Below are 125,308 nucleotides of genomic sequence, written 5' to 3' on the forward strand. Positions count from 1 at the left end.
AAAACACAAATACAACACTCTGGTTTCAAGCTCTTGCTCCAAACCCCATACCCAGATCGTCGTACAGACATAGCCACATATTGCTTTTCTTTTCTTTTGTTTATTCTCAGGTGAGTCAGCTCAAGATTGGGTGAGGAGTCTTTTTTTTTTGGGGGGGGGGGGTCCGGTTGTGGGGCCTGAACTCTTGGCCTGGGCGCTGTCCCTCAGCTCTTCAGCTCAAGGCTAGTGCTCTACCACCTGAGCCACAGCGCCACTTCCGGCTTTTTTCTTCTTATGTGGTGCTGAGGAATCGAACCCAGGGCTTCATGCATGCAAGGCACGCGCTCTACCACTGAGCCACCTTCCCAGCCCCCTTTTCTTTTTTTTTCTTCTTTAATTTACATTTTCTTTACAGGTGTAAACCATTGACACCTGGCCTCAAGGTGATTTTTTTTTTTTTAATTGAGGGTCTTTCCAGCTTTAAACGTCCCTGAAATTCTTTCTCCCTGAGCACACAAGCGTTTTTGCAGGACTCCGCTCAGCTTGGGTCCCTGCCCAGATGGTGACTCTGCCTGAGAAAAGTACTACCTTAAGGCCTAAGACTGAGAAGTTCTGGGAGTCAGATGGAGATCGGGGGGCTGGTGGCTGTGGGGCCTATCTTTATATCCAACATTCCCTGGCTGTAGGGACTTACATTACTTCATAATCTCTTTCAATGTTTTTTATTTTTTGGTGCTGGTAATGAAATGGAACTTGAACTCAGGTCATGGGCACTGTCCCTTAGCTTGAGCCAGAGCTCCACTTCTTTTTGCTGTTTAATTTGAAAGAGTCTTACAGACTTTTCTGCTCAGGCTGGCTTCAAACCCTTATAACCCTAGCTAGTCAGGAGGCTGAGATCTAAAGACTGAGGGTCAAAAAAAAAAAAAAAACAAAAGCGGAGCTGTGGCTCAAGTGATAGAGCACTCACTTTGAGCAAAAAGAAGCTCAGGACAGTGCCCAGGCCCTGAGTTCAAGCCTTAGGACCAGCACAAAAAGAAATTTTAAAAATTAGCTGAGCATCAGTGGCTCATGCCTGTAATCCTAGCTACTCAGGAGGCTGAGATCTGAGAATCACGGTTCAAAGTCAGGCTGGGCAGGAAAGGCTGTGAGACTTTTTTTTTTTGGGGGGGTCCCGTCGTGGGGCCTGAACTCTGGGCCTAGACGCTGTCCCTCAGCTCTTCAGCTCAAGGCTAGCGCTCTACCATTAGAGCCACAGCACCACTTCCGGTTTTTTTCTTTTCGCCTATGTGGTACTGAGGAATTGAACCCAGGGCCTCATGCATGCAAAGCAAGCGCTCTACCACTGAGCCACCTTCCCAGCCCCTGTGAGACTCTTATCTCCAATAAACCACTAGAAAACTGGAAGTGGCTCTGTGGCTCCTGTGGCAGAGCGCTCACCTTGAGCTGAAGAGTGCAGGGACAGCGCCCAAGCCCAGAGTTCAAGCCCCATGACAAGAAGGAAAGAAAAGAAAAAGGAAAGGAAAGGAAAGGAAAGAAGGAAGGAAGGAAGGAAGGACGGAAAGGAGGAAAGGAGGAAGGGAGGGCTGGGCAGGTGGTTCAGTGGTAGAGTGCTTGCCTCACATGCATGAGGCCCTGGGTTCGATTCCTCAGCACCACATAAGCAGAAAAAACCAAAAGTGGCGCTATGGCTCAAGTGGTAAAGTGCTAGCCTTGAGCTGAAGAGCTAAAAAATGAATAGGGCTGGGAAGGTGGCTCTGTGGTAGAGTACTTGATTTGCATGCATGAGGCCATGGGCATACATGAGGCCCTGGGTTCGATTCCTCAACACCACATAAGCCGAAGAAGCTGGAGGTGGCACTGCAGAGGTGGCACTATGGCTCAGAGCTGAGGGACACCACCTGGGCCCAGAGTTCAGGCCCCCATGACAAAAAAAAAAAAAAGGACATACAGGAGGGGCAAAGTATTGAGCTCAGAACTTGGTTTCTAGCATGAGGTCCCTACGAAAGAAAAAATAGAAATGACCACTTATAGGACTCACAGCCTAAAGCTTCCCTGTGCTCAAAAACTAAACCCCTTAATGGTGGGCTGCCTCCAAAAGACACAGGAGCCCGTCAACTACATAATGAGCCAAAGAAGAAAGCAATTATCCCAGAATCATAGTGATATATGTGATGTAGTACCAACATCCCACAGTGTATGGACGGGAGTGGGGCCCAGTTCCCCATGCTACTGTTGAGGCCTGGCAGGGTGACAGCAGTGTTGTAGCAGCTGGCTTCGATCAGGTGAGACCTGTGTTCTCACTACCCAAATCCCATCCTTAGAGAAGCAGCAGGTAGACCCTGACACTGGCGATTGCGCAGGCAAATCTCCTCCCCAAAACTTCAACAGCATTAAAAACTGGGCAATGATCACAACCCAGACGTTAAGTTCACTTCAAAACAATGATCAAAAGGCGGCTGGGATCCGAGGATCTTGGTTTGAAGCCAGCCCAGGCAGGAAAGTCCATGAGACTCTTATCTTCAATTAACCAACCAACAAGGCCAAAGTGAATGTGTGATACAAATGGTAGAATACCAGCCTTAAGTGAAAAAAACCAAGCAAGAGTGCAGGGTTCTAAGTTCAAGCCCCAGTAAAACAACATACACATATATACTAATAAAGCCTCACACACTTGCTGGGCAGGAATTCTGCCACTTGAGTCACACCTCAGCCCTCTTTTGCTTTTAGGCTGATTTTTCAGATAGTCTCGGGCTTTTATCGGGGCTAGTCTAAGCCTCAGACTACAATCCACTGGATGATCTCATTCCTCATACTGGGAACTAAGCCAGAGGTTAAGTGGTATTATGGTCAGAATTGTCCCCCACACCCACCCCACCTCCATGAAAGTCTAACGGCCTAACCTCGTACCTCGGTGAGGTCCCATTAGGAGATAGGGTCTCTAGAGAAACTGCAAGTAACCATGAGGTGGGTAGGATGACCCGGATGCAACAGGACTAGGTGTCTATTTCAATAGGGGGGTATTTGGATCCAGGAAAACCCAGAGGGAAAACAACGTGGAGGATGGAGGCAGAGGCTGGTGTGGCCGCAAGCCCAGGGATGCGGAGCGCCTCTGGCAGAGGCAGGAATGAACTCTCTAGAGCCTGGGAGGGAGGGAAGGAGGAAGACCTGGATCTCAGCCAGGCAGCAAACAAAGCCCTGTGGCCCTGGGCAGTCCTGTGCTCCCGCCCCAGGATGACCACACAAGAAAGTCTAAGGTTACATGCTGCCATCTGATCTTTACTGGGGACAGCCCAGGTGGTAGAGCTTCAAAGCTTAGCGCATCTGGACAAACACCTGCTTTACCCAGGATGTGGCCATCACTGCAAAGCCTGGTCCCCAGTATCCCTAGCCAACACAAAGACAAGCCAATCTGCCAGAGCACCAGGAATTTATTAAAACACTTCCCATCCCCCAAGCACACCAAGCAGGCCTGTTCTCCATACAGGACCCCCCTCCCCGCCCCGCAGCTCCTGGCAGGGCAATCAGAGCCAGGCTGGGGGCACAAGGGATGGGGTAACAGAGGTCAGAGGCTTCTGGCTGGAAGTCCTGGATCCCCAGTATAAAGGGAGGGAACAGAAGGGGGAGGGGGGAGAGAAGAGGGTCAAGTGGAGAGCAGGCTGGGGGAGGGGGGACCACAAGACACGCATAACTAAAAGCATAAAACCAGCCCTTGAGATGAAGCTTGTCCTGCGTAGAGGACCCACGCATGTGCGTGCACACATACACACACACACACACATACACATACACATACATGCACAAGACAAAATGCTCTTGGGACAAGGGGCTAAGTCCCAAAGGACACCCCCTCCCATCAGAGGTAAAAATTGGGAGGGATCAAGCAAAAGCTGTCATGAAGCCCCATGCTTTACCAGCCAGGGCAAGTTTTGGGGTTGTTTGTGGGGTTTTGGTTTTTTTTTTTTTCTTTTCAAAGGGGAAATTTAAAAATCTACAACAAATCATGCCAAATACATTAAAGGCGATTAAAACCCCCTAGACTTTTCCCTCCTCACCTGAGCTACACCCTCAAAAAAAAAAAAAAAAGCTAATCAATGAATAAAGAAACATGCCCAGGTGAGGTCTCCCCACCCAGATACAAGTCCCAGAGTGGGAAGCTATGTACAAGGACAGTCTAGGCAGTCCCAGCTGCCAGGATTGATCTGTGAGAGCTGGGCACGGAGGGGACCAGGGTAAGGACCCACCCAGGGGAAGAACAGGTTTCCAAGGACAAATTTTAAAAAGATCAAAGATGGGAGCAGATGGTGTGGGAGATGTTGGGGGCCCTGCGCAGCAGCAGACAGGGCACCGGGAGCTGTCATCATTGCTGCTCCAGGTAGGCAGACAAGAGCAGCCCTGGTGGCAGGAAGTCCAGATGCCGGTTGCTGACCTTCATCTGTCGCCGGCCCTCCAGGTCAGCACCTGTGGTCAGCACACGTAAGCCGGAATTTAGAAAGAAAGAAGCCAGCCAGGTGCTGGTGGCTGACGCCTGTAATCCTAGCTATTTAGGAGGCTGAGACCTGAAGATCAAAGATCAAAGCCAGCCAGGGCAGCAAAGTCTGGTCTTGAGACTTTTTTTTTTTTGGTCAGTCCAGGGCTTGAACTCAGGGCCCAGGCACTGTCCCTGAGCTCTGTTTGCTCAAGGCCAGCACTCTACCATTTTGAGCCTTTCCAGCTTTTCTGGTGGTTAATTAGAGATAAGAGTCTCACAGGGACTTTCCTGCCCATGCTTTGAATCATGATCCTCACATTCTCAGCCTGTGTGAGTCCAGCTGACCTGAAACTCTTATCTCCAATAAACCACCAAAAAGCCTAACGGGGAGAGTGGCTCACATGGCAGAGTACCTGCCTTGAGAAAAAAAGCTCAAGGACAGTGCCCAGGCTCTGAGTTCAAGCCTCAGTATGGGCAAACACACAAAATAAAATGAAATAAAGGACCCGGGTGCCGGTGGTTCACACCTGTAATCCTAGCTACTCAAGAGACTGAGATCTGAAGATCATGGTTCAAAGCCAGCCCGGGCAGGAAAGTCCGTGAGACCTGTTTTTTGTCAGTCATGGGGCTTGAACTCTGGGGTTGGGCGCTATCCCTCAGCTCTTCAGCTCAAGGCGAGTGCTCTGCCGCTTGAGCCACAGCGCCACTTCCAGTTTTCTAGTGGTTTACTGGAGACAAGAGTCTCATGGCCTTTCCTGTCCAGGCTGGCTTTGAACCGTGATCCTCAGATCTCAGCCTCCTGAGTAGCTAGGATGACAGGCATGAGCTACCAGCGCCTGTCTTCTGTGGACTCTCATCTCCAATTAACTACCAGAAAACCAAAAGTGGTGCTGTGGCTCAAGTGGTAGAGTGCTCACCTTGAGCTGAAGAGCTGAGGGACAGCACCCAGGCCAAGTTCAAGCCCCAGGACCAAAAGAAAAAAAAAGATAGATAGATAAATAGATAGATAGATAGATAGATAGATAGATAGATAGATAGATAGATAGATAGATAGATGGATGAATGGGAAAATCTCAGCATATAGAGATGCTGGGGACCCTCATTTGGGCTGCCAGCTGGCACTCTGGGTCTGGTTAGGCCAGATTCCAGGTTCAATTCACAAGAACCCTTAATACTCCCTGGTTCTCAATTGGTGGCTCATTTCCTTCTCTGCTGTCTCCTGTCCCTCTACAGACAGGGACACTGAGATGTGTCCCAAGGCCCAGTAGACACAGGAATCTGACCACATGTCCAGCCTCTTCCTGGGCCTCTTACCTCCCAACCCTCTCTGGTAGAATCCTCGGCCCACCTTCCTCATCCCACCGCAGGCCGTTGTTTTCCCTGTTTCCTCTGCCTGGAACCTTCTTCCCCTCCTCCCCATCTTGCTAGGGCCCTCCCTTTTCTTGTCCAGGCCACAGCTTGACCCCTGTAGAGAAGCTCCCACCCTACCAAGCTCTTCCATTCTCAGTCTTGGGGAACAAAGACGGGCGTAGGGGTTACATCTTCCATACAAAGAACAAGGGAGGGACCATCCTGGGTTGCATGGCAACTGTCTCCTTGGCAACTCCAGGCAGGAGGCAGACACAGGTGTGGGAAGCAGGACCAGCTGGGGCACCTGGAGCTAGCACGGGCAGAACTCATCAGAGGAGAGTCCTGAGAGCACACTGCATTGTAGACGTGGGGGTACAGGCTACAGAGGGAGATCTTCTGGTGGTCCTGGGGATGGAATCTACATGTTAAACGTCCTGAGCGTCTGATTTGGGAGCGCTTCGCACCTTGGCTTTGTCTTTCCACTGGGGGATGTCTCCCTCACAGAGCCCTGGAGCTATGGATTGAGGGTTATCTGTCCACTTGTCCCTCTGTGTCCTTGAGGCCTCCTAGCATGGGGCCAATCACATAGGGAGATTCTGATGAATTACAGAGTCCCATTGCTACCCTTTCCCCAGAAGTCTGAAAAATAAACAAACAAACACACACAGACCCTAGAAGAGCCTTGTCTCTGCTACCCGGGCTGCAGGGGGTCAGCTGGGCTGGGGGGCGGGGCATACTTACTGGCTGAGATGAGGTCCATGTACTGGCAGACGGCGTGGAGCAGAAGCCTCTCAAAACTGTGGAGGAACAGCCATGAACAGCCAAGCCAGAGCGGCCATGGTGAGGAAGAACGTGCTGCCCCTCCCTGCCCCCCACTACCTATTGTCCAGCATGGCCGTGTACACAGCCTGGGGCGACACAGAGAAGAACCGCAACAGCCGCTCCTCCCAGCTCTCCAGTGTTTCCTGGGGAAGAGAGAGAACAGGTCAAGCCACTGCGGGTGCCCACTACCTAGCCTCCCTAATACCTGAGGCAGACTCAAGTTCAAAGCCCCAGGTTCAAATCTTACCACTGACACATCGCAAATGAGTACCTGACATCTTTTCTTTTTCTTTTTTTTGGCCAGCCCTGGGACTTGAACTCAGGGCCTGAGCACTATCCCTAAGCTTCTTTTGCTCTACCACTTGAGCCACAGAGCCACTTTCAGCTTTTTCTGTTTACGTGGTACTGAGGAATCGAACCCAGGGCTTCATGCATGCTAGGCAAACACTCTACCACTAAGCCACATTCCCAGACCAGTACCTAACATCTGTAAGCCTACACCTTTTGCCTAGTGGACTCCTATACACCCTGCAATGCCCACCTTCCTTGTCCTTCCTACACAAAAGGGTAACTCATGCTTTGTAGCTAAAGTCCTGCAACCTGATCACCTTGATCCATTTGCCACTGTCGCTCACCACATGACCACCTGCCCTGAGGAACCTCCTTTTGCCTTGTCTCCAAGTGATAAACTGACATGAAAAAGGGCCATCAAGAAAGCCCATGCCAGGCTGGGAATGTGGCTTAGTGGTAGAGTGCTTGCCTAGCATGCATGAAGCTCTGGGTTCGATTCCTCAGTACCACATACACAGAAAAGGCTGGAAGTAGGGCTGTGGCTCAAGTGGTAGAGCACTAGCCGTGAGCACAGAGAGGCTCAGGGCAGCGCCCAGGACCAGAGTTCAAGCCCTAGGACTGGTTACTGAAAAAAAAAAAAAAAGGCCATGTAAGGTCTGGCACTTACCATGGGGATGCGGCTCCGCTTCAGCACGGACCTCAGCCTGCGGCTGATGCGCTGGAAGCACTCGTGGGGTGTGTATGCTGGGTCCTCTGTGAGAGCCCAGAGTCAGGGTCACAGGTGAGGCCTTCCTCTATGCCTTGCCCAATGCCTGGCCCTACCTACCACAGGCCCCACCCACCGGCGACTATGCCACGCCCACAACATGCCCCACCTCCGTCTTGTGGCCCCGCCCACCCAGCTACTAGGATGGCACACCGCACCTCCTGCCGTGGCCCCGCCCACCCGGGCCCCGCCTCCTACCGTGGCCCCGCCCCCAGGCGGCCCTCACCTCGACGGCGGTCCTCCCCGCGGCCCGGGCCCCTCCTCCTGGGCTTGCTCTGGCCCTCATTCTCCAGGTAGCGGAGCACGCGCTCCTGCTCCTCCCCTGAGCGGTTCATGAAGTCATTCCAGACCTGAAAGTGGCAGAGATCAGAGGGCCGTGAATCTCAGAACCTCGTTTTCCCCACTTGGCAATGGCAAGCCAAGTCGTTGGAAGTCCTCCTGTGGACATCGGTGCGCACTGGGCGCCGAACCCGCGCCAGGCCCGAGCTGGGCAGGCAGGGCCAGTATACACGCAGGTGCTGCGGTCCTGTGGGCCAAATGCTCCTGAAGTCATTAACTCCAGTGTGAGAGTGGAAAGGGGGGAGCTGGGAACTTCCGGGGGCATCTGCGGGGTCTGGGCAGGGAGGGAGACTGAGGCTGTCATCTTGGCGCTGCTGGGAGGGGCTCCAGAAGAGAGATTCCAGCATCAGCCTGGCAGGAAGTAAGCACATGGGTTCCCTGCCCAAAAGGGGGGCAGTGAGGGGCCCTGGGCCTTACCTCCACATAGGTGGCATTGTTGCAGGCCTCTGCAAAGATGCCCGGGGCTGCAGGGAGGGTCAGGTCCCCGTCCTCCAGACCTGGTGGACCTCCATCTGCTTCCATCAAGGTCAGGAGGTACTGAGCTGGAAACAAATGTCATCGGGCTAGGAGGGGCCTTCAGGGTCCCCATGACCATTCTTCCTTCCTGTCTTCCTAGCTTCTTCTCCTCTCCTTTCCCATCCAGCCTCTAGGCCCTACCAATCCAGCCTTGTTGAACTCCTATAGATCCTTTGAAACCCTAGGGTCTCATGCCCCAAATACCCTCTGGCCAAGTCCTGATGCAGTAAGTCTACCGATTGTCAATGCTTGGTATTTTCTGCTCCCATGCCTTGAGCTCAGCAGCCAGCTTATCTTTGGGCAACCAGTAACACAAACTTTCCTGGGGGGGAGGGGGCAGGGAGCACCCTCCCTCCTTCCCCTCCCTGACTTACTGTTCTCCAAGCGCTGTAGGCTTTTCCGCCCTTTGGCTTTGGGCACAAGGTCTGAATTCCGCACAGCCTGGTTGATGAAATGTTGCTTGCGCCTGGAGGCTGAAAGTCTCTTCACCTGGGAGCTGGCTAGTGGGGGCAGGCAGCCCTGAAGAGGCCTGTGGGCAGAGGGGGACCACCCTCAGAATCAAGGTCAGCTTGATGGGGGTCCCTCACTGCCCACTTGGCTTCCCCAAAACTGTGAGAACCAACACCCAGGAGGCAGGGAGAAGCGTGATAACAGATTGAGAAACTGAGGCTGGGCAAAGGGAAGACAGCCAAAGTCCTAAAGCAGGCCAGTGGACAAGAACAGGAGGCCCATGGGCTCCAGGACTTGGGAGGACCAAGCCATTTGGCTATATCCAGCTCTCCCACCCTGGGCACCAGGTAAAGTAGAACACAGCCCCCAGGTGCTCCAGAGCCCACTGCCAGGAGCTCCAACCTCCCCTGCAGAGACCCCAGGAGCCAGGCCAGAGCGGGGCTGCAGCCAGCGGCTCCTCAGAGCTCCTCCCTCCTGGGGTGCTAATTGCCCTTCCATTAAAGCAAATTTAATAATTATGGCGATGGATTAGCTGGTGCTGCCAATCCCCTACCCCCCTCCCACACACACACCTAAGGACCAAAGCAGCCTGGAGAGAGAGGCAAATGTAGGAGGGGGCGGGGGGTTGGATGGAAACTTCCTTTTATTTTTTTCTGTGCTGGTCCTGAGGTTGAAACTCAGGGCTCAGAGCTTTTGTGCTCAAGGCTAGCGCCCTGCCACTTGAGCCACAGCTCCACTTCTGGCTGTCCTGGTGGTTCATTGGAGATAAGAGAGTCTCATGGACTTTCCTGACCAAAGCTGGCTTGGAAATGTGATCTTCAGATCTCAGCCTCCTTTGGGTAGCTGGGATTACAGGGGTGAGCCACAAGCCCACCAAGCTACATGGAAACTTGGCTGATGAGAAGAATCACCAAGATCTGCTTGGCTGACCCCCACAACCCTCAAGCTACAGACTTGGGGCTCAGAAACACCCCACTTCCTGGACAGATGGCAGACTCCAGGGTCTGAGGTACCCCATGTTCCACCCCCACATTCTGACTTCCCCCTCTGCTCCATCCAGGAGCCACTCTGATAAAAGTCAACCCAGGGCTTTTGCATAGTGGGGCCATCATACCTGGCACACAGTGGATTAAAAAATAATAACTGCAGGGCTAGGACAGTGGCTCATTCCTATAATCTAGCCACTCTGGAAACTGAGGTCGTGAGGACTGAGGTTCAATGCCAGTCCCAGTATAAAGTCCTTGAGACTCCATCTCAACAAATACAAAAGGCTGGGTGTGTAAGTGTTCACCTGCAGTCTTGACTATGTGGGAAGCATACATAAGAGAAGCAAGGTTCAGGCCAGCTCCAACAAAATCAAAACACACCTCAGAAAATAACCAGAGAAGAAAGGAGCAGAGGTGGCCAGGCGCTGGTGGCTCACGCCTGTCACATCCTAGCTGCTCAGGAGGCTGGGATCGAGGATTGCAGTACAAAGGCAGCCAGGGCAGGAAAGTCTGTGAGACTCTTATCTCCAATAAACCACTCAGAAAACTAGAAGTGGCGCTGTGGCTCAAGTGGTAGAGCGCTTGCCTTGAGCCGAAAGAACTGAGGGGCAGTGCCCAGGCCCAGAGTTCAAGCCCCACAAAAAGAGAGAGGGGAGGAGGGGGAGAGGGGCTGGGAAGTTGGCTCAGTGGTAGAGCGCTTGCCTTGCATGCTCGAGGCCCTGGGTTCGATTCCTCAGCACCACATAAGCAAAAAGAAAAAAGCCGGAAGTGGAGCTGTGGCTCAAGTGGTGGAGCATTAGCTTTGAGCTGAAGAGCTGAGGGACAGAGCCCAGGCCCAGAGTTCAGGCCCCACAACCGGACCCCCAAAAAAAAAAAAGAGAGAGAGAGGGAAGGAGGGGAGGGAAGGGGAGGGAAGGGGAGGGAAGGGGAGGGAAGGGGAGGGAAGGGGAGGGAAGGGGAGGGAAGGGGAGGGAAGGGGAGGGAAGGGGCTCAGTGGTAGAGCGCTTGCCTTGCATGCATAAGGCCCTGGGTTTGATTCCTCAGCACCCCATAAGCAAAAAAAAAAAAAAAAAGCTGGACATGGTGCTGTGGCTCAAGTGGTAGAGCACTAGCCTTGAGCTGAAGAGCTGAGGGACAGCGCCCAGGCCCAGAGTTCAGTCGCCATGACTGACAAAGAGAAAGGACCAGAGGTTTGGCTTAAGTGGCAGCTCCCTGGCAAGCACAAGGTCCTGGGTTCAAACCTCAAGACTGCCAAAAACCATTAACTCAAAGTCAGCAGAGGGAGGAAAGGAATGGGGGGGTGGGATAAGTGGGAGAAAGCAAGGAGGGGAACAATGTTCAACAAGAATTGTACTTATTTCCTTATTGAAGTAACTGTAGCCCCTCTGTACATCACCTTTACAATAAAATAAATATCTTCTTAAAAATTAAAAAAGTCAGCAGAAGAAGGCTGGGTCTGTGGCTTAGTGGTTGCCTAGCATGCATGAAGCCCTGGGTTTGATTCCTCAGTACCACATACACAGAAAAAGCCAGAAGTGGCGCTGTGGCTCAAGTGGTAGAGTGCTAGTCTTGAGCAAAACGAGCTCAGGGACAGTATCCAAGCCCTGAGTTCAAGACCCAGAACTAGGGGGAAAGTGGGGAGGGGGAGTCAGCACAATAGAACATTCCACCATCCCAGCCATCTAAAAACTTGAAGACACAAATTATAGATTAATGTTCATAACATCATAAGCAAGGCACCAGTGGCTCACACCTGTAATCCTAGCTACTCAGAAGGCTGAGATCTGAAGATTGTGGTTCAAAGCCAGCCAGGGCAGGAAAGTCCATGAGACTCTGCTCTCCAATGAACCACCAGAAAACCAGAAGTGGAGTTGTGGCTCAAGTGGTAGAGCGCTAGCCTCAAGCAAAAAGCTCAGGGACAGCCGGACACCGGTGGCTCAGGCCTGTAATCCTAGCTACTCAGGAGGCTGAGATCTGAGGATCACGGTTCAAAGCCAGCCCGGGCAGAAAAGTCCGTGAGACTCTGATCTCCAATAAACCACCAGAAAACTGGAAGTGGCGCTGTAGCTCAAGTGGTAGAGCATTCACCTTGAGCTGAAGAGCTGAGGGACAGCACTCGGGCCCAGAGTTTAAGCCCCAGGACTGACCAAAAAAAAAAAAAAAAAAGCTCAGGGACAGCACCCAGGGCCTGAGTTCAAGCCCCACGATGCACAAGAAAAAAATAAATAAATTTAAAATAGGAACAGATGCAGGTGAGAAGCCTGAGTCAGACCTTCACTGGACAGCTTCACAGAACCAGCTGACCATGGACCCACTGTCCAGAGCTGTAGAGTTCCAGCCCTGGGTTCTAATACTGCCTAGGGTGTTCCTTACGCTGCTGTGTGTGTGGGGAGTAAAACTTACGAGAGACTGGGAGCCTGGAAAGAACAATGAAGAGCCAAAATAGCCAAACACCCACTTGCTTCTCCCATGACAGAGAGCTCATTCTCACGCTAACACGGATGACACTTCAGCACTGCAACCCCAACCTCCCTGGTCCCCATCCTCAGGCCCCACAGCTATGTGTGTATGTTGGGAGGGGGGGGGGAGTTGTTGTGGTGATTGTTTTTTGCCAGTCCTGGGGCTTGAACTCAGGGCCTGGGCACTCTACCACTCGAGCCACAGCGCCACTTCTGGCTTTTTCTGCTTATGTGGTGCTGAGGATTCAAACCCAGGGCTTCATGCATGCGAGGCAAGCGCTCTACCACCAAAGACACAGTCTCAGCCCAGACCACACAGCTGGAGCACACAGCTAGGCAGCCACAGCCAGCCTCTCCCCACTCCACCCCTGCAGCTGAGCAGGGCTGATAATGCAAGGCCACATCCGCGTCCGCAGGGCCTGGCAGCACCCCCCTTGAGGATTCTCTGGCTCCAGTAAACAAGGCTCTCCCCAGAATAATCTGATCGTGTGTCTGACCGGGAGCCGCTCTGCTTCCCTCAGCCTGACCCCCAGGCCCTTGCTCCAGCACCATCGGTGGCTCCCCAGTGCCTGAGGAGGCTCATCCTTGGCCCGGAACCCATTCCCCTAGCATGGGGAGAATGGAGTGGAGGCCACAAGCACCCCAGAGCTGAGGGTACAAGTCCCATTATCCAATCTAGCTTGTTAAGACTCCACTCAACCTTCAGATTCTAGTCAAAGAAACATCTGGCCTTCGGACTCAGAGTCACCGATTCCCTCTCTACAGACAGGAAGTGGGGCACAAAGGGGAGATGCAGAGAAGAGGAGGAGACCAATTGGTGTCATATGGCTGGGGGATAGCTCCAGGTCTGCTCTACCCCAGGGCCTTTGCACATGCTAACCTGGCACTGTTCCTAGCTCAAATGCTGCTTTATGTCCAAATGCTACCTCCCAGGTACCATGGTCACGCCCCCCAGCTGGTCCAATTGGCCTTATTCAGGCTTAACCAGTTGGCACCTGAGCCAGCTGGACTTTCCTTTCCTTGTTTACTCCTTACCATTGCTGGCTGGTTTCCTAGACCCTGGGGAAGAAGCCAGTGGTTGGAATCTGGGTCCAGCTGGTGTCCCTTTGAGATTCCCCAGGAGACAAGGCATAGCAGGGTATGTGGGGGGGGGGGGGGGCGGGGATCATGATAGGTTTCTTGAGTGAATAACTAAACTCCTGTTTACACTACTCCAGCCAATGAATCCACTATTTATAAAGCAGTGAAACAGGGCCACAGAACTCTGATTCCTGAAATCCTCCAGGCCTCAGAAAATGCCTACACCTGTGGCTCACACCTATAATACCAGTTACTTGGAGGCTGAGATCTGAGGATTGAAGTTTGAAGCCAGCTGGGACAGGAAAGTCTGTGGAGACTCTTTATCTCCAAGTAGCCACCAAAAAGCGAAAATGGAGTAGTAGCTCAAGCAGTAGAGTGCTAGCCTTGAGTGGGAAAAGCTCAGGGACAGCACCTAGGCTCTGAGTTCAAGCTCCAGGGCCAACACACACACACACACACACACACACACACACACACACACACACCTACACTTTAGAAGTGACCGATGCCCATGTTGGGGAGGCAGGATCACACACACACACACACACACACACACACACACACACACACACACACACACACACACACACACACACACACACACCTACACTTTAGAAGTGACCGATGCCCATGTTGGGGAGGCAGGATAATGGGGAGAAAGATGCCCAGAGTGCTCCTCGAAAGCCAGACACACACACACACACACACACACCTACACTTTAGAAGTGACCGATGCCCATGTTGGGGAGGCAGGATAATGGGGAGAAAGATGCCCAGAGTGCTCCTCAAAAGCCAGACACCAGTGGTTCACACCGGTAATCCTATCTACTTAGGAGGCTGAGAACTGAGGATTATGATTTGAAGCCAGCCCGGGCAGGAAAGTCCATAAGACTCTCATCTCCAATTAACCACCTAAAAACCCCAAGTGGGGCTCAAAGTAGTAGAGTGCTAGCCTTGAGCAAAAAAAAAAAGAGCTCAGGGACAACACCCAGGCCCTGAGTTCAAGCCCCACAACTAACAAAAAAAAAAAAGCTCCTGTGAGCTTTGGCTTGGGGCCGGGGGCTGGCCATGCCCCTGGCAAAACCCCACCTTCTTCCCCTCCAGACAGAAGAACCCACTTCCCCATGTTGAAGAGCTAGAGGTGACTCAGCGGGTAGCAGACTGGCAAGGCAGGTAAACACCCAGGAGAGGGCCACAAGGAAGTAATCTAGCGGGTGTAACCCTAACCTCACCAACATTTTTACAGATTTAGCACTTCCGGGATGGGGTGGGGGGGGCAGTTAGTGCCTAGTGGGGATGGTCAAAGGCCCTAGAGCATCCTCTGAGCCAGGCCTGGAAGAGCACACCTGTAATCCCAGTACACAGGAGGCAAGGTGGACACAGGAGGATTTCAAGTTCAAGGCTAGCTAGGGTCACATAGAGACTACGTCAAAACACCACAAAGTAAGTAAATAAGAAAAAGGCAGGCATCCTCTGTCTTGATCAGTGTCTGGCCTGAAAAGGCCACCTAGGTTTCTGGTAAAGACCTGACAGAGCTGGGTGCTGGTGGCTCAAGCCTGTCATCCTAGCTACTCAGGAGGCTGAGATCTGAGGATCGAGATTCAAAGCCAGTCGGGCAGAAAAAGTCTGTGAGATTCTTATCTCCAATAAACCACCAGAAAACCGGAAGTGGCTCAAGTGGTAGAGCGCCTGCCTTGAGTTGAAGAGCTGGGGACAGCACCCAGGCCGAGAGTTCAAGCCCCATGACGGACAAAAAAAAAAAAAAAAGACCTGACAGGTATACTAACAAAACAATAATAATAAAAATCACACTGGCCACAGAAAAATGGAGTGCTAAAACCATTTCAAAGTAAACCTAAAAGGGCAGGACATTTGGGAGAATCATTGAAAGGCAATCATTGAATTTAAAACCCCCCCACTGGGGGCCAGTGGCTCACACCTGTAATCTTAGCTACTCAGGAGGCTGAGATCTGAGGATCAAGGCTCAAAGCCAGCCCAGACAGGAAAGTCTGTGAAACTCTTATCTCCAAGTAATCCCGGAAAACTAGAAGGGGAAGTGTCACTCAAGTGGTAGAGCACTAGCTTTGAGTGAAAGAGCTCAGGGACCAGGCCCAGGTCCTGAGTTCAACTCTTGAGTACCACCAGCACATACACACAGAAACAAAGCTGGGCTCCGGTGGCTCACACCTGTAATCCTAGCTACTCAGGAGGCTGAGATCTGAGGATGAACACCGGAGTCAGCCAGGGCAGCAAAATCCATGAGATGTTTTATCTCCAATGAACCACCAGAAAAGCAGAAGTGGAGCTGTGGCTCAGAGTGGTAGGGTGCTAGCTAGCCTTGAGTGAAAAGAGCTCAGGGACAGCGGCCAGGTCCTGAGTTCAAGCCCCACAACCAACCAACCAAAAATCCCTCCCATTTACTCCGCACCTCACAGAGCCAGGTCACTGTCCACTCAGAAAAGCCATAGTGGGTGCGACCCACTTAACAGAGGGGGAAACTGAGGCATGGACAAGCAGCCCAACCCTCCCAGGGCCCACAGCCCCTTAGTCAAGCCCAAGTGGATTCTCCCCCGGCCCCGGCAACACGGTGGAGCGGAGCGGGTCACACAGCCCCGCGTCCCACCACGCCCACCCCGGTCCCGCCCAGGCCCCTATTCGCCCCATTTTATCTGGGAATTTCCCCAGAGGGGAAACTGAGTCCCGTCTGCCAGGAGGGACGCGGGGTGGGAGGTGGGCGCGGGCGCGGGGCACCGGGGCCCGGGAACCGACCCGAGGCGCCCAGCACGGGCAGGGCGGTCGGGAAGACCCCGGAATTCTGGGGGTGCCACCAGCGAGTGGGAAGGGGAAGCCGGGGCGGGGAAGGGCGGAGAAGACGCAGGGAGGAAGGCGATCGCCCGCCCCAGGCCCGCGACACGAGGGCACCCCCAAACCCCCGGGAGGACGGCGCCCCCAACCCACGGCGGGGAGGGAGGGGCGCGAGGAGGGAGACCCCGTGCCCGGGCCCGCGGCGGGCGCGGAGGCCCAGCCCGCGCCGCCCCCCGCCCCGCCCCGCGCGGCCCCCGCGCCCCCGCGCCCCCGCGCGCGCTCACAGCCTCCGCGGGCCGCCCGGGCCGCCCCCCGCCGCCGCCGCCGCCTCCGGGCCGCCCTCCGGGTCCTCCAGGGCGACCATGGCGCGGGCAGCCGCGACGCCGCGCCCGGCTGGGCCTGCTGGGGCCTAGCAGGAAGTGACGGCCGGCCGGGGGCGGGGCGCGGGGCGGGGCGCGGGGCGGGGCGCGGATCACACACACACAGACATACACAGACAGACAGACAGACAGACACACAGACAGACACACACACACAGACACACAGACATACACACACAGACACACAGACACACAGACATACACACACACACAGACAGACACACACAGACACACACAGACACAAACAGACACACAGACAGACACACACCCAGAGACACACAGACACACACACACAGACACACACACACAGACACACAGACAGACACACAGACACACAGACAGACACACACATAGACAGACACACACACAGACACACACACGCACACACACACAGACATACACACACACAGACACACACACAGACACACCGAGATCGGGGTGACCCCGGTGCCCACACGGCCCCAGGGAGCCGGGGATCGCAGCCCCCACCTCTCCCTCTCGACCTCCGGAGTTTTTATTCAGTTCAACGAATGCGGGTCGCTGGGGACTTTGGGGTGATCTGAACTGGGGGGGGGAAGATGGGGGGGCCTGATGAGGGCAGGCCTGGGGCCTGGGGCGTCTAAGAAAGGCCTGTGAGAGCCCGGAACGCAGAGAGCAGCGGGTGCAAAGGCCCCTGGGCTTAGTGCGCCCAGTGATTGACAGATTGTGTGTGTGTGTGTGTGTGTGTGTGTGTGTGTGTGTGTGTGTGTGTGTGTGTGTGTGTGTGTGTGTGTGTAGAGGGTGACAGACACAGAACTTCCTCCATTGATGTGTACAGCAGAAAATTGAACCATGCCTTAGGATCTAGAACCGCTCCTCTGGACTACAAGAAGTTGTGGGAGGGTCTGCGAAGGTGGCTCAGTGCTAGAGCGCTTGCCTTGCATGCATGAGGCCCTGAGTTCAATTCCCCAGCACCACATAAGCAGAAAAACAAGAAGTGGCGCTGTGGCTCAAGTGGTAGAGCGCTAGCCTTGAGCTGAAGAGCTGAGGGACAGCGCCCAGGCCCAGAGTGCAGGCCCCATGACCAACAAAAAAAAAAAAAAAGAAGAAGCAGCAGCAGCAGCAGCTGTGGGAAACCATGATGGTGGGAAACCACAATGTAAAGACCACAGGAATGCAACCTGCCAGTTCCTCACCTGCCAGTTCCTCCTTCATGGTAGAGGAACGTGTTTCGGACAAAGGATGTGATTGGTTTTTGTTTTTGTTTTTTTTTGGGGGGGGTCCGGTCGTGGGCCTGGGCGCTGTCCCTCAGCTCTTCAGCTCAAGGCTAGCACTCTACCACTTGAGCCACAGCGCCACTTCTGGCTTTTTTTTTTCTGCTTATGTGGTGCAGAGGAATCGAACCCAGGGCCTCATGCATGCAAGGCAAGCGCTCTATCACTGAGCAACCTTCCCAGTCCATGTGATTGTTTTAATAAGGAAAGGAAAGAAAAGAGAAAATTTAAAGATGCCCACCCTTCCACTCCCCATGAGCCTGCATATACTTTGGGATTATTGTGGGGATATCTGTGAAAAGAGGCAAAAGAAATCAACAGTGATACAAATCTGAAGGAGACAGCACTGGGGAGAGTTTTTGTGATGTCCAGCTTCCAGTATTTTCCCCTTCCTCCTCCCCCTCCTCCTCCTCCTTCTCCTCTTCCTACTTTTTCTTCTGCAGTAATGGGGTTGGAACTCAGGGCTTTGCACTTAGCTGACATTCTACTACTTGGGCTACCTTTCTAGCCTGTTTGGGTTTTGTTGTTGTTGTTTTGTTTTGTTTGCTGCTTAACTGGAGATTGAGTCTCTGGACTTTCGTATGGAAGCTGGTCTCCCACCCAAGATCTTCCCACTCCTGGCATAAAGAGAAGTTTGCTACTGGCACCTGGCTCCAATATCTTTTTTCCCCCCTGCCTATCCTGGGGCTTGAACTCTGGGACTGGGCACTGTCCCTGAGCCTCTTTGTGCTCAAGGCGTGCACTCTACCACTTGAGCCACAGTGCCACTTCCAGCTTTATCTGATTTGTTTATTGGAGATAAAAGTCTCACAGACTTTCCTGCCAGGGCTGACTTTGAGGTTCAATCTTCAAATCTCAGCCCCTGAGTAGCGAGGATTATAGGTAAGAGCCACCAGTGCCCAGCCAATATCTTCTTAACACCCGTCTGAGCCCCCGCCCCCCCAAAAAACCCTCCTAGCTCCTTGGTCCTTTAGCCTATCCATGTGCTGCTAATTACAGCTAATGCATTCCAAAGTCCTGCCAGCTGCTAATGTATTCCCAGACTCAGGAGATTCCCACAAACAGGCGCACCATCCCTGCCTCCTCGTCACCACTGGCCTTCATTCTAAACTAGTCTTCAGTATTACTCCCAAAGAGCAGTCTCATGCCTGTAATCCCAGCTACTCAGCAGTCTGAGATCTGAGGATCATTGAAGCTGGCCTGGGCAGGAAAGTCCCTACAACTCTCATCTGCAATTAAGCACCAAAAACAAAAGAACAGAAGTAGAGGTGTGGCTCGAATGATAGAATGCCAGCCTTCATTCAGCACACAAGCTCAGGAGCCTGAACCAAATATAAATAATAAATAAGTTTACCCTAGACTGATTTTTCCAGGCTATGGTCAAGAATAACTAAGCAGGGTATGGTGTCACATACCTGTAGTCCCAGCTACTCAATCTCAGCCGAGGTCAGGGAATCAATTCAGTTCAAAATTTAACACCAGCCTGGTGCTGGAAGACTTTGCCTTGAGGGCGGGGAGGGGTAGAGAGGGAGAAAAAAAAATTTTTTTGCTAGGTTTTATTCAGGATAAAAACCTAAGAAAGACCAGGCACTGGTAGGCTACTCAGGAGGCTGAGATCTGAGGATTATGATTCGAAGCCAGCCCAAGCTTTAAAGTCTGTGACACTCTTTTCTCCAATTAATCACCAGAAAAGCAGATGGTGCTGTGGCTCAAAGTGGTAGAGTGCTAGCCTTGAGTGAAAGAGCTCAGAGACAAGACCCAGGCCCTGAGTTCAGGCCCCACAATCAACAGGGAGGAAAGAAAAAGTATAAAAAGGCTGAACCGGGCACTGGTGGCTCATGCTTGCAATCCTACCTACTCAAGAAGCTGAGATCAGAGGATCAGGGTTCAAAGTCAGATTGGGCAGGAAAGGCTGTGAGGCTTTTCTACACCAAAAATCCAGAAGTGGGGCTGGGAAGATGGCTCAGTGGCAGAGTGCTTGCCTTGCATGCATGAGGCCCTGGGTTCGATTTCTCAGCACCACATAAGCAAAAAGAAAAAAAAGCCAGAAGTAGTGCTGTGGCTCAAGTGGTAGAGCGCTAGCCTTGAGCTGAAGAACTAAGGGACAGTGCCCAGGCCCAGAGTTCAGGCCCCAGGACCGGACCCAAAAAAAAAAGCCAGCAGTGGAGCTGTGGCTGAAGTGGTAGAATACCAGATTTGATTACAAAAGCTCAGAAACAGTGCCCAGGCCCTGAGTTGAAGCCCCAAGACTGGTGCGCGTGCACACATGCACGCACACATACACACACACACACACACACACACACACACACACACACAGAGGCACTGGTGGCTCCCACCTGTAACCCTAGCTAATCAGGAAGCTAAGAACTAAGGAACATGGTCAAAGCTAGCCTGGGCAGGGAAGATAGTAACACATTTATCTCAAATTAACCACCAAAAAGCTGGAAGTAGAGGTATAGTTTAAGTGGTAAAGTACTATCCTTGAGGAAAAAAACATTAAGTGGCAGACTCCACGCTCTGAGTTCAGGACTGGCACATACACAGAAAAAAAGGATGAAAAAGAAACACCTTTCTCTCCTCTGTGTGTGTGTGTGTGTGTGTGTGTGTGTGTGTGTGTGTGTGTGTGTGTTACTGGAGATTGAGTTCAGGACCTCAGATCTTGGCTTTTTCGTTCAAGGCTGAGTCTCTACCACTTGACCACACCACTTTCAACTTTTTGGTAATTACTTAGACATAAGAAATCTCACGGAGGCTGGGAAGGAAGCTCAATGGTAGAGTGCTTGCTTCACATTCATGAGGCTCTGGGTTCCATTCCTCAGTACCACATAAACAGAAAAAGCTGGAAGTGGCACTGTGGCTCAAGTGGTAGAGTGCTAGCCTTGAGCTGAAGAGCTGAGGGACAGCGCCCAGGCCCAGATTTCAAGCCATGACCATTAAAAAAAAAAAAAATCTTACAGACTTTCCTATGGGCTGATTTTAAGCCAAAATCCTCAGATCTCAGCCTTCTTCGTAGCTAGGATTACAGGTGCCAGTGGACCCCCCCACCCCCATTTCTTCAGTGTCCCTGTCACCCAGGGATGAACATGGAGCCTTGCACATGCTCCTAAAGCACTTTTTTTTTTTTTTTTTGCCAGTCATGGGGCCTAAACTCTGGGCTTCGGTGCTGTCCCTCAGCTCTTCAGCTCAAGGCTAGCGCTCTACCACTTGGGCCACAGCACCACTTCTGGCTTTTTCTGCTTATGTGGTGCTGAGGAATCAAACCCAGGGCCTTATGCATGCACTCTACCACTGAGCCACCTTCCCAGCCCCTCCTAAAGCAATTTTACCCACAGAGTCCCCACTTTTTCTTGTTGTTGTTGGTGGTTGTAGGGCTTGAACTCTGGGCCTGGGCTCCACTTGAGCCACAGTACCACTTCCAGTTTTCTGGGGTTGATTGGAGAGAAGAGTCTCATAGACTTTCCTGCCCGAGCTAGCTTTGAACTGTGATCCTCAGATCTCAGCCCCCTGATTAGCTTAGATTACAGGTGCCTGGCTTTCCTCACAACTTTTTTTTTTTTTTTTTGTCAGTTGTGGGGCCTGAACTCTGGGCCTGGGCGCTGTCCCTAGCTCTTCAGCTCAAGGCAAGCGTTCTACCACTGAGCCACCTTACCTGCCCACAACTTTTAAGCTGCCTTTGAGTCTTGTGGCAGCCTCTTCTCAGCTGCATAATCAGAATAGGTGAAACCAAGCCTGAATCCAGGAGAGGCAAGCACTCTCCCCATGTGCATGTGAAGATGTAAGATGCCTCTCCTTAAGGGGCAGATGTGGAAGGACAAAGGGTTGAGAACTACAACAATGGTACTTACTGGACACTGTGTAGAATGAACCATACAACTTATGGGAGGGGGAAGCTGGGAGAGCGAGGGGAAAGGATGACTCAGTCCAAAAAGAAGTGCACTCTTTACCTGACTTATGTAACTGTAACCCCTCTGTACATCACCTTTATAGTAACAATTAAAAGTAAATAAATAAAAAGATGCCTCACCTTTTGGATCGCCTGGCCACTGGTTCCAGCTGCCAGCATCAAAAGCTCTCGCCTGTATCCCCAGTTGGTGTGGGCCACTGGCTACCAGTTTGGGGGGGGCGAGGGAGATAAACACCCCCTAGAGACAGATGGGTCAACATTCAGTCAGAGACCAGCTCACTACCCGGAAACTTCCATGGTGCTCTCCCCAGCTTTACCTTAGCCTGGGTGGGAGCAGGGTCCCTGAATCTCTGCGGCGGGGGGAGGGGGGGTGGGGGGCTTGGGGCGGTGCAGGGGAGGAGCACAGCGGGCCTCCACGTACCTTCCTACCCCTGATCTGCGGGTCCTGCCCTCCCTCCCTCCAGCCCCTGCACACAGGACCCGGCAGGGTGGAGGCGAGGAGCGCCGTGTGCGTGCGCGGTGGAGGGTGGGCGAGCGCGCGGGGAGGGCGCGCAGGCGGGGACCAGGGGAGGGCGCCGCGTATAAACGCGCGAGGCCACGGCGACTGAGACATCCTCCTATCCCGCCACCTCCAGAGCCTCCGCACTCTTCCCGGGCTCCGACTCCGTCCCCCGAGGAAAATCCCGGCAGACAGCCAGGAGGAGGAGGAGGAGGAGGAGGAGGAAGACGGTGCCAAGCCATGCATGTCGCGGCTTCATCGGGGCCCAATGTGTCCTGGTGGACACCGGCCAACGTTTCCAGCTGCCCCGGCTGCGTCGCCAACGCATCCGACGGCCTGGGCCCCGCGCCGCGGCTGCTGGACGCCTGGCTCGTCCCGCTCTTCTTCGCCGCGCTCATGGTGCTCGGCCTGGTGGGGAACTCGCTGGTCATCTATGTCATCTGCCGCCACAAGCAGATGCGCACGGTGACCAACTTCTACATCGGTGAGTGTGCCACGCCAGGCGAGGGCCTGGAGCGTGTCCTCCCCCCACCCACCCCTACCCCGGCCGGTCACAGCAGCCCAGACCCGGCTCTCCTCCCCTCGCAGGCGCCCCAAGTCCCCACCCCCTTTTTTGGTCCAGGTCCTGGGGCTGGAACTCAGGGAAGAGTCAGGCTCAGATGGGACAAAAGATGTTCAGGGACGGAGCAGAATGGCTCCGAAGGGGGAAATAGTGGAGCGCGCCTCTGCGTCCCTGCCCATGGTGGTAGAGGGTCGCTGGGACCACCCTGCACCAAGCGCCCTTGCCTTTCCTCCCCGTCCCCTGCAGCCAACCTGGCGGTCACGGATGTGACCTTCTTGCTGTGCTGCGTGCCCTTCACGGCCCTGCTCTACCCACTGCCCGCCTGGGTGCTGGGCGACTTCATGTGCAAATTCGTCAACTACATCCAGCAGGTGCGCAGCCCGGACCGGCCGGCGGGAAGGGGCGGCGGGCGGGGCCTGGAAGGGGGCGTGGCCTCGTGCCTGAGGGGGAGGAGCCTGGAGTAAGCACTGGTGGGCGTGGCCCGGGTGGGGCCACATTGGACAGCAGGGTGGAAGGGTGTGTGTAGGTGGGCGGGGCCTATGGTAGGCGGGGCTATATTTGCAGCCTAAAGCTTAGCAGGTCTTCTTCCTCGTTCTCCCTCTCCTCCTCCTCCCTCTTCTTCCCTCCTTCTCCACTTTATTTTGTTTTCTTAATGTGGACACTGGGGCTTGAATTCAGGGTTTTGGCACTGTCCATGAGCTCTTTTGCTCAAGGCTAGCGCTCTACCACTTGATCCACAGTCCCACTTCTAGCTTTTTGGTGGTTTACTGGTGATTGTAGCCTCACAAACTTTCCTGCCCCGGCTGGCTTTGAATTGAGATCGTCAGATCTCAGCTTCCTGAGTAGCTAGGATTACAGACATAAGCCACCGGGTTCCTGACCGTCTGGGCTAGGGGGAAATGGTTCCTGGACACCAAGATGATGGTAGGGTGGGTGGATGCTTTCTAGAATCGCCCTCCTAGAGAAGCTCTGCTGCTCCCTGCCTCAAAATTGGGGTGCCAGGCGACCCCCCCTCCTACGGCTCTTTTGCTCCTCCCTCCACCCCTCTTGGCCTCCCTTTCCAGCTCTCCCTCTCCTGTCCCCCAACTGGTGGCCCCCTGGATACCCCTCTCTGAAAAACACATCAGAGTGTGTGCCTGAGTAAGTCGGGTATGTGGGGGGACCGGCAGGGCACTCATCCCTGCTTGTCCAGGTCTCGGTGCAGGCCACATGCGCCACCCTAACGGCCATGAGCGTGGACCGCTGGTATGTGACGGTGTTTCCGCTGCGCGCCCTGCACCGCCGCACTCCGCGCCTGGCGCTGGCAGTCAGCCTCAGCATCTGGGTGGGTGAGTAGCCGTGTGGGTGCTGGGGGTGGGGTAGAGGGGGGGAGTCCTGGATGCCCAAGGCCCACTGCTACCCCTGCGACACCAGCCTGGCCTCAATGGGCCACCTATAGTTGGGCGCACTAGGTCTCTAGGCCACCAGGGGTGCCCACAGGGCAGCATGCCATATGGCACGAGTTCAGGCCACACCGAGCCTCTGGAAGGCTCCTAGGAAGATCCGGGGGCCGAGGGGAGGGCACGGGCTCCCCCAAGATTTAAGTCCTCGGAACCAGGGTCTTCATCTTGGCCTGTGGCGCAGGCTCTGCGGCCGTGTCTGCCCCGGTGCTCACGCTGCACCGCCTCTCCACCGGACCGCGCACCTACTGCAGCGAGGCGTTCCCCAGCCGCGCCCTGGAGCGCGCCTTCGCGCTCTACAACTTGCTGGCGCTCTACCTGCTGCCCCTGCTGGCCACCTGCGCCTGTTACGGCGCCATGCTGCGCCACCTGGGCCGCGCCGCCGTGCGCCCCGCACCCGCGGAAGGGGCCCTGCAGGTGTGTAGCTTCAGGGTGAGAAGGGGGCCATGGGAATAACGGGAATACATCCGTTTGAAACTTGTTTTATCCATCTCTCTCCAAACTCACTTCATGCGGGTGGCTCACGCTTGTAATCCTAGGGACTAAGGAGGCTGAGATCTGAGGATCTTGGTTCAAAGCCAGCCCAGGCAGAAAGTCTGTGAGAGTCTAATGAACCACCAGAAAACCGGAAGTGGCGCTGTGGCTCAAGTGGTGGAGCACTAGCTTTGAGCTGAAGAGCTCAGCATCAGCACCCAGGCCCTGAGTTCAAGCCCCAGGACTGACCCAAACAGATAAAAGTGGAGCTGGATTTGGAGGGGTCAGTGCTTTTCTCTAACGCCTCTCCCTTCTGCCATTCAGGGACAGCTGCTGGCTGAGCGCGCGGGAGCCGTGCGTGCCAAGGTCTCCAGGCTGGTGGCCGCCGTGGTCCTGCTCTTTGCTGCCTGCTGGGGCCCCATCCAGTTGTTCCTGGTGCTGCAGGCTCTGGGTCCAGCTGGCTCGTGGCACCCGCGTAGCTACGCTGCCTACGCACTTAAGATCTGGGCACACTGCATGTCCTACAGCAACTCGGCGCTGAACCCGTTGCTCTACGCCTTCCTGGGCTCCCATTTCCGACAGGCCTTCCGCCGCGTGTGCCCCTGTGCCCCTGGACGCCAGCGCCAGCCACGCGCACCCGGACTGGACCCCACGGGGGAGCTGCACAGCCTGGCCCCGCATCCTGCCCCGGCCAGAGCGCCAAAGCACTCGGCCCCTCTCTGAGCTTACTCTATGGGAATCCGCTGGAGTGGGGCTACAATTATTGTTATTAATATTGTGTGTGTGAGTGTGCGTGTGTGCTAGGACAGGGGCTTGAACTCAGGGCCTAGTGCACGCTATTGCTTAATATTGTTCTGCTCAAGGCTGGCACTCTACCGTTTGAGCCACGGCTTCACTTTGTGCTGGTTACTTGGATAGAAGATGCCTGGGGTTGGCTGAGAACTGGGATGCTCAGACCTCAAGCCTCCTGAGTGGTTAGGGTCAGCCAGCGTCAGGCTATATTTATTTTTATTGTTCCAGATCATCAGTGAAAATGTTTTGCTCTCTTTTGCTTTCAATGTGGTAACAATCGTTTCTGTAATCCTCTGGAATTGAAGACGAGCTAACACCTGTACTTTCTGGGTCTTTCCAGGAAGGGTCGGCCATTTGGTAGCACTGTCTTTATTACTGTAAGATTGCAGATCTAGGGGTTGGTGAGGATAAAGCTCAGGGGTAGAGCACCCCAAAGCAGGACACACACACACACACACACACACACACACACACACACAGAGTAAGATCTATTTTCACAGAGATTAAAATGTAAAATTAAGAAAAACAATAGCAGGCTGGAGCCCTGGCTCTGTGGTAGAATGCCTAGCATGTGCAAGGTCCTGGGTTCAATTTCCAGAATGGAAGATAAAAGATCTCTAGCGCACAGAGCAGGGCATTGGTTGATACTTAGTAAGTTCCCTGGATCGTATCTCCAGCTCTACCAACACCCCAGAGGTGTATGGTTTTGTCACCTCCCAGAATTCTGTGCATAACTCCAGGTCGCACTGACTACTGTTCCCAGGCTGGACCATTGGGATACTTCTAGTAGCAAGTGTTCTTAATTCTTTGATAGAAGCTTCCAGAAAAGAATTTTTTTGGGGGGTCTCGTCGTGGGGCCTGAACTCTGAGCTGTCCCTCAGCTCTTCAGCTCAAGGCTAGTGCTCTACCACTTGAGCCACAGCGCCACTTCCGGCTTTTTTCTTTTTGCTTATGTGGTGCTGAGGAATCGAACCCAGGGCCTCGTGCATGGAAGGCAAGCACTCTGCTACTGAGCCACCTTCCCAGCCCTCCAGAAAGGAATTATTGGTGCGAGGTTTTTTTTTTTTTTTTTTTTTGTCAGGGGCTTGAACTCTGGGGTTGGGTACTATCCCTCAGCTCTTCAGCTCAAGGCAAGCTCTCTACCACTTGAGCCACAGCACCACTTTCAGTTTTCTGGTGGTTAACTGGAGAGAAGAGTCTTATGAACTTTCCTGCCCAGGCTGGCTTTGAATCAGGATCCTCAGATCTCAGCCTCCTGAATAGCGAGGATTACAGGTGTGACCCACCGGCGCCCGACTAAGACTTTTTTTTAACACAAGGATTCACTATGGAGCTCAGGGTGGTCCGGAACTCACCATCTTCCGGCCTCTTCCTCCACCTCCTGAGTGCTGGGATTAAAGGGATGCAATTCTACATCAAGCTTCAGTTCAGAGGCTTTTCGTATAATCTGAGATATAGCCAACAAAGCCCCCTGTCGATTTTAGAACATCTCATCATCCGCAAAGCAGACTTGTCCCATGAGCACTCAGTCCCATCCTCCACATCCTGTCACCCACTTCCTGTCTATATGGTTCATTTCCTATCAATGGAGTTACACGGTGGGGCCCTTGTGTCTGGTTCTCTCACTGAGCAGGGTCTTCAGGGCCCCTCCATGTTGTAGGGTGGGTCTAGCAACCCCTGAGATGTTCCTGGTCGCCCGTCATGCTCTTCCTGTGTGGGGAGGTCCTGCTGTGCATGTGAACCTCACCAGTGGGTGGTGCTCATGGAGGGTGGAGCATATTGGGGGTGGAGTTCACTGGAGGGTGGTGCTCATTGGTGGGTAGAGCTCACTGGATGGGTAGATGACTGGGTGGGCAGAGCTAAAGGTGTGGTGGGTCAGGGCTGAGTGGAGGGACCACGCTGGCTGGTCCACTCATCCATCCCACAGATCATGCCACTGGGAGTGTTCTGTCATCTTACCTAGTTTGGTATGCCTCCATCTGGGATCAGACATGACTCACTGCAGCTGCCATAACAAAAGTTACACTGAGGGATTGAGAACGTGGCTTAGTAGTAGAGTGCTTGCCTAGCATGCATGAAGCCCTGGGTTCAATTCCTCAGTACCACATAAACAGAAAAAGCCAGAAGTGGTGTTATGGTTCAGATGGCAGAATGCAAGCAGTTCAGGGACAGTGCCCAGGCCCTGAGTTCAAGCCCTGGGACTAGCAAAAGAAAAAAAAATTAGCTGGGTGCTAGTGGCCCACGCCTGTAATCTTAACTATTCAGACTGAGATCTGAGGATGGCAGTTCAAAGCCAGCCCGGGCAGGAAAGTTCATGAGACTCTTATCTCCAATTAACCACCAGAAAACAGGAAGTGGCACTGTGGCTCAAGAGGTAGAGCACTTGCCTGAACTACAGTGGTTAGCTTTTGTCTCCCAAGCCCTGCTCCCCCATCAAACCCCTGGAACCACCAGAATGGTGGTTAGATGACACTTCCTTCTCCTGACATCTGGGCTTTGAGACCTTAATGTCAACCTCAGGCCACAAGTGAGATCCACCAGGGCTCCTTTTTGCTCTCAGGACAAAGCCCAACTCCTGGCCTGTCTTCTGCCCGATTGTCCCAGGCCTGCTGGTCTGTTCTACCAGTTCCTCCCCTACCCCCTCTTTCTCTGGACTTAGTTGCAAGGATTCCTGAGACTTAATTCAGGACCCTGTGTTGCTTGGAGCTGTCATAGTCCCATGGACTGGTTACAGTTCCCATTCTTCCCAAGGGAAGACTGAGGCTCTGGCTCTGTGTGTGTGTGTGTGTGTGTGTGTGTGTGTGTGTGTGTGTGTGTGTGTGTGTGTTTTGGGGATGGGGTGTGGACTAGTTGGGGAGAGAAGGAAGAGCTGACCCTCTACCCCAATCCTGAGGACATCATTCAACCATCCTGAAGAACCCTGCCCCCCTCCCAACCTCTCTGAGAATTCCAGAGCCTCCCAAATAGAGGAGAGGTTGAAGCTCAAGCCTACAATCCTAAATGCTCAGGAAAGTAGGATCCAGAGAATCACATATGGAAGCCAGTTTGGGCCAAAACATCTGTAGATCTCCATCTTTGAATAACCCACAAGCTGGGTACCAGTGGCTCATGCCTATAATCCTAGCTGCTTTGGAAGCTGAGATCTGAGGATACCTGTTTAAAGCCAACCCAGAAAGTCATGAAACTTATCTGCATTAATTAGAAAAAAGTCAAAAGTGGAGTTATAGCTCAAGTGGTAGAGTACTAGCCTTGAGTGAAAAAGCTAAGAGACAGGCTGGGAATGTGGCTCAGTGGTAGAGTGCTTGCCTGGCACCCATGAAGCCCTGGGTTCTGTTCCTCAGTACCACATACACAGAAAAAGCTGGTGCTGTGGTGCAAGTGGTAGAGTGCTAGCCTTGAGCACAGGGAGGCTCAGGGACAGTGCCCAGACCCTGAATTTAAGCCCCAGGACCAGCACAAAACAAACAAACAAACAAAAAACTAAGGGACAGTGCTTAGGCCCTGAGTTCAAGCTCCAGTACCAGCATACACACACACACACACACACACACACACACACACACACACGCATGCATGCACACAAATGGGCTTGGGAATGGGAATGTGGCTTAGTGGTAGAGTGCTTGCATAGCATGCATGAAGTCCTGGGTTTGATTCCTCAGTACCACATACACAGAAAAAGCCAGAAGTGGTGCTGTGGCTCAAGTGCTAAAGTGCTAGCCTTGAACAAAAGAAGCTGAGGGACAGTGCCCAGGCCGCGAGTTCAAGCCCTAGTATTGGCAAAAAAAAAAAAATATGGGTTGGAGGTGTGGCTCAGCAGATCACATACCTAGCAAGGCTGGGCCGTGAGCTCACATCCAGCTGCAACAGAACAAAATAAATTGAAAGGGTTGGAAGTGTGACTCAGTTGATAGAGCACCAGTCAGTGAGAGAAAGGGTCAGGTATTAAATCCTGGTCTTGGACAAAGAAAAACAGAAATGACAAATTTAAACATTCAAATGTAAGTCATAGTTTATATTGTGGAAGACTCCATACATTCACTGAGGGCTACAAAGTGGTGGAATTCTAGGTTTGGCCCCCAGCACTGCAAAAGCAACATCAACACAAATTGTAAACCTGGGGCTGGGAAGGTGGCTCAGTGGTAGAGCGCTTGCCTTGCATGCCTGAGGCCCTGGGTTCGATTCCTCAGCACCACATAAGCAAAAGGAAAAATGCTGGAAGTGGTGCTGTGGCTCAAGTGGTAGAGCGCTAGCCTTGAGCTGAAGAGCTGAGGGACAGCGCCCAGGCCCAGAGTTCAGGCCCCACGACCGGACCCCCCAAAAAAAAAAAAAATTATAAACCTGCGTCCCCAAGTTTGAGATGAAAAGCTTGTTCACAGGTGAGAGGGCGCCACCTAGCGACCCCCGCTCTTTGGGCAGAGGCCACGCCCCCGACTTTAGCACCGCCCCCTAGACCGCACCCACCGGATTATAGCCGCACCCACTCAAACCGAGCATCCCAGACTGCAGCTACGCGGCCGTCCAGCAGATGGCGCACGCCCCCAAGAGTCTTCTGCCCTACAACCATCCCCTGCGCAGAGCAGGTTGGGGGTGATTAGCATCCCAACCTGGACTCCAGGATGGATATGTCCCCCGCTGTGAAAGAAGACATGCTGAGCCACATGAGAATTTTCCCGGGCTCTATACGATTTAAGGTCTCTTCTATTAAAAAATACTAAAAATATACTATGGCCCCAGCACCAATGGTTCATGCCTGTAATCCTAGCTACACAGGCAGCTGAGATCTGAGAATTGAGGTTTGAAGCCAGCCTGGGTGGGAAAGTCCATGAGACTCTTCTTTCCAATAAACTACCAAAAAAATGGAAGTGGAGTTGTGGCTGAAGTGGTAAGCAGAGTGCCAATCTTGAGCAAAAAAGCTCAGGGACTGTATCCAGGCCCTGAGTTCTAGCTCCAGTACCAGCTCCCCCCACCCCCCCTTTTTTTTTTTTGGTTGATCATAGGCTTGAACTTAGGGTCTAGGTGCTGTCCCTAAACTCTTTTGCTCAAGGCTAGTGCAGGCTTAAGTCACCAGAGTCTGACACTTTAAAAGAATTTTAAATTACACCCCTGTGGGTCTCTAGGACTTCTTTATCTAATGTCAATAAAGTTACCCTGGGGACAGGTTTGGATTAAGACTATGTCCAGGCTGAGATATAGAGGCCTCCTTCCAAATTGGAAAAAAAAAATCTGTGTGCTGGGATTGTAGTTTAGTGGTAGAATGCTTGCCTTGCATGCATGAAGCCCTGGGTTCAATTCCTCAGTACCACATCAACAGAAAAAGCTGAAGTGGCACTGTACCTCAAGTGGTAGAGCACTAGCCTTGAGCAAAAGAAGCTCAGGGACAGTGCCCAGGCCCTGAGTTCAAGCCCCAGAATTGACACACACACAAAAAAAGGTTTTGCAGGTGGGTGGAGCTTAGTGGCAGAGTGCTAGCATGTGCAAGGTCCTGGTTTAAGCAAGAAGATATACCTACATTCATGTGTGTATGTATATTATTATTTTTATTTTTGTTGGTCGTGGGGCTTGAACTCTGGGCCTGAGCACTGTCCCTCAGCTCTTCAGCTCAAGGCTAGTGCTCTACCACTTGAGCCACAGCACCACGTCCAGTTTTCTGGTGGTTAACTGAAGAGTCTCATGCACTTTCCTGCCCAGACTGGCTTTGAACCATAATCCTCAGATCTCAGCCTCCTGAGTAGCTAGGATTACAGGTATGAGCCACTGGTGCCTGGGTTTGTATGCATAGTATGTATGTATAATTTGGAGACTTGTGTGCACAGACACCAAAAGCCCAGGAGAACAAGGGAGTTAGGGAGGGGACACAGGACACAGGAAGACATTCATTTCACCAACTTCCTTAGGTAGCTCTGTTCTCAGGACTGGGGATCCTGCTGTGAATAGAGTGAGGTAAGTCAATACAACTCTTGCAACAGAAAAAGTCTCAGTGGAGATATCAGGGGCCATCTAGGGGTAATGGGCCCTGGACTCTGACACAGAAAGAACAGGGCAAGAAGCCATGTAGGGAAGGGAAGGGCAGACCAACTACTAGTGGGGGCAATCAGTACAAAGGCCCTGAGGTAAGAAATTTAAGGAGGAACATATGTATATGACATATGGAGAGTTGAGCACTTTTTGCTTTTTAATTTTAATTTTTTTTTTTTTTTACTGCTTTGTTGGTGGTGGTTATGAGGCTTGAACTCAGGACCTGGCACTGTCCCTGAGCTCTTTTGCTCCAGGCTAGAGCTCTACCACTTTGAGCCACAGCTCCACTTCCAGTTTTTGAGTAGTTAATTGGAGATAAGAGTCTCACACAGACTGTTCTGCCTGGCTAGCTTTGAACTGTGGTCCTCAACCACTGGTGCCTAACTTTTTAAAATTGTTATTATAAAAGAGATAGGTGGCTGGATGCTGGTGGCTCACACCCGTAATCCTAGCTACTCAGGAGGCTGAGATCTGAGGATCACGGTTCAGAGCCAGCCTGGGCAGGAAAGTCCATGAGGCTTTTCTATTAACCACTAGAAACCGGAAGTGCCGCCGTGACTTAGGTGGGAGAGTGCTCGCCTTGAGCTGAAGAGCTGAGGGGCAGTGCCCAGACCCATAGTTCAAGCCCCACAACCGACAAAAAATAGTGATAGGTGATGTATAGGTTACAGGTACATTAGTCAGGTTATGAGTACTCTTCCTAGCTTTTTCCTTTCTTCCTTCCTTTTTCTTCTTTGTTCTGTATATTGTTGGTGCTGGGGCTTAAACTCTGGGCCTGGGTACTGTCCTTGGGCTTCTTTCAAGACTAGCACTATACCATGTGAGCTGCAGCTCCAATTCTGGCTGTTTTGGTGGTTCATTGAACATGAGGCTCACAGATTTTTCTGATCAGGCTGGCTCTGAATTGTGATACTCAGATCTCAGCCTCCTGAGTACCTAGGATTACAGGTGTGAACCCCCAACATGAGTATATTTAATTTTGGACTATGTTGCCCCTTCCCTCTCTCTCCCGCCCCCAAAATGGGAAGAGCTATGAAAATGGAGTCTGGGTGAATTTGTACAGGGACATTCCCTCAAATGCCTCCTGCATGCTAATCAAGCATTCTACCACATGAACCACACCAGTAGCCCCTTTTCATGTGGGTTATTTTATTTTGGTGCCAGTATTAGGGCTTGAACTCAAAGCTTGAGTGCCGTCCCTTAGCTTTTTATTTATTTATTTTTCTGGTCCCGGGGCTTGAACTCAGGGTCTGGGCTCTGTCTCTGCGCCTCTGTGCTCAAGGCTAGTGCTCTACCACTTGAGCCACAGTGCCACTTCCAGCTTTATGTGGTGCTGAGGAATTGAACCCAGGGCTTCATGCATGTTAGGCGAGCACTCTACCACTAAAATCACATTTCCATCCCTTAGCTTTTTTTTGTTCAAGGCTGGAGCTCTACTACTTGAGCGGAAACTCCACTGGTAGCCTTGCTGTGATTAATTAATCGGAGATGAGAGTCTCATGAATTTCCCTGCCTAGGCAGGCTGGCTTTGAACCTCAATCCTCAGATCTCAGCCTACTGAATAGCTAAGATTATGCTGGCACCCCAGCAGGTATAAGTTTAACATAGTCTTAGTATGTTTCCCAGGTGAGTCTGGGCTTCAGTTCTCTTACTTGTGCTATCATTGGGGATGACAGGCATGCCCCACAGCACTCAGTCACTGTTTGAGATAGAATCTCCCCAAAACCTTTTGCTCAGGCTTAAGAGACAGAAAGATCCCCATGACATCTACCCTGCTGCCCACCCATAGGGCAGCTCGGAGCCAGCAAGTCTGTGTATAAATTCCCCCATCACTCCCTGGGCTAAAAATAGGAATCCTCAGTGGAGGCAGCTGTGACTAATGTAGCCCCTTACCCTCCTACCCCTGGGGGGAACCTCAATACCACTCTGCCCTTAGAGGTAGGGCCTTCTCCCCCTCTACTCTGCCCTTTACCTTTGTGTTGGTGGTAGTGGTGGGATTTGAACTCTGGGCCTGGGCGCTGTCCCTCAGCTCTTCGGCTCAAGGCTAGCACTCTGTTACTTGAGCCACAGTGCTACTTTCAGTTTTCTGTTGGTTTATTGCAGAGCCTCACAGACTTTCCTTCCCTGGGCTGGCTTTGAATTGTGATCCTCAGATCTCAGCCTCCTGAGTAGCTAGGATTACAGGCATGAGCCACCGGTGCCCGGCTTTTTTTTTTTTTTTTGGTGTGGTACTACATACAGTTTGAGCTCAGAGCCTGGGTGCTGTCCTTTAGCTTTCTGCTTTACTACTTCAGCCATGACTAGATTTCTGTTTTGTTTTTTTTTTGCCGCCTCCTTCTCCTCCTTCTCCTCCTCCTCCTTCCTCCTCCTTCCTCCTCCTCCTCCTTCTCCTCCTCCTCCTCCTCCTCTTCTTCTTCTGTTTCTTCTGTTTTGTTTCATTGGAGATAAGTTTCATGGACTCTTCTGACCTGGCCTGGCTTTGAATTGAAACCCAATTACAGATGTGAGTCACCAGCACTGGATGGGTCATAGCCAGCCTTTTGTTTTGCTTCGTTTTGTTTGTGGATCCTGGGGCTTGAACTCAGGGCTCACACACTGACCCTGAGCTTCTTCCTCAAGGTTAATGCAGCCACAGCTCCACTTCCAGCTTCTTCCTCTTTTTTTTTTTTTTTTTAATATAGTTTGTTGGAGATAGAGTCTCACACACTTTCCTGCTGGGGCTGGCTTTGAACTGCGAGCCTCAGATCACAGCCTCCAGAGTAGCTGGGAGGACAGGCCTGAGCCACTACCTCCCGCTGTCAATAGTCTTAGCGACCTGAGCTGGGGTGTGGCGGGCTGGGCCAGCCACCAGCCTGGGCCCCCCCACCTCACCTGGGGGTGTTTCTAAACTACCCCTCTGGGGCAACAGCTTCCAGCTCTGCCTGGGGACGGGGTGAAGCAGGGGCTGGAGAAGCCTAGGCCGGGGGAACCTGGGCCTCAGGCGGGGCGCAGGGGCTGCCCAGCGGGCCAAGCTACCCGAGAGGGGGGGAGGCCGGGCCGGCCACCTGCTGCCCCAGGCCCGGGGCGGGAGGGGGGGGGGGTCGGGGGGAAGCGTTCCATTTTGAGCTCCAGAGAGGAGTCTGGCCTGGGACCCCCCAACTGCCCCGAGTGAGGGTCAGGAGGGGGGGATGCACCGATCCCCGCGCTGTACGCTGGGGGTGGGGGGTGCCCGGCCCCCGGCGGCTGCGGACAGCCCCCCCTCCGGGTCCCCCACCGGGTCCCCCCCCCCGCCGGGTCCCCGTCCCCTCCCGTCCCCCCGCCGGGTCCCCCGCCCCGGTCCCCCTCCGGGTCCCCCGTCCCCTCCCGTCCCCCCCGCCGGGTTCCCTCCGGATCCCCCCCACCGGGTCCCCCCCACCGGGTCCCCCGTCCCCTCCCGTCCCCCCGCCGGGTCCCCCGCCCCGGTCCCCTTCCGGGTCCCCCCCCCGGGTCCCCCGTCCCCTTCCGTCCCCCCGCCGGGTCCCCCTCCGGGTCCCCCCCTCCGGGTCCCCCCGTCCCCTCCCGTCCGGGTCACCCCCCCCTCCGGGTCCCCCCCCCCCCGCCGGGCCCCCCCGGGAGCGAGGCCCGAGGGGATCCGCCACCATCCACGCGCGCGCGCGCCCCGCGGGCCCCGCCCAGGCCGCGCCCCCTCCCCGCGGCCCGCACGCGCGCGGCCTCCGGGAGGGCCCGCCTCGCGCTTCCCCGCCCCGCAGCCCCGGTCGGTCGGCCGGCCGGTGCCGGGCTCCAAGCCCATTCCACCGCCGGGAACCCCGAGGCCCGCCGTGCCGGGAACCTCGCCGGCGGCGGCTCGGCCCCAAGGGGCAGAGGTGAAACTCCGAGCTCCGTAGCTCCATGCTAGGTTCCGGAGAAGAGGAAGGGAGAGAGTCCCGGGACTGGCTTCCCCAGAACACGCGCGCAGGGGAGTGGGGGGGGAGGAGCCCACCTCACCCCATTTCCCTCCCGCACTCACCCCCTCCACACACACCCACACCCCCCCCCCCCACACACACACACAGAGCGTCCTGTGCGCCTCGGGCCTGGGCGCGCACTTTGTCCGCCGTCCCTAGGCGGAGGGGGCGGAGCTTCCCGCAGCCCCATTCCCTTTCTTTTTTATTATTTATTATTATTTAAAGGGGCCGAGACCTAAAAAAATTTCCGTCCGCTGCTGCTCGCCTCCCCCTCCCCCCCCGCCCGGCTCCTCCGCCGCCTCCTCCCGCGGATCCCCAGCCCCCCCCCGCCCCCGCCGGTGGAGGAGTTGTGCAAACGGCGGGGACTGGCGGGGCCGTCAGGGAGCAGGGGTGGGGGCCCGGCAGACCCCTCCCGCGTCCCGGGGGCCTGGCGGCTGAATCACCGGCGAGGTATTTGCATCTGAGAGCGATTTGTCACCCGGTGATTTGTCTGCGGGGCGGGGAGCGCCGTGGGGGAGGGGCGGGGCGGGGGGGGGGACCGGCCGCGCGCGCGGGGCGTCTCGTCCCAATCCGGACGGGCGGGGGTGCGGACGCGGACGCGGCCCGCCGCGGAGTCGGTGAGTGGGGCGCGCCGCACCGGCCCCCGCGGGCGGCCGGCAGCCGGGCGGGCGCGCACCGAGCGCGGGGGAGGCCGGGGCGAGAGGCTGCGCGGGGCGGGGAGGCCGCGGGGCCGAGGCCGGGAGAGGCCGGCGGAGGCCGGGCGGGGGTCGAGGGCTCCGGTCCCCCCCTCCGGAGCCGCTCCGCACGGTAAGGCCGTGGAACCCCGGGGCTGCGCGCCCTGCGCCCTGGGGAGGTGGCGTGGGAGGGAGGGACGGAGGGGGGGTCCCTCCAAAGTTAGGCGAGCGACACCGATACGGGTCCCCCGGGCTCTGCGGGACGAGCGTCCCCCCCACCACAGCCGGGGTTTCGGGGTGCCCGTGGTGCGCGGCCGGGTCTCGGAGCCCCACGGCTGGCGGCGCGGCCCTCCGCGGACCCGGCGGAAGGAAATGGGCGCTGCGTGCGCGCCCGCGGGGGGCTGCGCTCCCTCGGGATGGAAGTTGGGGACGGGGGGGGAAGCTCTATTTCTTTTCCCTGCCGACACCCCCGTTGGGTGTCTTCTCCAGCCCCCCCCCCGGAGGTGGGCAGTTCCCGGGGACCCTCCCCGAGCGGCTCGCGGGCACTTGGGACCGCGTCCCGCAGCTCGGGGTGCGCCGGCCCCAGGCTCCCCCGGCCCGGGGAAGTGGAGGTGCTGGGGAGGGGGTGCTCAGGAATAAGTTCCCCTTCCTCAGTCCCAGCAGGATGCCCCCACACCCCCCTTCTAAGGTACAAAATCCGGGGCGCAGGAAGCGCGGGGCGCGCGCGTGTGTCAGCTCCAACGTTCGCGCAGGCTGGGCGGCGGGCTTGTCTAATACCTTCCGTTTTTGGACACCCGGGCTCTCCACACACACCCCACTCCCCGCACCCCACCACACACACACACCCCATGCAAATCTACCGCTTTCCAAGAAGCCTTTGAAATCCTGACCTGGGGGTTTTGTCGTCTTTTGCCGCTGCCTTTTCGGATTTGCTATTCTCACTTCCTCTGGGAGGGGGGGGGCTCCCCACTTTCTCAACCCCCCTCCCCAGCTTTCTGCCCTTCCCCCTCCTCTTCCCGCGGCGGAGTGAGGGGCCCCTTTCACCACCCGCGGCCCCAGCCTTGCACAACTCTTTAAATAACCATGTTTTGCAAGGCCCGGCCAAGCGGGTGACCTCTCTCTCTCTCTCTCTCTCTCTCTCTCTCTCTCTCTCTCTCTCTCTCTCTCTCTCCTCCCCCCCCCGGCTTGGGGGGGGTGCAGAGTGCAGAGGGTGTGGCCCTAGGTCTCCCCCCTCCCCACCCCTGCCAGGTCCTCAGGACCACCCAGCACCTACTTCCCGCCTGGTACTGCCCTCCTGGTGGAGCTGTCATAAAATGTGGGGTGGTGGCCCCCCCACCCCCAGGACAAAGGGCTCTTGGGGGGGAGGGGGTCTCCAAAGGGCAGGCGTCGCCAGTTTAGGGTTCATGGTGCTGATGGGGGTCTGGGGTTCCCCCCTGCCCCCTCCTCCCCGGCGGCCCCTCTGTGGAGGCCTGCCCTGCTCCCCTCCCCCACCCAGCGACCCGGAAGGGTCATTAAACCCTGCAGGCCCACGAGAGGAGGGGGGGGCTGGTGGGGAGGCGTGGCTTCCTCTGGCCTCTTCCTTCTCTCCTCCCCCCCGAGGGGGCGTGGCCTGGCCCGTTTCCGTGGGGGGGGCTCATCTTGAAGTTGTCAAAGGTGGGGGAGGGGTGGCTGACCAGACCAGACCCGGCCAGAAATGTCCCTTCAGCACTTCTTGGGTCAGTGTGTGTGTGTGGGGGGGGGGTTGACCAGCTGCCCTGGGGGCAGGGGTGGGTCTGGGTGCTGCTCCTGCTGGCCTGGCCAGGACAAGGGTCTGATGGGTCACTCTGTAGTGTTCTGGCCCCTAAGGTCTTTGTGCCTCGCCCCACCCTGCCCTCACTGTACCAACAGGGACCTGAGGCCCTGTGGGGCTAGGGCCTGTCCCCTCTCCCCTAGGAACATCTACCTTAGGCCCCCAACAGCACCCTGTCCCTTCTGCTGGAAGGCCAGGCGGATCTGGGGTCCAGGATGTCTGGGGAGGGAGTCGTGGCCCCTGTGGCTTCAGTAGGATCCCCCTTCCCCCCAAAAGACTGGGGGAATCTATTCTGCCAGAGTCCCCTGGGTGGAGGTCACCCGAGGGTCCAGAGTGCAGCAGGCAGGCAGCCCAAAGCCTCGGGCTGGAAGCTGCCCCTCCTTCTCCCTCCTGTCTTCCAGGGCAACAATCCTGGGAGCTTTGTGTGAACCCTGGGGTTCCTTTGGCAGGTTAGGGTTGGGGTGGCCTCCTGCACCCTCTGTTTTGAAAGATGGAGCTTTGCTTCCTCCCTCACTGTCCCCCGGGAGGAGCATCTGGGATGACACCAGTCCTGCTGGATTTCTGCCCCAGCTGGTTTATTGGCCTGGGTGGGTGGGATGAAGGGGCCCAGGGTGGAGGTGGGGGACCTCGATTCTGGTTCTGGGGTATCCCTCATGGATTCTGGGCGGCTAGTGTTTGTGGTGAGCTGAGGGAGACTCCAGGCAGAGACAGAATGTTGTATTCTGGGCTATTTACTCCCTTGGGAATCTCCCCCCCCCCCACAAGAACTGCATACTGGGGACCCTTGTTTTCTGCAAAAAGGGGCAGTGTGGGTAGCTCTCAAGACAGGGATCTCCTCCAACCTCGTTTTCCCTCATCTGTACCATGGGGAGTCCTCCTAGTGTCTTCTCTTCCCTGACACCTGGGGGTGGGGGTGGCTGCCTTGGCCATGGTGAGCCCCCTTTGTCCCCACGGGGGTGCGATGAAGCAGGGACTGTTACCCAGCCATTTCACTGGTGGGGAAACTGAGGCCTGAGAGGCTAAGGCTTGGTGTTCCAGTGGGGAGGGAGGAGGAGGTTTGCCCACACTTGTATACAGCAAGTACAGATTCTGGATCTCTTGAGAAAGGGGTACCTGGGACCTCTCCGATGCCAGACTCTTCTAGGTGTGAGCAGCACCTAGAACTCAGAACCAGAACTCAGAACCCATATAGATGCTTGGGGCCTGCAGCCAGCGATAGCCAATCAGAGTGCAGGAACGCCAGGTCCCCTTTGACTCTGCCTGTGAGGCAATAACCCAGGGTGTCCCAGGCGGCTCGATGGTGGCAACGTGCTTCCTCGCGGCTGGGTTGGAAGGGGGCTGCTGGGAATCCGGGGTGGGTAATGCTGGTCCTTGGACCTGCTGGAGGGAGGGTGGATGGTGGATTGGGGGGCCCTCCACTGGGGCCACCAGGTTTACACCCAGACCACAGGATTCTTCGAGGTCGTGTGTATGTGTGTGTGTGTGTGTGTGTGTGTGTGTGTGTGTGTGTGTGTGTGTGTCCTCGAGGTCTGGGGTGTGTGTGTGTGTGTGTGTGTGTGTGTGCGCCCTCGAGGTCTGGGGTGTGTGGGTGTGTGTGCGCGCTCACGCATATTGCGTGAGTGTGTGCGCGTGCCTGTACTGGGGCTAGAACTCAGGGCCTGGGTGATGTCTCTGAGCTTTTTCACTCAAGGCTAGGGTTCTACCACTTGAGCCACAGTGCCACTTCTGCCTTTTTGGTGGTTAATTGAAAGAGCTCATAGACTTTCCTGCCTGGGCTGGCTTCAAACTGTGTTCCTTAGATCTCAAGTCTCCTAAGTAACTAGGATTATAGGTGTGAGCTACCAGCACTTGCCTGAGGTCTGACTTGTTTATTCTTTTATTTTTTGTCAGTGGTGGGACTTGAACTCAGGGCCTGGGCGCTATCCATGAATTTTTTTTTGCTCGAGGCTAGTGGTTAATTGGAGATGAGTGTCTTGTGGATTGTCCTGCCTGGGCTGGCTTTGAACTGAAATCTTCAGATCTCAGCCTCCTGAGTAGCTAGGATTCCAGGCGTGAGCCACCAGCACTAGACTCAAGTGTGATTTCTTGAGATGGGTGAATTGGAAGGGCTCGGCATGGTCTGACTCCCCTCTTTTTTCTCCTTCCCCCTCAAGGTTTCTGCAAACGTGTGAATGAACCAGATACCAGACTCTGCCCCTGGGTGCCCTGTCTGAGGAGGCATCTGCCCACCCACCTGCCACTGGCATGCTCCACCAGCCTTCAGTCTGAGCTTGGCGGCCCCCGCCCCCACTCCCCGCCACCCTGCACTGCCCCGGCTCTCCCGAGGCCCCCACGCTGCAGTGTGGCCAGGCCCCCTCCCCACAGGGGCCACCCCTGCCGCCTGCCCCTGGTGCCCGGGGTGGTGGTGGTGGCGGCCCGGCCCGCAGGGCCATGAAGCTTCAAGCTGTGATGGAAACGCTCTTACAGCGACAGCAGAGAGCTCGCCAAGAGCTGGAGGCCCGGCAGCCTCCACCAGCCCAATCTCCCTCCACTGGACCTCCGGCCCGAGCCCGGGCCACCCCAGATGAAGACAGAGAGCCCGAGAATGCCCGAATGCAGCGGACACAGATGGCTGCCCTGGCTGCGATGCGGGCAGCTGCTGCAGGCCTGGGGCATCCGTCTAGCCCCGGTGGCTTGGAGGACGGCCCCCCAGGCTCAGAGGATGAGGACATGACCCAAGAGGGGGCTCCAGGTTCCCCAGACCTGCCTGGCCGAGGCAGGGAGGGGCCAGGACACACAGAAGGAGACAGCCGCTTCGAGGATGTGGGATCAGATGATGAGGAATTGTGAGTTGGGGTCTGGGGCCTGGTGTCCCTGATCTAGGGACTGAGGCTTGAAAGGGAGAGCGACGTTGATGAGCCAGTGCATACGGAGTGTGTGCTGCCTGCGTGTGTGTGTGTGTGTGTGTGTGTGTGTGTGTGTGTGTGTGTGTGTGTGTGTGTGTGTGTGTGTGTGTGTGTGTGTGTGTGTGTGTGTGTGTGTGTGTGTGTGTGTCCTGGGTCTTGAACTCAGAGCCTGGACACTGTCCCTGAGCTTTTCTGCTCAAGGCTGGCACTCTTACTACTTGAGCTCCACTTCTGGCTTTTCGGTGGTTCTTTGGAGATAGGAGTCTCATGGACCTTGCTGCTGCCTGGGCTGGCCTGGAACTGCGATCCTCAGATCTCAGCTTTGTGAACAACTGGGATTACAGGTCTGAGCCACCCATGGCACCTGGCTGCTTTGATCCAATTTCACACTGGCCTAGCCATGTGTGGCCACAGTGGTTGAGGATCAGGCAGGGAAAGTCTGCATTAGGATGAGGCCTGCCAGGAATGAATGCCAAGATCTAGTGCCCCAAGTAGGAGTGGGAGATACTCAAGGTCCCTATAGTCTGAGCAGGTGGCCAGCTCTCCTTACTTTCAGGGAGGAGGAGGAACTGAGGCTGGGGCACCGCCAGACCTTCCCTGGGTTGATAAATCTTCCTGTCTTCTGACTGGTTGGTGCCCTGCATTTACCCTAGAAAGCCAAAGTGGGAGGAGGAAGAACTTGAGGAAGACCTGGGTGAGGAGGATGAGGATGAAGAGGATGACTACGAGGATGAGGAGGATGAAGATGAGGAAGGACTGGGCCCCCCAGGCCCTGCTGGCCTGGGCTCTGCCGGCCTGTTTCCCCGCAAGGCCCAGCTGGCCCAGACCTTCCGTGGAGATGGTGTAACGAGGGTGCTGGGTGGCCCGGAGCGGCCAGGGCCTGGCACTGCCCTTCCTGGAGGCGCTGCCCATGTTGTACCCCAACTGCAGCCACCGGACCACGGGGACTGGACGTATGAGGAGCAGTTCAAGCAGGTAAGCAGCGTTCCGTGTCATCTGGTGGCCAAAGTAGAAATGTATCGGGTGTCGCAGGTCAGGCAGACTGGCACCCATTGTATGTGTTTGAGATGAGCCTGGCAGTGAAGGCTGGGGCGGGACACACAGGGCACCAGACGTATGTGTGGAAGTGGGGGCGGGGGGAGAAACGCCTGGAATGCTCTGTGATCACCCCAAAGCAAGCCGAGGAGGTGACAACAGAGCTAGGCAAGTCTGAGCAGGCTGGATCCATGTCTGGAACTTTGATGGTGGACTCCAGGAAGCCACATGGAGTCCAGTTAGCTTGAGAGCTCTGTGTGTGTGTGTGTGTGTGTGTGTGTGTGTGTGTGTGTGTGTGTGTGTGTGTGTGTGTGCGTGTGTGTGTGTGTGTGTGTGTACACGCACACATATTCAGGCATATGTGCATCTGTGTATATGTGTGTGCATAGGGCGTGGCCATACAGCAGGCTCTCTGGTGTGCTCTGTGGTGCTGGCCCCCTGTGGCTTTTCAGGGGCGCTTGGTGACTGTTCAAACAACCGTAGAGGAAAAGCCAGGCACGTAAGGCTTAGAGGAGGTGATGGGTGATTCCACGCTGGCACTGGCCTAAAGGGGGTGTCAAGGGCCCCCCTGATTGTTTCCTGGGCCCAGGAGGGGCATTGAGGAAGCAGAGGCCCGCCCTAGCCCTTCCCCGCAGGCGGCCAGGCCAGAGGAAGTGGCCGGCAGGGAGCCTTTGAAGTCAGGCCGAGCACTGGCCGCTGGCCGGGCAGATGGGAACCAGATGGTAGTCGGGTGACTGGCTGGGCCTGCATTCCAGGCCGAGGCCAGCTGGGCTCTGCCCCCCGACCTCCTCCATGGTGGCTGCCAGTGGTTCCCACCACTTAACCCAGCCTAGGACGCAGCCTGGGGTGGCTTGGGCTGTGAGACCCAGCAGAGATGCCTTCCCAGGGCAGCCTGAGCCCGGGTACCAGCTGCCACATTGGGTCTGATTTGGGTGGCAAAAAGGGGGTGGTGTGCCATTTTCTGTGCCTGTAGGAGCTTGATAGAAAAGAATATCAGCCCCTATGGTCTGTAGAGACTTCATTACAGGTGCCCAAAAACTCAGATAAAAAAGGGATGTAAGTTGTATGTATCTTGTGTGGGGTTAGGGTTTGGGTTTAGCATTAGGGATAGGTAGGGTCAGGGTTAGGTTTTGGGCTGGTGGGAGGATTAGGGTTTGAGTTAATGTTGGATCAAGGCAGCTGCTAGGCTTAACATTAGGGTTAGGACTGGAAGTTGGTGGCTCACCCCTATAATCCTAGCTACTCAAGGAGACTGGGGTCCTGAGGATCATGGTTTGAAGCCAGCTTAGGCAGGAAAACCTATAAGACTCTCAAGTCCAGTTAATCATTGAAAAGCTGGAAGTGGAGCTGTGGCTCAAGTTGTAGAGCGCCAGCCTTGAGCAAAAAAAGCTAAGGGAGCCAGGCACTGGTAGCTCACTGGTAGCCTGTCATCCTAGCTACTTAGGAGACTGAGATCTGAGAATCGCTGTTCAAAGGCAACCTGGGCAGAAAAGTCCCTGTGAGACTCTTATCTAATTAAGCACTCCAAAACCAGAAGTGGAGCTGTGGCTCAAAGTGGTAGAGCACAAAACTTGAGCAAAAGAGTTCCAGGACTGTGCCCATGCCCTGTGTTCAAGCCCCACACCACAACCAACCAAAACAAAACCTAAGGAAGAGCTAGGCTCTGCCTCATGCCTGTAATCCTAGCTACGCAGGAGGCTGAGATCTGAGGATTGCAATTTGAAGCCAGCCGGGGTAGGAAAGTCCATGAGACTCTTACCTCCAATTAGTCACAGAAAAAGCTGGAAGTAGAGTTGTGGCTCAAGTGGTAGAGCATTACTTTGAGCAAAAAGGAGCTCAGGAACAGTACCCAGGCCCAGAATTCAAGCCACAGGACCAGAGGCAGGGTGGAGCTAAGGGAGAGTATGAGATCTGATTTAGGTTGGGTTAGTTTTAGAGCTAGTTTGGGTGGGCACTAGGTGAAAGGGTTATATTAGGGTTTGGGCTACATCTAGGAAGCAGGTTAGGGTTAGATTTAACTGTGGGCTAGGGTGTATGGTTAGGTTTTGGATAGTTGTTGGTTAAGGTTATGGGTGAGAGGTTGGTTAGGGTTAGACTTGTTAAGGGTTGCGTATTAGGTGTATGTAGGACAAGAGAGGTTTTGGCTTAGGGTTTGTGGCTAGGTGTTACCCTAGGGCAGAGTTGAAGGTGCAGGGCACGGACATCATGTTGGTACAGGAAGGTAGGTCGGTTGGAGGCTGTCTCTAGCCTGCTGTCCACGGCCACCCTTGGAAGCTATGGTGGCACCACCTGGGCTGTGTGATGTCCTTGCTTTCTGCTCTAGCTCTGGCTTTTGGAGGTGAAGGTGAGCAGAGGGCTAGCTGACCTACCACAGAGGACTGTGCTCCTGGGTGTAGCAGTGTCCATCCCCAACGGCTCTGCTTGCATGAAATGTCTCTGGGTATTCAGGTAGTCTTGTGCACGCACCTCAGTGTCCCACCCTCCCAGGGCTGGGGTGCTCAGTGGTCTGTACTGTTTGGATCTCATCTTGCAGATGAGAAGAAGCAGGCTTCAGCATCTGGAGAGGAATCTCTAGATTTCAGATGATAGAAATGAGCCAGGCGCCGGTAGCTTGTGCCATTCTAACCACTCAGGAGGCTGAGATTTGGAGGACTGAAGTTCCAAGCCAGTGAGGGCGAAAAGTCTGTGAAACCCATCTACAATTAACCAGCAAAAAGACCAGCAAGGCTGGGTGCTGGCGGTTCGCGCCTCACATCTTTAATGCTAGCTACTCAGGAGGCTGAGATCTGAGGATCAAGGTTCAAAGCCAGCCCAAGCAGGAAAGTCCATGAGACTATCTCCAGTAAACTACTCAGAAAAAGCCAGAAGTGGACTGTGGCTCAAATGGTAGAGCGCTAGCCTTGAACACCAACAAGCTCGGGGACAGAGCCCAGACCCTGAGTTCAAGCCCCAAGACAGGCAGAAAAAACAAACAGGCTGGAGGCGGGTCTCAAGTGGTAGAGCACCAGCTGAGCAAGCATGAGGCCTTGAGTTCAAACTTGTATCAACAACTACAACCAAAAAGATACAAATGAGCACCGGTGGGTGAGTTATATTTATTATGAATTATGTTTATTATTCGAATCATGTTTATCAGTTTCTGGCATTTGCCATCTGGTCTGGCCCTGGCTGAGGGGTCTGAGCCAGACAGACGGCTTCACCTTGCAGGGTCATAGCTCAATCAAGAGCAGGACTAGAGCTAGCCAGTCTTTGGGGTCCAAGGTCCATCCAAGACCCTGTGTACAGAGACACAGGGGATGAAGGTCAGGAGCTCTGAGCCCAAATAAGCTTCCTGGGAGAGTCATTGTCTGGGGGACACTTAGTTTGGGGTTCAAAGTTGCTCCAGAAACAGGAGTCCTGTAGGAGTTTCTGTAGCAAAAAGTTGAGAAGGAGAAATCGAGCCCCAGTCCAGGCAGGAAACCTCAACACCTATCTCCTGTGCTTATTGAGAACCTACTATATGAGCCAGGTCCCCCAGTGCTCATACAAGTCCATGGGGGAACAAGAAGGTATCTGGCCATGTTAGCAGGAAACATTGGGGAGACTCCCGCGAGAGGACATTTAGGCTGACCCCTTATTAGGAGCCAGGTGTACAGGAAAATATGCCTGGCAGAGGACACAGCCTGTGCCAGGGTCCTGGGGTAGAACAGTATGTAGAGTCAGATTCCTACCACAGCCCAGAAGGGTGTCATGGGAGATGGGATCAGATGATGATTGGGTTTGGGGGTATTGTGGGCAGGCGAAGGCTGACCCTGCAGTACGGGGCCTCATCCTTCACCCATCTGTGCCCAGTCTGTCAGCTGGCCGCCTTCTGCCCAGCTGGCTCGGGCACCTGTGCATCCCATGTCAACAGTAGCCTGGCAGCTCCGCCAGCCCAGCAGATGTAGAGCCCTGGCGAGGGCTCTGTGGATTCTGGATCCCGCCCCACGGCTTTCCTGGCACGTGGCAGCCCTGGCCGGCCTGCAGCCACTTGGCACTGTCTCCACGTCTTCCTTCCCAGTCTTGGCAGAGCGGTGCAGAGTTCCGCCTGCCGTCCTCTACAGCTGTGATTCTCGCTGTGGGTGGGGGGCTGGGGGCCCGCCGGGCTGGGGAGCAGCTGGCTGCTGTGTGCCCCAGGGGAGCTACTCTGCTTGGCCAAGCTGCAGACCAGACCGGCATGGAATGCGTCACGGGCCATGATTACCATCTCTGACTCTTGGCATCACACGTACATCCTGGCGGCTTCCTGTCACCCACACAGCCACGCCCGGCTCCCAGTGGCCAGCCTACTGTTCTTAACTCTCCATCCCAAATCTTAAGATGCTTTTCAGTCTCAACAGCGCAAATCACATTGAATCATAAATAACTAAAGCAGATTGAGATGTGAGACCTATGTACAAACACAATTCACTATTCTATTCTCTTTTTTTTTGGGGGGGGGGGGGAGGGGGGAGAGGAGGCTTATCCCTGAACTCAGGGACTAGGTGCTGTCCCTGAGCTTTTTGTCTTAAGTTTGGTGTTCTACCACTTGAGCCACAGCTCCACTTCTGTTTGTTTGTTTTATGTCAGTCCCAGGGCTTGAATTTGGCATGGGTATCTTTTTGTTGTTGTTCAAGGCTAGCACTCTACCACTTAAGCCACAGTGCCACTTCTGGTTTTCTCTGTTTATGTGATACTGAGGAATTGAACCCAGGGCTTCATGAATGTTAGGCAAGCACTTTACCATTAAGCCACATTCCCAGCCCCCACTTCGGTTTTTTTGGTAGTTAATTGGGAATAAGAATTTCTGGTAGTTAATTGGGGATAAGAATTTCATGGACTTGGGGCTGGGAAGGTAGCTCTGTGGTAGAGCGCTTGCCTTGCATGCATGAGGCCCTGGGTTCGATTCCTCAGCACCACATAAGCAAAAAGAAAAAAGCTGGAAGTGGCGCTGTGGCTCAAGTGGTAGAGTGCTAGCCTTGAGCTGAAGAGCTGAGGGATAGCACCTAGGCCCAGAGTTCAGGCCCCACGACCAGACCGCGCCCCCCCCCCCCAAATAATAATTTCATGGATTTTTCCTATTTGGGCTGGCTTCAAACCAAGATCCTCAGATTTCAGCCTCCTGAGTAGCTAGGATTACAGTTATCCTTCCTTCCTTCCTTCCTTCCTTCCTTCGCTCTCTCACTCTCTTGGTCCTGGACTTGAACTCAGGGACTGGGCACTGTCCTTGAGCTTTTTTTGCTTAAGGTTGGTGCCACTTGAGCCACACCTCCACTTTTAGCTTTTCTTTTGTCTGTGGTCTGGGCCTGGGTGTTGTCCCTCAGCTTTTCAGCTTAAGGCTAGTGCCCTACCACTTGAGCCACAGCACCACTTCTGTTTTCTGGTGGTTCATTGGAGATAAGAATCTCACGAACTTTCCTGCCCAGGCTGGCTTTGAACCATGATCCTCAGATCTCAACCTCCTGAGTAGTTAGGATGACAGACATAAGCCACCAGAGTGTGGCTTTTGTTGTTGTTGTTGTTGAGATAACAGACCCAGGCTGGCCTGAAACTAGTAAGTTCTGAGATTGCATTTGTGCACCACCATATCTAGCTTTAATCCAGTAGTTTGTTGTACATTCACAGGTGTGTACAGCCAAAGACTTTGGTCAGTTTTCCAAAAGATAATTCTATTCCCATGAATCATTTCTCCATTGCCCCCTCCTGCCTCCCACCCCCAGCCCGTCCTGTTCGTGGCAGTGTGATATTCCAATGTGGTTAGACCACGCTGCGCATATCCACTGACTAGTGCCCGTTCTCTGGTTTTGTAAAGCTGAAGGAGTTTTTGTGTGGCTGAGTACTTTTCTCTTTTTTTTTTTTTCTTTTTGCTTATGTGGTGCTGAGGAATCGAACCCAGGGCCTCATGCATGCAAGGCAAGCGCTCTACCACTGAGCCACCTTCCCAGCCCCAAGTACTTTTCTCTTAGCTGTGGTCTGGGGTGGGATGGCTGGGTGTGATATTCATTCTGTATTTACCTATTGGGGGCCTGTGGATGGCTTTGTACTGCACTGCCTCTGCCCTCCTCTGCGTTGTAGGGCCTCTGCTTCCTCGGGGGTGACTGAGATCCAGCCACGTGACACGGTATCTCAGTGTGGTTTGAGATTCTCTGTACCTTCCAAGGTGAAGCGTGCCTGCCATGCATGGTTTGGCTGAGTTCAGGAATGCAGAAATGAAGGGCTGGAGGCTGGGCTCAAGGGATAAGCACCTGCCAAGCCAAGTACAAGGCCTCCAGTTCAAACCCCAGCACTGCCAAAATAACAGGCAGTGAAGCTGTGCACTTTGCCGGAGGGCTTATCCCTATAATCCTGGTTGCTTGAATGGAAGGATTGAAGTTCGAGACCAGCACAGGCAGAGAAACTCATAAGACCCTATCTCAAAAATAGCCAGCAAAAATCAGGCACCAGTAGCTCATGCTTGTAATTCTAGATATTCAGGAGGCTGGGATCTGATGATTGTGTTTGAAGACACCTTGGGCAGGAAAAGTCTATATGAGACTTTTATCTCTAATTAACCAGCACAAAGCTGAAGTGTAGCCAGGTGTTGGTGGCTCATGCCTGTAATCCTAGCTTCTCAGGAGGCTGAGATCTAAGGATCAAAGTTCGAAGCCAGACTGGGCAGAAAAGTCTCTGTAAGACTTTTTTTTTTTTTTGGCGGGGGGGGGGGGGGGTGTGTGTGTGTCCGGTCGTGAGGCCTGAACTCTGGGCCTCGGCACTGTCCCTCAGCTCTTCAGCTCAAGGCTAGTGCTCTACCACTTGAGCCACAGCGCTACTTCCTGCTTTTTTCTTTTTTCTTATGTGGTGTTAAGGAATCAAACCCAGGGCCTTAGGCATGCAAGGCAAGCGCTCTACCACTGAGCCATCTTCCCAGCCCCTCTGTAAGACTCTTATCTCCAATTACCCACTCAAAAATCAGAAGTGGTACTGTGGCTCAAGTGGTAGATTGCTAACCTTTAGAATAAAGAGGCTCAAGGACAGCGCCCAGGCCTTGAGTTCGAGTCCTATAACCAACAAAAAAAAGCTGGAAGTGAAGCTGTGGTTCAAGTGGTAGAGTACCAGCCTTGAGTAAAAATAACTCAAGAGACCTAGTGCTGGATGCATTCCAGATGTCAGATACGGCTGGGTCCTGGCTTCCTGCCCTCTTCCCTGGGCCTCTATAGCCTTGTTCCTCTCTGCCTAGCATACATTAGCCTGCGAGCAGTTCAGAGATCCAGTGTGACCTTTAAAGTTTTTTATTTTTAAATAATACAGGGTTGGAGGCCCTGTGTCTCTGTTGGTAGAGCTCTAGCCAATGAGGTACCAAAGCATCAGGTACCAAGTTCAAATCCTGGTCTCAGACAAAAAAAAAAGAAAATACACACTGAACCTGGTGCCAGTGGTTTATTTCCCATTAACCACCAAAAAGCCAGAGTGGAGCTGTGTTTCAAGTGGTAGAGCACTAGCTTTAAGTGATAAAGCTCAAGGACAGTACCCAGGTCCTAAGTTCAAGCCCCAGGACTGGCACCAAAGAAAAAAGAAAGAAAGAAAAGAAAATACACACTCACATTTGCTAGTTGTTGTTTAAGTGTTTTGTTTTTGAGGCTCTTTCTGTGTAGCTCAGACTGGCTCAGAACTCACCATCCTCCTGCCTCAGTTTCCCAAGTTCTAAGATCCTTCCTGTGGCCACCACACCCAGCTTTGAACGATACATTTTTCAGATCTACTGAGAAGGGACAGACACCAGACAGCATGCTGGTAGCGAGGAAGATGTGGAAGCTTTCCAAGAAGGCTTGGCAGCCTAGCAGGGCCCAGCCCGGCCCTGCCCTGCCCTGCCCTGTCCGGCCCTCTCCTGTCCCTCCCTGTTCACACTCGGAAACAGACTTGCTGGGTGTCTTAAGGTGTGACCTTTGGCAGGTTCCAAACACGGAGGGTGACGCGCTGTTTTTCTTATTATCACCTCTGCCCCTGTCTGCTACAGTCAGGGTGTTCTGGACACCTGCACATCTGTCTACCCGATCAATTGTAAATAATACCACAAAGAACATCTTAGGGCTCATGTTGCTTGGGGCAGTATCAGGTAGGGGCCCAAGAGAAGATGGTTGGTTTTACATCCTGTTTAGTCTGGGTAGAGCCAGAACCAGATCTGGACTCCTCCCACCCACCCCTCTTTCTCCCTCCCTCTCTCTCTCTCTTTAATTAGTTGTGGGGTTTGAACTCAGGGCCTAAGTGCCATCCCTGAGGTTTTTCACTCAAGGTTAGTACTCTAAAACGTGGAGCCACAGTGCTACTTCCAGTTTTTTGGTGATTCATTGGAGATAAGAATCTCATAAACTTCCCTGTCTGGGCTGCTTTGAACCGTGATCCTCAGATTTCAGCCTCCCGAGTAGGTAGGATGACGTGAGCCATTAGTGCCTGACTTTTTTCTTTTTTGTGCTAGTCTTAGGGCTTGAACTCAGAGTCTGTCCCTTAGCTTTTTCACGTCTACCACTGAGCCACAGCTCCACTTTGGACTTTTTTTGCCGGCTAATGTGAAGCTAGAAGAGTCTCATAGAATTCTTGCTCAGGCTACCTTCAAACTGCCATCTTCACATCTCAGTTTTCTCAGTAGCTAGGATCACAGGTGTGAACTACATAGCACGTGGCTTGGACACATCTCTGGGGAGTCTGGTCTGGGTTCGATCAAGAGGATTAAGGATCAAGCTGTCCAGGGGAAGGGGAGTTTGGAGCTGGGGCTTTGTAAAACACATAAGAGTTCTCCTGTTGGGGCTGGGAAGGTGGCTCAGTGGTAGAGTGCTTGCCTTGCATGCATGAGGCCCTAGGTTCGATTCCTCAGCACCACATAAACAGAAAAGGCTGGAAGTGGCGCTGTGGCTCAAGTGGTAGAGCGCTAGCCTTGAGCTGAAGAGCTGAGGGACAGCACCCAGGCCCAGAGTTCAGGCCCCATAACCAACAAAAAACAACAACAAAAAAAGTTCTCCTGTTAGAGAAGGGCTTGCTGGAACAATGTGTCTGAAGTAGAACATTTGGGAAAAGTAGACTTGGGCTTGGATGTGAGCCTTCCCAAGGGGATGGGAGATGTTGGGGAGGGGGGCGGGGATTTTAGAGTTCTAGTCCCAGGAGTGGATGTGGAAGACACTGCTGCTGGGTGGATGGGCTCAGGGAAAGACAGGACCGTGGTGCTCAGCACAGAGTACCTCCTGGGCAAAGAACTGGAGGTCAGGCTCCGGGCTCCAAAGGCCATGTTGTCTGGCGTGCGAGACAGAGTGTGTGTGTCCCGTGGGCTGGGAGCCAGCCCTGGCGGCCGGCCCAGGAGGGCGTCTTCCTGGGGCTCTGGAACCTGGCCCGCCTCTGCCGGGGAGGGGAGGAGAGGGCAGGAGAGGGGAGGTGTGGGCAGCCCCTTGGCAGGCAGCACCAGCCTCATCAAAGCCGCTGTGGCTCCTGGCACGGGGCCAGCGGGCTGTGGTGGGCCGGGGAAAAGGGGCCTGCCCACCAAGCCTGGCAAGGTGCCCTAACCCGTGCCAGCCCTGGGAACCACGCTGACTCAGCCGGAAGGGCCTTATCTGGTCCCTGCGTCACCATCCAGCCGCCTGGGTCACCGCCGCCATGGCTCGGCTCCCTAGCCCAGCTTCTGCCAAGTGCCAACTCCGCCCTATGCTTTCTAATAACACACGCCACGGCCCAGGGAGCGGTGCCCAGAGGCGCAGTGGCCCTGACGCAGGGCACGCAGGGTGAGAGCCGCTTTGGGCCTGATGGAGGCTGGTGGCTGGTGGCAAGTGATGGCTTGTGTCAGCCGTCCTGGGCCCTCCCGGTGGGCGTCTCCTGGCCTTTCCCCTGTCTCAGTCACTGGCGTGTCCTACCCGTGGGCCTCTATGTGGCCATGTGTGGGCTGGGGCCACAGGGACTTCTCTGGAGGTGGCTGTGTGTCGATGTGTCACTTCAGGCCTCTGCCTGTGTGTCTGTGTTTGTGTATGTGCGTGTGGCCAATGTGTGTGCCAGTCCTGGGGCTTGAACTCAGCGCCTGGGTACTGTCTCTGAGCTTTTTTACTCAAGGCTGGCACTCTACCACTTGAGCCACAGAGCCACTTCCAGCGTGTGTGTGTGTGTGTGTGTGTGTGTGCACATGCGTGTGTGTGTGTAGTCATCTCACAGACTTTCCTGCCCCGGCTGGTTTTGAACCACTGTCTTCAGAAGTCAGCCTCCTGAGTAGCTAGGATTATAAGTGTGAGCCCTGGGCGCTCGGCCGACGTGACTGTGTTGCTCTGTGGCCATGTGTGTTCCAGCATCTAGCGTGTCTGTGGGTATGGCAGGGTTACCACGGGGAACAGTTTGGTTCCGACGGGGCCAGCCTCTTTGGGTGTGCCCCGGGTGACTGCTGCACAGGCGTGTGGCGGGGGAATGTGCGCGTGAGACGTGCATGCTGTGCCCTGTCCGGCCGTGCAGACCAGGCAGGGGGCTGTTAACCATTACCTTCCTTCCCGCTCCAGCCAGCCCTGGGCACAGGTCAGCTGCCTGCCACCCATGTGGGTATACAACAGAGGTGCTGATGTCGACCTGTGGCCGTTGAGGCGCAGACACAGGGACCGAGCCCCTGCCTCATTCAGACAGACAGACCAGCCCGTTCCAGCCTCAGTTTCCCACCCGACCCACCTCCCCTCCGCCACCTCCCGCGATCACTCTGGTCCTTATCCAGATAGAGGCTACTCATGTCTGGCAGCTCTCTTGTAGCCAGTGCTTTGACCCCTAAGGTCATTGTCCCCAGTCCTGTGATGCTGCCTAGTGACCCCAATCCAGCAGCCCTGTTCACCCCTTGCCGGGCCGGGAGCAGCTGGGGTGCAGCCTGGCGATGTGGGCACGCGCGCGGGGCGGCGGTGATCCGCCTCCTCTCTGCTTGCCCAGCTGTGCATGGCTGAGGACAATGGGGGGGGGGTCACAGGGGGTTAAACGGTAACTAATCTGGCCATTGAAGGCCCCCAGTGCCGGGACATGGCCTTGCCCTATGGTCAGGGTTGGGCCAGAGGGAGGGGGGCGGTGGGGGAACAAGTGAGTGTGTAGGGTCAGCTCCAGGGCCAGCCTGCAAGCTTTCATTCCACACCCAAACTTAGAACCTGCACCTTTGGGACCAGATCCCAGTGGTCTGGTCAGCAAAGGCAGACCTGTCACTCGGCGCTGACCCATGCTGGGTAACGGACATGTGAAAATCGTCTGGGGCTGTAATCTTAGCTACTCAGGAGGCTGAGGTCTGAGGATCGAGAATCCAAGCCAGCCCAGGCAGTAAAGGCCGAACTCCCCCCCCCCCCAAAAAAAAAATGGAAGTGGTGCTATGGCTCAAAGTGGTAGAGTGCTAGCCTTGAGCAAAAGAGCTCAGGGACAGTGCCCAGGCCCTGAGTTCAAGCCTTATGACTGCTGGGCCTAGAATCCCCTGTTGGGAACTGAGAGGCCAGTGTACAGGAGGACAGCGGGAGGGTGACCAAGGGATAGGTAGATGGGTGGGTGACCAGAAGGACAGAGAGGAGGGACAGGGGGATACAGGGACACGCATGCCCAAGACCTCCATTGTCACTGGGGCTCGAGGACTTCACGTGGGCTGTGTCTTGCCTCCTTTTATACCTTCCTTTCCACCACACCTTAAAGGTCTGCCCCCCACCTCACCCCCATAATTCCTACTTCATTGGCATCCACCCCGGGGCAGCGGGCGGGCGGCCCTAGCGGGTGGGTGTGGCGGCCTCTCCTGGCCCTGCCAGTCCCTGCTCCAGCTGGCACGCAGCCTGGTCCTCATGAAGATCTATAGACAGAAGCTGGTTCTTGGAACGGAAGCCAGGCCCAAGGTCGTGGTGGGGGGTGGGGGAAGGTGGGTGTACAGTTTGTGTGGAGTGGAACCCAGCCAAGCAGGGTGCACAGTACCGCTCTGCCCCAGCCGGGAACAACCACCAGCCAACCACTTCCCTCTGTCCTCAGTTTCTCCATCTGTAAAACAACAGAGCTAAGGTTTGGAGGCTGGCTTAGGAACTACTTACTCATCAACCTCTCACTCTGGCCTCTGGTTGTGACACCTGCTGTGCACCCAGCATGGCAGACATTGCTTTCTCAGTTTCCCTGTGAATCGTTTGCTCATGGGTGGTGGGGGCTCTCACAATGCGAGGTCACCATTGTCAGGGGTGGGAGGCTTGCCCCGCCCAAGCCTAGGGTGGGTCTAGACTGCTCTTATGGGGGGGGGTGCTGAGGGACTCTCAGATAGGAGGGGGAGCCCTTCCTTTCCTGCAGGTGACTTTGGGCTTGGGCTCCCGTGGGCCTGTGCATGGGGCTGCAGGGGCTGCTGGCCTCTTAACCTGCCTGCTTGCTGTTTGGCATGGCTGTGCAGGTGAGGCTGTGGCCACAAGACCCCGGGTGGACATTTTGGAACAGCTTTCCAGGGCTGTCTGGGCCTGTGTTTGGGGAACTGGGCTGCCTCTTCCTAAGGGCAGATATTGTTTTGCCGGGGGTAGGGTAGGATGCTGGAGATGAAGCTCTGACCCACTCCCCAGCCTCATATCAGGGCTGGGGGGGAGGTGGGGGGACGGGGTGTGCGTACACCAGACCTGGAAATTGAACTCAGGAACTCACAGTCACACTGGGCTTTTTCACTCAAGGTTGGTGCTCGACCACTTGGGGCATGCCTCCAGTCTAACTCTTGGCTGGTTAATTATAGATAAGAGTCACATGGACTTCTCTGTCCAGGCTGACTTCGAACTGTGATCCTTAGGCCTCAGCCTCCTGACTAGCTGGGATTACAGGCATGAGCCACTGTCACCCTGCCGTGGCCCATGGGAGCTCTCGAGCTCACCATAGGGGTTGAGAGACTCTCGTGGGCTCTTTTTCTGTCCCTGTAAAGTGACCTTGTAGTAAAACCCCCTTCCTTCCAGCAGGTCCTGCAACTGCTCAGGCCAGTTACAGGCTTGCCATGTCATTTCTGCCACCCTGGGGCTACCCACCTCCCTCCCTGTACACTTCCAGCAGCCACTGCCAGACGCTGGGGCTTCCTCAGGTGCCAGCGCTGCCCCACCATGGGGCCTTGGTTTCCCCAACTGTGAGCCAGCAGCTAAGTCATCTTGTCACCTATTTATACCACCTTTGAACCATCTGCCCTCCCTTATCCCCCCCCCCCCTAGGGGCTTAGGGTGCATTCCCTACTCAGGTCGCAGATGAAGACACTAAGGTTCTTTTTTTTTTTTTTTTTGTAATAACAGTTCTGGGGCACACAGCACCACTTCCAGCTTTTTCTGTGTATGTGGTACTGAGGAATCAAAGCCAGGGCTTCATGCATGCGACACAAGCACTCCACCACTAAGCCACCTTCCCAGTCCCCGACACCAAGGTTCTGAGGCAGCCTCAGATTAGAGACAGAAAAGCTGACCAGAGCCCAGGGCCCAGTGCCCAGAGCTGGTGGCTCACATCTGGAATCCTAGCTACTCAGGAGGCTTGAGATCTGAGGATCATGGCCTGAAACCAATCTGGGCAGGAACCTCTATGAGACACTTATCTCACCAAAAAACCAAAGGTAGTTTTGTGGCTCAAATGGTAGAGCACCAGGGGCTGGGAAGGTGGGTCAGTGGTAGAGCGCTTGCCTTGCATGCCCGAGGCCCTGGGTTCAATTCCTCAGCACCACATAAGCAAAAAGAAAAAAGCCGGAAGTGGCGCTGTGGCTCAAGTGGTAGAGCGCTAGCCTTGAGCTGAAGAGCTGAGGGACAGCACCCAGGCCGAGAGTTCAGGCCCCACAACCGGACCCCAAAAAAAACAAAACAAAAAAAAAATGGTAGAGCACCAGCCTTGAACAAAAGAAACCCAGGGACAGCGTGCAGGCTCTGAGTTCAAGCCCCAGGACTGGCACAGAAATCAACAAACAAATAAACAAAATGAATGAAAAGACAGTGGCTCATGCCTGTAATCCTGGCCACTCAGGAGGCTGAGATCTGAGGATCCAAGTTTGATCCAGCCCACACAGGAAAGTCCAGGAGATTCTTATCTCCAATTAACTAAAGAAACTAAAGAAAAAGCCAAAAATGGAGCTATGGCTCAAGTTGGTAGTATGCCAGCCTTGAGCACAAAAGCTCAGGGACAGTGCCCTAGTAAGTAAATAAAATATTGCAATATAAATTAATAAATAAAAGCCAACCCGGACAGAGAGAAAAGAGTTTGAGGGAGGTCAGCAAATTTACACGCTCCCCCCCACCAAAAAAAAAAAACAAAAAACTCATGATCTGGAAATCCAGAAGAATGCGTCTGGAAGCTTTGGCTCCATGTCGCTCTGTGTGGTCATTTCAAGAGCTCTATTAATATCTATCGTGGGTGGGGTGCTGTGTGTGTTTAGAGTGGGGGGGGGTGGCCAGGCGGACAGATGTTTTGGCCCTGCCCGGAATCACTTCCCCAATTTCCTGTGAGCCGAGGAGGCCCTACTGCCTGCAGAGCTGACGGGAAACGAGAAAGGGCCGAGAGAGCTGCATGGCCCCAGCCTCTCGGGGAAGCCCCTGTCCAGGCAGGTGCAACTGGAGGCTGATACATATTCAAGCAAGAGCCCAGAGAAGGCTAGAAAGGCCCTGAGGTTGCACAGCACACACATACAGAACCTCTGGGCCCCTGCTGTTCTTTGAGGACCACTAGGCCCTTCCCCCTCTTCCATACCTTCCCGGTACCTTGATTTCATTTCTGCTGCTGACCTGCGACCTCCTGAACCGGAAGTCTAGTCTGTCATTTTTTTTTTTTTTTTGGTCAGTCATGGGGCTTGAACTCCGTGCCTGGGCATTGCTCAAGGCTAGTGCTCCACCACTTTGAGCCACAGCTCTATTTCCAGTTTTCTGGTAGTTCATTGGAGATAAGAGTCAGGGACTAGCCGGGCGCTGGTGGCTCACGCCTGTAATCCTAGCTACTCAGGAGGCTGAGATCTGAGGATCGCGGTTCAAAGCCAGCCCGGGCAGGAGAGACCGTGAGACTCCTATCCCCAATAAACCACCAGTAAACTGGAAGTGGCGCTGTAGCTCAAGTGGTAGAACGCTCGCCTTGAGCTGAAGAGCTGAAGGACAGCGCCCAGGCCCAGAGTTCAAGCCCCATGGCCGACCAAAAAAAAAAAGAGTCAGGGACTTTCCTGCCCCCACTGGTTTTGAACCAAGGTCCTCAGATCTCAGCCTCCTGAGTAGCTAGGATACAGGCGTGAACCACCAGCTCCTGGCTTTCTGGTCTCTCTTGAACATGATGTCTTCAGCACCTGGCACATGCTTTGCATACAGAAAGTGCTCAATAATGGTTGCAAAATGTACTGTCCTTTCAAATACCAAGAAGCTGACACAAGCCATCAGCCATGTGGCCTTTTCTTCCTCCTCCTGGGAATTTTCAGAATGGGAAAATCAAAAACCTTTCAAACTTGAATTTCCCAGAGCTCTTGAAGTCGCAGCAGGCGCCCCGTGTGTGTGTGTGTGTGTGTGTGTGTGTGTGTGTGTGTGTGTGTGTGTGTGTGCGCGCGTGCGTGTGTGTGCGTGTGTGTGTGCATGTGCACGTGCACACACACACACACACACACACACACACACTGCTACTCAAACTTGAACTCAGGGCCTTGTGCTCTTGCTTGGCTTTCCCCACAAAAGAGCTGGCCCCCTGCCACTTGAACTATACCTCACTCCTGGCTTTTTAGTGGCTAACCAGAGGTAAGAGCCTCGTGGACTCTCCTGCTTGGGCTGGCTTTGAAACTGTGATCCTCTGATCTCAGCCTCTTGAGTAGCTAGGATGACAGGTGTGAGCCTTCATCTTGAAGGCGACTCCATCAGAGCCGGGCACCTCCTTTGCCTCCAGATTCTGCCTCTTCGCCCCATGGTGGGTAAAGTGAGGCCGAGACAGGCCAGCAGTAGTGAGGGGCTGTGAGGCTGCATCCTTCCCCCTGACCCTCTTCCCACAGCCCCGCCGAGTGTCCCTTCATCTCCTTCATGCTGTTCCAATCTTGGTGGCTTGGCCCACTCGCTCCGGTCTCTTGGGGAGTGTGGGTATTTCCATTGAAGGGCAGGCTGCTTGGTGGCCCCCTCTGGGACCCTGCCCACCTGGCCTGGGGAGCCACAGGGCTGAGTCATCCCAGAGGCCCCAGGGCCCCGCAGAAGCCTCACTGATGCAGTGATAACCCCTAACCCCTGCTCACATAGGTGGAAGGTAAAGCAGATGAGGGGACTCCAGAGCTGCCTGGAGGGATGAGCTATCACAGGACTGTGACAGAGGCTGGTGTGAGGCCTGCCTAGGCTTCCTGCAAACTACAGGAATCAGAGAGGCTGAGACTGGGGGAAGGGAGGGCTGGGAAGAACTCTAGGCTAAGCCAGTGCCAAGGCCCACCAGGGGCAGGGCTGGTGTGGAGAACAAAATAGGTCCATTTGGCCAGTGCACATTTAGTGAGAAGGAAAGGAGGGAGGGAGAGGGAGAGGGAGAAAGGGAGGAGGTGGAGACAGCAGATTTTGCAAGCCTGGGGCCATGGAGCCGGAAGACCAGCTAGGAGTTGGGGCTCTTTCCTGGTGGGTCTGGCAGCTGGAGAGATGTGTGGCCTGAGGTTGACATTTAGGCCTCAAAGCCGGAGGACGCTTGGCCCCTGGAAGCTGGGAGAAGGAAGTGTCATCTGACTTACCGCTCTGGTGGCTCCAGGGATTTGGTCAAGGGAGAGGGGGTGGGGAGCCAAAGCCAGCCGCTGTAGTTTTTTTTGTTATAGCAGCTGCAGTGAGTCATGTCTGATCCCAAATGCAGGCGCTCAGAAGTAGGTAAGATGACAGAATGCACGATCCCACTTCAGCTGGAGGTAGACGCCGCCCAGAGGTCCTCGGGTGGATGAGTGGAGGGACCCTGAGGACACAGATGGGCTCAGCAGGACACAGACACTAAGGGCCCACGGAATGGAGCTGCATCCATAGGAAACATCCAGAACAGGACGTGGAGCCAGGGACTGGGGAAGGGACAGGTGGCCGAGAGGTCATACCACAGTCAGAGTTAAACTGCTCACTTTGCATTAGGTGATACCATATGATCTGAGTTTTAGGTCAATACTTTCTATGTGTGTGCAAGTCATGGGGTTTGAACTCAGGACCTGAGCGCTGTCCCTGAGCTCTTCAGCTCAAGGCAAGGACTCTACTACTTGAGCCACAGCCACTTCCAGTTTTCTAGTGGTTTAATTGGAGATCAGACCCTCATAGACTTTCCTGCTCAGGCTGGCTTTGAACTGGGATCCTCAGATCTCAGCCTCCTGAGTAGCTCGGATTACAGGCGTGAGCCACCAGTGCCCTGCTCCTGAGCTTCTTTTTGCTCACGGCTAGCACTCTACCACTTGAGCCACAGCACCGCTTCTGGTTTTTGAGTGGTTAATTGGAGATAAGAGTCTCATGGAGACTTTTCTGCCCAGGATGGCTTCAAATTGTGATCCTCAGATCTCAACCTCCTGAAAAGCTAGGATTATAGGGGTGATTACAGTGGTTGGCCTGTCCCTTAATTTTTTTGTTTAAGGCTGCTGTTCACTTCCAGCTTTTCGGTGCTTAATTAGAGATAAGAGTCTCATAGACTTTCCTGCCTGGCTGGCTGGCTTCGAACATGAACCTCAGATCTTGGTCTCCTGAGTAGCTAGGATTATAGGAGTGAGTCTTGGGCCGGGCCCTCATTCTTAGGGGTTACCTCTAAACCTGTCCTGATTTTTTTTTTCCTTGTCTTCCTGATCTCTTGCAGACTGTTAGGGCCATGCCCAACTGGAAGGTCCTCATTCTTGGGGTCCACCCTCCCCAACGACTGGGTACCTCCTCTCCAGGTGGGGCCCTGTGGACTTTGGAGTCGTGGGGAGACTGCAGGGGGCCAGGACAGACCCTCCCTGGGGGAGCAAAGGTCCTGCCAGGGGGGCCCTGTGGGCGGAAGGCCGTTTCTTTATAGCCTGGGCCCCTAATCTACAGACACCACTGGGGCTGCTGCCCAGGTGGGGCCCAGCTGGGGCCAAACACAGCAGTCATGTGACCCTGGGCAGCTGGTCTGGGGTCCAGCCTGGCCTAGGGAAGAGCTGCCTTCTCCCCTCCCCTGCCTTTCTTTCCCGTCCTCTCTCCTTTCCCTTCCCCTCCTCTCCCCTCCTTCTCTCTTCAGTCCCTACCCTGGTCCTAGTTGGTTTTGTGGATTTTCTTGAAAGCTCTAAAGCATTTTCTAAGCCATGATTGAGTACCCAGTTCCCAAGACTTCCCCCCACCCCCCAGACCCAGCTGATGATGCCCTGCCCACTCCCAAATGGCCCTGGGGACATTGATCAGCCAGATCAACCACATAACTGCCCCCCCCCCAAATAAAACCCCAACCCAGGAACTGTTTGTCCTTCAGGGCTGGGGTGTGTGTGGGGGGAGTGGTCCTCATTTTTTCCTTCTCTACCCAAGGCCACACCTAGCCCTGGCCACACCTGAGCTCTGGGTTCTGCTTTATGTAATGGGCTGGCACTGTTCTCTGTCCCCCTATTGTCTCCCCACACCCTCACCCCCAGGAGTGGCCTGAGCAAAGCGGGGAGGGGAGAGGCCGGGGACCAGGTGACTCTCATTGGTGCAGAATGCTAGGCAGGAAAGGGGGAAAAAAGCATGGAGGGTTGAGGGGGGGACGAGCAAGCCCTGCAGAGAATCAGAATTGCATTTAGGGCAGAGGCTACAGCCAGTGTAAAGGCCCTGGGGTGTGTGTTTTGCTCAAAAAGCAGCTCCACTAGGTTAGAGCAGATGGGAGGGGGTGGACTGGTGGGAGCCAGGGAAGGCTGTGTGGGGGGGGGTTGGGTCATTCTCAGCCAACTGGAATAGCCCCTTTGCTCCCAGGTCCCTGTGGTTCAGCAAAAGGAGAGGGAGGGTCCACTTGGCCTCACCCTATCTGTGCCTCAGTTTCCCCATCTATAAAAGGCGGCTCAATTTTGATGTCCACAGACTGACAAGCTCTATCCTGGGAAGTGTGTCCTGCCCTCTGCCTAGTCCCCTGACAGGGAGTGTGTGTGTGTATACGTGTGTGTGCGTGCACACAAGTGCATATGTGTGCACGTGCACCAGTACTGGGGCTTGAGCTCTCTCTCATACTTGGCATTTTTTCTTTTGCTTGATTGATGCTCTACCACTTGAGCCGTACCTCCACTTGTAACTCCTTTGCTGGCTAGTTGGGCATCAGAGTCCCTCAGATTTTTCTGCCTGGGCTGGCTTTAAACCGTGAGCCTCAGATCTCAGCCTCCTGAGAAGCTAGGATTGCAGGCGTGAGCCACCAGTGCCTGGCAGGGTTTGAGACTCTAGGGCAGATGAGCCACCAATTACCCATGTTTTGAAAGACTTGGGTTCCCCTTTGGTCTGAGAACCAAGGCAGTACCAGGCCTGGGCTTGACTTAGGACATTTTGGGGCCACAAATATCACCTTTGCTTTCCCCCCACAAGATTAGGGCGGCCTGGACACTGTCATATGAGGCCCTGGCCAGCTGTCCAGGGCGGGATACACCCTGCAGGGGAGCGGATCTGGGGCCCAGAGCCCCATAAAGCTGGGCAGCCTTTACTACCCAGCTTTGTTGTCAGCTTTCTACATTAAAGCTGCCTCTTCCACCAGCAGCTGGGGGCCCCCCACGAGTCTCCCCTTCTTTATGGCCTGAAGTCAATGGCCCAGATCCACAGGGGTCCATCGGTGCCCTGCCACTGGCCCCTCATCCACCATTTGGCTTGGGGTTTAATGGCTCCGTTCATCTTTCCTGGGCAACTAAATTGATCCAGCTATTTCTGCCCCAGCCTCAGTTTCCCTGCTGGGACTGGAGGCCTTATGGTTCTAGGTGTTCAGAGTAAAGCTGTTGTATCTCTATCCTTTACGTTCTGGGGGAGAGGTGGGGAAACTGAGCAAGAAGGGACCCACCCAGGAGATCTCAGTGGGCTATGGGCCTGGGAACGGCCTGGGGCGTCCAGGCCTTGGGCCTGGAGGAGGATGTCCATCTGGGCTGGGAAGGGCCTGTCCTGCCTCCGTTAGCACCTGGGGCTTGGTTCCTGGGCTTGGGGCCACCACCCCAGTTCCTCCCTCTATAACCACATTTACATTTGTCTCTGCATCCTCCCGAGCTTGCCGATGCAATTCCACCCCACTCCATTTTACCTGAAGACATCCCCAAAAGACCCTTCTCCCCAAAACAGTCCTGTCCTGAGCTTCTGCCTGACAAGATTGTGTGTGTGCACGCGCACCGCACCCACACAGAGACTAGGACTCAGAGCGTCACGCTCAATCGCTTGGCTTTTTTGCTCAAGGCTAGCACTCTTACTACTTGAGCCACAGCTCCACTTCCGGCTTTTTCTGTGATTAATTGGAGATAAGAGTCTCCTGGACTTTCCTGCCCGGGCTGGCTTTGAACCATGATCTTCAGATCTCAGCCTCCTGAGTAGCTAGGGTTATAGGAGTGAGCCACCAGCATCCGGCTCCATGATGGGACCTTGATTGGCCCAGGCAGCGGTGGCTTTGGGCCTGTCCCTCACAGTTCTATCTAATGTTACTTCCCTCTCTGCCCTTCCTGCGGGTCGGTTTGAGGAACATTTATTAAGTGACTGCTGTATGCCGGGCCCAGTGTAAAACAATCACAGACACCAGCATGAAGCCACAGGCTCTGAGGATGAAAAGTGGAGGAAAGCCCCGGGCTAGTGCAGTGGAGGGAGCCGGCTGGGGTGGACACATCAGGCCACCGTGTGTGTGTGTGTGTGTGTGTGTGTGTGTGTGTGTGTGTGTGTGTGTGTGTGTGTGTGTGTGTGTGTGTGTGTGTGTGTGCGCGCGCGCGCACGCACGCGCATGCATGTGTACAGTGTGTGCACGCCCAGAGGCAGGTCCTGCATGGCCAGCTGGGTCTACCTGCAGGCCCCACCCCTCAGGCAGCTCAAGGGGAATGGGCCTCCCAGGCCACCATAAATCAGCACAGGAATGCGGGCAGGCCAGTCTGGTGCTGGCCGGGGGTGGGGAACAGACAAAGGCCCGAGCAGCTGGCCTCTGCACAGACTCCACCACCCAGGATAGAAGGCCTGGACTCCTCTTGCCCTCTCTTTCTGGAAAGTCCACTCTCCCCCCTCCACCCCACCCCATTCCTCTTTTTGTCTCCATTACACAGATGGGGAAACTGAGGCCCGACAAGGGGCAGATTAGCAAAAGGGTGGCAAGGAAATGTCCCAGTAGTCAGTACTGAGCTCAGGCCCTGGGGCCCCTGCACTTGGGACAGGACTAATGACTGATTATCCTAGCTGAGACCCTAATTGGTGGTTTCAAGACCCCCCACAGTGGGCAGGCCTGCTTTCCTAAGAGCTTAATTTGAAACCTGGTATTTTGGCTCTGCCCTTCCTCAGTAAATTGGCCCCCTCCCTGATCTTCACTTTCTAATTACCTCTGCCCGCTTCCCCTTGAGCTCACCAACCCCTGCCCATCTTCCAGAACCTCTTTGTGTGTGCTGCTGATCCCAAAAGCCCGGCCCCCAGCCCCTTCCCACGCCACCCCCTGGCCACAGCCTTGCCATACTGAAGGCTCGCTTTCTTTTTTTTGTCAGTCATAGGGCTTGAACTTGGGGCTCTACAACTTTGAGCCACAGTGCCACTTCCCATTTTCTGGTAGTTTATTGGAGATAAAGAGTCTCAAGGACTTTCCTACCCAGGCCGGCTTTGAACTATGATCCTCAGAGCTCAGCCTCCTGAATAGCTAGGATGACAGGGGTGAGCCTCTGGTGCCCAGCTTTGAAGGCTCACTTTCTAGGCAGTGATGAGACCCCAGGGACTCAGCTGCTAGGACCAGAACCAGTTGGAGCTCAGGGACAAAGGTTCACCACATTCCCAGCTCTGGCTTCATACTTGCCATGCCTCAGTTTCCTCATCTGTCTCTTAGGAGCAAAAGTGCTGTGTGTTTCTCCTCCCTGGTCTGCATCTGTCTCTATGTGAGCCTGGTGGTGGTTGCTGTCAGGGTGGGCTGAATTGTGTCACACACCCATTAAGGATTGTATGGAGCCAGGTGCTAGTCGGTGGCTCCTGCCTGTAATCCTGGCTACTAAGGAGGCTGAGATCTGTGGGTCATGGTTCAAAGCCAGCCAGGGCAGAGAAGTCCATGAGATTCATCTCCAATGAACCAGCAAAAACAAAGAAGTGGAACTGAGGCTCACAGTGCTGTAGTGTGCCAACCTTAAGCAAAAAAGCTCAGGGACAGCGCCCAGGCCCTGAGTTCAAGCCCCAGGATCAGCACCAAAAAAAAAAAAAAAAAAAAAAAGGAACAGGATGGAAGCCCAAGGAACTGGTTGGAATTAGGATCTTTCAGATAGAATTAGTAGTGATGGAGATGGGAACGTGTCAGCATACAGATTGGGGTGACAGCCGCAAGCCCCCCAGAGGCTCTGGGACCCCAAGCTCTGGCAGAGTCAGAAAGGACCTCTGTTAGCTTGTGGTGGGGGCTGCTGTGGTCTGCTCCCTCTCCCCGCTGCAGAACTGAGTTTCAGCCTCCAGGCGGGGATCGATTCCTGTTATTTGCATCGCCTCCCCTTTGAATTTGTGGGCTTTGTCTGTCCTTCCCCAGCCCCAGATGCTCCCACTTACACCCCTTGATTGTGGCATCAGCCTCCTGGGCTGCTTTGCGACAGCTCAGGGAAAATCAGGGAGTCCCTTGGTCACCCCATGTCGTGGGGACATGGCTCCTGTCCTCCGCTGACCCCTTCCCCTCTCTCCACAGCTCTATGAACTTGATGGGGACCCCAAGAGGAAGGAGTTTCTGGATGATTTGTTCAGCTTCATGCAGAAGCGAGGTGAGTCTACTGTCTGCCAAGTGTGCCCGCAGTAGGGTCTGGATGTGGAGTCAGATGGGGGAAGCAAAGGTCTTGCCATGAGGTCTAATCGTGGAGGCAGGGTGAGGTCCTGCCATAGGGTCTAATGGAGGAGGTGAGATACTGCTGACAGAGTCTGATGGAGGAGGCAGGGTCCTAATGTGGAGTCTGATAGGGAGAGCCATCCCAGAATTCAAGGCTCCCTTTCTTTTTCTTTTTTCTTTTTGCCAGTCCTGGGTTTGAACAGAGGGTCTGGGTGCTGTTGAGCCACAATTCCAGTCCCAGCTTTCTGGTGGTTCTTTGGAGATAAGAGTCTTACAAACTTTCCTGCCCAGGCTGGCTTTAAACCATGATCCTCAGACCACAGCCTTCTGAGTAGCTAGGATGACAGGCGTGAGCCACCAGCACCCAGCTTAGGCTCTCTACTTTGAGATACCTACAGGGTAAGAAGGGGGGGTCCCTGCTTCCAGTACTGCCCCCCCAAAGCTGTGGCCTACAGGTGAGGGACAGGGCCAGCCTTTTTTGGGGAGTGGGTTCCGATACCTGGTGGACCTTACAAGGCCCTGTGCTTGTTGGTCCTGCAGGTGCTAATTCAGTTTGAGATTCCAGGCCCGGCCTAGCCCCCACTCCCTCTAATGAGCCTCAGTTTCTCCCTCGGCAGCACAGATGCTACAGCTCGTTCCTGCTGTGTTCTAGTGCCCCCAAATTCAAGGTCCAGTGAGATCCCAGACACGCACTAGTGCAAGGCTGCTGGTGTGTTGCACATTGACTGAGCATACCGTACCGGCTGAGCCACCTTGCCTCTCGACCCACTTTGTCCCTGCAGGGGTGGCACAGCCACCCGAGAGGCGAGAAACCATGGGGTGACCCCTCCAGCGCACACCCGCCAAGGACAAGTCTAGACAGGTGTGTCGTGGTGGAGAAATTGAGGCCTAGGACATATGCGTGCGTGCATATGTGCGTGCGTGTGTGCGTGTGTGTGTGTGTGTGTGTGCGTGCGTGTGTGTGTGTGTGTGAAGGGCCATAAGCAATGTTCCCAACATTTGCTTCCAGGTCCTGGCCCATTGTGTGAGGATCCCAGGGTGCCCTCTCTCCCCTGCTTAGGGTAACCCCTGGACTGGGGTAGTTACCAGTCTGCTTTTTAGGGCAGGAAACTGAGGCCCAAGGCGGGGCTGTGGCCTGGGGGCCCCTGGAGCAGGAAGGGGTGGAGGGGACAGAGTCCAGTCCCAGGGGAGCCTGTGGTCCAGCAGCTTGTAGCTGGGGGCCCTCGCAGGGGCTGCCCCAGCCCGCTGTGTGCCCGCCCCTGCCTCTCCCTGGGCTTGTACTGGCCTTGTGTAAACACAGCCGCCAGGCCAGGCCGGAAGGGAAAGGAGAAAGGGGGGGCTGTGGCCTCCAGACCCCCCTGCCCAGCTCAGTGGCCTCTTAGTTAACCCCTCCTGTGCCGGGGTGGGGCATCTAGGTCCAGTCACTGGGTGGAGGCTCCTCTATCTTATCCTCAGGCCCCAACTCAGACCAGGCCTGCTGCCTCTTGTGTGGCCAGAGAGATCACCCTGGTCTCTTTTATCATCGGTCCACACCTGCACGTGAGCCCCTCTGACCCCTCAGCTGGGGCCTCCAGTTCCCAGGCTTAGAGGGGACCACATTGCTCTGCTCTCAGTGGCCCAGTCTGGTGTTCCAAAAATGAGTTTCCTGTGCATGTGGTCAGCAAGGCCAGGGAGCCAGATGCTTCAGTTGAACCCCTGTTCACACAGAGTCACGAGGATCTGTGTCCATCACTACTAACAAACTCCTATGCTTCCCTCAGAACCCCACCTCAAAATCTCTGCTATCTTTCTAGACTCTTTCCCCCTTAGGTGTTCTTTGGGGCTGAGAATTTGTCCAGCTCCCCACCCTTATTCTCTTTCCTACATGTCCTTTTTATTTCACTTGGTTGAGCTGGGAGGTGGTCCCAGAAATACCCACCATAGGGTGAGACTTACACCTAAACCCCTAGACTATTGGCAGGGGAGGGGGCATGGCAGTTGCCACCCTACTTTTCAAGGCAGGAAACTGAGGCCCCAGGGCCTCATGAACCCAGATAGTAATTTTTTTGGGCAGGGGAGTGGGGGGCGGGGGCGGTTATGGGGCTTGATCTCTGAGCCTAGGCGCTGTCCTTCAGCTCTTCAGCTCAAAGCACACACTCTACCACTTGAGCCACAACACCACTTCTGGTTTTCTGCTGGTTTTATTTGGAGATAAGAGTCTCATGGACTTTCCTGCCCGGGCTGGCTTTGAACCACAATCCTCAGATCTCAGCCTCCTGAGTAACTAGGGTTATAGGCAGGAGCCACCGGCGCCTGGCTTTTATTTTTTTAATTGTTACTATAAAGGTGATAAACAGAGGGGTTACGATTATGTAAGTCAGGTGAAGAGTACACTTCTTTCTGGACAATGTCACCCCTCTCTCACTCTCTCCCAGTTTTCCCCTCCCATCACCCACTCACAAGTTGTCAGTCCTGGGGCTCGAACTCAGGGGCCTGGGCACCATCCCTGAGCTTCTTTTGCTTAAGGCTATTATTGCTCTACCACTTGAGTCACAACATCACTTCTGGCTTTAACTATTTATCTGGTATTAAGGAACGGAACCCAGGGCTTCATGCATGCTAGGCAAGCACTCTACCACTGAGCCACCTTCCCAGCCCGAGAATTCACTTTCAAATGTAGTGTTTTCAGTGTTCAGTGAGTACCGCTGCTGCTTTTGTTCACCCTTGGTCCCTCCAAATCGTTTTGTTTTGAAAGGGAAAAAGATCTTCCAAACTAGATGTATCTCAGAAGTCTTGAAATGTGGGGTCCCATCGACACCTCTCACTGTCTCAGCAGCTCACCCCATCCTCCCTCAGGCTCCCAGTCTTACAGTGCAGTCCTCCTAGGAGGCTCTGTTCTTTATGTCCTCCACAGCGGGGTAGGGGGTGCTGAGGTCCTGAGTAGGGCAGGAGTTGTATGTATACGGCTGAGATCTGGAGCTGCTGCTTCTCTCTCTCGTATTGTTTCCTCTGTGTGTGTATGTTCGTGTGTGTGTGTGTGTGTGTGTGTGTGTGTGTGTGTGTGTGTGTGTGTGTGTACGTGCATGCATGTGCGCACACCTGCACACACCTCTCCTGTGGTTTGAACTTGGGGCCTGGTCACTGTCCCTGAACGTTTTTGCTCAAGACTAGCTCGCTACCACTGGAGCCACAGCTCCACTTCCAACTTCTTTGATAGTGTAGTAAGCAATAAGAGTCTGACAGACTTTGCTCTTCTGACTGGCTTCAAACCAGGATCTTCAAATCTCAGCCTCCTGAGTAGCTAGGGTTACAGGTGGGAGCCACCCCCCCCTGACCGTAGTGTTGTTAATGAGTGATGTATGCCAGGCGAGGTGCGGGGGACTCTGCATAGAACAGATTGCCGGTAGAGACCATAGTCAGTAAACAGATGGCTTCCTGAGCCCAGAATTTCAGACATGGAGGATGTTTGGGTCAGGCTTCTCCTGTCCTTAAGCCCAGGCTGCGCCCACCTCTGTTGAGTATGAGGGAAAGACAGAGGAAGCATGTACAAAGGCCCTAGGAAGTCTAGGTGAGCAGAAAGGCTGGGGGGTGGGGGTGACTGTCTGTAACGGGCATGGGGTAGTGAAGTTGAAGGCAGGGCAGAGCAGACATTGACTTGGTGGTAGGCCCACCACCTCCCTCCCAGGCCTGGCCCACCATTCTCTGTTCTTTAAACTGAAAGCCAAGTTAGCTCAACCCTCCCTGCCCCCACTGAGCCTGCACAGCCCCTGGGGGACAGAGACGTGGAGGGAGGGGCCCTGGGGATTGAAGGCTGTGTTGTTTTGGCAGCTGTTGTGGTTAGAGACACGGGGAGGGGGGCAGTAACAAAGGCCTGTGGGTCCCCTGCGTGTCCCCAAATGGCCATGCTGTCCCCTCCTCATCTTGCCCCCTCCCCTCCCTTGAGGCTTGCATTGTCCGCCAAGGCAGGAGCTCGTGGAGACCGGAGTGCAGCGACCTCTGTAGGGCGCTTTGTAGGGGGCACCCATCCCGGGGATGCTGGGCCATATACCTGGGCACGTACGGCTGTCACAACTGAGGGTCTCCTCCGTGGAACGGACACGCTGCAGGGCCCAGGATATCCCCAACAGGGTACAAGAGCGCAGGCCAGCTGTGCACCAGAGGCCCCTGCCTACGCTCACCAGGCCCGGCGGCGCCCATGGCAACAGCTGGCCTCACCCGCGTCCCCTCCCCACAGGCACGCCCGTCAACCGGATCCCCATCATGGCCAAGCAGGTGCTGGACCTGTTCATGTTGTATGTGCTGGTGACAGAGAAGGGCGGCCTTGTGGAGGTTATCAACAAGAAGCTGTGGCGGGAGATCACCAAAGGCCTCAACCTCCCTACCTCCATCACCAGCGCTGCCTTCACCCTGCGCACCCAGTGAGCGGTGGGCGGACGGGGGCAGCGTGGGAGTGGGAGGGTGACCAGAAGACTCGGAACCCCGGGGAAAGACCATGAACTCGGGTTCTGTGGGTCATGGGGAAGGCCTTGAGAGTCACCACCTCTCTTCCTGGGCTAGCCTGCCACCCTCTCTAGACTAGCCTTCTGCCTCCCTTTCTGAGCTAGCCCACCACCTCCCTTCTTTTTTTTTTCTTTTCTTTTTGGTGGTTGTCAGTTGTGGGGCTTGAACTCTGGGCCTGGGCGCTGTCCCTCAGCTCTTCAGCTCTAGGCAAGTGCTCTACCACTTGAGTGAGCCACAGCACTACTTCCTGTTTTCTGGTGGTTAATTGAAGTCTCTCATGGACTTTCCTGCCCGGGCTGGCTTTGAACTAGGATCCTCAGATCTCAGCCTTCTGAGTAGCTAGGATGACGGGTGTGAGCCACCGTCGCCCACCCCCACCTCCCTTCTTGGATTAGCAGACAGCCTTCCCTCCTGGGCTGGCCACCCACCTCCCTTCATGGCTAGGCAGAGAGGCACAGCAGCCCTAGGGAGACGGGATGGTGCCACACCACAGGGCTTGGTGGAAGGCCATGGGAGCCTTGGTCAGCCTAGTCACCACCCCTCTCCTCTCTCTGCAGGTATATGAAGTATCTATACCCCTATGAGTGTGAGAGGCGGGGCCTGAGTAGCCCCAACGAGCTCCAGGCCGCCATCGACAGCAACCGAAGGGAGGGTCGGCGCCAGAGCTTTGGAGGCTCACTCTTTGCCTATTCGCCTGGTGGGGCCCATAGCATGCTGTCCTCGCCCAAGATTCCTGTGCCCTCCCTAGGTCTGGCTGCCAGCACCAATGGCAGCTCCATCACCCCAGCCCCCAAGATCAAAAAAGGTGAGGGGCTATTAGGGGCCTGGGACTGGGTGCCAGACCACCTTGGGTCTGGATAAATCTCATAACCATAAACCCAAAGTGAGCAAGAAAGAGGGTTTCCAGCAGATATTACCAATCATTTCCAACTGACCACTACTGTACCCATGCAGACATTACCAATCAGTCATTTCCAGCTAACCACTACTGTACCCATCCAGGCATTACCAATCAGTCATTTCCAGCTGATCACTAATGTACCTGTCCAGGCATTACCAATCAGTTACCACCTCTCCAATCCCATGTCTGCACCTGGTAGACAATCATCAATCAGTGCTTATTTCCCAGTTCAGTGCCAAGGCAGACATCATATATCAAGTGCCATTTTCTATCTTCTATCCATGGCAGACATTGCTAATTAGGTGCTGTTTTTCATGTCCACACGGAGATAGATTGAGAGTACTGTGTATCCTTTCCTAATCTGGACACATCAATTGTAGCCCTCATCTCTGGAGCATGACAGATGTTCTTAGTTGATCACTATGTTCTTTCCCTCTGAGCTTTGAAATCCTCAACACACTGACTCAGGCAGACTTGTGGAAATTGTCCTAGTATGTATCATTTTGATCCTTAAACCATGTAAATCAATTGCTAGGCACCCCTGGGGAAAGTCACTGCGCTTTTCTGAGCTGGCTACTGGATATTTATGGAGTTTGTAGGGTCTTGGGTGTAAAACATACCCCAGTGTGTGCTGGTAAACTCCCCATCCGTGACAGACGTTAGCAGTTGATGGCAGGCTTTTCTCCTACTCAGCCTCTGAGTCCTTTCTAACACAGAAACAGCAACAGCAGATGCTACTGTAATGGTAATTAAACATCAGCCATGTCAAAGCCTCACACTGGGGTGGGGAGAAGACAGTGATGGACAAGATAGGTGCTGATGAGATCCACTGGCCACAGTGTCAAGAGATAGATCCACAAAGATGGAAGGCAAATCCATGACTGCAGGGGGCTCCTTCGAGTCAAAAGCAGATTTACAGACTCAAAAGCTTGCAGGCATGGGCATAGAGTGTGCAGAAGCCTATAGCAAAGAGCCTGACAAGTAGAAGCAACGTCATGCATGACTGCGGGAGGGAAGTGGTCAGGGAGAAAAGAGAGCAGGGGTCAGAGTAGGACATCTGAATCATGGGATTGTTTTGTTTTAGCCCAAGAAGAGGAGAGTCTTTATGGATTTCTTTATTTATTTTGCTGGTCCTGGGGCTTGAACTCAGGGCCTGGGTGCTGTCCCTGAGCTCTTGTGCTCAAAGCTGATGCTCTACCACTCGAGCCATAGCTCCACTTCTGGTTGTTCTGGTAGTTCATTGGAGACAAGGGTCTTCATGGACTTTTCGGCCCGGGGTTGGCTTCAAACTGTGATCCTCAGCTCTCAGCCTCCTGAGTAGCTGGGATGATAGGTGTGAGCACCAGATCTGGCTTAGACAGCCTGACTTCCTCCTCATCCACCCATCCACTTCCTCCGCAGAAGAACGGTCTGTCCCCCTCATGCCTTGGGTAGAAGTGGGGGCCAGGCCCTCTGGGCCTCTCCAACCGCCTGCTTTTCTTCTGTCTAGAGGAGGATTCAGCCCTTCCTATCACAGTCCCGGGCCGCTTGCCTGTGTCCCTGGCAGGCCACCCCGTGGTGGCAGCTCAAGCAGCTGCTGTGCAAGCGGCAGCAGCCCAAGCAGCCGTGGCAGCCCAGGCCGCCGCCCTGGAGCAACTTCGGGAGAAACTGGAGTCTGGGGAGCCTCCTGAAAAGAAGATGGCCCTGGTGGCAGATGAACACCAGCGGCTCATGCAGCGAGCCCTACAGCAGAACTTCCTGGCCATGACAGCCCAGCTGCCCATGAGCATCCGTATCAACAGCCAAGGTACCACCCACTGCCCAGGCCCTCTGTGTCTCCTTTGTAGCAGACAAAATAAGAGCTTGAGAGCCATCCTAAGACCAAATCAATAAGACCCCCAAAAAAGGGCAAACTAGGAAGAAAAAAGAAAAGATACAGGGGAGGAACAGCAACAGGTAGAGCTAGTAAATTCACATAAAGAGCTGTTCAGGCTGGGAAGGTGGCTTAGTGGTAGAATGCTCGCCTAGCATGCATGAAGCCCTGGGTTCAATTCCTCAGTACCACATACACAGAAAAAGCTGGAAGTGGTGCTGGAGCTCAAATGGTAGAGTGCTAGCCTTGAGCAAAAGAAGCTCAGGGACAGTGCCCAGGCCCTGAGTTCAAGTCCCAAGATTGGCAAAAAAACAACCCCAAACCGTTCAGTTCCATCCCACTGGGGATCTACAAGTTATTGGAATTTAATATCAGGTGATTGGCATCATTATAATCTCAGCACTCAGGAGGCTGGTGCAGGAAAATTGAGTTTCCAGCAGCCTGGGCTACATAACGAGACCCTGTCTCAAAAATGTGAAGGATTAGCTGGACATTGGTGGCTCCTGCCTATAATCCTAGCTACTCAGAAAGCTGAGATCTTTTTTTTTTGTCATGGGGCTTGAACTCGGCCTGGGCACTGTCCCTCAGCTCTTCAGCTCAAGGCAAGTGCTCTACCACTTGAGCCACAGCACCACTTCTGGTTTTCTAGTGGTTTTTTGCAGATAAGAGTCTCACAGAAAGCAGGGCGCTGGTGGCTCACATAGAAGAACATCTGCCTGCTGGGTGCCGGTGGCTCACACCTGTAATCCTAGCTACTCAGGAGCCTGAGATCTGAGGATCACGGTTCAAAGCCAGCCTGGACAGGAAAGACCGTGAGACTCCTATCTCCAATAAACCACCAGAAAACTGGAAGTGGCGCTGTAGCTCAAGTAGTAGAGTGCTTGCCTTGAGCTGAAGAGCTGAGGGATAGCGCCCAGGCCCAGAGTTCAAGCCCCACGAACGACAAAAAAAAAAAAAAAAAAAAGTCTCACAGACTTTCCTGCTGGGGCTGGCTTTAAGCCAGGATCCTCAGATCTCAGCCTCCTGAGTAGCTAGGATTACAGGTGTGAGCCACCGGCAACCGGCCTGAAGAGTACACTTTTGAAGCCAGCCAGGGCGGGGGTGTTCTTGGGATTCTGATCTCTAATTAACCAGCAAAAAGTTGGAAGTGGAGGTGTGGCTTGAAGTGTGCCAGCTTTGTGTTGATAAAGCTAAGTATAAGAGCTAGGTTCAAGCCCAGTACCAGCATCAGGTTGTATTTGCATAAGACCTGCATACCACATATTTATTTAGCTGGCTCATTGAACTTGATACAATGTTGGCTGTGTGCACAGAGTTGTTACACTGTATTATGTAGGGATTAATAACATGTTCTCTTCAGAAGCTACTTGGTTTGTTGTTGTTGTTGTTGTTTTTAATACTAAGGTTGGAGTCCAGTGCCCTGGATATGCCAGGCAGATGCTCTGTTTTTTTTTTTCTTTTTTGGTCATGGCGCTTGAGCTCAGGGCCTGGGCACTGTCCATGAGCTCTTTTGCCCAAGCGCTTTGCCCAAGGCTAGCGCTCTACCACTTTGAGCCACAACACTGCTTCCGGTTTCCTGGTAGTTAATTGGAAATGAGTCTCACAGACTTTCCTGCCTTGGCTGGCTTTGAACCTCAGTCCTCAGATCTCAGCCTGATAAGTAGCTTGGATTACAGGTGTGAGCCACCGGCACCCAGCAGGCAGATGTTCTTCTATGTGAGCCATGCTACCAGCCCCAGATATAATTGTCTTTCTGAATATTTTCAATCCCCAGTTCATTAAATTCAAAGATGTAGAACCCACAGATAGGTAAAAGGAAATGTCATTTTTTGTTTCCATGGAGCTTGAATTTGGGACTTTCTGCTTTTTGGGGGGGGGGTTCGGTTGTGGGGCCTGAACTCTGGGCCTGGGTGCTGTCCCTCAGCTCTTCAGCTCAAGGCTAGCGCTCTACCACTTGAGCCACAGTGCCACTTCCGGCTTTTTTCTTTTTGCATATGTAGTGCTGAGGAATCAAACCTAGGGCCTCATGCATGCAAGGCAAGCACTCTACCACTGAGCCACCTTTCCAGCCCCCAGGACTTTGTGCTTTAAAGAGTTTGTTAATCTGGTACTCTACCACTTTAGCCAGGCCTCCCATTCTGCTTTTGACTGATTATTATTATGGACTTTTCTGCACGAGCTGACCTCAAACCAAGAGAATCTTCCAGATTCTCAGCCTCCTGAGTAGCTAGGATTATAAGATGTGAGCCAGTTGGCATGGAGCTAAATAAGTCCTGATTTATTAGCAGTGCTGGACGTGGAACCCAGAATCTGGTGGGGAGAGAGGAGGCAAATCTCTCAAACTAAACAAAGCCAAGTGACTGAGACACCCAAAGGAGGAAGTTGCCACAAAGCATTTGTCCCTTAAATGGCCCTGTTCTTGTTCCCTTCTCTCCCAGCAGCCTCTGAGAACCGCCAGGACTCTGCCATGAGCCTGACCAGCACCAACGGCAGCAACAGTATTAGCATGTCGGTGGAGATCAATGGTATCATGTACACAGGTAGGGACCAGAGGCCAGGCTGCCTGTGGGATGGACCCAGCTCTTGCCTGCTGGAGCCCAGGCATGGGGCTCAGGGAGCGGGGGAGCCACTGGCAGTAAAAGGAGCAGGAGCACAGTCATCTCTATTGTGTATTCTTTCTCCTTTCGCAAGTGGTTTCTTTTTTCTTCTTCTTCTTCTTCTTCTTCTTCTTCTTCTTCTTCTTCTTCTTCTTCTTCTTCTTCTTCTTCTTCTTCTTCTTCTTCTCCTTCTTCTTCTTCTTCCTCTTCTTCTTCCTCTTCTTCCTCCTCCTCCTCATCCTCCTCCTCCTCCTCCTCCTCCTCCTCCTCCTCCTCCTCCTCCTCCTCCTCCTCCTCCTCCTCTTCTTCTTCTTCTTCTTTTTTTATTTTTGTTGTTGTTGTTGGTCATGGGGCTTGAACTCTGGGCCTGGGCGCTGTCCCTCAGCTCTTCAACTCAAGGCTAGCATTCTACCACTAGAACAGCTCCACTTTCCATTTTCTGAGTGGTTTATTGGAGATAAGAGTCTCATGGACTTTTGTTCCAGGGCTGGCTTTGAACTGTGATCCTCAGATCTCAGCCTCCTGAGTAGCTAGGATTATAGGCGTGAGCCTCTGGTGCCTGGCTTCTTCTTTTTGTGTCAGTCCTGGGGCTTGAACTCAGGACCTGGGCGCTGTCCCTAAGCTTCTTTTGCTCATGCTCTACCACTTGGACCCATCTATAGCTCCACTTCCAGTTATTTTTGGTAGTTTAGTGGAGATAAGAGTCTCACAGACTTTCCTGTCCATGCTGGCTTCAAACTTCGATCCTCACATCCCAGCCTCCAGAGTAGCTAATATTACAGACATGAGCCCCCCAGTGCCTGACTTGCTTTAGTTATTCTGTAGATATTTTCTCACATGTTTGCTTGAGGGCAGCCTCTGACCGTGATGCTCCTAAGTACACTTCTCCCATGACTAGGATGACAGGCATGAACACCACACCTGGTTTGTGGCTTGAGATGAGTCTCATGAACTTGTATGCTTGAGCCTTAAGCCAGATCTGTGCCTTCCAGGTAGCTGAGATTACAGGCTGGAGCCACTGCACCCCATCCATCCCCTAGTTTCCTTCATAGTGGAATTAGGCCATGACTCACAGTAGCCACTGGGAGGCGCTCCTGACACAGTACAGCCTGGTTTGCTTGGTGGACAGTCTCAGGGGGTCAGAGCCATTCCTGTCTGGTGGATCTAGGGATGGATTTTTTTTTTTTTTTTTGAGGGGGATTGTCTTTGCCTGAAAAGAGTCAAGAAGCTTGTTATTTCTGGTGACATCTGCTTGGGGACCCAACCCTCAGTGACTTGTTTCTCTCCTGTTCTCCTATCAGGAGTGCTCTTTGCCCAGCCACCGGCCCCCACACCGCCCTCAGCACCCAGCAAAGGTGGTGGCAGTGGGGGTACAGGTAACAACAACACTGGCAACAGAGGAGGAGCGAGCGGAATCAGCAGCAACAGTGGGGGCAGCCAGGCGGGGCCCACGGGGCTGTCTGCGCCGCCCCCCACATCCTCTACCTCAAATAACGCCTTGCCTTAATTTACCACATCGCATTGCTGCCCACCCAATAGCTCCTTGGAATCGCCCATGCCTCCTCCCCTCCCCCCTGCAGGAGGTGCCAAGCTCTTCCCCCCTCACAGGGTAGGGGGTCCTGGCAGCCAACCATGGCAGGGGCCAGAAAGGCGAAAATGCGGGTGGGGGAGGGTAGAGATCCACAATGGTGCCACAATAACGCCAAAAAAAAAAAAAAAAAGAAAGAAAAAGAAAGGAAAAAAAAAGGAGAGGAAAAAATATAGATATATATACATACATACATATATATATAAATATAAATATAAAGCAAATTTAATAAAACAGGGGAAAACCAAGGAACACTTGAATTTGTAAGGTTTTGGACATTCAGAAAAATGGATTGCGAGGACCACCACAAGATAGGCGTGGCCCCCCTCCCTGGGAGGCCGGGTCCCACCCTGGGGTCCAAGTCAACCTATTTATTACCTCATGCATTGCTGTAGTGTGCAGTTCTCAGTTCGGCTGGGTTTTTATTATTTTTATTTTATCTTATTTTTATTCATCACACATTCACACCAGCTCCTTCCTTGCGTTGAAGGAAACCCCTGAGCCATCGTCACAAAAAAAAAAAAAAACAACTTTTTTTTTTTTCTGTTGCTTTAGGAACTATGAATTTTCTTTTTCTCTAAAAAAAAAAAAAATGAAGAAAAAAAAGAAATAGTGACACTCAAAAAAAAAAATCTAAGGATTTTTTTAAGAGGTTTTGGAGGGGGGTGGTTAGCTTTGTAAATACTTATTTTATTCTGGGGGGGTGGGGAAGCTTCAGACTTAGGATATCTATATAGTTCTATATCTATATATTTGTGTTCTTTCAGGGAATATGATCTTGGAAAAGGAAACAAAAAGGCAAAAAAATCCAACCCAGTAATAACCTGTTTAATCTTTCCGGTAACTGGCTTGGGTTATTTTGGGTGTGTGTGTGGGGGGGGTCCCTGTGTGGCTGGCAAGCCTGGAACACTGGATCTTGGCACTCAGGGGGCTGTGGCGATCTCCATGACTTGCCTGCCAGCACTGTCTGCACACCTGGGTGTTGGACGTAGAAAGTTCTGGAAAGGGGTGTGTGAGGGAGGACCTTGCCTGTCTCAGGGATGATCTGCTGGGCTGCTTTGGGGGACTATCAATATGGGGGTGATTGGGTGAAGCTAGGCCTAGCTCAGGGTGAGGATTTTAGGGCCTCAGCCTTGCCAGCACCCCTACTTCTCATCTCCTTTCTCTTTCTGTCTTCTCCCTGCCCCTTTTTAGCATGGGGTGGCCAGCTCCTGTGGCCTAGGGGACAGTCATTAAAAGTGGCAGCAGCCTGGGACACAGAAGGCCCCTGACCCCGCCAGGAGCTGCTGGGTCTTTCTGCCAGTGTCTCTGCCAGGGTCCTCTGGCACCAGCAAAGCAGCACGTGATGGCTGCACTGGGTTTTGGTGTCTTGTGGCAGGGAGTCAACCTGGCTGTCCCTTGTGGCCCCAAGATGTCTTAATGGGGCCCCTGGGAGGCTGGCGTAAGGAGAAGCTGCTGCGGGAGTTTGGAGCCCTCGGAGCCCCTTTCTCTGGGGTGGGGGCGGGGCGTCCATGCCCCCAGCCCAACTTCTCTTTCTTAGTTCCCCCCACACCACATACCAGGGAAGGGGGCAGGGGCCCTTATTTCTTTCTAAATCTCAGGGTGATCAATACACTCCCCTCCCTTCATTTCCAGGGGAGGGGATGGTAGCCTCTTTTTGACTTTTCTTTCTGGAAGTTTCTGCCCTACCCCATGTAGGGAGGTGGGGGTGGGGGCAAGGCGGGTGTGTTCGCAGCACAATCATTCCTGGAAAATGGGTACTTTTGATTCCCCAGACTCAGTCCTTTCCCTTCAGAGCTGTCTGAATTCTGGCTGCATTTGGTTGTGTGGCCAGGCTCTGCCCTTCCCGCCCAGGGTTTCAGCCGGGCTGTCCCTGGGCCTGCCAGGCTGGGGCACCTTGGGGGGGAGAGGGGGGAAGGAATGTCCTCTGCACATTTCTGTCTACCTCAGGTCTTTTTTGATGCCAAAAAAAAAATACCATGTTCTGCCTGCCTCCTCTCCCATCCTCCAGCTCATCTTCCCCCCTCCCCCTCCCCAAGAGGGACCAAGAGTCACCTCCATCTCCATCCCCCCTCATGGCAGTTGGATATCTCCCAGGTGGTCTTGGAGGGATTGATGGGGGGGATCCTGCCTGGGCAGAACTGGACCCCTAACTGGGGACCCTGAGCCTGTGGGTCATAGTGTGGGACAGATGGCTGAGGAGGGGGAAGGCTTTGCAGCTTGGGAAATGAAGGGGGTCTGTGTGACCCCTGGGCTCTTCCAGAGGCCTCCCCTTGAGTCTCCAGCCATCTCCCATCCACCACCTACCCTGGGTTTAGAAAGGGGCATATTGGGGTAGGGGTGTCGTCAGCACCCCTTTATGCAAATGATGGGAGAGGCCGGGCCTGGGCCTGTGCACCGTACATCTGGCACCATGCATGGAGTTTGAAAGGTGATAGAGGGGAACTCCAAACTCAGGGCAAAGAGAGGCTGTGGAAAGCGGGTCTGGAGGGTGGGGCCGCTATCCTTGGATAGGCTGTTTCCAGAATGTTCCTTGTGGCCCTTTCTGCTGTCATGGAGCTGGCTGACCAGCTGTGGGGATGGCTGGGTTAGGTTTGTTTTTGTTTATTTTTTTGAGTTGTGCATTTTCTGTATAGTCACATTTTTCCCCCCTTTTATTCTATCGGCTTTGTTCCTCCCTCCCCCCAATTTTGGCTTTTGCATTCCCCCCCCCCCCCTCTTTTGGCAAACATGAAAACAGCCTTGTTCCACTTTCAAATCTGTGACATTTCAGTTTCTCCGGGGCTTTGTCAGAAGGCGTGCCGACCACGCCCAAACTCAGGTAAAAGAAAAATAAACTTAAAGAAAATAAAGGTTATAAACTGCTCTCTACCTCCGGCTGGGCCTGCAGTCATCCTGTGGAAAGACAGGGAGGCTGCTACAACTTCAGTTGTCCAGAACATTCAGGTATTAAAAGGAAAAAAAAAAAAAAAAAAAAGGAAAAAAAATTGAAAAGACCAAAAAAAAAAAAAAAAAGGTGCGATTTTGAAATTTAAAAAAAACACTGAAAGTTTACATTTTATAACATTATTATGCAGATTGTATTTAAAGCTCAGAAATATTTAAGACAATTGTAACCCCTGTAAAGCTGATGAGATATTAAAACCAGACAAAACACTTCTGACTTTAACAGACTGTGTCTTGAGCTGTTTTTTTTTTGGGGGGGGCAGTGAATGTAGGTACCTTGGCCCCATGATACTGGGAGAAGGGGTTCTCACCTAGCTGTTAATTCCAGGAGGGAAATACCCTCCCCACCTCCCAAATTCCCGGCAAAACATGCATCTCAGGGGACTCAGCTAGGTTGCCAGCGGGGAGTATGGAGGCTGGGGGTACTGCTCCAAACCCTTCAGGATCTAGGACACCCCACTAGTCACAAATGTCCACAAAGTCTGCAGTAAACCATAGCTGAGGTGATTCCCCTCCTGGTCCTGTGGCCTACAGTGCCTCACTGGACACCTGACCCCATTTTCGGGGTTGAAGGGTACCAGATGAGGGCCACATGTCCTGTCCTCAGACATCCCATAACACCTCTGTAAGAAGACTGTGGGGATCCCATCACTCCTCGGCGGTCTGGTGCTGCCGTCGGGCCTTTGCACAGCTTATTCTTCATGCCTGAAATCTCCTCCCTGCCTTCCTCTTTGGAAGGGAGCTTTAGGCCTGTGTGACAGGTATGTCATCATCATCTGGGCCAGATCCACGTGACCTTTCGCTCCTGCTCAGATCAGCCAGTGAGAGCCGCCTCCCTGTGGAGCGGGCTTCCCGCCTCACCCCACGGATCTGCACTATGCCCAGAGGAGGCCCCCAGTTCCCAGGGGCATCCTTTCCCCTCCTGACAACTGAGAGAGAGCGAGCGAGTGTGTGTGTGTGTGTGTGCGCGCACACACACACACACAGATCCTCAGAGCCTGGGAGCCATCCCTGAGCTTTTGCATGGCTGATGCTCTATCACTTGAGCCACAGCTCCACTTCCAGCTTTTGAGTGGTTAATGGGAAGTAAGTCTCACTGACTTTCCTGCCTAGGCCAGCTTTGAACCACAATCCACAGATCTCTGCCTCCTGGGAAGTTAGAATTACAGGCATTAGCCTCCATTTAAGCCACAGCTCTACTTATGGCTTTTTCTGAGGACTTTGTTGGAGATAATGAGTCTCATGGACTTTCCTGCCTAGGCTGGCTTCGAATTGTGATCCTCAGATCCCAGCCTCCTGAGTGGCAAGGATTACAGGCGTGAGCCACCAGCGCCCAGCATTCACTTGACCTTTTATTACTAGCCAGTCCCATGGAAACAGGACAGAGGGTCCAGGTGGCTGGTGGACTCCACTCTCAGCCTCCACACACAAACCAGAGATTGGACTGCAAACGTTGGGGTGGTTTTCTGGTTGTCTTTGCCCCTCCCCCTCACACACACACACTGTTTTCCATGCTAGGGACTCAGATGGACAGGCTCAAGGTCATGGTAGCCAGGTAGGACAGCTAGGGAGGCCCCAGGCCATGGCCACCTTGGCTCTCAGCCCAGCAGCCCCACTCCGGCCATGGCTAGCCTGAGCTGGTTTCTCCTAGGCTGTTGGAGAAAAGAGAAAAACAAATCACTGTACTGCCACCTGCATGCCCTCCCCGTCACAGGTGGCCCTTTGTCCACCGCCTCTAACCACTCTGGCCAGAAATACACAAACACAGGAGGGGGGCTCACCCACCACTCACTCACCTGCCCCCTTGGGGGAAGAGAAGAAAAAAAAAAAATCCCCTTCCTGGTAAACCAGATGGTCCAGTCCCAAGTCTTTGTCTTCATTCCGAGCCACCATGTCTCAGAGAGGTTGCTGAGGAGCCTTGAGGTTTCACAGCCCCTGCGGGACACAGTAGGACCCAGATCCCACCTCTCCAGCTTTCTGTGCCCCCAGCCTGGTCTGACTAGGCCTTTTAGTGTATAGGGAGGGGGGCAGGGGGTGTCAACCACTTTGTGCCTCAGTTTCCCTTGGTCCTGCTTCCCCCCCTTGTCTCAGATCCCAGTAGTGTGCTGAGGGCTGTCAACTGGGTGGTCCCAGGCTCCCCCAAGTATGGCTTTTGTCCTGCGAGGCGCTAGCATAACTGGCCTGTCCTCATTCCAAGGGCTGTGGGGAGGGGAGCTGACCTCTGACCTCCCCGGCAGGCCAGCCAGCCCCAGGGAGAGGACAGAGGGACACTGGCCCCTGAGCTGGACTGCAGCTAGAGGCTGAAGGGGAGGAGACACAGCCCAGCTGCCCCGCTTAGGTTGCCAGGGGTATATGAGGGTCCACGACTAGTTGATCTTCACCCCACCCAGGTTGGGACCTAGATTCTAGAAACTTCCAGGCCAGACTTCCCCTGATAAGTGGGTATGCAGACCTAGGCCAGAACCTCATCATCCACAAAATCTTTTCCTCCAGCCTGGCCTAGGCAGCCACAGTATCCCCTAAATGTAGGTGGGGAAACTGAGGCCCCAAGCTGCTCAGTGGTCTGATTCTCCTGTACCACCAAGGCAAAGTTAGCTATAGGGCTCAGCTGAAGCTTGAAAACCCACGTTAGCATTAAGGTACCCCGGCCACGTGCTGGGGATGCAGTCAGGGCCTCCAGCTCTAAGCTGGAGGAGGTGGGGGCCAGAATGAGTATCTGAGCTGCCAGGTACAAAAACCACATGTGGGCCAGTACTGAGGCTTGACCTCATGGCTTGGATGCTGTTTTTTAGCTCTTTTTTTTTCTTGCCAGTCCTGGGACTTGAACTCAGGGCCTGGCACTCTTCCTGAGTTTCTTTTGCTCTGGCTAGCACTCTACCACTTGAGCCACAGCACCACTTCCAGCTTTTTCTGTTTATGTGGTACTGAGGAATTGAACTCAGGCATTAATGCATGCTAGGCAAGCACTCTATCACTAAGTCACATTCCCAGCTCTGCCCTTTAGCATTTTCTTTTACTTTTTTTTTTCTTTTTCTTGGTCAGTTATGGGACTTGAACTCAGGGTCTTTTTCCCTCAAGGGTAGCATTCTATCACTTGAGCCACAGCTCCACTTCCGGTTTTCTGATGGTAAATTGGAGATAAGAGTCTTACAAGCCGAGAGCCGGTGGCTCACGCCTATAATCCCAGCTACTCAGGAGGCTGAGAGCTGAGGATCGCAGTTCCAAGCCAACCGTGGGCAGGAAAGTCCGTGAGATTCTTATCTCCAATAAACCACCAGAAAACCGGAAGTGGTGCTATGGCTCAAGTGGTAGAGCACTAGCCTTGAGCTTGAAGAGCTGAGGGGCAGCACTCAGGCCCAGAGTTCAAGCCCCATGACCAACCAAAAAAAAAAAAAAAGAAGAAGCATCTTACAAGCCAGGTGGCAGGGGCTCACGCCTGTAGTCCTAGCTACTCAGGAGGCTGAGATCTGAGGATCTTGGTTCAAAGGCAGCCCAGGCAGGAAAGTCCGTGAGACTCTAATCTCTAATAAACCACCAGAAAACCAGAAGTGGTGCTGTGGCTCAAGTGGTAGAGTGCTTGCCTTGAGCTGAAAAGCTGAGGGACAGCACCCAGGCCCAGAGTTCAAGCCCCCTGACTGACAAAAAAAAAAGAGGCTCAGACTTTCCTGCCTAGGTTGGCCCTCAACAAGATCCTCTGATCTTAGCCTCCAGAGTAGCTAGTAGCTAGGACTATAAGTCTGAGCCGTTGGTGCTCAGCTCATGGCTTTTTCACTCAATATTAGTGCTCTAGGCGCTGGGAAGGTGGCTCAGTGGTATGCCTTGCATGCATGGGGCCCTAGGTTTGATTCCTCAGCACCACATAAGCAGATAAAGCTGGAAGTGGTGCTATGTCTCAAGTGGTAGAGTGCTCACCTTGAGCTGAAGAGCTGAGGGACAGCGCCCAGGCCCAGAGTTCAGGCCCCACAACCGACAAAAAAAAAAAAAAAAAAAAAAGCAAGATTAGTGCTCTACCACTTGAGCCACGACTCTACTTCCGAGTTTTTGGTAATTAATTGGCCATGAGTCTCAGACTTTGCTGCCCCAGTCCTCATAGATCTCAGCCTCCTGAGTAGCTAGGATTCAAGGTGTGAGAGCTAGCACCTGGCTGATTTCTCTTTCTTCTTCATACTATAGAAACATTAGAAGCCCGGTGCAGTATTGCACACCATCATCCCAGCACTCTTTAGAGGCTGAAGCAGGAGGATTGCAAGTTTGAGGTCATCCTAGCCTGGGAAGCTCTGAGCTTCTCTCTATACAGGGAAAAAAAAAAAAAAAGCAAACAAAAAATTTCCAGAACATTAAAGGAACTGGAAGCATAAACCATCTTCGGTTACATTTCCTTTCAGGATGAATTTAAAGTAAGATCCAGCCTGCACTCAAAGCCCTGCAGAGCCTCCTCCCTGCCCAACCCCCTAGTCCTGTCTCCCAGGCCTCCCAGGGCCTTCGTATGTGCCCTGCTCAGCACCAAGCTCTCCTGGGTCCCTGGCTCAGGGCTCAGACGATGTCACCCCAGACTGGTCCTATGGAGCTAGCTTTCTCCGAGTTCTGGGGCCATGTTCCACCATTCTATGGATGCCTCACACCTGCCACCTGGTGGCAGCATCGGGCTGTACTCTGGGCTCCAAAACTGGTCCTTTGGCCAGGAACTTTCTCCATTATCCCCTCTGATCTGGGGTCATGACACCCCATCACTGTTGTGATTGCATAGCTATGTGGATTGCAGGCAGCTTGATCACAAGGGCTGGAAGAGTGAGACGAGGCTGCATCCCATGTCCAGCATTGAGGTGGGTTGCTGTGCACAGGGCCCGGGACCGCTAACTGGAGACTGGACTAATGAATGAATTTTCCTTTTTCAAAGCATGGCTACTGAGACTCTTCCTTCCTTCCTTCCTTCCTTCCTTCCTTTCTTTCTTTCTTTCCTTCTTTCTTTCTTTCTTTCTTTCTTTCTTTCTTTCTTTCTTTCTTTCTTTCTTTCTGTCATGGGGCTTGAACTCTGGGCCTGGGCACTGTCCCTGAGCTCTTCAGCTCAAGGTGAGTGCTTTACCACTTCAGCCACAGTGCCACTTCCAATTTTCTGATGGTTAATTGGAGATTAGAGTCTCACAAACTTTCCTGCCTGATGGGCTGGGAAGGTGGTTCAGTGGTAGAGCACTTGCATGCCTGAGGCCCTGGGTTCAATTCCTCAACACCACATAAGCAAAAAAGAAAAAAAAAAAGAGTACAAACTTTCCTGCCTGAGCTGGCTTTGAACCACAACTGCGATCCTCAGATCTCAGCCTCCTAAGTGGTTAAGATTACAGGCATGAGCCACTGGCACCCAGCCTCTTTTTTTTTTTTTTAAATTGTCTTTTAAAACACAGCTGGCAGCTGTGACTGAGGTGAAGAGCTGTTCAGATGGAGCTATGACTTTGAACCAAGTGGCCCAAGTGGAAATCTGAATTTTATAGCTCTAAACAAGCAAGGTCAAAGAGGAGGCAGACTTGGATCAACAAATAATCATTTAATCCCAATTCACTCTGTAGACATGTTAGCTGTGTAGTCTGTTTTATGCATGTCTCATTTGGGCTTTTGCATTCTATCAGTTCTTAATATTTGCATATTCAAAAAGACTGAAAAATAAGCCAGGTGCCGGTGGCTCATGCCTGTAACCCTAGCTACTTAGGAGGCTGAGATCTGAGGATTGCAGTTCAAAGCCAGCCCCGGCAGGAAAGTCCGTGAGACCCTTCTGTTCAATAAAACACTCACAAACCGGAAGTGGCGTTATGGCTCAAGAGGTAGAGTGCTCTCCTTGAGCTGAAGAGCTGAAGGGCAGCACCCAGGCTGAGTTCAAGCCCCACAACCAACCAAAAAAAAAAAAAAAAAAAGACTGAAAAATAATCTCAGAATATGCTGGATGGTGTTCAGGCTCACGCCTATAATTCCAGCTACTCAGGAGCTGGGATCTGAAAATCGAGGTTCAAAGCCAGCTGGGGCAGGAAAGTTCATGCGACTCTTATCTCCAATTAACCACCAAAAGGCCAGAAATGGAGCTATGGTTCAAGTGGAAGAATGTTAAGAGTATAAAAGCTCAGTGCTCAGACCCTGAGTTCAAGCACCAGGATTGGAACTTCAGCCTTGAGCTGAAGAGCTGAGGCCCAGCGCCCAGGCCCAGAGTTCAGGCCCCAAGGGGGTCACTAGTTCAAAACTCCCAGAAGGAAATGGCCAATGGTCAAGTCAGGCTCTGGCCCGACTAAACAAATATCCGGAGACACTAGGCCTCAGAAGAAGTCACAATCCAAGATCTCTACTTAATCCCTCAACCCTCGAGTCAGGGCTATAGGAAAAGGTTAAAAAAAAAAAAAAGGGTTTCCCCCCCCCCCCTCCCGCCCAGGCTTGTGCGCACGCGCAAGTCCTCCAGCCCCGCCCCCCCAAACTCGTTACCGCCTCTCTATCCCAACGTGATAGGCGTGGCCAGAGCCACGGGAGTGGTGACGCGCTTCCGGGGCGGGACCGGCCGACAACATGGCAGCCCCCATGGAGGTGGCTGTATGTACGGACACGGCGGCGCAGTTATGGAGCTGCATTGTGTGGGAGCTGCATTCGGGCGCCAACCTGCTCACCTACCGCGGCGGCCAGGCCGGGCCCCGGGGCCTCGCTCTGCTTAACGGCGAGTACTTGCTGGCGGCACAGCTGGGCAAGAACTACATCAGCGCCTGGGAGGTGCAGCGCAAGGTGCGACGCGGGGCCCGGGCATCGAGGGGTGCACTCGGCTCGCGAGAAGAGCCAGGTGGCGTTCAGGGGACCGTGTGCGTCCGTTTGGGGGTCGCGGCGCTGGGGGGCTGGGAGAGGAGAAGAAAAAAATAGTTGCGGTTATGAGACTACGCATGCGCTATTTGGGGGGGGGTCTTCGCATTGTGCGCATGCGCAGAGCTGGGTTGGTGGTTGGGCTGTGGAGAGTTGGCTGTGCCAAGGGACAGCCAGCTGGGGTCCTTAGAGGAACTGCGCATGTGTAGGCTCGGGAGCGCTAAGTTTGATTACAGGCAAGAGGTTGGGGCTCTTTGGGGTTCGGTTTGTTTTTACGGTTCTGGGGTTTGAACTCGGAGCCCCCAGCCCAACTTTTGGCTGGGTGTTTGGAAGTGGAGTCTTGTGAACTTTTCTTCTTGGGCTGGCTTAAAACTATAATCCTCCCAATCTCAGCTTCCTGAATAGCTAGGGTGATAGGCCTGGGCCACCAGCACACTACTTGGGGTTCGTAGTTTCTTGGAGAGGAGAGGTTTGAAGTCTGGGGGGAGTCTCGTGAAGGGATAGCCCAAAGACATGCATCTGTCTTCCCCCCAAAAGCCACTTTTACCATACGGCTTACTGTGTCCTCTCTATCAGCAGCCCCCAAACACAGCCTCTGAAGCCCCTACTGCTTCCTCTGCCCTTTGCCATCTCTTCTAGCAAGTGCTGTGCTCTGGAGCTGCCTGCTTGAAGTTTTTCCATGTCACAGAGAGGAGAGGAGACTCAGAACCACATTACAAGGGCTTGGGTCTCAAACCTGTTAGCCATCTCTCTGACCTGCCCCTCACTTCCAAAGGAAACTGCCTTTCCACCCTTATTCCAGGATCTGCCTTCATGGACTTTATTCCCCTCAGTAACCCCTCTGATCAGCTCACTGGTTTTGTTGTGTGTCCCTAGGACCAGCTCCAGCAGAAGATCATGTGTCCTGGGCCTGTCACCTGTCTGACTACGGCACCCAATGGTCTCTACGTGGTGGCAGGAATTGCAGAAAGTATATACCTCTGGGAGGTAAGAAGATGGAGCACGCCTCTCTGTGGAGTGACCGTGAGGATCATATTCCAGGCTGGGGGAGGCAGATACTGGTGGCTCCAGTGTCTTGCCTGTCCTTCAGTCTCAAAGCCACCTTATCTCTAAAGGAGCCTAATTATACCAGCAGCCCTCCCAGGCAGATTGCAGTGCAGCCCCACTCCTAAGGCTCCCTCCAAAAAGCAGCACCTGGAGTTCTGCCTTAAATTACACAGAAGAGCTTGGGTACAACCAAGCTCACGCCTTATAATCCTAGCTACTCAGGAGGCTGAAATCTGAGGATCACAGTTAAAGCCAGCCCAGGCAGGAAAGTCTGTGAGACTCTTATCTCCAATTAACCACCAGAAAACCAGAAGTGGCACTATGGCTCAAATGGTAGAGTGCTTGCCTTGAGCTGAAGAGCCCAGGGACAGCACCCAGTCCCAGAGTTCAAGTCCCACAACTGACAAAAAAAGAGCTTGGATACAACTCAGTGGCAGAGCACTTGCTTAGCATCTTCAAGGTACTAAGTTCTATGCCCAGGAACATGGGGGGGGGGGGGGAGGCAGGCACCAGTGGCTCACACCTGTAATCCTAGCCACTTAGGGAGGCTGAGATCTGAAGATCAAGGTTCTAAGCCAGCCTAGGCAGAAAAGTCCATGAGACTTTAACCACCAAAAAGCCATGACTGAAGCTGTGGCTCAAGTGGTAGATTCTCAACCTTGAGCAAAAAGCAAAGTGATAACACCCAGGCCCAGAATTCAAGACTCAGAACTGGTACACACACAAAAAATGGAAAGCTGGGGCTGGGAATGTGGTTTAGTAGTAGTTGCCTAACATGCGTGAAGCCCTGGGTTTGATTTCTCAGTACCACATAAACAGAAAAAAAAAAAAAAACCAGAAGTGGTGCTGTGGCTCAAGTGATAGAATACTAGCCTTGAGCAAAAGAAGCCCAAGCCGGGCGCTGGTGGCTCACGCCTGTAATCCTAGCTACTCAGGCTCAGATCTGAGGATCGCGGTTCAAAGCCAGCCCGGGCAGGAAAGACCGTGAGACTCCTATCTCCAATAAACCACCAGAAAACTGGAAGTGGCGCTGTAGCTCAAGTGGTATAGTGCTCGCCTTGAGCTGAAGAGCTGAGGGACAGCGCCCAAGCCCAGAGTTCAAGCCCCACGACCGACAAAAAAAAAAAAAAGAAGCCCAGTGCCCAGGCCAAGTTCAAGCCCCAGGACTGGCAAAAAATAAAAGCCGCAGGGGGGTGGGGTAAGAGACAAGATGATATAGCTCAGTCCCTTGATGGAGAAAGCAGGTGACACCTCCCCTTGCCCCCCTATCATATAGCCTGGAACCTGTCCCACAGGGCCAGGGTTTTCCCAGAGTGTTTTATACTGTGCTCTTAGGGAGCACCCCGGGCAGTTCTAACCATGCTTGTGTGGCCATGTCCCATCACAGGACTTGGCCTGCTTCGTGCCGGGGAGGCCTAGCCTTCTCCCCCCGCACCCCACACAGGTGGCGTGGTACAGACAGCAAAGGGTTTGGGTGGTCAGCAACCACATTGCTGCCCCTCCCAGGCCCATCCTTGCCTCCCCTATGGGTCACCAAGCCATCCAGAGCTATCGCAATGCCGGACCGTCTGATCTCACTCTTCAGTGGGGTGAAAGTCTCTTTGGGATACAGGGGAGGAAACCTAAACAGTAGGACTTGGTTTGCCCACCAGGTAGGCATCTTCATCCAGATTGCCGGGAGCCTCAAGTGTGGTGGCCAGTGTGGTAGTGATTCGGTGGCTCAGCACTTGGTATGTGAGAACCCCCCCTTGCTGAGTGGCTGGCTGCCTGGCAAAGGGCCACAGAGTTGTGGCTGCCCAACCCGGCTCCTTCGCCTCCGAGGGTTTCTGTGCAGTGACCACCAGGGGGCGCCCCAGTGATTCTGCAGCCTGGTAACCAGGAGTGGGTGAGGAGCAGGGAGGAGGTCAGCAGGGGCCTAGCAATCTTAGAGCAGGCTGAGGGGTGGGCAGCTGAGGGGTGGGCAGCTGGGCTCTGGCAGCCCAGGCTTGTCAGATCTGCCCTTCACGCTGGCTCCAGAGGACCAGGGCATCCCTGGGGTGTCAGTTTAGTGGTGTTGACTATGCCATTTAACCCTCTACTCACCTGGGTCAGCCTGTCATGCAGGTGGGGAGACTGAGGCCCAAGAAGGGGTGAGGCTCCATCTACCACCACAAAGCACACAAGCAGACACCTCAGGCCTGAGGCCCAGAAGCCTAAACTGCAGGTGTGGACAGTGTTTCCCATGCTAGCAAAGGGCCTCTTCCAGCCTTCCATGGCCTCCTTCCCTGTGTGTCAGCTTTCCTCCCCCCTTCTTTCTCTCTCTCTCTCTCTTTCTCTCTCTCTCTCTCTCTCTCTCTCTCTCTCTCTCTCTCTCTCTTTCCCTCTCTCTCTCCCTCCCTCCCTCTCCCTCCCTCCTATTTTGGTGTTTCTGCATATACTAGTACTGGGTATGTGCCAGTCCTGGGACTTGAACTCAGAGCCTAGGCACTGTGCCTGAACTCTTTTTCTTTTTCCTCAAGGCTAGTACTCTACCACTTGAGCCACAGCTCCACTTCTGGCTTTTTCTACGATTTAATTAAAGATAAGAATCTTACAGACTTTCCTACCTGGTCTGGCATGGAACCATGATCCTCAGATCTCAGCCTCCTGAGTAGCTAGGATTACAGGCGTGAACCACCAGCACCCAGCATTCCATCTCTTTATAAGAATACTGGAATACTGCCACGTGACTTTATCTTAACTTGGTCCCCTCTGCATAGACCAGGCTTATTTTCTTTTTCCCTTTTTCCCATTCCTCACTGCTAGAGCTGGAACTCAGGGCCATGCCAGACAAGTGCTCACCACCAAGACCCAGCCCTGCCCTTCCTAGGTTTGTTGTTGTTGTTTTATTTTGTTTTTGTAGGTCTTGGGGCTTGAACTCTGGGTCTGGGCGCTGTCCTTCAGCTCTTTAGCTCAAGGCTAGCGCTCTACTACTTGAACCACAGTGCCACTTCCAGTTTTCTGGTGGTTCATTGGAGATAAGAGTCTCACAAGCTGGGCGCCAGTGGCTCACACCTGTAATCCTAGCTACTCAGGAGGCTGAGATCTGAGGATCGAGGTTCAAAGCCAGCCCGGGCAGGAAAGTCTGTGAGACTCTGATCTCCAACTCAAAAACCGGAAGTGGCACTGTGTCTCAAGTGGTAGAGCGCCCGTCTTGAGCTGAAGAGCTGAGGGACAGCGCCCAAGCCCAGAGTTCAAGCCCCCTGACCGACCAAAAAAAAAAAAAAGTCTCACAGACTTTCCTGCCCAGGCTGGCTTTGATCAGATCTCAGCCTCCTGAATAGCTAGGATTACAGGTGTGAGCCTGGCATTCTGCCTAGTTTTAAACAAGGTCACATATACAGGTCCTGGGGAACAGGACTTGAGTATACTTTGCGGGGCACAGCACAGCGAGAGCAGCATCCCCGCTAGCCCTGACGCCTCCTAGGTGTTGTTCAGGGTATTCTCAGCCTCTTCGGGCTGACACACTGGCCCCAGCGGGGCTTAAGCCAGTTCCCCAGGCCCTGCGCGGGGCACCCCAGCCCCCAGCCCCTGCAGCTGCCGCCTCGCTGTCCCACGATAGCTTCCTACCGTGACAAAGATGGCAAAGAGCCATCCACAGGTCCTGAGCGCAGCCTTAGGGGTCTGTGGGGCCAGGGCTGGGGTTCAGGGGCACCCTGGACAGCAGCTCCCCAGTGGCAGCAGGGTTGTGGGAAAGCATCGCAGGGTCACCCCATTCCTGGGCCTGTTCTGTAGCCAGGGACAGAGTGGAGTGCTAGACAGCAGTACAGCCAGAGGCCACAGCTGCCACCATAGCTCAGGCTGGGGGCTCACTCCAGTGTGTTGACCCCCTGGGGCCCTTGGACGCGGTGCCCCACCTGTGGGGTGGTGGCAGCTGGGATCCACTCCTCCCCTGACCCTGTGCCCCCGCCCCCCAGGTCTCCACTGGGAACCTCCTGGTCATCCTGAGCCGCCACTACCAGGACGTCTCCTGCCTGAAGTTCACCGGCGACAGCAGCTATTTCCTCTCTGGGGGCAAGGACTGCCTGGTGCTGGCCTGGAGCCTCTGCAGGTAGCGCCGGGCCCGCTGAGGGAAGACTGTGCCAAGGCCCTGGGGCAGGAAAGGTTGTGTCCGGGTGGGTGTGTGGTCATGGTGAGCCTGCTGCGTGCGGGTCCCAGTCAGGGGCAGTGGGGCGGGTCTGTACCCCACCTGTGGAGGCCCCCCCACAATGGTCCACTGCCGCCCTCCCCGCCCAGTGTGCTACAGATGGACCCCTCCAGGATCGTGGCCCCTCGGCACGTCTGGTCTCGTCACACGCTCCCCATCACAGACCTGCACTGTGGCTTCGGGGGCCCGCTGGCCCGCGTGGCCACCGCCTCGCTGGACCAGACAGTGAAGGTAGCCCCCGCCCCCACCAGGTCTGAGCCAGCAGCTCCGCAGGGCGCTCTTGGCAGGCGGGAGTCAGTGGATCACCTCTTCCCCTGGGTGCCAGGCTTCCAGACAGCCTGTAATCCCTGCGGCTTGAGCCCAAGGACGTCCGGGGCCTGTCGGCTGGAAATTCCCACTCAGCCAGCCATACTGGCCAGCTCAGCCAGCTCCCAGCCCTGCGCGCAGGGGGCGGGGCGGGGCGGGGCAGGGCCGCCCTTGGTCTTGATAGGGGTCACCTAGGGAGAACCAGGCTTGAGCCAGGCTCAAGGCCAGGCACCTCACCTCGGGTCTCTGCCGTCCCTCCCCTCCCCCCCAACCCCCCCCCCCCCCCCGCCCAGTGCCCAGCCCTAACCCCCCATGGCCCACAGTGTGGGCCTGTGCCCAGCTCTCCCGTCCCCTCTCCCCCCAGCTGTGGGAGCTCTCCTCCGGTGAGATGCTGCTGTCCGTCCTGTTTGACGTAGGCATCATGGCTGTGACCATGGACCTGGCCGAGTACCACATGTTCTGTGGTGGCACCGACGGGTCCATCTTCCAGGTGGACCTCTGCTCCTGGGTGAGTGGCCGTGGGAAGCGGCGGGGTGGGGGTGGGCGGGCGTGCGGGGGGCGGGGCGGGGCGCCCAGCCAGGGGTCTGCTCCCCGCACTCAACTCCCTCGTGGCCCCCAGCCTGGACAGAGGGAGCGGAGCTTCCCACCCGACCAAGACTCCGGGAAGATCTTCAGAGGCCACAGGTAAGGCGGGAACGGGCTCCGGGAGGCCTGGGGCAGAGCTGGCGCCTTCCACGCCCAAGTGAGGCCAGTGCCGTCTCCACCTGCCGCAGGAACCAGGTGACGTGCCTGTCGGTGTCCATGGATGGCAGTGTGCTGCTCTCCGGCTCCCACGACGAGACGGTGCGGCTGTGGGACGTGCCCAGCAAGCAGTGCATCCGCACCGTCACCCACAAAGGTGGGCGGGGAGCGCGGGGGCCGCGCCTGTCCCAGAGTGTAGCAGGGGGACGGGTGGGGGCAGGGGAGGGAGGTCCAAATGTGGCCCGCACCTATCCCAGTGCGGGGTGGGGAGTCTACAGAAGGGAGCAACAGACCAACTCAAGCACAGGCAGGGTGGGCTGGCCCGTGAGCAGCTGACTGCCGTGTCTTGCAGGACCTGTGACCAACGCGACCATCATGCTGGCCCCGATCAGTATGCTGAGCTCCGACTTCCGGCCCAGCCTGCCACTGCCCCACTTCAATAAGCACCTGCTGGGCGCCGAGCATGGCGACGAGCTGCGCCGCGGGGGCCTCACTCTGCGCCTGGGTCTCCACCAGCAGGTGCGTCCCTCCTGCCGCCACCTCTCCTCACACCTGCGGTGCCCGTCCTGCTGGGCGTGGGGACTCTGCCAGTCGTCCAGAACCTTTGCTCCCCAAGGGCAGCCCCAGGGTCCCGAAGGCCGACAGTACTTCCTCTGCTGCCCTTGAGCGGTGTCCTCACCAGCCCAGACGCTCCCTATCCTCCGCGCTCTGGAACACTTGGCACATCTCCCTACGCAGCTCTTACCCAAGATACAAATTGATTCTATCAGTGGTAGTGCAGCTGCTATCTCTGTCCTCACTGAGGGCGCCTGGGGCCTCACCTAACTCAGGGGTAAAGTCAAACACCCTGAAGGGCCAGGTGCTGGTGGCTCACGGCTGTAACCTTAGCTACTCAGGAGGCTGAGATCAGAGCATTGCAGTTAGAAGCCAGTGTGGGCAGGAAAGTCCATGAAACTCTCTCCAATTCACTACCAAAAAGCCAGAACTGGAGCTGTCGCTAAAGAGGTAGAATGCCAGCCTGAGGCAGAAAATGCCAGAAACTTGTGCAGGAGCAAAAGATGCCAGCAATTTCAGCTGTGCCTACAAGCCACCGCAGCAAGGTGTCCTGCAAGGGGTGGTGTGCGGAAAAAACATCTTCCGCCGTCCTTCCCTGGCCTCTTGCCATCCAGTTGGACACCCACCTGTCTGTCCAGGGCAGGGCCTGCCACACAAAAGCCACGTGCATTTACCATTGTAGGGTTCCATAGGGGCCAGTTGGGGTCGAGGCTAATGGAGCATTCCCTGTGTCTGTGCATCCAACAGCTAGGGCTGCTCTGAAGATGGCGGCCTCGCCCCACCTACTGCTCCAGTGTCTATTGGTTCTGGCTTTCAGAGAGAGGAAGAGAGGAGAGAGTATGCTGGGCCACTTATCTCAAGACTGGTGCTTCAGGCACCAGTGGCTCATGCCTGTAATCCTAGCTACTCAGGAGACTGAAGTCTGAGGATGGCAGTTCAAAGCCAACCCGGGCAGGAAAGTCCATGAGACTCTAATCTCCAATGAACCACCAGAAAACTGGAAGTGGTGCTGTGGTTCAAATGGTAGAGTGCTCTCCTTGAGCTGAAGAGCTGAGGGACAGCGCCCAGGCCCAGAGTTCAAGCCCCATGGCTGACAAAAAGCAAAACAAAACAAAAAAAGACTGGTGCTCTACCATTTGAGCCATAGCTCTACTTTGAGCTTTTTGCTGGTTCGTTGGAGATAAGTCTTCACAGACTTCAAACCAGGATCCTCAGATCTCAGCTACTCCTGAGTAGCATGGATTATAGGCGTGAGCCACCGGCCCCCAGACCACGAGCTACTTAAGGCCTTCCTCAGGTGTTACTCCCACCGTGGGAGCAGCGCTGGCCCCGGGACTCTGGGCAGAGCTGGGAATGCCTCATTGTGGAGTCTGGCAGCTGCCACCACAGGAGGGGCTCCCCGACTGAGTCGCTGGCAGCCTGGGGTGGTGCGTCCAGTGCTCACCGTGGGCGCTGGCCCAGTCCCCACGCCCAGGCGTGCTGTGCCTTGTCTTGCAGGGCTCCGAGCTCAGCTACCAGGAGCGGCTAGAGCAGCTGCAGGCCGTGCTCAGCGACTCTGTGGAGAAGGTAGGTGCCGCCCTGGGTGGCTGGAAGCTGGGGTCCCTGGTGCTGCTTGTGGCTGGGGAAGTCACCTGCTGACCTCTGACCCTTGCATCTCCCTAGAATGTGCTGGGTGGTCAGGACCGGCTGCAGCTACATGTGACAGAGCTGGAGGACGAGGTGTGCAACCTGCGCAAAATCAACAGGGACCTCTTCGACTTTTCCACGCGTGTCATCACCACCACGCGCAGGGCCAAGTGAGGCCAGAGGGGAGACCCTGCACGATGCGGCCCTGAGCCTCTCCAGGGTCCCCCGTCCCCCCATCTCTCCCCCTGCGACTAGAGCCGCAGCTCCTGGACTTGGCCACCAGAACGCTCCCGGACAGGCTGGCTCCCATTGGCCACTTTAGCATTTTGTTTTATATTTTTTTACTCCCTTTGGTGTTTGTTTGCCTTTAACAAAAAAACTGGACTGAGCCCCCCTTGTGCCCTGTGCACTGTGTCCGCACCGTGCCCGCACCGTGCCCGCGCTGCGCTCAGCCCTCGCCAGCTGGAGGCAGCCAAGGCCTCCAAACAGTGGGTTGTAGCATGGCGCCCACCGGCTGGACTGCGCTGGGCCAACGCCTGGGCACTGCCACAAGGGTGGGGTGCTGCCCTGCACATCCCCGGGGGGTCCCAGCCCGGGTCAGGCACTGTCACGTACCTGCTGGCTGCCCAGCTAGCTCTGCCTAAGCAGGCGGAGCCCCTCCCACCCCCACCCCCCACATTCTGGGGACACTGCCAGCAGCCAGCCTGTGCCTGTAGCTTAGCCCGCATACCCATAGAACCTTCCAGAAAGCTGTCTCCACCTGACAGCCCTGCTGAATGAGCCAGAAAATGCGTGTGACTTGGCCAGTGTGGTCCAGACCCAACACAGGCCAGCGCTGACCTCATGCTTGTAGACAAAGGTGCACCCAGCCCCACCCCCACCCCTCTGCATCCTTTACCAGGGCGCAGCCTAGGGAGACTCCCCATCTGTACGGGGAGGGTCAGCCTCCCCCCTGCACGTGGACACCACCAAGGGCGCGCCCCACTCCCCCCAGGCACTGGTCCCAGCAGTAGGGAAGGGGCTGCCCCAGGCTCAGGGTACATGGCCACCGGCATCGCCAAGCAGGGGGCTCTGAGCAGTGGCTGGAGTGCTCCCCAGAGCACTGTGCCTTAGTTCCCCACCCCCCGTCTTCTGGGCCCAGTCTGTCCTCCCACCACAGGCTGGAGGCCACAGGGAGGTGACCTGGCTTAAGCTCATCACACACCTCGCTCCATCTGAGTTCTGAGACCCCGACCCTAGCCCTACCGGGCTGGCCCACAGTGGACACTGGCCAGTTCTTTCTGGAGCTGGCAGGTTTGGGATGAGGTGGCCATGGTCCCCCCTGGGAAGCAGCCAACACCCTCCAGTCTGGATTCCCACCCCCACCCACCGGAAGCCAGCAAGTCCCCAGAGCATCACCGCAGCCTCAGCTGGGTGAAGGTGGGCTCCTCAGGCCTGGGTGTGGCCAGCTGTGGACAGGAAGCCTGCACAGAGGACACGGCTGCAGCAAGATGAGGGAGAGGCGGCATCAGCATACAGCCCGCCACGCCGCACCTTCTTGCCCATGTCAGCTGAGGCCAGCTGCCCTCTGCAGGCCCCAGGGACGCTGCCAGGGTGGGGGCTGGGCCGCCTGCAGACGGCAGAAAGCTGAGCACCAGGGGCTCACACCTGTAATCCTAAGGCTAGGAATTGTGACAAAGCCAGCCCAGGCAGGAAATCCATGAGCCTCCATCTCCATTTAACCAGCAAAAAGACAAGAAGTGGAACTGTGGCTCGAGGAGTAAAGTGGCTGCCTTGAATAAATGGAAGGAGGAGGAGGAGGACAAGGTTCTGAAGTAAGTACCAACACCAGCAAAATAAAAAAAAAAAAAAGCTGAGGGCTGGGAATGTGGCTTAGTGGTAGAGAGCTTGCCTAGCATCATGAAGTCCTGGGTTCCATTCCTCAGTACCACATACACAGAAAAAACCAAAAGTGGTGCTGTGGCTCAAGTGATAGAATATTAGCCTTGAGCTAAAGAAGCTCAGGGACAGGGCCCAGGCCCTGAGTTCAAGCCTCAGGACTGGCAAAAAAAACAACAACAAAAGTTTGGCTCTTCTCTTCCACATGCGCCCTCCTGCTGAGCAACACTGAGGGTCAGCGACAGGAGTGGAGACTAGAAACACCAGCCTTAGCCACTGTCCCTAAACACATGGATCAAATAGAAACAAAAAAGTAGGATGCTAGCTGAGTGCTGGTACTCATACCTGTAATCCTAGCTTCTCAGGCAGCTGTGATCTGAGGATCATGGTTAGCCCAGGCAGACAGATCCAAGAGACTCCAGTTAACCAGCAAAAAGCTGGAAGTGGATGTGTGGTTCAAACGATAGAACACAATCCTTGAGCAAAAAAGCCAAGCAAGAGTGCAAAGCCCTGAATTCAAGCCCCAGTATTATTGGTGCATGCACCCGCACAAACCAGGAGAGGTAGTACTGAAGGAGCTTCAGTGTGGGAAATGGAAAGCTCTGGAGATGGATGGTAAACAGCTGTACAGACACGTGAATGTACTTAATGCCATCAAATTAGAGACCTAACTAATTAAAATTGGAAATTGTGTTGTATTTATAATTTTATTTTATTTATTTATTTATTTAGGATCTGTTCATGGGGCCTGAACTCTGGGCCTGGGCACTGTCCCTCAGCTCTTCAACTCAAGGCTAGCGCTCTACCACTTGAGCCACAGCGCCACTTCCGGCTTTTTTTCTTTTTGCTTATGTGGTGCTGAGGAATCGAACCCAGGGCCTTGAGCATGCAAGGCAAGCTCTCTACCACTGAGCCACCTTCCCAGCCCCTGTATTTATAATTTTAAAGTGTTCACTTGAGAGTAGAAAATCTTACTGTTGTTGTGTGTCAGTGGCTTATACCTATAATACCAGCTACTCAGGTTGCTGAGATCTGAGCATCACAGTTCAAAGCCAGCCTAGATAGGAAAGTCTGAGACTCTTACCTCCAGTTAACCACCAAAAACTGGAAATGGTGCTGTGGCTCAAAGTGGTAAAGTAGGGCTGGGAATGTGGTGTAGTGTTAAAAGTGCTTGCCTACCATGCATGAAGCCCCAGAAAAAAAACAGATGTGGTACTGTGGCTCAAGTGGTAGAGTGCTAGCCTTGGGCAAAAAGAAGCTCAGGGACAGCACCCAGGCCCTGAGTTCAAGCCCCAAGACTGGCAGGAAAAAAAAAAAATGTTGACTGGCTGATTAAGCATTAGTGCATGGAGTCCCCAACTCAAAGCCTTTTGATTTCAGGAACTGAGGAGACCAGGCCTGTTGTATCCCATAATACCAAGGGTCATTACCCAGGATTCCCTGAGGTGGCACAGAGGAGACATTGAGGGACCAAGCTGCCCTGTTTGGGGACCTCAGGAACCCCTCCTCCAGACCCAGTGGGCCCAGCCTACCCAGTAGCTGGAAGAAGTGGCCACACCCCTAGAACAAGCCCCCTTTGTGGGTACTGACCCCAAGACCTGGTGCATGTTGCTGGCCAGAACTTCACATTTCATTTTGTATTCATTCCATGGTGATTCTCTTCCCTCCGAGGGACGGACTGGCTCCAGAAGGAGACGAGGTCAGCCAAGTGTAGATTCATTCATTGGAACCTGATGTTCCAGCCTGGCCTGCAGCTACCCTGCGAGATCCCTCCCAACCAAGGAGGTTAGGCTAGAACATTCCAGACAGGGGCTGCCTGGGAAGGTCACTGGCCAGTGTTCATGGAGCACCTTTTACCAGCCCAGGCACCAACGGCTCCCAGGTCCTTGAGACAGAGGAGTGGCCAAGCACACCCACCTTTTCTGCACAGAGCTGAATGGTAGCGGGTCAAGATCGCAAAGAACTAGGCTCCAGTGGCTCACGCCTGTAATCCTAGCTACTCAGGAGACTGAGATGTGAGGATTGCAGTTCAAGGCCAGCCCAGGCAGGAAAAGTCTGAGAGACTTCTTTTTATATTGACAGTTGTGGGGCTTGAACTCTGGGACTAGACGCTGTCCCTCAGCTTTTCAGCTCAAGGTGAGTGCTCTACTACTTGAACCACAGAGCCACTTCCGGCTTTCTGGTGGCTTTTTGGAGATAAGAGTCTCACAGACTTTCCTGCCTGGGCTGGCTTTGAACCGAGATCCTCAGCTCTCAGCCTCCTGAATAGCTAGGATTACAGGTGTGAGCCACTGGCAGCCTGTGAAACTCTTATCTCCAATAAACTACTCAGGAAAAGCCAGAAGTGGCGCTGTGGCTCAAGTGGTAGAGTGCTAGCCTTGAGCAAAAGCTCAGGGACAGAGTCTAGGCCCTGAGTTCAAGCCCCAGGATAGGCACCAAAACTAAAACTCAGATGTAGGTGGAGACTGGGTCAAGTGCTCTCTAGAAGCATGGGCACGTTTGGGCCTCAGTTTCCCTGTCTGAGCAATGGGCAACATTCCCTAGGGTGTGCGGGAGGGCACCCCAGGATCCTGGAGAAAAGGGGCTAGTTGTTGGAGTAACAGTTACAGCCCTGGATTCTTGCCCAGAGCCTGCCCTGCCTTCTCGTCCGCAGATTTACAGGATGGGTAGGCTGGCAGCAGGGCGCGGGTGCCCAGCCCTGCCCATGCAGGGCACCAGCAGGTCTGGCAGTGATTCCTCTCCTCCCTAGTGGCTGCTGGGGACCCGCAGGCGGCGGAAGCGCGGCTCGGCGGGGCCCGGGCAAGACGAGGTGCCGTGCGCTGCCCAGAGGGGACCGGGCACCCGGGGGGGACACGAGGATCGCGGACGGCTGGCGGTCCCTCCTCGCGCCGCGGTCACCGAGCGCAACTTTGTGATGGAGTTTGTGCGGGTGCTGTGGCTCGGGCTGGCGCTGGCGGTGGCGCTGGGCTGGGGAGCAGCCCGCGGCCACCCGCAGCCCTGCGGCGCCCTGGCCCGCCTGGGGGGCTCCGTGCGCCTGGGCGCCCTCCTGCCCCGCGCGCCCGCCGCCCGCGCCCGCGTCCGCGCCGCCCTCGCCCGGGCCAGCCTGGCACCGCCGCTGCCGCACAACCTCAGTGTGGAGCTGGTGGTCGCCGCGCCCCCGGCCCGGGACCCTGCCTCGCTCGCCCGCGGCTTATGCCAAATGCTGGCGGCGCCGGGCGTGGCGGCCCTGCTGGCGTTCCCGGAGGCGCGGCCCGAGCTGCGGCAGCTGCAGTTCCTGGCGGCCGCCACCGAGACGCCGGTGCTCAGCGTGCTGCGGCGGGAGGCGCGCGCGCCCCTCGGCGCCCCGGTACGCCAGGACGCGCCGCACGCGCGCGCGCTCGCGCGGCGATCGGGGACCGGGGACCGGGGCCCGGGGTCCGGGGTTCGGGGCGGGAGGCGCGCGAAGGCTGCGGGGTGGGGATTTGGGGGAGCCCGGACTCCCGGAAGCCGGATGTCCCCAGGGCACCGGGAACGGGGAACCCAGGGGCGGGATGACCGGGGGCTGCCCCGGGGCGCAGGGAGGTTGTTGGGTAGGAGGCTGGAGCCCCGGGGCGCAGGGCCTGGATGCCTCTGAAGCCTGGACGCGGGCCTTCTCTGAGGGCGCACAGGTCTTTTCCGGACCCCAGTCCGTAAGACGTGTTGCAGAGACCCCCTGTCTCTCCTCCTCCTTGGACGGACCCTCCTCCCCCCCCTCCCCGCCCCCGCAGCCCCGAGTTCTTGCTATCACCTGTGGTTGGGAGCGCAGCCGTTAGGTGGGGGTGCCCCCAAGACCTCTTTCCTGGCAGCATTCTCTCCTTTCTTCCGAGGACCCTCAAAGCGAAGCATGGCTCTTCCCGCCACCCCTTCCAGCGCCCCGGTCCCCAGGCAGCCGCTGTTATTCACGTCCCATCCTTGATGGGCCTCCCAAATTCTTTCTTCTTAATGTCAGCTCTGTTCAGAAATAAGGGGAGCAGAGAAGGTGGGGCAGATTTCCAGGGATCTTTAGAGAAAGATCCCCTCCCTCCTAGAGCCAGCAAAGAGGAGAACTCAGCTCAGGCCTGGGGCCTGGTGAGGGGGGACCCATGGAAGCAGGGAGGGCCAGGGTTGAAGACCCTACTGCCTCCCTCCTTCCAAACCCAACTTGAGGGAACTCTGGGCCCAAAGGCGCGCCCTCCCCATCCAGGAACCTTCCCGGGCCTAATGAAAGGTGCAGACACAAACCCAGGCCTGTGGTGCCCTCTGCTGTAATGTTTGGGAACTGCACCCATGGGTCTTTGGTGTCCTAAGCTTGGCCTTTTTAGGGCCTTTGAGACCGGCCTGGCCCTCGGGGATTCAAGCTGTATCCCCTGTCTGTCCTCCAGCACCAAACACTCTGGTCACACCCAGACCAAGTGCCATTTATCTTAGATGTCTGGTAAGGCTGTTATGCCTCCATGCACCTGGGAACAAGTCCCCAAAACACTACACAAGCCCTGGGTATAGAGGGGTAGCCAGTCTGTGCTAGCCTACGGGGCACAGTAATGTGTGAGAAGGGGATCCTAGTAGGGAGTGATCCAATTAGCTCTGAGCTTGGGTATTACAACTGGACAGTCCACAGGGAGCCATGGTTCTTGACCTTTGAGGGGACTTCAGGTAGGGGAGGAGGGGATGAGATCAGGAATGAGATGGAGGTGGTGGGCTGGGAAGGTGGCTCAGTGGTAGAGCGCTTGCCTTGCATGCCTGAGGCCCTGGGTTTGATTCCTCAGTACCACATAGGTAGAAAAAGCCAGAAGTGGTGTATGGCTCAAGTGGTAGAGCACTAGCCTTAAGCTGAAGAGCTCAGGGACAGTGCCCAGGCCCATAGTCCAGCCCCCACAACCGACCAAAAAAATTTATCAAAACAAAACCCAAGAAATGAAAAGGAATGAGATGGAGGTGGGTACCCAAGGGGCAAGGGAGTTCATAAAGGAAGCCCAGGGTTTGCCTAGATGGATGGCAAAATCTGCAGAGAGGAGGGGCAATAGAACTGGGTTTTGCAGAATGTCTAGTGACAGAAGGGTATTCTGGCTGGGAGAACAACCCCCCCCCAAATCTCCAAAGTGGGGCACTGTCACAGTGGGCAGAGCCAAAACTTGAGTGTCAAGCTAAGGAGGTTGAACTTTGTGCTAGTAACAAGGAGGGTTGAGAGCAAGGTTGGACTGGGAGAAGGCAGGGCTTTTGAGATGACATCTATTTATTGGACATCTATGATGGGATAGAATGGGGATCGTGGGATGTGGAGACCACCCACCCTAATTTATAGCCACCCCTTCCCAGACCCCGTTTCACCTGCAACTGGACTGGGCCAGCCCCCTGGAGACGCTGCTGGATGTGCTGGTGTCCTTGCTGCATGCGCATGCCTGGGAGAATATCGGCCTCGTCCACTGCCGTGTCCGGGACCCCAGTAGTCTGGTGGCCCTGTGGACAAGTCGGGCAGGCCAGGCCCCAAAGCTTGTGCTGGACTTGAGCAGGCCAGACACTGAAGACACAGCACTGCACACTCGCCTGGCCCCACTGGGGACACTGGCAGGAGAGGAAGCCCCAGTCTCCGCAGTTGTCCTCCTTGGCTGTGACACTGCCCGTATCGGCCGGGTGCTTGAGGCCGCACCACCCGGGCCCCGCTGGTTGCTGGGTACCCCGCTGCCTGCTGAGGCGCTGCCCACCACTGGTTTACCTCCTGGTGTGCTGGCATTGGGTGAGGTGACCCGACCCCCACTGGAAGATGCCATTCATGATGCCCTGGAGCTCATGACCCAGGCACTGAGCAGTGCAGCCCACGTGCAGCCCGAGCGAGCCCTGCTCCCGACCACAGTCAACTGTGAGGAGCTGCCACGGGCGGGACCAGAGTCTGCAGGGAGCTTCTTGGCACGGTGAGTGGGGAGCTTAGGGGAGGGGATCTGGGCCCTCAAGTACCCATCTGCCAAGTGTGGTGGCCCTGCCATGATCTCAGTAGATAGAAGGCCTAGGCAGAAGGCAGATGGCTAATCAATGTGGCTCTGTCTGAAAAATCCAACAAGTTGCCAGGTGCTGGTGGCTCACACCTGTAATCCTAGCTACTCAGGAGGCTGAGATCTGAGGATCACAGTTCTGAGTCAGCCAGAGTGGGAAAGTCCGTGAGACTCTTATCTCCAATGAACCCCCAGAAAACCAGAGGTGGCACTGTGGCTCAAGTGGTAGAGGGCTAGCCTTGAGCTGAAGAGTTCAGGGACAATGCCCACGCCCAGAGTTCAAGCCCTACAACCGACCAAAAAAAAAATCCAACAAGCTGGGAGCTGGTGGATCACTCGCAATACATCAGGGTTACCTTCTCACGAAGCTATGTTGGCCCCTTTGTATTTTTTTTTCCAGTCGTAGGGCTTGAACTCCTCAGGGCCTGAAAACTGTCCCTGAACTTCTTTTGCTCAAGGCTAGCACTCTACCACATGAGCAACAGCACCACTTTTGGCCTTTTCTGTATATGTGGTACTGAAGAATGGAACCCAAGGCTTCATGCATGCTACACAAACACTCTACCTTTAAGCCACATTCCCAGCCCGGCCCCTTTGTATTAAAATAGCAGCTCCACTGGACACTGGATGGTTCATACCTGTGATCCTAACTACTCAGGAGGTTGAGATCTGAGGATCCCAGTTCAAAGCCAGCCTGGGCAGGAAAGTCTGTGAGACCCAGCTCCAAAACCAGAAGTGGCACTGTGGCTCAAGTGGTAGAGTGCTAGCCTTGAGCAAAAAAGTTTAGGAACAGCACTCAGGCCGTAAGTTCAAGCCTCAATGCACACACGTGCATGCAAACACACACACACACACACACACACACACACACACAATTTGCTGTATAGCTGTCTTCATCCTTGAAAATGAAGCACGGCATTTTGGGGCATGAAAAAGTGGTATAGTTGGTGGGCACAAGGCTACAAGCTCACTCTGCAGCTCCTAGCTGGGGCAAACAATCCCCCAGTAATAATCAGCTCTAAGTCTTTGGCACCTGGGTGGTTAAGTTGGCTGCAGGCCAGGTATTCAGGGGGACAGGTGCGTCCGCTAGGAAGGAATCAGATCAGGTTGGGAAAAGTGGACCCCACTGTTTAGTCCAGGAACCCCAGTGGGGCCTACATGTGTGTTCCAGCCTCTCTTCACACCCCTCACCCCCAGGTTCTTGGCCAACACCTCCTTCCAGGGCCGTACGGGGCCTGTGTGGGTGACAAGTTCATCCCAAGTGCATATAACCCGAAGCTTCAAGGTGTGGAGCCTGCGCAGAGACCCGCGGGGTGACCCAGCCTGGGCTACGGTGGGCAGCTGGCGGGACGGGCAGCTGGTCTTGGAACCAGGCACTGCCGGTGTCCGCCCCCCATCCCCACCCGGGGCCCAGACTCGGCCAAAGCTTCGTGTGGTGACACTAGTGGAACATCCCTTTGTGTTTGTGCGTGAGCCGGATGAGGACGGGCAGTGCCCAGCGGGACAGCTGTGCCTGGACCCTAGCACCAATGACTCAGCCACACTAGACGCACTGTTTGCTGCACTGGCCAATGGCTCTGTGCCCTGGGCCCTGCGTAAATGTTGCTATGGTTACTGCATTGACCTGCTGGAGCGGCTGGCTGAGGACACACCCTTTGACTTCGAGCTGTACATTGTGGGCGATGGCAAGTACGGGGCCCTGCGTGATGGCCGCTGGACCGGCCTGGTGGGTGATCTGCTGGCTGGCAGGGCCCACATGGCGGTCACTAGCTTCAGCATCAACTCAGCCCGTTCTCAGGTGGTGGACTTCACCAGCCCCTTCTTCTCTACCAGTCTGGGCATCATGGTGCGCACTCGCGACACCGCCTCACCCATCGGGGCCTTCATGTGGCCTCTGCACTGGTCCATGTGGGTGGGCGTCTTCGCCGCCCTGCACCTGACCGCGCTTTTCCTCACCCTGTACGAGTGGCGCAGTCCCTATGGCCTCACGCCACGTGGCCGTAACCGGGACACTGTGTTTTCTTACTCCTCGGCTCTCAACCTCTGCTATGCCATCCTTTTCGGGCGTACAGTCTCCAGCAAGACGCCCAAATGTCCCACTGGGCGCTTCCTCATGAACCTCTGGGCCATCTTCTGCCTGCTGGTCCTGTCGAGCTACACGGCCAATCTGGCAGCTGTCATGGTGGGGGACAAGACCTTTGAGGAGCTGTCAGGAATCCATGACCCCAAGGTACGTGGTCAACATGGGATGGAGGATGCTGTACCAAAGTGTGGTCAGGGAATGGCGAACACAGGGCATAGCCATCCAACAACAGCCGCAGCAGCCAGAAAGGGAAGTATGGCTCAAGTGGTAGAGTGCCATCTTTGAGTGAAAAAGTCAAGCTAGAGAGTGAAGCCTCATGTTGAAGCCCCAATACTAGTAGAAAGAACAAAAAAGAAAGAAAGGCCAGGTGCTGGTGGCTCACGCCTGTAATCCTAGCTACTCAGGAGGCTGAGATCTGAGGATCGAGGTTCAAGACCAGCTCAGGCAGGAAAGTCCTTGAGACTCTGATCTCCAATTAACCACCAGAAAACTGGAAGTGGCGCTGTGGCTCAAGTAGTAGAGTGCTCGCCTTGAGCTGAATTGCTCAAGGGACAGCAGCCAGGCCCCGATCAAGCCCTACAACAACAACAAAAAGAAAAAAAAAAAGGAAGGAGGAAAGGAGGAAAGAAGGAAGGAAGGAAGGAAGGAAGGAAGAGCCGGGCACCAGTGGCTCACACCTGTAATCCTAGCTACTCAGGAGGCTGAGATCTGAGGATCACTGTTCAAAGTCAGCCCAGGCAGGAAAGTCTGTGAGAATCTTATCTCCAATAAACCACTCAAAAACTGGAAGTGGAGCTATGGCTCAAGCGGTAGAGCACTAGCCTTGAGCTGAAGAGCGCAGGGACAGTGCCCAAGCCCAGAGTTCAAGCCCCCCGACTGAACAACAACAAAAAAAAAAAATGCAGGAAGGAAAGAAGCAAGATTGGAAGCCTGGCACTGATGGTTCACACCTGTAATTCTAGCTACTCAGAGGCTGAGATCTGAAGATCAAGCGTTGAAGCCAGCCCTGCCTCTAATTAACCACATACAAAAAAGCTGAAAGTGGAGCCCTGGCTCAATTGGTACAACACTAGCCTTGAGTAAAAGAGCTTAGGGACAGCACTCAGGCCCAGAGTTCAAGCCCAGTACTAGGGCTTGAAAAGGAAAAAAGCAGGATTGGGGAAGAGTGGGCTGGTCCAGGGTTAGATCCTGGATGCATAATGGGAGGATTGGGGGTGGGGTGGGTGGGAGGTTGGAGGGAGGGTGATTGGAAGGATGGGAGGGGGGAGGGGGAGGTTGGAAGGGAGGGTGATTGCATGGATGCTGAAGAGCATGGTTGGGCTTGGCCCTGGTGAGTCTGGGCAGGCCTACAGTAGGTGGTTTGTTCCTGGTATACAGGTGGACTGGCTGTGGGGGTGGGGTGGGGTAGAATGGGAATCTGAGGGGCATGTGAATGTGAAGGGGACAGAAGAGAGTAGTGTGGGGTTTGGGGTTCCCTTAGGACCCCAAGAGAAGCCACTGAGGAGGCAAGTTGAAGGTGACATTTCCTCCCCATGTAGATGGATGCTCAGGCTTTGTAAACCAAAGGTCTCGACCAAGTGACCTTGCCCCCAGGGACCCCTGGGCAGGGCCAGGATCTTGATGGGTATCATGGCTGGGGAGGGGTTCCCAGGATGGTGGGCACTGCTGATCTCTGCCCACTCCCCACAGCTGCACCACCCGTCCCAGGGCTTCCGCTTCGGGACGGTATGGGAGAGCAGTGCGGAGGCTTACATCAAGGCCAGCTTCCCGGAGATGTACGCACACATGCGGCGCCACAGTGCACCCACCACGCCCGATGGCGTGGCCATGCTCACGTGAGACCCGGCCCGGGGGCAGGGTGTGTGGGGGAGGTCGAGCTGCCGATCCTACCCCACTGACCCTGCCTCCCCCCAGGAGCGACCCCCCCAAACTCAATGCCTTCATCATGGACAAGTCACTGCTGGACTACGAGGTGTCCATCGACGCGGACTGTAAATTGCTGACAGTGGGCAAGCCTTTCGCCATTGAGGGTGAGGGGGGCCGAATGGTGGGGAGCCAGGGGGCTCGTGGGGGCAGGGCTGAGGTGCCCCATGTGGGGGTACAGCTCTCCTGGGGTTGTGTTCCACCTGCCTGGGTTCCCCAGGCTACGGCATTGGACTGCCCCAGAACTCACCCCTTACTTCCAACCTGTCTGAGTTCATCAGCCGCTACAAATCTTCTGGCTTCATCGACCTGCTCCACGACAAGTGGTACAAGATGGTGCCTTGTGGAAAGCGGGCCTTCGCCGTGACGGAGGTGAGGAAGGGCTTCAGGCCGAGGTGGAGGGTAGGCATAGGGGCCCTGGAGGCTGCCTGAGGTGCCAGACTCCCTGATCATTCTTGCGCACTTGTTTTTGTCCTACAAAACCCCAGCTGCCACGTCCCCATCTCATCCTGGCTCCACAGGCCCCAGGCCCTCCTCTGGTCCGGACCCCACCCTCTCCATGCAGGGGTCTTTGTCATGTGATCATGTGGGATCCCTGCTTGTGTTCCATCCCAGACCCTCCAAATGGGCATCTACCACTTCTCGGGGCTCTTCGTGCTGCTCTGCCTGGGCCTGGGCAGTGCCCTGCTTAGCTCTTTGGGTGAGCATGTCTTCTACCGCCTGGCACTGCCCCGCATCCGCCGTGGCAACAGGCTGCAGTACTGGCTGCACACCAGCCAGGTGAGGTGGGCTGTGGCTGCACAGGGGCAGGGCGGGCTGCAGGCCTGCCAGGGCGGTGGGCCCCTAGCCCAGCACACCACCAATGGGGACTGTGTCGGTCTCAGAAAATCCACCGGGCGCTCAACACCGGGCCACCAGAGGGGCCACAGGAAAGGCTGGAGTCAGAGCCCAGGTAAGGACGGGCCACCTGTGGGAGGGACCAACAACCCTTGGTGGGGCCCGGGCTCCGGGCCTCCCTGCAGGCCACTGTGGCCGAGGTGGACGTGGCCGGTGGGGCGTTGCTTCGCCCCGTTCCTGTCCTTAGTGGAGCCGAGGAGCCGCGGCTGGACCCCGAGGGCCCCGGGCGCTGGAAACGTGTGCGCAGGGCTGTGGGCAAAGAGCGCCGAGTGCGCTTCCTGCTGGAGCCAGGGGCGGCTGCGGCCCAGGACTCGGAGGCGGGTGAAGCTGACGCCTGTGTGGAGCCCCTGCCACCAGGGGGCCCCGTGTGGCTGTGCTCCAACGGGAGGCCGGCGGCCCCGCGCGCGGCCGAGCTGGAGGCGCTGGCACGGCACATCGAGGACGTGAAGGAGCGCCTCCGCCAAGCCCTGCTGAGGCGCGGGGAGCTGCGGGCCCAGCTCGGGAGCGGGAGCGGCGCGCGCCGCCGGCCCCTGCGCCTGCGGCAGGCAGCAGGCAGCCCAGATGACGACGAGGACCAGCAGTGAGGAGCGGACGGAGCCACAGCTGCCACCCACCTGCCAGCCGTCCAGGCAGGGTGGGCCGGGAGGGCCGGGTCCCCCGAACATGCAGACCGCACCCTGTCCACAGACAGTTTATTCTATATACAAACAACTTCGTACACCGCAATTAAATAGAATGGAATGAGCAGCCTGAGCCGGCCCACTCCCGTGCGAGCAGGGCTGGACCCTGGCCACTGCTCTTGGCACCTGTGTCCCTGCGCCTGAGCCGCAGCGCTTCTCTCTTGGGGACCCCAGGCTGGTCGCTCTCGTGGACAGGGGTGGCCGTGGAGAAGGCACTGCGCAGGGAGCACCAGGCAGGGCTGGACAGCACAAAGGTGTGCGAGGCCCCGTCCCGCCCTGCCTGCTCCTCCGCGTGGTAGCCTTGCCCACCTTGACCTACTGCTGCCCTGGACTGCACATGGGCCAGTACACTCAGATCTTCCAGAACCTTCCAAGTCTCCACTCCATCCCCTTCACAGACCACCACAAACCCAGCTGACTAGCAGGTCAAGCCTTGGTGGGCTCCACATCTGATCTGGCAAGACAGGCCCCACCTCTCACAAACTGGATGAACCCCCCACCATCCTGAGCAGACAGGTGGTCCGGAAGAAGGAGGTAGAGGACACTGGTGCCCCCCAGGGATGGCTTCCTCCGCCCCACCAGCTGCAGAAGCAGGGACAGGTGGCTCAGGGGCTTCTCAGGACCCGACCTGGGAGGGTGCATCTGTTGAGCCTGGGGTGGCAGGGCTGGGTCCACTCCCCGAAGCCTCCGTTGGGGCTGCATCAGATGCCAATGAGTCACTCTGAGGAGCACTGTCCTGGGAGGTGTGGGGTGGGCTCCCACTGGGGCTCAGGGATCTCGCAGGCCGTCGCTCCAATAGTGAGGCACTCAGGCCAGACAGGAATGAGGCATCAGAGATGATGGCAGCTGTCTCGGCCATCCAGCCCAGGTCACTTCCAGTGGCTGCTGCCACAGATGCTGCCACAGCCCCCAGGGAGCTGGGTGCTGCAGCTCCAGGCCCAGGCCCTCCGCCGACTCCAGTGGAGCCCGGGCCCAGGGCGAGTGGCTGGCCTGCAGGGTCAGGGGTGGTGGCTTGGGTGCCAGAGTTGTTGTTCAGGTCGTCGGGCAGCGCCGTGGGCGTCCCAGGACCCAGCTGTGGGCTCTGTAGCAGCATCTCCTGGATGCGGATCTGCTGCAGGATGGCTGGCAGCTCGTAGTGGTGGAAGAAGTAGATCATGGAATGCTGTGGGTGGAAGAGGCGGGTCAGAGCCCAGGAAGGCCCCAGACCAGGAGAGGGGGACACCATACCGCTGTCCACCCGCTGTCCACGCTGCCCTGCGGGGTGGGGCTGGCTTACAGGAGATTGTGCCCCCAGCAGCAGTGTGCCAGGGGGCAGCAAGGCCCAGAGCAAGGACCCACACTGCCCTGGGGACCTGGCCACCTCACCAGCCTGTCTCCCCTGCGTACCACCAGACCCTCCTACCCACCCAGGCCTCACCTGGATGAACAGCCAGGATGTGACCAGGGCCAGGCTACTGTACTGCCCATTGAAGCGGTAGTGGTAGGCGTAGAAAGCGAAGTGGTACAGGTAGAAGAACCTGTGCAGGGCAGGGCCATGAGCACTGGCAGACTCACCTGCCTGGACCCCACACTGCCCCTTGTCCCCAGCCCTCCAACCGCCCCGCCCCGCCCCGCCCCGCCCCGCCCGGCTCACCGCAACCAGTGCCGCTTGCTGGTGTTGGTGTGGCAGCAGATGGCATCGTACTGGTCAGCCAGCCACACGATGAGGATGATGTAGAAGGCTGTGGTGGTGTCGTTGAAGAACTCAGACATGATGGCCTCCATCCCTGCGGGGACAGGCAGCACGGTTGGAGCAGGCGGGGTGGGGTGAGGGTGGGGGGTGCTGGGCAGAGTCCTCACCGACGAGGGCCAGGATGACAGTCAGCAGAGGTGCTGCGGGAAAGGCGATGGCCATGTTCATCTCCAGCATCTGCAGCAGGTCCACTGCGGGCACAGGGCGCGGGGGCCACTCGTGAGGGCCTGGGGGCGAGCCCGCCCCGCCCCCCGCGGCTGGCCGGGACTCACCGATGAAGACGAAGATCTGGTGATGGGAGTAGCGGAGCAGCATGGACACGCTGAGTGTCTGCAAGGGAGGAGCAGGGGTGAGGGGCTGCGGGGAGTTGACACCCCAGAGCCCCGCCCCTACCGAGGCCCCACCCACAGCTCCTCCCCAGGACCCCACCGGCCCCTCACACTCACGAAGATGACCATGATCACGAAGGCGGCCAGGTAGGATGTGCGGGCCATCCACATGCTGACAAAGCGGTAGTGCTCACCAGACACCACGTTCCGCAGGAAGCCTGTGGGGAAGGCAGTGAGAACGGCCTAGACCCACACCTTCCCCTACCTGCCTGGGCCGGACCCACCATCCCGGCCTGTACCCTACCCTTGTTCTCCTCATTCTCAGCCAGGCCCTTCACACTGGACATGAGGATGTCATCATAGCCCAGGAACTCATCCAGCAGCAGGCGGCTGAACCGGTCCCCAAAGCACTGGTCTCGAGTAGGATCTGTGGGAGGGCGCAGTCAGGGCTGGCAGAGCAGGGAAAAAGGTGCCCCGGGAGGTGTCCTGTGGCTGGGTGGGGTCCTTGGGCCCCGGTCCCACCCCATGGCAGCATGACACCCTGTGGCACGGGGTTGGACTCACCCAGCGTGACGACCATGACGGGGATACTGAGGCGCTGGCGCGTGGCCTGTGACAGCCGCAGAAAGCCATATTCCAGCGAGTACTCCACGATGTACTCATCCTGGGGCCACACTGTAGGGACAGGGCCGGTGAGCCCTGGCTCGTGGGCCCCACCCCCACCCCACTGGCCCACAGCTCTGAGTATACCTTTGGCAGGTGTCTCCGGGAAGGGAAATTCCTGGCTGTCATTCAAGGCCTCAGCTCCACCTGGTGGCTTGAACACCTTGGGCTCAATGTCCAGCTCAAACTGTGGGCAACCAGGGACCAAGGCATCAGTGTGGTCATCTGGGACCTGAGGACCAACTCTTCCAGGTGCAGCCCCTGGGCTCCTCCCCCTCCCTCCCCCCAGACTGGGACCACTGTCCTATCACAAACAAGGCTCAAACTTTCTGTACTTCTGTCAAGGCCCAGAACTCTACCCCAGTCCCAAGCCTCCCCCATATGTGGTTCCAGGAAAGGGTTTGAGCCCTGAAGCTGGGGACTCAAGCAGAGTTTGGGCAGAGGCCTCAGGTCCCAGGGCAAGTGTCACTCAGGTGCTCCCCCTAATACCCCCCTCCCTCACCCCGCCATAGCTAGAGCATGAGTTTCTCTCCATCATGGATGGAGGCTGAGAGGACCCTCTACCACCGTGCCACCTCAGGTGGGTGCAGATTTCTTGGCTCAGCCCTTGTCTTCTCCTCTGCCACTCTGCCTTCCACCACCCCAGAACCAGGCCCATCTCCACGTAACAGCAGGGAACCCCTCACTGAAGGCCATCAAGGCCAAGCAGACAGCGTGCTGCCAAGCCCTTTGAAGGGTGGCCCCCTCTCCTGGCATGGGTCTCCTTCACTCAGTTTTACACCCGCTGATCAGAGCTCACCTTAACAGAGCTGTTCCCAAACATCTCCATGGTCAGCTCCTCCTCCTCCTCCTCCTCCAGCTCCAGGCCTCCTGGCTCCACAGCCAGGCCCGAGAAGCTCTGGCGGCCGCCATCACAGAACTGCAGGAAGACGGGTGCGCGGCTCGAGTTGTGCCGCACCTCCACGCGAAGGATGCCCTCCCGGGGCCACCTGTCACGCACATGCTCCAGGCAGTTGATGGGTGAGCGGGAGAAGACGATGTGGATGTAGGCCAGCACGAAGAGCACAAACAGGGCCTGAGGAGAACAGCAGTGAGTGGACCTGCTTGGCAGGCGACAGGAGGAGAAGGGAGTCCCCGGCAACTCAAGTCCTGATTGGGCCTACGGCCCATGAAAGGCTCATGGGTCTTGGGTCTTTCTCTCTTTTTTTTTGGTGTGTGCAAGTACTGGAGCTTGAACTCAGGGTCTGGGTTGGCACTCTACCACTGGAGCCACACCCCCACTTCTGGCTTTTCTACTTCTGGTTAACCGGAGATAAGAATCTCACCAACTTTCCAGCGTGGGCTTGGCTTTGACTCTTGGTCCTCTGATCTCTGATTTGATCTCAGATCTTTTGAATAACTAGGATTGTAAGAGTGAGCCCCCTGGTTAAAGGCCTTAGGCTCTGAATACTGGTGACTGGCCATGATTTCTCAGGGAGAAGACAGGCTCTCTGTCGGGTCTTGTGGGTGAGACTCCACCCAAGATGTGGGGCTGGGCTCAGGGCACCAGTTCTGTGTCCACCAGGCTGCCTGCGAGGCCTGCCACGCAGGTGAGGCCAGCTGGGCTCTGGACTACACATATACCAGTTTGCCTCTGTCCTCAGAGCCCCTGATCTCACCAGCTAAGAATAGCCTTTCCTGGCTAGGCAGCCTCTGCACCCCTGCCAGGCCTGACACAGGCCAAGGACACAGCTGACCCTTGTGGGCAGGACCCAGGCATTCAGGACAGGCCCAAGAAGCTTCCTCATCTATAAAGTGGAACAGCAGCCACCTTCACCCTCAGGGGCCCTGGTGGTATTTGGGGACATGCAGGGCTGTCATGACTGCTCTGGCATGGAACAGGTGGAGGACCCTAGGGGAAAGGGGGTTCCAGGGAGTTGTATGGTACTCTGCTAAGAACTGGATGTTTTACCAGTTGTGCCAGCACAGTCTCCCATGCCATATACATGCCTGCCAAATGCACTTCCAGAGTTCCCAGACTCCCCAGGGAAGAGGTGTCTGGACTCTAAAACTACAGCCAGAGAGGCCCACCCAGACCAGAGATGCTAGAGCACAAAACCTTTCTGCTGACAGAGGCCGGTATTCGGGGAAGAATGAGCTGCTGGTGACCACAGAGTCATGAGCACAACTGCCAGAACTCTACCCCTTCCATGCCCACAGGCAGCCGGACCTTCCCCCCCCTCCCCCCCCCCCCCGTGGAGTATTCTGGCCAGACCCAATGGCTATAACCTCAAGTGAGCAAAGACTCAGCAAATGGCAGAAAGAGGCCATAGGTCTCAGCTCCTGCTGGCATCCTGGATCACAGCAGAAGCTGGCACAAGGCTCGCAAGAGATTCAAAGCTCCTCCTCTGGGGCCAAGTGGAAGTAAAAGCTTCTGTCCCTCACAACCAAAAGCACCAAAAGCTAGGGGTCAGCACTGGACAACAGGCCTGCACCACACAACAGTGGTGACACAGCATGTCCCAAGCCAGGGGCTGCCTGCTTCTCAGGGATACCCGGCCACCACTGCCCGAACTCACAGAGGAAGAACTGGGGCAGAGGGGTTGCAGACCTGAGGTCACAAGGACGGCAGACCAGGCCTCCAGCTGACCATCACCATGAACAGACCAGTGGCCCTGGGCAGACCTGAAGCCGAGGTGATGCTGAGGGACCCACGTCCTGCCCCACACGCCTCCCACAGGCCTGGACCTGACCCCACAGTGGGGTCAGCCTCTGTGGATGTGTGGACTTGGTCACATAGCCTCTAGGCCCCTTAGAGCTGTGGCTCAGCTGTTACCCTGGTATCCCCCTCCAGCTGCCCTAGCAATGGTCACACTCTCAAACCAGGTGCCCCATGCTGGTCAGGCCCAGAAGACACCCATGTGGTTTCCTCCACTAACCTACTGGGTCTCTGCCCTACCCAACAAGACCAGCTCTTGTCTGGGACTCAGTTTCCCCATTCCAGAGCAATGAGCGGGTAACACCCAGCCAGACTCACCCCTGGGTCCTCTGGCCAAGGCTGCCCTCTGCCACTCCACATGCTTTGGTGACCCAGACCAAACCCTGTGTCCCACTGCTGTCCCCAAACTTCCAGCCAGCTTGCCCTGGGCTCGACTGCCAGGACCCTGGCTCTCCACTTCGGTGGCCACTCCCCTGCACTTCCCCACCCCATGCTCAGCCTCACTCCTGGCACCACCCTTCCCCAATGCACCTTCGGTGCTGCATCCCAGAGCACAGGGAGACAGGGACGAAGCACTAGCAGACACGAGGCTGCAGAAGCTGCCTGCCCCTGCCACCGCCTCCAGGAAGCCCCCTGGCCTCACTTCCTGATCCCCAGGAACCAGGTCCAAGCCCACTGGCCTATCTCTGCGAGTCTCAAGAGACGACACTTTTCTCCTCTGAGAAGGTAGCCCCCCACAGCCCCAGCTAGAGTCTGCAGGAACCCAGGTCTTTTCTACTCAGCACCCCGCTGCTTCCCTCCCAAGGGCACAGCACAGAGACTCCCAGGAGTGGCCATAGTGACAGTCCCTTCCTCCCCCAAGAGAGAGTAGGGGCCTGGAGTCTGTCCTCTCCTCGGTCCTCGGTATCCCCAAGAGGGGCACACTGCTTGCTATCCCGACTCACCAGAGAGCAGGGCCCTGGCCACCTCCAGCACTGCTCACTGGCTGCCAGAAGACAGCACTGCAGGTTTACCCTCTCTGTCTTACTAGTCTCTGGGCCAGGACGCAGCCACCTTTCCCAGCAGCCCGAGGCTCAGAGTGTGTGGAAACAGGGTTTGGCTACTCAGGTCCACAGAGCAGCAGCCAGGCGGCCTGGTGGGCAGGAAGCAGAGAAGAAAGAGAGCTTCCTGGAACCCAGCACAGCCTCAGAAAGCAGTTGTTCCGGCCTGGGCTTCACAAATAAAGGAAATAAAAGGCACCAGCTGTGATGGCACACTTCCTGATGAACAAATCCTCAGTTCTACCAGCAATCCCACCATCCAGCATCTCTAAGCTGAGAGACTCAGGGAGGCTGAAGGCATCCCAAGGGCTCTACCTTCTTTGAGGCTCCTACTTGGCAGCACAGGGTGACCAGTGCCAGTGGCCCAACCCAAGCTGTACTGCTCTGAGTGGCACCTGCCTGGAAGACAAGAGCCAGGGCTGCAGGGATCCCCCAAAGGCCAGCCCCTTCTACATCAGGAGGCAGTGGGACCAGAGTGTGGTTCTCCACCACACCAAGCACACCTTCAGGGAGGTTTGGCATGGGCGGGCACCTCAGTGACAGTGGTGCTCAAAGGCACCTGAGCCCCTTCAGAGACTCAGACCACTCTGAGGAAAATCCACTCCACACACAAGCCTTTGTCCACAGGTTCAGAGCATCAGAGACTCTGATACAGGATTCCAGATTCAGTGTCACAGAACCACCTCCTCAGCCACCATCACCTCTCAACAGGACAGGGAAGAACCAAGCTGTGCTAGGGGCTACAGAGAGGAAGAAGGCAGGCAGAACCTGCTGTTTTAGGGTGCAGCACCTGCCTGAAAGGCCAGCTCCTCACACCTGGGCACTGTGCTATCTGCACATGCAGGGGGACTTACTTAGAAGTTCTGATTGAGGCCAGGACTGGCTCCCAGCTTCGTCCAAGGGCCAGGTTTCGGCTCCTTTACACCAAACCCCGAAGAGCAGCCAGCTTCCACCCAACTGCTCAGCCCACACCCTTACCTCCCCTGTCCATGGGCATTAATCCCTTTCTGCAGACAGGAAGAAAAAGCCAGGCACCAGAGGGGCTCATGGTTTGAAGCTAGCCTGGGCAGGAAGGTCCGAGAGACACTTAACTCCAATTAACCAGCAAAAAGCCAGAAGTGGCGGCCAGAAGTGATGGTACATCAGTGGCTCACACCTATAATCTTAGCTACTCAGGAGGGTGAGATCTGAGGATTACAGTTCGATCCCAGCCTGGGCAGTAAAGTCCGTGAGCCTCCACTTCCAATTAACCACCAAAAAAAAAAAAAAGCTGGAAGTGGTAGAGTGCTTGCCATAAGCAGAATAAAACTCAAGGACAGCACCCAAGCCCTGAGTTCAAGACTCAGTACTCTGGCACACACACAAAAAGAAAACGAAAGAAAAAGGAGGAGCTTGCTCAGCGATATCAACACTGCCCCTGCCATTTCTCCATTTTCTGGGGGGAGTCAGAAACCTAGAACCCAGGTGACCTAGCTGTTTCCCGGGGCCAAACTCCTTCCTGGAGGCTGGCACTTGTCCTTCCTGAGGCCTCAAGAAGTGGGCATGGACAGGACAGGCAGGCAGAGCCCCATAGGAGGTTTAATCAGACCCAGGCAAGGCAGCTGTGAAACTGCTGCTGCTCACCCTAGCAGGAAGCCCCTGTCCCAAGCAAGGCCCTGAGAGGCTCAGCACAGGAAGAGCTGTGGGCAGGTGGAAGGTTCCAGGAAGGGGAACACCAAAAGGAGCCACTGTCAGCGCAAGAGCCAGGGCAAGAGGGCGGCTCCCAGGGCTGAAGGGAAAACCGGTATGGCGATAGGCTGGGTACTAGGCCAGACTAGGGTGAGTGGGGGTTCAGGATCCCAGGCTGCAGAGTCAGGGGTCAAAGGGCAGGAGGAGGGCCCTGGGGAGGTAAGGGCCGCTAAAGGAGATGGGGGACCCGGGAAGGAGGAGGCCGGGACTAGGGTCGACGACGCGGTGACAGCCTGTCACTTGGCATTCTTCCTAGGCGGAGATGGGCAGGGTGGCACTCCAGCTCTAGGCGCTCGGGGTCAGATGTGGCACGCTCGGGGTCAGAGGGTATGAGGCCTCTGGGATAGAGGATCGGGGTTGGGGGGGGCGTGATCGGGGTCCCGTCACCTTGAGCAGCACGAAGAACTCGAAGAGGCGGCGGAAGGCGGGAGGGAAGAGCCGCGAGTAGGTGACAGCCATCTTGAAGAAGAGTGCGTGGAACAGCCGGTCGCGCACGTTGATGAGGGGGTTGGGGTTCAGGTTGGGGGTGCGCGGGCCGCGCGCTGGGGCCGGACCGCCGCCGCCGCCGCCGCCGTTAGGCCCAGGCCCCGGGGCCGCGGGCGCAGCGTGGTCCGACATACTGCCCGCGTCTCCCTGGCGGCCGGCCCGGTGTCTGAGGCGCGTCCCGGCCTCTGCCGCCCTCGCCGCTGCCCACGGCCGCCGCCGCCTTCGCCTTCACCAGCGTCCGCGACGGGCCAGGGACGCCAGCGAGCACGCTAGGCCAGAAAGTCCTCGTCCACTGGAGCACCCTGGGATACCCGTGGCCGCCCGCGGAGGTCTGGCTCGCCCTCGTTCCCGGAGTCCAGGCTCTACGAGGCAGGAGGGCGGAGCCGCGTGTGGCCCGTCTCATTTGCATAGAGATTTCCCACAAGTCTTCGCGGCTTAAGCGGCTGCGCTCCAGACCTCTTCCTAGATCGATATCTGAAGATTTATTTTAAAACCTAATGAGATACTCAAAGTAAAATACTAAAGTGAAAGGCATTCTTTCTTGGGGGCAATTACCAAAAAAGATCCCACAGAATGGCCAGCGAGGTCACCTAACTGTAAAGTGTTTCTATGCCGAGGTCTTTAAATAGCGAAATCAGCAAGCTTTATGTTGTGTTCGCTTCGGCAACACATATACTAAAATTGGAACGATACAGAGAAGATTAGCATGGCCCCTGCGCAAGGATGACACGCAAATTCGTGAAGCGTTCCATATTTTTGTTTAAAATTTCCACCACCAGCCCAGTGTATCCTATTAGGGAAGGTCCCTGAGAGTGGAACCGGGGGTCCCGTCCAGGCTTCCCCGCGGCCCTGCTGGTGGACAGCCCCAGGACAGGAACCCCGGGGCCAGCACCCAGTGTGAGTTCCCTCCTGAGTGTGAGATGCTTCTCCACTGTGCTCCAAAGTCAACGATCATTCACTGCAGAGACAGAAAGGAGGGAGGGGATCCTTGAGCCAGGAAGTACACAGGACACTCAGACTGGGCAAACAAACATTTCAAAGTGGAAGGGAGGGCTGGGGAATGTGGCTTAGTGGTACAGTGTGCTTGCTCACCTGAGGTCTTGGGTTCGATTCTGCACAATCAGAAAGAGCAGGAAGTGGTGCTGTAGTTCAGGTGGTAGAGTGCTAAGCCTTGAGCAGAAGAGGCTCAGGGACAGTGCCCAGGCCCGGAGTGCGAGCCCCAGGACTGGCAAAAAGAAAAAAAGAAAGTTGCAGGAAGTGCTGCCTCAGGGCTTGAAGTATGAGCACTTGGGAGCATCGCTGTGGCCACTGAAAGTCATTGTGATAGGCTCCAAGTGGAGATCTAACTAATAGGAGCAAGCACTATTTTGTGGAAGATACAGACACAACTTGCCTGGGTCCTGTCCCTCAGCTCTTCAGCTCAAGGTTAGTGCTTTATCACTTGAGCCACAGCACCACTTCTAGCTTTTTTTGCTTATGTGGTGCTCAGGAATGGAACCCAGGGCCTCATTCAAGACAAGCACTCTACCACTGAGCCACTTTCCCAGCCCAGGAGGTGACTCTTGAAGCTTAAGACAAGCCTCTCAGACCTACTCAGGCTCTGCCTATATATTAGTTGCTCAATAAATGCACAGTCTTGACATTATTTTGGATCACTCCTCCTTGCCTCTCACTCTGCTGGTTGCAGAAAGGAAAAAGCTTTCTTTCCCAATGAAAAGAACGGCTGTACCGCAATCTCCAAATGGTGCTTCACACCTGCAATCCTAGCTACTCAGGAGGCTGAGATCTGAGGAGCGCAGTTCAAAGCCAGCCTAGGCAGGAAAGCCCCTGAGACTCCTACTTCCAATTAACTGCCAGAAAAGCCTTAAGGCTCAAGTGGTAGAGTGCTAAATTGAGTGAAAAAGTTCAGGGACCAGCACCTTAAACCCTGAGATGAAGACTCAGGACCAGCACAAAAGAAAAAAAGAAAAGAAAGAAAATGAAAGGGCTAAGGGAGAGTATGAGATCCTGAGTTCAAGCCCCAGGACTGGCACCAAAAAAAAAGCCCACATGTTTTTGTTGCAATAAGGATTCTGGATCTATCTGGTACCATCTTAGCAATGTGGGTGGATGACAGGGAATTGCTAAAAACTGTGGCAGGTGCAGTACCCACCCCCAGGAGATGGGAATGCCTAAAGGCCTGCAGGCAGGGCCAGGGACTTGGATAATAGGTTACTGGGCCTGCCTGACCTGTGGCTGGAAGGAGGCAAGGTTTAGTGAAGCTTCCCTTTAAAGGTAGGAACTTTCTCAGCCAGGCGCTGGTGGCTCACACCTGTAATCCTAGCTACTCAGGAGGCTGAGATCTGAGGATCCTGGTTCAAAGCCAGCCTGGGCAGGAAAGACCTTGAGACTCCTATCTCTAATAAACCACCAGAAAACCAGAAGTGGCGCTGTAGCTCAAGTGGTAGAGAGCTCACCTTGAGCTGAAGGGCCGAGGAACAGCACCCAGGCTCAGAGTTCAAGCCCCACGACCGACAAGAAATAAAGGTAGGAAGTCTTCTCTTAGAGTGCTTGATTTGATCGCAGAGTAAGAATTTCTGGACAAGTCACTCTTGGTATGATCCCCACCTCTGGTGCTCAGCTCCACTCAGACCTGGGCTCCAATCTGTTCTAAAGTTCCCGCCATACAGCTGGCCGCTCCATCTCTCCGCCTAGACCTACCTGCACATGCACCTACCTCCCTACCTGCCCCACACTTGCTTGCCACTTAGACAGGGACAGATACCATGTGTTCCCTCTCCTGGGAGATATGGCCCTCTAATAAACCTCATAATAATCTTTCTCCTGTGCCTGTTTGCTTCAGCATGGTCCCCTGGGATGGTGGGGAAAGATGATTACAGTCACAATGGTTAAGAAAACTTGTCAGAGCTTTATTGAGTAAGTAAACAAGCAGACACACACAGAAGGTCAGGGACACACTTGAACGGAGGGTGGGTGTTATAGACACAGTGCTCCTTGGGCTGTTGGGGTACTTGTATGGTAAAGGCAGGGAGGCTGGCTTCAAAGTTATGCAAAGCTGGGGCTGGGAAGGTGGCTCAGGGGTAGAGCGCTTGCCTTGCATGCATGAGGCCCTGGGTTCCATTCCTCAGCAGCACATAAGCAGAAAAAGCCGGAAGTGGCGCTGTGGCTCAAGTGGTAGAGCGCTAGCCTTGAGCTGAAGAGCTGAGGGACAGCACCCAGGCCCAGAGTTCAGGCCCCACAACCGACGCCCCCCCCAAAAAAAAAAAGTTATGCAAAGCCGAGTTCTTTGTCTTTGCTCTACCCACACCGGGTGTCATTTTCTGAGTATCCAGGTAATAATGCATCTTGCCATAAAGCACTTCCTATCCTTGGGACAAGGAGGTACTTGCTATCTGCATTTTGGGGCAGGTAGCTTAAGTTTTCTCAGGAAAGCATACATCCTGTCAGACAGTTGTTAAGCCTTGGGTGAGAAATGCATCCTTCAGGGAGGGGTGCATCCTGTTGTTTCTCCCTGAAGCAAAACATAGCACTTGTATATTTCTAAATGCCATATTTCTGAGTTTCCTTCACCAGGCCTCAGTTCCCTTAAGTTATCCTGTTTCATTTCCCTTAAAATGAGACTTTTGTTCCTTTAATGTTCTTCTGGGGGGAACGTGGGTCTGAACTCGGCCTGGTCACTGTCCCTCAGCTGTTCAGCTCAAGGCTAGTGCTCTACCACTTGAGCCAAAAATTTGGGCTTTTTTTTTTTTTTTCTGCTTACGTGGTGCTGAGGAATCGAACCAGGGCCTCATGCATGCAAGGCAAGCACTTTACCACTGAGCCACCTTTGCAGCCCCTTTAATCTTAAGGGAAGTACCTGAGGAATATCTCCTATATTTGCTGCAAGCAGACCATTCCTCATTTCCCCTAAAATGACTTGGTTCCTGTTAGACCAATGAGCTCCGTTCCCATAGCTTAGCACGCTCCTTCCCCTGTCCACAGCTTAGCATGCTCCTTTCCTAGGCAACACCAGGCCCAAGTAGTAAAGGCAATAAATAATCAGCCTTCAACCCCCCCCCCACACACACCCCTTGAGATGGCACTCCTCTGGGGCATCTACCACCATATAAAGCAACAAGAACCCCTTAGAGTGACCTTCAGGTCTAGTAGCTGCAGGACCCCTTATTTATTACTTGGGCAGCAGCATAAACCCTAATCTACCACCATGAAGCCCTGATCCTCACATCCACACCAGGGTCTCTGCCTCCAACCCCCTTTTAACCCCTAGTCTCAGTAGTTTGTATGGGTCACCTCAGACAATAGCCGGCACTTCCTCTCACTCCCCATTTGTGAGAAGGGGTCTTGCCCGTCCCTTTACCGGGAATAAACCTTATCTTTGTTCTTTGTACCTGGATGTCTGCATGGTTTTCTAGTAAAGTCTAATATACTCTAGTAGTTCCCTTAATCTTTTTTTTTTCCTCCTTTTTTTGCCAGTCCTGGGGCTTGAACTCAGGGCCTGGTCCCTGACCCTGAGCTTCTTTTGCTCAAGGCTAGCACTCTACCAATTGAGCCACAGCGCCACTCCCGGCTTTTTCAGTTTGTGTGGTTCTGAGGAATTGAGCCCAGGGCTTCATGCACGCTGGGTAAACACTCTACCACTAAGCCACCTTCCCAGCCTCCTTATTTCACACAGCATCCCACTTCAGATCTCCAGGTTTGGTGAGATTGTTTTTCTGCTCTTTACTGCCCTCATGGCTCAGTTTCCTAATAGTATTAAGTGGCTGCAAGTTTTGGGGGGGACGTATGTCTGCTTGCACTTGCTGGTTTTCTAATAAAAACTCCCAATTCTTCAGTAAGGGAAAGACTAGGTCTAAGAAAGAACCTTGTTTCCTTAGCCATCCTGGTGCCTAAGCAGGTGATGGCGGCTGTCCACCCAGCTTCCAAGGCCTAGAGGTAAGACAAGCTATACTTTGAATTGCAGGTAACACTGTGTTGTTTAGACCCAGTTAGACTGAGAGGATATATAAATGCATTGTGTTATTTAGCCTCAGGGAAATCCTACCTCACCTGTGATGAAAGGCAGGGGCAGGACTTGGATAATAAGTGACTGGACTTGCCAGTCTTGGGTTGTAAACTCTGAAGCTCCCCGTGACCCTTCCTCCTGACCTGAGCCTATTTAGGTCTAGACTAGCTCAGGCGCCATTACACCATACCACAGGTCTCCATGTTGGTGACCTGTCTCAGGTCTCCTGGCTCTCTTCTGATCACCATGGTGTCCCACTTCTGGTCTGGTTTGTTAGTATTGTTTCTCTGCTTTTTCTTTACTCTCTGGCTCTCATGGCTCAATTTTCTGATAGTGTTATTCTTTTCTTTTTTTTTTTTGCTGACCTGAACTCTGGGCCTGGGTGCTGTCCCTCAGCTCTTCAGCTCAAGGTTAGCGCTCTACCATTTGAGCCCCAGCACCACTTCCGGCCTTTTCTGCTTATGTAGTGCACCACTGAGCCACCTTCCCAGCCCCTAAGTGTTATTCTTGAGGCTGCAGATCTTTGGGACAGGAGTCCACATGCAGGACACTGGTGCTGTACTGAAGACTCCAGATTCAACCTCTTAAAATATAGCTTCTCTGTATCTCATGATCGAATTCCCCTATAATACTGGAACAGATGGAGGTGGGGAGACTGGTAAGACCAGAGCAGCAAGTAGGGGTTCTAGAGGATTCCTTTTTTATTTTTATTTTTTTGTGCCAGTCCTGTGGCTTGACTCATGGCATGGGCACTGTCCCTGAGCTTTTTTGTTCAAGGCTAGCTCACAGACTTTCCTACTTTCCTGGCCTGGGCTGGCTTTGAACTGAAGGTCCTAAGCTGCCCACTTCCCTAGTAAGTAGGATTGTAGTCCTGAGGCCTTAACACTTTGTTGAGTAGGCCATAGGCAGCCAGAGGCAAACTGGGAGGAAAGGGGCTCCCAGAACTACGCCTTAGCTCAGATCGCCCTCTAGTGGATATTGAGTTTTGACGGTTTTGTTGTAGCTGTTCCTCACAGGTGTCCAGAGGTTGATGGTCAAGAGCAGGACTTGAAATGCTATGACTGATGTATAGGTCAGTCAGATCAGAAGCAGCCAGATGCTGGTGGTTCACATCTGTAATCCTAGCCACTCAGAAGCTGAGATCTGAGGATCACAGTTCCAAGCCAGCCCGGACCAGAAAGTCCGTGAGATCTTTTTTTTTTTTTTTTAATTGTGAAAATACCGTACAGAGAGGTTACAATTACATGGGCAAGATAATGAGTACATTTCTTTTTTTTTTTTTTTTTTTGGTCCAGTCGTGGGCCCTGAACTCTGGGCCTGAATGCTGTCCCTCAGCTCTTCAGCTCAAGGTTAGCTCGCTAGTGCTTGAGCCACAGGGCCACTTCCGGTTTTCTGAGAGGTTTAGTAGAGATAAGAGTCTCACAGACTTTCCTACCAGGCTGGCTTTGAACCGAGATCCTCAGATCTCAGCCCCTGGAGTAGTTAGGATTACAGGCGTGAGCCACTGGCTCTCAGCTTCCGTGACACTCTAATCTCCAATTAACCACCAAGAAACCAGAAGCAGCACTGTGGTTCAAAGCCCTAGCTAGCCTTGAGCAGAAAGCGCCTCAGGGCCAGTACCCAAACCCTGAATACAAGCCCTACAACCATTTTCAGTTTCAAGTCTTCCTTTGAAAATTGCCATGAGCACAGATTTGTGGCAATCTTCCACCTAACAATGTAAAACCATTTAAACCCTACCAATTGAGCAAAAAATAATAATAATAATAAAATAAAATAAAAATAAATAAGTAAATAAATAAATGTAATACAATGCAACAACAGAGCAAAAGTTTTTCCTCTGGTGGGAGGGTGGGCAGACTCAAGATGGAAAACTGCACTGGAGGGGAGGAGTATCTTACGGGTTCAAATCTATATGGGGTCTGTGAACCCCATAGTCAGTTCTGAGACTTGTCATCCATTCTTCCCACAAGTTGATTGTGTGAGGTGTCTTGAACTTGATCTTGTCGCTGTTATTTTCTGTAGGCAGTCAAGTCTCTGGGCGTTACACAGCCACCCCCTCCTCTCCCCCCTCCACCGTGTGTGGCAAGCATTATGTAACTGTACGGTAAGGTCAGTGGCTAGGAAGTGATTCCTTATCAACATCTTAGCTGGAGTCTCAGCTTTGGGTTTCCTAACTCCTGGCCACACCCCTACATGAAAGCCCTCTCCCCCACCCCTACCACTGCCAGCTTCCTGTGGCCAAAGCCAAAAATTCCTAAGATGTTAATTAACATCTATGGACTCACAGGCCCTCATCTCTGTACCAGGCACCTTCTGAGCACTTTGTGAATGTTAACCCATCTGTGTTATAGGCTGAAGCACAGAGAGGTGGAATAAGTTCAAAAAGACACACAGAGGGGGGGCTGGGAAGGTGGCTCAGTGGTAGAGTGCTTGCCTTGCATGCCTGAGGCCCTGGGTTCGATTCCTTAGCACCACATAAGCAAAAAGAAAAAAAAAGCTGGAAGTGGCGCTGTGGTTCAAGTGGTAGAGTGCTAGCCTTGAGCTGAAGAGCTGAGGGACAGCGCCCAGGCCCATGACCAGACCCCCCAAAAAAAAAAAAAAAAGACACACAGAGCCAGACGCTGGTGGCTCATGCCTGTGATCCAGCTACTCAGGAGGTTGAGATATGAGGATTGTGGTTTGAAGCCACCTAGGTCAGGAAGGCTGTCAGACTCTTATCTCCAATTAAGCACCAGAAAACGAGAAGTGGAACTGTGGCTCAAAGTGGTAGAGGGCTAACCTTGAGCAAAAAAAAAAAAGTTCTGGGACAGCAACCAGGCTCATCATTCAAACCCCAGGATTAGCACACACACACACACACACACACACACACACACACACACACACACACACACACACACACACACACACACACACACACACACACACACACACACACACACACACACACACACACACACACACGAAGGGACTTGCTTAAAACCTCTTGGTTAGGACCCAAACTCAGAAGGAGAGGGAGAAAGACCGGCTTGAAGAAGGAAACATCACAGTAAGAGCTTCTCAGGGAAAAAGGAAAGACTGAGTCAGAGCACTTCAGGAGCCCAGGCATATGTCTCCAACTCATACTCACACTTCAAAGCCCCACGTCCCATGACCCCTCTTTGAAGTAGCCCTTTGTGTGTGTGTGTGTGTGGGGGGTCTCTTCAGCTCAAGGCTGCAGCTCTACCACAGTGCCACTTCTGGCTTTTTCTGCTTCTGTGGTGCTGAAGAATTGAACCCAGGGCCTGAGCCACCTTCACAGCCCTGAAGTGGGCCTTTGAAGAGCCCTCTTTTCTCAGAGTTCCCTCCATTCAGAGAGCAGGATGGGGGATTCTGCCTTCCCAGAGCTGGGAAGAAACTAAACTCTCAGGAGCCATTTATTGAGGACATGGTAGGGAGTTTTTGGTAAAAACACAATTGAGGGAACAAATGAATGAGTTACTGACTAAAGTGAATGTATTCTTGGCATTGGTTGATTAACTGATTGATTGTCAGTACAGGGGTTTGAACTTAGGGCTTCACCAGCTCTACCATGTGAACCACATTTCCACTTCTAGATTTGTTTTGTTTTTTGCCAGTCCTGGGCTTGAACCCCTCAGGACCTGAACACGGTCCTTGAGCTTCCTTTGCTCAAGACTAGCACTTTACCACTTGGCAGTGCCATTTCTGGCTTTTTCTTTTTCTTTTTTTTTGGGTCTGGTTGTGGGGCCTGAACTTTGGGCCTGGGCGCTGTCC

The 125,308-nt window shown here is 54.8% G+C and overlaps 6 protein-coding genes, 1 long non-coding RNA gene and 1 other non-coding gene across 16 annotated transcripts; 5 read left to right on the plus strand and 3 right to left on the minus strand.

The window, feature by feature from the left end:
* Positions 1 to 3,389: 3,389 nt before the first annotated feature.
* Positions 3,390 to 16,725, minus strand: R3hdm4 (R3H domain containing 4). Its single transcript, XM_070008551.1, has 8 exons — positions 16,596 to 16,725; positions 8,906 to 9,060; positions 8,433 to 8,557; positions 7,903 to 8,026; positions 7,578 to 7,663; positions 6,677 to 6,762; positions 6,539 to 6,594; positions 3,390 to 4,437 (listed from the first exon to the last, which is right to left on the minus strand). Exons 1-8 carry the CDS (start codon positions 16,673 to 16,675, stop codon positions 4,337 to 4,339), a joined length of 813 nt encoding a protein of 270 aa, XP_069864652.1. The 5' UTR covers positions 16,676 to 16,725; the 3' UTR covers positions 3,390 to 4,336.
* Positions 16,726 to 22,590: 5,865 nt separating this feature from the next.
* Positions 22,591 to 25,924, plus strand: Kiss1r (KISS1 receptor). Its single transcript, XM_070008012.1, has 5 exons — positions 22,591 to 22,834; positions 23,159 to 23,283; positions 24,105 to 24,240; positions 24,536 to 24,768; positions 25,150 to 25,924. The coding sequence occupies exons 1-5, from the start codon at positions 22,591 to 22,593 to the stop codon at positions 25,546 to 25,548; spliced, it is 1,137 nt and encodes a 378-aa protein (XP_069864113.1). The 3' UTR covers positions 25,549 to 25,924.
* Positions 25,925 to 35,910: 9,986 nt separating this feature from the next.
* On the plus strand, positions 35,911 to 76,866 carry Arid3a (AT-rich interaction domain 3A). 6 transcript variants are annotated; one of them, XM_070008484.1, is made up of 9 exons: positions 35,911 to 36,008; positions 40,175 to 40,846; positions 41,560 to 41,881; positions 64,649 to 64,721; positions 68,997 to 69,180; positions 69,820 to 70,067; positions 71,653 to 71,949; positions 74,454 to 74,555; positions 75,914 to 76,866. In XM_070008484.1, the coding sequence occupies exons 2-9, from the start codon at positions 40,452 to 40,454 to the stop codon at positions 76,117 to 76,119; spliced, it is 1,827 nt and encodes a 608-aa protein (XP_069864585.1). In that variant the 5' UTR covers positions 35,911 to 36,008; positions 40,175 to 40,451; the 3' UTR covers positions 76,120 to 76,866. The 6 variants fall into 6 exon arrangements, with proteins under 6 accessions (XP_069864585.1, XP_069864584.1, XP_069864590.1 ...); XM_070008483.1 differs by lacking the exon at positions 35,911 to 36,008 and adding an exon at positions 36,118 to 36,175; XM_070008489.1 differs by lacking the exon at positions 35,911 to 36,008 and adding an exon at positions 36,118 to 36,175 and having other exon boundaries at positions 74,457 to 74,555.
* A 3,739-nt stretch (positions 76,867 to 80,605) lies between these two features.
* Positions 80,606 to 85,967, minus strand: LOC138817515 (uncharacterized). The gene is made up of 3 exons (XR_011368891.1): positions 85,785 to 85,967; positions 80,943 to 81,081; positions 80,606 to 80,798 (listed from the first exon to the last, which is right to left on the minus strand). It is a non-coding gene; the product is annotated as an uncharacterized lncRNA (long non-coding RNA).
* Positions 85,678 to 94,799, plus strand: Wdr18 (WD repeat domain 18). Its single transcript, XM_070007938.1, has 10 exons — positions 85,678 to 85,896; positions 86,845 to 86,955; positions 90,951 to 91,084; positions 91,270 to 91,411; positions 91,851 to 91,994; positions 92,106 to 92,170; positions 92,260 to 92,384; positions 92,580 to 92,746; positions 94,280 to 94,348; positions 94,445 to 94,799. Exons 1-10 carry the CDS (start codon positions 85,687 to 85,689, stop codon positions 94,580 to 94,582), a joined length of 1,305 nt encoding a protein of 434 aa, XP_069864039.1. The 5' UTR covers positions 85,678 to 85,686; the 3' UTR covers positions 94,583 to 94,799.
* Positions 94,800 to 99,200: 4,401 nt separating this feature from the next.
* Positions 99,201 to 107,848, plus strand: Grin3b (glutamate ionotropic receptor NMDA type subunit 3B). Of its 2 annotated transcripts, XM_070008569.1 has the most exons (9): positions 101,073 to 101,218; positions 101,600 to 102,192; positions 103,468 to 104,500; positions 106,043 to 106,188; positions 106,268 to 106,383; positions 106,497 to 106,648; positions 106,892 to 107,056; positions 107,161 to 107,228; positions 107,361 to 107,848. In XM_070008569.1, exons 1-9 carry the CDS (start codon positions 101,198 to 101,200, stop codon positions 107,755 to 107,757), a joined length of 2,691 nt encoding a protein of 896 aa, XP_069864670.1. In that variant the 5' UTR covers positions 101,073 to 101,197; the 3' UTR covers positions 107,758 to 107,848. The 2 variants fall into 2 exon arrangements, with proteins under 2 accessions (XP_069864671.1, XP_069864670.1); XM_070008570.1 differs by lacking the exons at positions 101,073 to 101,218; positions 107,361 to 107,848 and adding an exon at positions 99,201 to 99,632 and having other exon boundaries at positions 107,161 to 107,232.
* Tmem259 (transmembrane protein 259) lies at positions 107,849 to 116,883 on the minus strand. Of its 3 annotated transcripts, none has more exons than XM_070008573.1 (11): positions 116,431 to 116,883; positions 111,377 to 111,652; positions 110,665 to 110,764; positions 110,479 to 110,589; positions 110,219 to 110,341; positions 110,032 to 110,132; positions 109,858 to 109,915; positions 109,693 to 109,776; positions 109,487 to 109,619; positions 109,271 to 109,370; positions 107,849 to 109,015 (listed from the first exon to the last, which is right to left on the minus strand). In XM_070008573.1, the coding sequence occupies exons 1-11, from the start codon at positions 116,659 to 116,661 to the stop codon at positions 108,470 to 108,472; spliced, it is 1,863 nt and encodes a 620-aa protein (XP_069864674.1). In that variant the 5' UTR covers positions 116,662 to 116,883; the 3' UTR covers positions 107,849 to 108,469. The 3 variants fall into 3 exon arrangements, with proteins under 3 accessions (XP_069864674.1, XP_069864673.1, XP_069864672.1); XM_070008572.1 differs by having other exon boundaries at positions 110,026 to 110,132; XM_070008571.1 differs by having other exon boundaries at positions 109,693 to 109,915.
* Positions 116,884 to 117,180: 297 nt separating this feature from the next.
* On the plus strand, positions 117,181 to 117,287 carry LOC138817878 (U6 spliceosomal RNA). The gene has a single exon (XR_011368928.1). It is a non-coding gene; the product is annotated as a U6 spliceosomal RNA (small nuclear RNA).
* Positions 117,288 to 125,308: the final 8,021 nt, after the last annotated feature.

This window comes from Dipodomys merriami, unplaced genomic scaffold (genome assembly GCF_024711535.1).
Source record: "Dipodomys merriami isolate MVZ:Mamm:240054 unplaced genomic scaffold, mDipMer1.0.p SCAF_70, whole genome shotgun sequence".
NCBI lineage: Eukaryota > Metazoa > Chordata > Mammalia > Rodentia > Heteromyidae > Dipodomys > Dipodomys merriami.

Coding starts and splice junctions, on each gene's coding strand:
- Tmem259 (XM_070008571.1), bottom strand. CDS start 116,661: ATGTCGGACCACGCTGCGCCCGCGGCCCCGGGGCCTGGGCCTAACGGC. Junction 109,916..110,031: donor TCGTGATCATGGTCATCTTC/GTGAGTGTGAGG, acceptor CCTCCCTTGCAG/ACACTCAGCGTGTCCATGCT. Junction 109,371..109,486: donor AGCAAGCGGCACTGGTTGCG/GTGAGCCGGGCG, acceptor TGCCCTGCACAG/GTTCTTCTACCTGTACCACT.
- Arid3a (XM_070008484.1), top strand. CDS start 40,452: ATGAAGCTTCAAGCTGTGATGGAAACGCTCTTACAGCGACAGCAGAGA. Junction 40,847..41,559: donor GGATCAGATGATGAGGAATT/GTGAGTTGGGGT, acceptor CATTTACCCTAG/AAAGCCAAAGTGGGAGGAGG. Junction 74,556..75,913: donor CAATGGTATCATGTACACAG/GTAGGGACCAGA, acceptor TTCTCCTATCAG/GAGTGCTCTTTGCCCAGCCA.
- R3hdm4 (XM_070008551.1), bottom strand. CDS start 16,675: ATGGTCGCCCTGGAGGACCCGGAGGGCGGCCCGGAGGCGGCGGCGGCG. Junction 7,664..7,902: donor CGGGGAGGACCGCCGTCGAG/GTGAGGGCCGCC, acceptor GGGCTCTCACAG/AGGACCCAGCATACACACCC. Junction 6,595..6,676: donor ACGGCCATGCTGGACAATAG/GTAGTGGGGGGC, acceptor GTTCCTCCACAG/TTTTGAGAGGCTTCTGCTCC.
- Kiss1r (XM_070008012.1), top strand. CDS start 22,591: ATGCATGTCGCGGCTTCATCGGGGCCCAATGTGTCCTGGTGGACACCG. Junction 23,284..24,104: donor TCGTCAACTACATCCAGCAG/GTGCGCAGCCCG, acceptor CTGCTTGTCCAG/GTCTCGGTGCAGGCCACATG. Junction 24,769..25,149: donor CCGCGGAAGGGGCCCTGCAG/GTGTGTAGCTTC, acceptor TCTGCCATTCAG/GGACAGCTGCTGGCTGAGCG.
- Wdr18 (XM_070007938.1), top strand. CDS start 85,687: ATGGCAGCCCCCATGGAGGTGGCTGTATGTACGGACACGGCGGCGCAG. Junction 86,956..90,950: donor AAAGTATATACCTCTGGGAG/GTAAGAAGATGG, acceptor CCCGCCCCCCAG/GTCTCCACTGGGAACCTCCT. Junction 94,349..94,444: donor TCAGCGACTCTGTGGAGAAG/GTAGGTGCCGCC, acceptor GCATCTCCCTAG/AATGTGCTGGGTGGTCAGGA.
- Grin3b (XM_070008570.1), top strand. CDS start 99,201: ATGGAGTTTGTGCGGGTGCTGTGGCTCGGGCTGGCGCTGGCGGTGGCG. Junction 106,649..106,891: donor GGGCCTTCGCCGTGACGGAG/GTGAGGAAGGGC, acceptor GTTCCATCCCAG/ACCCTCCAAATGGGCATCTA. Junction 107,057..107,160: donor ACTGGCTGCACACCAGCCAG/GTGAGGTGGGCT, acceptor TGTCGGTCTCAG/AAAATCCACCGGGCGCTCAA.